We start from the raw sequence: 144,179 nt of genomic DNA, 5'->3' as shown, positions 1-144,179 counted from the left end.
TGTGTCTATACATACAAATGTATATTTCTAAATATTCAAGACGATGCCTGTCCAAAAAGTGAAATACAGACATGTGAATGTATGTTCCTATGCCCATATGACTAGATAGATAATAGATAGAATATGTGTGATTGTACATATATAGGTCCACATGTCTGTATTTCATCCCCCCCCCCCCCCCCCCCCCACAACCTGTTGAACGTTTAGAGCTGCACATTGTGTGAGTGCCTGTGTTGAGAATTATTTCCAAACGTTGAAGGTTGAAGACACTGGTAAAATCCAATGACCTGTCCTTTGTAGAAGATGCATGGAAAAGTTGGGCCGCTTTTAAGCTGTCTGATTCACCTATTAACCATCCTCTCTCTCTCCCCCCCCCCTCCCCCCCCCCTTTTCCTTTTTTTTTTTTTTTTTTTGCTTGCTTGAGTCATTCATGCCTTGCCCGTCACTCACTGCCAAGTCCATGGAGAGCTCAGCTCCCCGGTCAGTAGGGGAGATCCACACAAACAAGAAGGCGACTCATTCTTTCCCTCTGCCTGTGGATTTTCTAAAGACATTCTGCAGGCACAATCATTAAGAAACCAATTTGTATTTGATTGTTTGGGCGGACGGAGGGTCGTTTTATTGCGCTAAGCATTCAGGCACGCACGCATCACTGATTAACAGTATATATTAAATAAAGTTGTTGGTACACATTGTCTTACCACATATAGGCTGAAGCTTATTATTCTTAATTACTCTAATTAGTGCATTGAAATGTTTTCTAGTTGATCTGAGGAGACAATGATTAGTTCTGTTGCTTCGTTTACTACTGTTTCGTGGAAAACTGGTTGATACATATTATAAATACTTCATTTGCGGAATAATACGGTGCATAAGTAAATAGATTTACTCGTATGTGGCCGTCTCTAAAATAGACAATCCAATGCAAATTTGTTTGCTGATTTAAGTAAGCACAATGGTTGTACAGCCTTGATTTTAACAGTAAATCATTTTAAATACTTTTTTCCCCTGCAACTCTGTTCCATAAGCTTTAAATTAATGTCACTATTAATTGATAAGATCTGTTTAATCAAAGTGTTACTTCCATAGAGAACTGTAATTTTTTTTTTTTTTTAAAGAAAATCCCTTCTGAGGTTTTTGTTTGCAACACTTCTGTGATTTATTTTTTAGGGGGGGAGGGGGCGAAGTAGTTCGAAAAAGTATTAGAAAAAAAAGTATTATGGTCGATCAGGAGATTGATTCCTTATCTGAATAACTATCTTTGTCATTGATCCAACTTCTTATCGTTTTTGTGGTCGTTGTTTTAATCCTCTGGGATTTATCTGCGGTGCACTTCCACGACAAAAAAACACAAAATCAGAATAGCACTAAAGCAAGTCACGTGACTGAAACCTTGCACGCACGATTACACCTTTTCCTGAATTATTTGGTTAAATAAATGCAATTTAATTAAACAGAGAACGTCTGAGGTGCCTAGTTAAATTAAGGGTTTTGCACTCAATAACTTATGATTAAGTGCGCGCGTGTGTGTGTGAGAGAGAGATCGATACATAAAAACTTGTGAATTTCTCCTTTTTTTGATGCTATACTTAAAGTCACCTTATCTATCGACCCCCCCCCCCCCCCTCCTTTGTGTAAAAGTTAATTGCTGAAGGCAATAACTTTTGGCAAAATGGTTATTAGTAGGATTCTGTTTCGCTTTGCTATTCAAATAGGATGATTGCCCCTTTTTTAGTACACATAACTCGTTGATCCTCTGCCTACGAATTGAACGATTTTGAGAGTCCATCGGTTTGCATTTTGCTGCTGATACGAGCAAATATGGTAAAATGTTGAAAAAAAAAAACCTTACACGTGCTTTGGTTGGACATATCTGTAGTTCAAGTTAGTAGGGACCGATTTTCCCAAATCTGTATTTTCTACAAAGAAGCAAGCTGAAAAGAAAAGTGCCCTAAAATAAAGTTCCAGGAACTTTTAATCAACCTCAGAAGATTGGTCGGATTTGTTATTTCTAAGAGATTTTTGGATTCTGCCAGGATGGCTTAGCTGGGATCATTGAACAGGAGGAGAATATGTTTGAATATGTATTCGCACTCCTTTAGCTAAAATTCTCTAGCAAACAAAACAGTATAGGAAAAATGTTAATTTTTCTGTTGCAGTAGCAGGGTTCATTTTTCTCATATAAAATAAGGTAAAGATATCTCGATCACAGCGAAAAAAAATTTTTTAAATACAACTCTTACGGAAAACAAAAGAGCATAGCCACCCTACTCTTTTCCCCAGATTCTTTCAGACCATGTGGGAAGAACGACATGCAGCTGGTGGTGCATGTATGTAATATTAGATTTCCCCTGCATTGCATTTTTTTTTATTTTTTTAATGGAGATCAATACCGTTACTATAGGGACTTCATAGCACTTATATTTATTTATAAAAAAGGTCCTTGGTGGCTGGACATGGAACTTTCTAACATTTTCTTGGGAACATAGTGGAGGGTGAATTATCCTGTAAAGTTGAAAATCATAGTTGGTTTTTTTTTTAAATTTTTTGTTACATTTGTACCCGTGCTTTCCCACTCATGGCAGGCTCAAGGCTTTATTTATTTATTTGGAGCTGGGGCAATGGAGGTTAAGTGACTTGCCCAGAGTCACAAGGAGCTGCCTGTGTCTGAAGTGGGAATCGAACTCGTTCCTCAGGACCAAAGTCCACCACCCAAACCACTAGGCCACTCCTGAAAAGTACCCGGTAAAGATTATTATTTATTGCATTTGTAGCCCACATTTTCCCACATTATTATATTATTATTATTATTATTTATTGCATTTGTAACATACTGGCAGAACTATTGAATCTGGAAGGAACAGGGAGCCGAGTTCTCACAGTATTTCTAAAAGAGACACCAGGTTATGCTGTTGGGGGGGGGGGGGGGAGCGAGTGACAATACCTCAGGCTCTACGAAAACATTCGCTATATGTAACCCTCTAGATCGTTCGTTGGTCGGGAGGACCAGGAATATTATTTTGGATTTTTTTTCGGGAGGGGGATTGATTTTTAATTTTTAGATCTGTCCTTTAACCCCCTTGTTTTTGGTAGGAGGGTTTGCCGGAGTACTGGGAAGTGAATCCAGCAGTAGCTGGCTGCCAGACGTTTCAGAATGGAGCTCTGGCGCCCCACAGCGTTCTTAAGCTGAAACTGCTCCTGGCTGTCCTCCCCGCTTGTCAACCTTAGACGAGCAAACCCCTCCCCCCCCTTCCCCCCCCCCCCAGCTCTATCTGTATCGGTCACTTTATTTTAAACATTTGCAGGTTTGATTTCTACAGAATAACAGAACACATTACTTACTTGCAAAATAAGTACGTTTCAACAAGTTTAAGAGGACAGTACTACTAATTTAAACAAATATAAGAAACAAATGTGAAATATAATTGCTTCAGGATGGATATTAGTTATATTCTCTTAAATTTATTTAGACATTATTTTACAACGCAAGTTATAATCTTTGTTGGTGCAATGTTTACCCTTTTTTTAAAGCTTGATTCTCTCCCTATTTGCCCTTCTTGTGGGAATCAGTATACAATTTACATTGTTGTTAAATGTGTCTAGAAGATCATGAATGGGGCCAAAAGAGAACATTCGTAGTATATTTGTCCCCAGATTATCTAATGTAGAAGATTGTCTTCCCTCCTTAAATATATAAATTTCATTCAAGTAGGGTTCTGCATTGTTTGCACTGTTAGTTTCATGATTGGGTTTGCCACTGTTTTTCCTATTGGGGGGGGGGGGGGGGGAGTTGTTTGTCCTGATCCGGTGTGATACAGGTCTCTAATGACACGTGTGTATACACCTATAAACAAAAAACATGTCTACAAGCGTATCTTTTCTGTATGCATCTTTTCACACATATTTACAGAGGTGGTCCTATGATATCTTTGTGGCTCCTACCCCACACTATATAATTCTAAAAATGCACACGCAAAGAGAAAGAGAGAGCTCAGTGCCCGCTTTTCTTCTATATTATGGATATGCTTTTAAATGAAACCAATAACCTCTCCCAGCTGCTTCATTCAGTTTGCAATGAGAAATGTATATCCTTTATATATTGTTTCTCTGAGATTATGGTTTTTGTTTGTTTGTTGGGGTTTATATGTCACTGGGAGTGAAGAGAGCATAACTCAGAGGTCCTCAGCCCCAGTCTTTCAGATACACCAAACCAGTCTGGTTTTGAAGATATTCACAATAAATGTGGAAGATAAATTTACATGTAGTACCTCCGGTGTATGCAAATCTATTTTATTCATATTCAGTGTGAATATCCTGAAAACAAGAGTGGCTAAACCCACTGCCACAGGTAAAGTGCTTGTATCAATGAGATGTTTGTCAGTTTACTAACATCTTTTTTGTTTTTTCTATCTGAGTGCTGCAGATACCTTACATCTAAAAAGACAGTCACACCACAAGTGTATGTATTTCTCTCAAGAATAAGAAAGGGAAGTTCTCAGATCACCTAAAATATTTAGTGCATTAAAAAAAATGTTTAATGTAAACAGAAAAGATAGGAATGACGAAGTATTTATTACATTGGGCAGAATATCATTTATTAGGAGGAGAGGGTGTCTTGAATGCATAAGTTTGTATTTTAGGAGTAACTGTAGACTGAAATCTTTAAGCATTTTTGTTCAGGGAGCCAAACATGCTTCTGTTCTGTTTTGATCAGAAATGTTTGTCACAAACACTTTCCTTCTGTCTCTTACCGGACAAACCTTGGTGAACTGAAACCAAATAACCTACATTTGTCTCAGGTGTGAATATATCCCCCTTAAATTGCTTTAAAATCAGCGCATTTTCACTGTTTCTTTTTTTAACTGTTTCCCACTTTTGGTCTATATCAATGGACACCCTGGTGCAAGTGGGAACTTTCTAATCTCATTTGCAAGTCTTTAAAAATGTTTGAGAGTGCTGATCACAGTGCACTGTTAACCACTGGAGCTGGGATGCCTCACCCACAACTCACTATCTCCCCCACCATGCCCCCCCTCCCACACCCACCCACCATTCCTGCCATGAGTGGGAAAGCACGGGGTACAAATGTAACAAAAAAAAACAACAACCAAATAAATAAATAAATTGAACAACACTCCATTTGGCATGAAACAGTAGGTCACAGCTTGTTTATTAACTTGTAACAAAGAATACTGAACAGTAACACACTGACCTATGCTTAAGTATATAGTGACAACACTCCCCCCCCCCAAAAAAAAAACACACACACACACACACCAGCTACTTGCCTTGTCAGTCAAGTGGCTGTCCTCCAACCGCTCCGTATCTATCTTTCCCCCAGCCCCCACCTTCACAGCTTGTGCCTTGTAACAGGTATGGACCTACATGCTCATTATTGGGTCACATGACCCATCATGATAATCCAGTCTTGACTCCCACTTCTTGTTATGGCTTATCCCCCATGAGCCACAACCCCTGTTGCTCTGGTGTCTGCCCGCTGCAACAGTAGGCATCACACCTCAGCCATGGCTCACCTTCGAAACTGGAGAACAACAGCAAACAGTCAGAAGATACTCATGAGGGGGGAGGGAGGGTAAGTCACCTCCAAGGAGCAGGGGAAAAGCCCTGATCTTTGGAGGAGCTATTTTTAAGTACTCCCCACTTTAGCCCACCTGCCTACAAGGACTAGCCAATGGGCTGGTGGGAAGGGGCACATTGCTTGAAACAGCCAATTGTGCAACAGGTCCAAAAGCACCCTTCCTCCCACCCCACCCTGCAACCCCTTCCTCCTTCCAGAATTTTCTCCTCTCCATGACCCATTGAGTCTGGGGTAAGAGGCCCACCCAGCCCTTCAAGATGAGCTTTTGGGCTTGTCACACCTTTGACAGTCTAGGAACTGGGATGGTGAGAGAGGTATAGGCACTGCAGCAATGGCAATAACAACTTTAAAGCAATCTCCAGTTTTCACAAGGCTCTGTTTGATCTTGGGATGTAGAGAAACAAGGGTCTATAATAAGGCAACCATACTACCTGATCTTAGGATGAAATAATTTGACCTTAGTTTCACAGGGTCCATTCTTACTGCAAGTGGCTGTTTTGTTTTTTCAGCTCTCCTGCCTGCTTTCCTGGTTAGCTATGCACTCCTCCTTTCAGGATTTCTCTGTTCTCAAGTTTTCTCCAGGTCTAATTTTGTGGCCGTATTAAGAATAGCCTACTGGGTCAGACCAATGGTCCATCTAGCCCAGCATATTTAAGGTTGTCATAGTTAATTCTGTTGCCACTGGATAAGGTGCAATATCCTACAGGTCACCAGGCTTCAATGGCCTGGTAGCTGAGAATGAGAAATATCCTTGGCAAGGTTAACTGGAATAACCAGGCACACTGTCATTGGGTAAGCTGGTCTTTTTCTACCTTCATTTACTATACTACTATGATCTATGGCTCCTTAAACTCAATTATCATGTGTATAGACAGACAGATGTATGCACCTGTGACCTCCCCAGCAACAATTAGATATGCGTAACGGTTGTACTAGTTCATTTGAAAACTTTTCATACACTGTTTATAATTCTGTTGAATATGTACTTGCAGGCCTTAGCTAAACATATCTAGCAAACAAATCCAAAACAGTACTGTCCATAGACCATTATTATATGAACTTGGGGAAAATCCACTATTTCTGGGATAAGCAGTATAAAATGTTTTGTACATTTTGGGGATCTTGCCGGGTATTTGTGACCTGGATTGGCCACTGTTGGAAACAGGATGCTGGGCTCGATGGACCTTTGGTCTTTCCCAGTATGGCAATGCTTATGTACTTATGTACAGCTGAGCACAAATGTAATTTTCTGTTGCATAGCAGGGTTCATTTTCCCTATAAGACAAGGTCGGAAATATCTTAAAAGCTGACTTTTTACTCACTAAACTACATGGAAACTAAAACCTTTTCAGGTGAATGTTTTAAATGGATTGCTACATTATTCTCGATTAATCTGTTCCTCTTTCGTATTTCCCGCTTTCTTTGTTCCGCACTGAAAAGCTTATGCTGGGGAGAGAGAGAGAGAGAGAGAAAGAAAAGCCAGGGAACTCTCATGGGCATCTCCATAAGCTTTCTGGAGCCATGAACTTCCTCATATGTCTTATAAACCCTTTACCTGAAGCGGCCCTACGCTGAATCCCTATCTCTTAAGACCGAGGCTACCTGAAATGTTTGCTGCCTTTTGCAGGGGGTGGCTTCTTGTTCCCAAACAACCCGTCTGTATTGCCAAGTTCATTTTCAGCAGGGGAGGGGGAGTTTGTTCATTGAACCCTACTCACAACCTCATACAATTTTATCTAAATTAAGGGTAGCTGGGCCTCTTTCATATTTTCATGGACTTTTATTTTTAGAGACTCTGTTCATAAAGGCGATTAATAAATTCCAATCAATAGATAGATAGATAGATAGTGGAGGGTGTAGCAACCCCCTTTTGGAACAAGTTATCTTGTAAAGTTAATCAACAGAAATAAAATAAAACATAGAAAAGAAAATAAGATGATACCTTTTTTATTGGACTAACTTAATACATTTTTTGATTAGCTTTCAAAGGTTGCCCTTCTTCGTCAGATCGGAAATAAGCAAATGTGCTAGCTGACAGTGTATATAAGTGAAAACATTCAAGCATTACTATGACAGTAAAATAGATACCATTGGAGATTCTACATGGAATGTTGCTACTATTGAGATTCTGTTGCTACTATTGGAGATTCTACATGGAATGTTGCTATTCCACTAGCAACATTCCATGTAGAAGGCTGCGCAGGCTTCTGTTTCTGTGAGTCTGACGTCCTGCACGTACGTGCAGGACGTCAGACTCACAGAAGCAGAAGCCTGCGCGGCCACATTGGTGATCCGCAAGGGCCAACTTCTACATGGAATGTTGCTAGTGGAATAGCAACATTCCATGTAGAATCTATAGAAATCAAACAAAATAAAACATGGAAAAGAAAATAAGATGATACCTTTTTTATTGGACATAACTTAATACATTTTTTGATTAGCTTTCGAAGGTAGCCCTTCTTTGTCAGATCAGAAATAAGAATATGACATGAATCCTACAAAAACACTGACAGACCACTTCTACAGTTTGTGTAAAAAAGAGAGGAAAAGCTTCGTTGCTCAACTCGGTGTATTCAGGGCCGGTCTTAGCAAGTGCGGGGCCCTATGCAGACCAATTTGGTGGGGCCCCACCCTAGCCCTGCCCCCACCCTAGCTCCGCCCCCACTCTAGCTCCATCCCATTGATAAGATTATTCCATTTTTAGAACATTTTTTTATTTTCGAAATTTCAAATAAAGACAAATGAAGCTAAACTTGTACAAAAAAAAAACTGATTGAAATAATAAGCACAATGCTATCATGAAACCTCCCCCTCCCCAGAAATTATTCAGTTCAAGTCCACTACAATTAGTAGCGGGCCCAAGCCGGGGGTGGATGCCGCGCCGGTGGTGGCGGGAGCGGAGTGGCTGAGCCGCGGGAATGGGGATCATCTCAGGCGACTAAGGCGAGCAGCGGCGGAGGTGTGAGCGGAGGCACGAGCGAGGCAGAGTTGAGGCGCTGCGCGGGGCCCCCTTAGGCGCGCCGTGCGAGGCCCCCTTAGGCGCGGGGCCCTATGCGGTCGCCTTGGTCGCCTCTGCCTAAGACCGGCCCTGGGTGTATTAACCTTATACAGCACAGATAAGTAATTCTTGTACTGTTCTGTGCCTTTGTTGATAACTTTAGAGAGATTTTTCAGCTTATGATTACTTTTTCCCCCCATAGTGCTCTTCCTTTATAAAGAATTCCGGTTAATACACCGAGTTGAGCAACGAAGCTTTTCCTCTCTTTTTTACACAAACTGTAGAAGTGGTCTGTCAATGTTTTTGTAGGATTCATGTCATATTTTTGTTTCACAACTGTATCAATTAGTGAATCTGACTTTTGAATTTACACTCACCAGATCAGAAATAAGCACATTTTGATAAGTAACAGCATATATAAGTGAAACATCAAAGTACTGTATTTCAGTGACCGGCTGAAAGGATGAGGGAGGAGTGGCCTAGTGGTCAGTGCAGTGGACTTTGATCCTCCAGAACTGAGTTCAATTCCCACTGCAGCTCCTTATGACTGTGGGCAAGTCACTTAACCCTCCATTGCCCCTGGTACAAAATAAGTACCTGAAGATATGTAAACTGCTTTGAATGTAGTTGCAAAAACCTCAGAAAGGTGGAATATAAAGTCCCATTTCCCTTTCCCTATTTGAGATTCTACATGGAATGTTGCTACTATTGGAGATTCTAGATGGAATGTTGCTACTATTGAGATTCTGTTGCTACTATTTGAGATTCTACATGGAATGTTAATGTTGCTATTCAACTAGCAACATTCCATGTAGAAGCCTGCCCTTGCAGATCAACAATGGGCTGCTGCACAGGCTTCTGTTACTGTGAGTCTGACATCCTGCACCTATGTGTAGGACATCAGACTCACAGAAACAGAAGCCTGCACGACTGCATTGCTGATCTGCAAGGACAGGCTTCTACAGGATTGTTGCTAGTGTAGGAGTAGCCTAGTGGTTAGTTCAGCTGATTCTGATTCTGGGGAACTGGGTTCAATTTCCACTGCAGCTCCTTGTGACTCTGGGCAAGTCACTTAACCCTCAGTTGCCCCTGGTACAAAATAAGTATCTGAATATATGTAAACTGCTTTGAATGGAGTTGCAAGAACCTCAGAAAGGCAGTATATCAAGTCCCGTTTCCCTTTCCCTAAAGTTAAAAATCATAGTGTTAGAACCTGAAAGGGACTGCTTCCCAGTGAGTATCACCATTTTAATATTTATCCAGTTCCTTCAAAAGTTAATTTCCCCTGTGAAATAATGCTCCAGCTCCCTGTGCTAACTTTCAAAGTGATCCAGTCTTCTGAAATAAGGCTGCTGCGGGGGACCCATCTGAAGACGTGTGTCGGCTGTGCCCGACCTGGCTTTTCATCTCAGTGGCACAGCAAGAAGCACCAGGGAACCGGTTCTGGTCAGTGGGTGAAACAGGGACCACCGTTTTATCACACTATACCGTGGATATGGTAACGGGGGTGAGGAAGTCACCTAGTGAGACCGATCTCGGATACGTGTAGTTCTGTGGAAAAGCTGGACGAAAGATGCTGGAGCAGAGATTCAGTTTGTTTTAGGATTTTGTTTTTTTGAAGTCGGTGGACAGGGAAATGACTAATTTATCAGAACGTAACTGGTTCTGAACTAAATTCATTTAACTTCAGCTGTTGCTTTAGGCTGTTCCACCACTTCTGGCTAATTCAGACTAAGCTTTGACCGTTATTTAATTAGGAATGGGGAGATCAGATAACGATGCTACAGATGCCCGCGCAAACCTAACATTGCGATAAACTTCCCGCTCCTCCTTAAAATAGCAAATGCGATCTTTAACCAACCCGGGCTTTTAGAATCTTGGCCGATATTAGAACAATTTTTCCCTCAAACACGATGAGATATATTCGTCCAAAGGAGGCAATTATAGAGTACCAAATATTTGTGCTACACTAAATGCATAACCTAACTTTGCAAAGAAAGTCTGTAGAAAGGCGGGTAAGATACTAAAGTTTAAAGCCTGATTTACTTGGGGGGGGGAGGTGTCTTAATTAATAGATATATAATGATATCTGTTTAAAAGTACATAGAAAACTGATGCGGATCCAATGCTGTACTTAAGGATATTAACTTCGAAATATTGTTGGGTTTTTTTTTTTTCTGTAACCGTATAAATAACGTTTTTCGAATGATAGAATAGTGCACGGATGGCTCTGGGAGGATGAGCAGGTGCAAAACACTTCATAACAGAGGGAAAAACGTCTCAAGAAGAAAAAAAAAACAGTTTTATACCACGTCAGAGTTCAATTTAAAGAGCAACTTAAACAAAAAAAAACATACAAAAAATAAAAGATATTCCTAAATATCAGCAACACGAAAACGTCAAGGTTTGTAGGTTTGGCGACAGAGCAAATTCTAAAAGGGGTGGAAAATGTTGCAAGAACAGTGACTGATTTGTCACCAGACGAAAGGGGTGGGGGGTTGGGGCCGAAAGGAATCCGAGCCCAGTTCGGAGTAAAGTAATTAAGAGTGGATTTCAGCCATCGTTATATTTAGACTTCGATTGGGGATAGAGGGCAGAGGACGATCACAAACATCCAGCCAGAAAACATTGCAAATATTTTTGTTTGCTCGTTATATCCTTCTTTTCTTTTTAAACAGGATGATCTGTTCTTTCCCTACTTTTCGGCATGCAAGGGGTTGTAAATACATTAAAGTGTGCTTTCAGGCATTCAGAGCTTCAGCCATAGCACTCTTGTTCGTTTCTTTTGTTTCCTTCCCTGATTTTTCATCCAGCTGGTGAGCACAGTGAAAGCCACAACAAATTTAGCTTATAACTAGATTGTAAGCTCTTTGAGCAGGGACTGTCTTTCTTCTATGTTTGTGCAGCGCTGCGTAGCCTTGTAGCGCTATAGAAATGCTAAATAGTAGTAGTAGTAGTAACTTTTGGATCTGGAATATGACAACGTGCCCCTTTGGCACATACCTCCCTTCCCCCGCCCCGCCCCCACCTTACCCTTATTTGCCATTCCCTCATCAACAATAATAAACATACGGTAATATCAAACAGACATCACTCAAGCTGGAGATAAATTAGGCCGCAGCTTTGGTTTATTGTTCCCCAATAAAATGAACATACTAACCCAGCTACTTTCGTGTCAGTAAACAATTACCCTTCTTTAACTGCCTCGCCATGCCAGCTGTGGCACCAGAAAGTGGCATGGACCTCCCTGCCACTTTACCCGGGTCAACTGACCTTCCTGTCATTTTACCTCCTTCACTCATCCCCCAAGGACCAAGGTTCTGTAGCTCGAGTGTCCGCCCGCTGCGACAATAAACACATGAACAAGCCTTCAACACAACACCCAACTTCACACCCCCATATTGCACAGGGAGAGCAGGTGGGTAACCTGCTTCCCTGGAGCAGGATGAAAGACCCTGCGCCTTGGAGGTGGCCAACTCTAAACAAACTGGCTCCAACCCAGACAGTCCTCCTGGCTCCCGTCCACTAATCGGGCGAGTTCAGCTTAAAACAAGCTGATCAACCGGGTAATCACCCCCAAACCCTCCTCCCCCAGCACCCCTGCCCCATCACCCCAGGCTCTGGTGACCCCACGAGGCCAAAGGCTACGCCCACGGGTCCAGCCCAAAGTTAAGCTTGTCCTTCAAAACAAGCTTTTGGACAACTTATTTCTTTAAAATAAACGATTTTCCATGTTGCTTCTGTTGAAAAACACGATACAAATTGGAAATAAAATATTATCGCCCCCTGCTGCAGATTGTGGGTATTGCAAGCGATTACAAGGCTAGGCCTTCACTCCCCAACCAGGCCTTTAGTTTATTATTAATTTAGATTTTGCTCACACCTTTTTCAGTACTAACTCAAGGTGAGTTGCATTCACTGTACATTTCTCTGCCCCACAGGGCTCATAATCTAAGTTTGTACCTGAGGCAATGGAGAGTTAAGTGACTTGTCTAGAGTCCCAAAGAGCTGTAGTGGAAATTGAACTCAGTTCCTCAGGATCAAAGTCCACTGCACTAACCACTAGGCTACTCCTCCACTAGCAACATTCCTTGTAGAAGCCTGCCCTTGCAGATCAGCAACGTGGCCGCGCAGGCTTCTGTTTCTGTGAGTCTGACGTCCTGCACATACGTGCAGGACGTCAGACTCACAGAACCAGAAGCCTGCGCGGCCGCGTTGCTGATCTGCAAGGGCAGGCTTCTACATGGAATGCTGCTAGTGGAATAGCAACATTCATTCCATGTAGAATCTCAAATAGTAGCAACAGAATCTCAAATAGTACCAACATTCCATGTAGAATCTCAAATATTTATTTATATTTTGTTCATACCTTTTTCAGTAGTAGCTCAAGGTGAGTTACATTCAGGTACACTGGATATTTCTCTGTCCCAGGAGGGCTCACAATCTAAGTTTGTACCTGAGGCAATGGAGGGTTAAGAGACTTGCCCAAGATCACAAGGAGCAGCAGTGGGATTTGAAGTGGCCACCACTGGATTGCAAGACCGATGCTCTAACCACTAGGCTATTTCTGTTTTGAAGAGGTGAGAAAAATTACCGCACAGTCATGGGTGTAATAGGGGGAGGGCCACCCACGGAGGGCCACCTACCCCCCACCCCCATTTTTCATAGCCCTCACTTCTGCTATTCCCTTCCACTCCAGCATTCTGTTGGGTAATGCAAAAAAAATACTTTAACCCTCCCCCTTTGGAGAAAATTGTCCCTATGCTACTGCAGTTAGTGTTTTTATACATTTGTATCTATAGAACCAGAGAAAAATGAAGGCAAAGACCATATGGCCTGTCCGGTCTGCCCGTCCATGTCATCTACTCTCCCTAACACTCCCTTTGAGATCCTATGTACTTGTCTCAAGCTTTCTTGAATTCAGGCACTGTTTTTTTTCCGTCTCCACCACCTCCACTAATTCACCACCCTTTCCCTGAAGAAGCATTTCCTTGGGGTACAACTGAGTTTATCCCCTTTCACCTTCATCCTATGCCCCCTCATTCCAGAGCTCCTGTGCATTTATGCCATGTGGGTATTTAATATCCCAATAGTGTCCCAAACATATGCATTCACACCAGGATTTGCAGTGGCGTTCCTATGGGGGCTGACACCTGGGGCGGATCGCCGATGCGCCCCACCCCCCGAGTGCAGTGCCCCCCCTGGAATAGCGTGACGCCCCCGGCAAAAGAACCCCCCCCCCCCGGGTGCACGCCGCTGGGGGGGGTGCCGTGCACCTGCCGGCTCTTCGTTTTCATGCTCCCTCTGCCCCGGAACAGGAAGTAACCTGTTCCGGGGCAGAGGGAGCATGAAAACGAAGAGCCAACAGGCGCGCGGCACCCCCCCCAGCGGCGTGCATCTGGGGCGGACCGCCCCCACCGCCCCCCCTTGGTACGCCACTGAGGATTTGCAAAGTTTTTTTTTTAAACATAAGCAATTTACTCCAATTTGCTTTCGGGGTTCATCAGATCTGACTGCATCTCACATCCATATAAACAATTTTGTTCTTTGCGTCACAGGCGCAATGGTGTGGTGCAAATCCTCATTGAATCCCCTTCTTCCCACTGCTTATTTTCCAGGTCATATAGTTTAAGCAATCTAGCAAAAAATTCTTTTTAAAAGTATCTCCAACATGTCTCAGAACATAAACTTATCTTTAAATGACGGCAGCTTGTCAACGCTAGGGAACCCCCACCGACATGGCCAGGTTTTGCTAAAAGCTTTATCAAGGAAGAGGCTCTCATAACATGTTTCCTTCGCTCCTGCATCAAGAAAATGGCCATGTGGTACATGTGGGTATTTAAGCATCTTTCTTGCAAAGTATACATATTGAGATCTCTAAGCCTGTCCCCATATGCTTCATGGCAAAGACCACTGACCATTTTAGTAGCCACCCCCCTGAACTGACTCCATCCTGTTTATATCTTTTTGAAGGTGTGGTCTCCAGAATTGTACACAATATTCTAAATGAGGTCTCACCAGAGCTATAGCTAGTTAGATAGATATAGCTATATAATTCAGATTCCTAGGTCTCTACTATTCCACACAAGCACGCAGCTGTGGAATGCATTGCCACTTGATTTGAAAACAATCTACGACCTAATCAACTTTCGGAAATCATTGAAGACTTATCTCTTCAACAAGGCATACCACGACAATCCATAATAGGAACTGCAACGCATCACCACTTACCTAACATTCTGAATGTTTTCCCTCTGTACCTGATTGCTTAATTCTATTATGTTATCCATGTTCTTTATGTAATGCCACTTGTATCTTTTACTTTGAATGACGAATGCCATGACGGAATATTGTAAGCCACATTGAGCCTGCAAATAGGTGGGAAAATGTGGGATACAAATGCAACAGATCATAAATAAATAAATATGGACATCCATTGCCAGAAAGCTTTGCCTTTCTTTTTATTTCTTTAAAATGTATTTATTCTGTACTGTGAAAGAAAATAAACCAAAATGGGAAAACTGATTTCTCTATTTATTTGCTGCATTTGTATCCCACATTTTCCCACCTAATTGCAGGCTCAATGTGGCTTACATTGTTCCGTCATGGTGATCGCCATTCCAGAGTGAGAGATACAGGTGGTATTACATAAAGATCATGAGTGACATAGTAGATTAATCAAACAAGTATAAAGAGATCACAATTCGGGACAAGAGAAAGTAGAATTGCGTTAAAGTTCATATGATGGGTCGTTGCGGTATGCCTTGTTGATGGGTTATTCTGAAGGGCTTACTGGAGTGATAATCACCCACCTGCATATAAGATATTGTACTTTAAAATACAGCATCTACATCTGCACCCCACACCACACTGACTACCCACTAAATCCCAGTACCTCGTAGTCATTTCCACAATGCTATGCAAATGCCATTCTTTAAATAGTCCATTAATGTTTAGTTGATTTGCTAATTAGTAAGTACAGACCTGCCCAGGATTCTCTTATGGTACATTGTTTTATTTCATTTCAATTATATGTTTCTTTTTTAAATGTATTTATTAATTAGGATTTATTTACCACCTTTTTGAAGGAATTCACTCAAGGTGGTGTACAGTAAGAATAAAACAAACATGAGCAATAATCAATTACAGCAGTAAAATATTCAAATAACAATACAAAGTATGGCATAATATACTACTTACAATGTCAACACAATACATAATAGAACATTTTAATTGACAGTGTAGGGTATAAAAAAAGATGGAATGTATAGGGGTCCTTTTACTAAGGTGTGCTGAAAAATGGCCTGCGGTAGTGTAGGCGCATATTTTGGACATACACAGATCCATTTTTCAGCGCACCTATAAAACTCCCTTTTTAAAAATTTTGACCGAAAATGGACGTGCGGCAAAAATGAAAATTGGCACGCATCCATTTCGGGTCTGAGACCTTACCGCCAGCCATTGACTTAGCGGTAAGGTCTCACACGTTAACCAGGCGGTAATGGTCTACGCATGTCAAAAGCCTTTTACCGCCTGGTAGAGCCATGCGCCAGAAAGTAAAAATTGTTTTCTGGAGCACGTAGGGAACGCATATTAAAAATGAAATTACCGCCCGGGCCATGCGGTAGCCAGGCAGTAACTGGTTCCCTGCTTCCTCTGTTGTTACTTCCTGTTCCGGGGCAGAGGGAGCAGGGAACCAGCAGAGCCGACAGCCACACGGCTGCTCCCAGCACCCCAGCAGTTAAGAAGAATGCACCTGGGGGAGGGCTTTGAAGTGATGTGCCGGGGGAGGACGGTGCTGCACTAGGGAGGGACGCTGCACCTGAGGGGAGAGTCATGCTGCACCTATGGGGGATGGACGACGCTGTACCTGAGGGGGGGTGCACGGCGGGGATCCGTCCCAGAAGGCAGTTGACCAAGGAACGCCACTGTTCAGACCGTGGAAGTTAGGATGGCTAAGTCCCGCAGTCAATGCTAAAGCCAGATAGTCAATGCTGTGCCACTTCTGGTGACTGGCATTGAATATCCAGTTAATTTCTGGCCGGTTTGAACATAACCAGCTCAGTCGATATTCAGACGTAGCCGGTTATGTTCAAACTGGCCAAAGATATCCCATTTAGATAGGTGATGGATATATGATGATGATGATCCTCCACACACCACCAAGGATACTAAGGTCCTCCCAAGGACTATCACTAAACCACACCCTCTCCAAAAGACATTACACAATGTGATACCCGCAAGCGAGCCTTCTCCAGAGTAACCCCCACACTCTAGAATGCACTGATTGAAAGGCTCCGCTTAACACAAGACTACCTCTTCTTCAGGAAGCAGGTGAAAGCTTGGCTCTTCAGGCCTTTAATGGAAGAAATAACTAACTTTTTAGTCTCACTCACACATACAAGGAGTGACTCGGGCTGTACATACTGCAGCAGGACATGTTTATCTACTCCTACCCTAGCTGAGATAATATTTATCTCTCTCTGACCTCATTTGCAACTTTCTTTAAATCAGTCGCCTTACTTTTTAACTCTTCCTACTCTCTTACCTATTTATATGTTCCATCTTTGCTTTACCCTTCACTATCAATTAAAATGCTCTATTACATGTCATGTTGACATTGTAAGTAGTATCCTATGCCATATTTTGTATTGTTATTTGAATACTTTTACTGCTGTAATTGCCTATTGCTCTATTCTTACTGTCCACAGCCTTGAGTGAATTCCTTCAAAAAGGTGGTAAATAAATCCTAATAAATAAATAAATATGGCCAAATGGCAACATGAATTACCCTACAGAAATTAGTTTTTCAATGTTGTAGAACAAGGGAAAACCTTGAACAGTAGGCTTTGCAATCAAAATATCCACTGTGAAAGCATCACCAGGTAGTTAGGGACCTGGTAGAGGTAAGATTCACAATCATCTACATTTCAGGAAATCTCTTAAGACTTTGTTATTTGGAAAAGGCTACCCCAAAGACTCAGCATGTGTCTCCACCTCTTGATTCACATCAATATAATGACAATTTTGGACTCATCCACCCTTCCCTTCTCTCCCCTGGTTTCCTGTTCCTTTCTTTCCTTCCCCGTCCTCTCCTTTATTTCTTATGCAGGTTTAATGATGTATTAGCTTAATTTACTGTATTGGCGGCTGCCTTTGCGGTGCAATGTAAGCCACATTGGGCCTGACACAGTGGGGAAAATGTGGGGTATAAATGAGATAATAAATAAATAAATAATAAGATCTCTGTGAATATAAAAATGAAGACACAGAGAGACACATTTCCCAGACTTTGCATCCTGGAGAATGTGAATGAAAAGTGAAGAGTCATAGGAAATCTTAAATATTCATTCAGCCCCATGGGAATGAGTTATGGACACCTTGATGAGGCTGGGTATTGGGGAGCTTATAAATACCGGCCTGGCCCAGACAATTTTAGCAATTGCCTATGACACTATAGTTTGAAGATATCAAATAACTAGACTAAAGAGGGTTCTGCCCCCCCCCCCCCCCACACTTTGATTTAGGGACATGCATTTAGAGATGCTACCATGACATTTAGAGCCCTGTTTACTAAGGTGCGCTAGCGTTTTTAGTGTGCACTAAAATTAGCACTTGATAAACGTTAGAAACACCCATATATTGTTATGGGTATCTCTAGCATTAGTGCGTTCTAAAAACGCTAGTGCACCTTTAGCACAGTTTATTAAGATTTGACAGTTCAACACCTCTTAGAGAGAGGCTTCATTGGCTTCCCATCAGAGAAAGAATAAATTTTAAAATCTATACTATGATTCACAGGATTATTTATGGAGAATCCCCAATTACATGAACAACCTTATTGACTTCCCAGCCAGGAATAGATCATCATCGTCTCATACCCATCTGAACTTACACCTCCCCAACTGCAAAAGTATTAAATATAAGACCTTCTATGCATCCAGTTTCCCCTTCTTGGGTAGCCAGCTTTGGAATGCTTTGCCAAGATCCATCCAAACAATCAATGACCATCTACCCTTTAGGAAAATGCTCAAGACCCATCTCTTCAAGACAGCCTACCCGCCTGACCCTACTTAACGTTAAACTCTTCCTCCTAACTTCGGTCCATGATTTTTTACACCTTGACTATATTTCCCAATCTCTTCTTCCCTTATCTTTTCCTATCCATCCTCTGCCCTTTATCTTTCCTTTCCATCCTCCTTCTCTTCACCCCTCCCAATTCCCTTCTCCTTTTGCTTTTCCTACCTTGTTTGCCCTGACACACTCAATTCACTTATTCCTCAAAACCCCACTCTCACTACATTTACTACAGTTCATAATATTCTCTTTAAAAACTTTGTGATTGTAATTGTAATTTACTATCCACCTTATAATTGAAAGAGAAAAATGCCTAGATTTCGACCCAAATCAGGAGATAGACGTTTATCTCACAAAAACGAATAAATCGGTATAATGGAAAGCCGAGTTTGGACGTTTTCAACTGCACTCCATCGCGGAAGCGTACAAAGTTGACCGGGGCGTGTCGGAGGCGTGGCGAAGGTGGAACTGGGGCATGGTTATTGGCCGATCAGAGATGGGCGCCTTTCGCCGATAATGGAAAAAAAGTATGCGTTTGTAGCTAGAATTTAGGGCACTTTTCCTGGACCCTGTTTTTTCACGAATAAGGCCCCAAAAAGTGCCCTAAATGACCAGATTACCCCCAGAGGGAATCGGGGATGACCTCCCCTGACTCCCCCAGTGGTCACTAACCCCCTCCCACCACAAAAAATGATGTTTCACAACTTTTATTTTCACCCTCAAATGTCATACCCACCTCCCTGGCAGCAGTATGCAGGTCCCTGGAGCAGTTGTTAGGGGGTGCAGTGGACTTCAGGCAGCTGGACCCAGGCCCATCCCCCCCTACCTGTTACAATTGTGCTGCTTAATGCTTAGTCGTCCAACCCCCCCAAACCCACTGTACCCACATGTAGGTGCCCCCTTTCACCCCTTAGGGCTATAGTAATGGTGTAGACTTGTGGGCAGTGGGTTTTGAGGGGGATTTGGGGGGCTCAACACACAAGGGAAGGGTGCTATGCACCTGGGAGCTCTTTTACCTTTTTTTTGTTTTTGTAAAAGTGCCCCCTAGGGTGCCCGGTTGGTGTCCTGGCATGTGAGGGGGACCAGTGCACTACGAATCCTGGCCCCTCCCACAAACAAATGCCTTGGATTTATTCGTTTTTGAGCTGGGCGCTTTCATTTTCCATTATCGCTGAAAAACAAAAACGCCCAGCTCACAAATTGTCGAATAAAACATGGACGTCTATTTTTTTCGAAAATACGGTTCAGTCCACCCCTTCACGGACCCATTCTTGGAGATAAACGCCCATGGAGATAGATGTTTTCGTTCAATTATGCCCCTCCACGTAAGCCGCATTGAGCCTGCAACGTGTGGGAAAGCACAGGGTACAAATGAAATAAATAAATAGGGCCCCTAACCTCTTCCACCTCTGTTCTTTCCAGTCCTGCCTATAGGCAACAGACTCGTAAATTCAGCCCTGATGCAAGGACTCCTTTGTAAGGTATCTCAGCATATGCAAAACACTTCTTCCCTTTCCTAGGCTATTTATTAGAGATGTGCATATACAAAAAAAAAAAGATTGGTTAGTCTTAGTTTTAAATAAAGATTTTGCAATTTTTATGTGATTTTTTTCATATTTTTGCACAAATTCATCTTAATTGTGTCCCTCCTATGCATGCTACAACTTCTTTTGAATGTGCACATTGATTGTACTTATGTTAATTTGTAGGTGTATGCATATGCAGGCAATCTGCACATATAAACATTTTTTAGGCACCCAGATGAATCAAATAAACTATGATGAATGCACACCCCTACTGTTTTATCCATAACTTTTCATAAGCACTAAAATAACCCGCTGTTTTCCTAAAACAAACACCCTCAGTGTGCTGTAAAGTGTACAGCAGCTCTCCAACAAATGCAAATGATGTTTCTTCTTGATAAAATTGTTGTCATCCGATAGATATTGCAATGTTTCTTCTGGGTGTTTTGCTTGCTAACTTTTCTTTCTTTGTTGTTCTGACAAAAATCATCTCCACAAGTTGGGTGGAGGTAGCAGAGATTGTTACACATGTTTCAAGGCCCAAAGCAAACTTAATTCATTTTAAAAGGAATATTTCTGCTCTGTTAACACCCAGAAACTATTATCTACCGTTAAAATGAAGGGCAACAACATATGATAAAGGAGAGGGAACACCTCCCTGATGAAAAGAGGCAAAAAAAGGTTAGGATTTCAGCTTAGAAAAGAGACAGTTCATAGGGGACAGGATGGCAGTGTAACAAGAATTAATTTCAGTTCTTAATATCCATTAAAACGTTACAAAAATGTTACAGTTCTAATATGATAATTAAGAGCAGGGGGAAATTGCTCAAAGCATGTGCTGTATTACTAAGCCTTTAAGAGAATGTGCTCCGACCATGTGGTCTCACACAAAGGCTGTGCACGTCTAACCTTAAAAAAAGAATTGATTTCTACTACAAGTACTGTAAGAATTAAAATGTAACGTTATAAGAAATATTTAATTTGGGGATATATTGCTCCAGAGCACTCGCCAATATTTATAATTTCTCCACCAATTATCTATTAAGATAATAATATTCGCAATTGCAAGAATAAAAGGAATTAAGTCTATTTATTGGCTTGCATTAACCTGCATTACCAGGTTTAAGAACATATGTAAAAAACCCAGAATATATATTTAGCTTCAAAAGGAGTTTATTTTAAAATACAATTTTAGCAATTAATGTTGCAGCGAGAGATAAGAGTCTTACAGAGAATCTGTGCTTAAGTAAGGTAAATATGAATTATTAGTTACTTACAAGTCCTTATTACAAAGCTGAGTGATAAGCACATGGCACATGGTTACAGGAGAGAAGGGTAGAGCTGTAGGTCCCCAGAGCAGCAGATCCCAAGAAGAAGCAGGTCCCAAGAAACGAGCTGGGCTGTTTCCAGGCCTTTTATAATGTTCTCTGAGTCCTGGATATTGAAGGTTGCAGAGGATCTTGGGTATTGTAGTTTTGCAGAGGATTCCTGGTCACATGCCATCAACCCTTTGTCTTTACATGTGCTGAAGTCTTGTCAAAGGGGGGGGGGGAGCACTGAGTCCTCTGTGGCAAGTGGTTTATGGCTTCCTGTTTATTCTTTCATTCTGAGTCAATAGCTGGAGTTACACCTTCCCAGACCCTCTGACTGCAGTTCTGCAGAAGTCTTGATGAGCCTTCCAGTCAACTTTTGTTACCAGTCCTTCAGGTGGGAGGAGAAGGAAGTTTTATATCTCTTTGGAGCAGTGCCTTTTGTCTCTGTTAAGTGTTTGTAATTGACTAGCCCTGCTATCAGAAGTTCCTAGGAAAAGGGGGGGGGGGGAGAGGGGCTTGACATGAAAGCCGGTTCATTGCCGCAGTTTCAATACGTTTTTAAAGTTGTATTCTTATATTGGTATATCTGATTCAGCATAATCAATAATTATGCTACATATATTTCAATAATCCTGACAATTAACCTGATACCACAAAAGCAGTACACAAATCATCTGTGGTATGAAATAGGAAATGACTGTTTAACCTAGTGATTCCCAAACCTTTGGTCCTGGAGGCATCCCCAGCTAGTCAGGTTTTCAGGATATTCACAAGGAATATTCATGACAGATATTTGCATGCACTGCCTCCACTGCATGCAAATCTATGTTTAAGCTATACCAACCCTATCCGACCTTAACATCACATTGTATTTATTCCCCTACTGGACTTGGCGATCACCTTTACGGTACTATGTAGGCCACATTGAGCCTGCAAATAGGTGGGAAAATGTGGGGTACAAATGTAACAAATAAATAAATAAAATCTCCCTCATGAATATTCATTGTGGATATCCTGAAAACCTAACTGATTGGGGTGCCTCCAGGTTTGGGAACCTCTGATTTAACCTTTCAAACAACATAAAACCAATAGAATGCTCCATGAATGAAAACAAATTTTGGAAAGTATTTTCTTCGTGCAGTGCATAGTTAAGCTATGCGGATTTGCTGGAAGATATGGTCAGGCAGGGTACAAAAGAGGTTTAGATACATTCTTGGAGGAAAAAAATCCAAAAATGTTATTAGCTAAGTAGAGTTGGGAAAGTTACCGCTTGCCCTTTGTCCTTTAAAATGAGCTATGAGAAATTTAGCCTACTTTTCAGGATCTGCCAGGTGCTTGTGACCTGGACTGGGCACTGTTGGAGCCGAGATGCTGGGCTTGCTGGACTTTGGTCTGACTCAGCAAGGCACATGTTCTTCTGTACATGAAACACCTTTAAAGAAAGATTTTAAGAAGACATGTTTGTGTGTTGAAAAGAGCTGTTAGTTTAGGCTGGCTAGGACAAGTCCAAAAAACTAATAGCATGCAAATTATATGCATGCTATTAGCATTGAGCTTTGGGAAGTTATTTTTCTGACCCCTTCCTCCCTCTACAGCTCCCTAGTGCTGATCGGTGGAGCAAAAGGAGGTGTCTCCGAAAGAGATCCAGGTGAGAATCTGTACCCTGTTGTGAAGCTTCCTGAGTGTGCCCCGTGATAAGCCCTTTTTCACTGTGGTATGCATGCGTTAGTGCTTACCGCAGCTTAATAAAAGGGTCCCATGGTAAATGGATAATGCAACTGCCATTCAACATCACAAGCTGCATTATCCCTGGAACCTTAATGGCATCTTTGAGCTGGGATCGACAAGCACAGAAGAACGAAGGACCCTCACACAGGTCAACACAAGCAGGCAAACACAGCAAAGGTGTCACCAAAGATGATGCAAAACAAAAAACGTCCAACGAACTCAAAAGAGTTCACGTCAGAAGCTTTATTCAAAGTGTATAATGGCCTCGACACGAATCGTGTTTCGGCCACAGAGGCCTGCTTCGGGATTTCCTGTGAAGTGTAAATATACGGCTTCTCAGCGTTCTACAGGTTTTGAAGGTAATGACCTAGTCGCGGTGTATCAAATGCAGGAGCGCATAACCAGAGTCAAAGCAATCGTACAGCAAAACCTGAAGAAAGCTTCTGATGTGAACTCTTTGAGTCCGTTGGATGTTTTTGTTTTGTGTCATCTTTGGTGATGCCTTCGCTGTGTTTGTCTGCCCGATCCTTGAGCTGGGAGCATCAGGCCACTAATGCATGCCCTTGGGTGCACTAGCAGCGGTCTTATGGTGCGACTGCTTGGGATCAAACTGCCAAATAAAGGTCCTTCTTTGGCAGTGATTTGTTTTATGCACTGGTCAAGAGCATCAGGCCTTGCATTGATGCTCCCGAGTAGGAAAAACAGTGCCAGCTTAATGCGGTGTCCTATTTCCAGGAGTAGCACAACTTGTGAAGTTAAACACAAGCTGTGTTATCTGATTTGCATAATAATGAGGTGCTTTGTATGCTCTGCACTTCAGGTAGCTCACAATGAAGTAAAATAATACGTGTTAAGCTAAAATAAAGCAAGCTTGTACAATACAATACAATATCATCGTTTCTATTTCACAATTATCAACACTTGGTTCATGGAGGGTTCACAGTAAGAGATAACCAGTCATTTCGGGGATGTTACATATTACAAAAACAATCTAGTAAATAACTGAATACATTGGCTTCCTATTAGGAAGTAATTGTTTGAAAATTTAGATAATAGAAACATTTTTACATTTTGGTGGAATATCTTACAATTTGGTTTTGATCTACTGGCCACATTGCTACCTGAAATGGAAAATTAGATGGGAAAGATATTTATTTTTATTTATTTATTTGCATTTGTATCCCACATTTTCCCACCTATTTGAGGGCTCAGTGTGGCTTACAATACTTTGAGAATGATGGAAGTACAATTGGTTACAGTACGATTATGGATTACATTGTGATGAATTATAGAAAACAGAGTAAATACAGGATATCATTTGGGAATAGAACATCAGAAGATAACAATGGTGAGTTGAGAGGGGGACAAATAATATCGAGGTAACATAAAGGTCTAACATTCTTATTTGTGGGTAGGGTTTTAAGGGTGGTGAGGATACGGGAGAAGAGACTTCAGGATAGAGTGTTTTGGTGCGTATCTATTGGTTTGTATGGACTTTATGTGTTTTGATTCTTGCCGTAGATTTTCTCAAACAGATAGGTTTTCAGTAGTTTGCGGAAGTCGGTCAGTTTATAGATCGTTTTCATAGATACATTTCTATATCAAATTCTTTACTGATGGAAAGTTTGCTATAAATTGATCACAGGCCTGAAATAGAAACACCTTCTGTGTCTAACTTATCAAGTTGTGTTATATATGATGGGACTGCCCCAAACAAAATTCTCTAAACTAGGATACATTTCTTAACATTAAAACGAGCCACCACTGACAACAAATGTAGTTTGACAGTTTTTTCCAGCAAGCGCTTTTTAGTACTGGTGAGATTCATGCTTTTTGGGTTTTTTTTGTATTTATATGCTTTCTTCAACACATATATCGACATTCATAGTGGGATCGTAATTACGTGCTCTGTTAGTGGCAGATCAGCATTACTTGTCAAGGGACGCTACAAACATTTGTGACCCCTGATGCAGGCGATTCATCGCCGAAACACGGCCCATGTCAGCTCTTTTCAATAAAGAATCTTTCATTGTCCCGATCCTGAAGGTCCACTTGTGCTTCTTTTGTTTTGCTTTGTGTGATTGGTGTGTACTTTGGACCCTCTCTCTTTTATTCTCCAACAAATTTAGTTTGATAAAAAGAGGTATTACTTCCTTAAATCTCCATTACCCCAGCTGTAAGGGACTAAAATACAAAACATTATATGCATCCAGCTTCTCATACATCTGCCTACAACGTTGGAATGCACTTCCGATTGCCTTAAAAGCAACATATGATTTGTCAACCTTCCGGAAGCTGCTGAAAACTAACTTATTCAACGAGACTTATAAAAAGAATCCTTCATAACCCATCAAAACTGTATCAGAACGAATCAACACTGAACTCCTTAATCTGATTACTTTAATTTCATTATCAGAATTATCTAATGTTACTCTTTATCCTACATTCTAAATATCTAATATGTATTAATTAATTATTTCTTTACTTTCAATTTTCTTGATATCTTATATACCTTATTGTATAATACTTTGTTCTTCTCATTCCGTAAATGGTAATTGCCATTGCGGCAGAATGTAAGCCACATTGAGCCTGCAAAGAGGTGGGAAAACGTGGGATACAAATGCAGCAAATAAATAAATGCAGATTGGGGCCCTTTTATTAAGGTGAAGTAGGCCTAATGCGGACCTACCACACGGTAGAGGTACTACAGTGGGACATGCTGTGGTATCCCACACTAGTTCGGGCAGCAGTGTGCGCTCCTCCTGCGGTTAAAAAATATTTTTTATTTTTTGCTGTGGGAGGTATGTCTAGGGGTGGCGAGTAAGGGTGCCTGCACTAATCAGGTAGCATGAGCAATTACCGTGTGCTACCCGATTAGCACAGGAGTAGCATGGGACCTCTTACCACCTATAGAAAACAAATGAAAAGCACTAGTGTATGAAGCTTTTCAAACTTCTATATCTAGAAAGGAGAAAATGCCTCAGAAACCTATTGGCTGGTAAATCCTAGGTTTACAACGGAAATAAATGTTATCACCGTTGATGAGTTTCTCTCGTAGGGATTTATAGAAAACTCCTTGTTTTTTCTTATATTTTTTTAATTTCATTAAATGTGTGCTAAACTTATATTCAAAAAAGTGCAAGCAGTTAATTTGACTTTAAATCCAAAAGGTGCAAACTTTAAATGGAAAGCGCCAATGGTACAGAAAGCAACACTCAGCTTATGTCCATGGGGCCACCGTTTCACCCGTGTGTGGCTACTTCAGGAACATGTGTTGCTAGTTCAACTTTCCGGCATTTTCTATCGTTTGTATTTCGAACAAAATGGCGCTCATTTGTTCGAAATACAAACGATGCTTTCTGTACCATTGGCGCTTTCCATTTAAAGTTTGCAACTTTTGGATTTAAAGTCAAATTAAATGCTTGCATCTTTTTGAATTTAAGTTTATCACACATTTTAATGAAATTGCAAAAATATAAGAAAAAAACAAGGAGTTTTCTATAAATCCCTACGATAGAAACTATATCAACGGTTATAACATAAGTACATAAGTAATGCCACACTGGGAAAAGACCAAAGGTCCATCGAGCCCAGCATCCTGTCCATGACAGCGGCCAATCCAGGCCAAGGGCACCTGGCAAGCTTCCCAAACATACAAACATTCTATACATGTTATTCCTGGAATTGTGGATTTTTCCCCAAGTCCATTTAGTAGCGGTTTATGGACTTGTCCTTTAGGAAACCGTCTAACCCCTTTTTAAACTCTGCTAAGCTAACTGCCATTTATTTCCGTTGTAAACCTAGGATTTACCATCCAATAGGTTTCTGAGGGATTTTCTCCTTTCTAGATATATAAGTTTGAAAAGCTTCATACACTAGTGTTTTTCATGTGTTTTGTATAGATTTACCTTTTTTTGCTACACTAGTTTTACTGCACCTATCTGTTCAGTGTTGAAGACATTATACAGCAGAGCCGGTGGTGGGAGGCGTGGCTAGTGGTTGGGAGGCGGGGCTAGTCTGTGACCTGAAAATGGCAGATACAAATCAAGATCAGGTATACACAAAAAGTAGCACATATGAGTTTATCTTGTTGGGCAGACTGGATGGACCGTGCAGGTCTTTCTCTGCCGTCATCTACTATGTACTATGTTACTATGTCGTGTAACCTTTTACCACCTCTTAAACAGGTGGCAGAAATGGCCATTCGCTAATGAGGAAACTAGCATGTGGCCATTTTAAAAAACCCCAACCATGGCCATTTTTCAGCCATGCTTGAAAGTGGCCAGAGTGCGCAGCAAACCCACACACTACTCACAGCGCCGGACACTTTCTAGTGCGACTTAGTAAAAGGACCCCCATTATTTGGCAAAACTTGTGCATTATTTGGTAGATACCCTCCATAATGACCACATTGAATAAACAGTTTGCTTGTTAAGCATGCAGTTATTGATTTATGGTCAGTTTGGTGATTTTGAGAGGTCCATGTAAGGATCCGAGACAGTACCCTTCCTGAAGCAGCCTGGATATCGGCGAAACAAGGCGCACTTGTTGAAGGGAGACAAGGGATGGTGTCAGAGGCTTAAACTGAACAGTATGGTGTCTTCTCCATGTTTGATTACCATCAGCCTGGATTTACAAAACTAACCGAGCCCTGAGTCACCAACAAGCAGATAAGTGTCTGGTTTTGTGGAAAATTGACTTGTGGAAAGATTGTGTGGGCTAAATAAGCCTGCGATTTTCTGAGGACATTGTCTATTTTTGTGGGTTTAACAAGCCTGCGATTTTCTTAAAGTTCCTAAAGTTCTTGTTCATCTTGTAAAACAGGGCGGGCAGTTTTAGGTTAAGGGGCCAGGCTTTAATTGATGAGTGGGTTTTGGGGGGATGCAAGATATATTTGATCCAGTGCAGGTTGACTCTTCAGTCCTTTTATAGGGTGTCTCAGAGTTCATTCCTGAGGAGGTCTCCATGTCAGAGATCAAAGAAAGGAACTGTGTCCATCTTTGTACAATGCAGCTTAGTCTGGCCACAGCAACCCATAAATCCTGGTGTTCACTCCAGAATCCATCTTCTTTGGTTCACATTGTGTGTTTTTCTATAGGAGAGACTGCTGCCTTAGTACCTATACTTCCAAAGTTCTGCTTGGATTGTTTTGAGGAGAGGGGGATGAGAGAACATTGGTGTACCCCCTCCCCCATCAGATTGGCAAGGGAAGGAGATTGGATTTGATATACTGCCTTTCTGTAGTTACAATCAAAGTGGTTTACTTATTATATACAGGTACCTATTTTGTATCTGGGGCATCGGAGGGTTAAGTGATTTGCCCAGAGTCACAAGGAGCTGCAGTGGGAATTGAACACAGTTTCCCTGGTTCTCAAGCCACTACACTAATCATTATGCTACTCCTCTGCTCCAGGGGTTATCAGGGGGGGTGGAATGTAGGTGAAAACTTTCTCTCCATTTCCCCCTTTCTTGATCATACAAGGGCACACTCTTATGTCTAACCCCCAGCCTTCTTCCCCTTTCTGCTTCCACCAACCTCAAACCTGCCATCTGATCAGCCAAAGATGGTTTTGCTGTCTTCAGCTCATGTGGGCCAACAAAACCTGTTTCCTTCCAATGGGCCAGTGCAACAGTTCCTTCTCTTGACTTCTCTTGTGGCAATATCTCCAAATGGGTTAGTTTTGCACATAGAATGACAGTAAAGAACCTGCTTCTATCCAGGGCCTCCGAGAGACTGGGCCGGGCCCAGGGCAAGGCTGCCCCGCCCCCCACCCCTGAGGTCGTCGTTGTCACCTCCCCCCTCCGTCCACCACCTGGCCCCCTGAATTAAAATCATAGCGCCTCATCTCGACCTCGCTCCATGTGAAAGAAGTGCGGCAGTCTGCAGATCGCCTCCCTTCGGGCCTTCCCTCCCTGTGTCCCCGGTCCATTAATCTATTAATATGACCAGAAATGTCTAGCTGATAGTCTAACCTAAATACCTAAACTCATCCATAATGCAGATAATTTCCCAACATAACTATACAGTAGTAGTGGGTCTGTCCTGCTTACCCATAACCCAACAGGGCATCATTTTTTTCAAATTGAGGACTAGTCTATAATTCCTTAACCACTGACAAACACCCTGTAGATTAGGAGCTAACTCCACAACCTGAGGAGAAACCCACACCACCAACAAAATATCATCAGTGTATACATTTTGACTCACACCAAACTGATTAATTAAATCTAACAATGGCCTTAAGAAAATATTTAAAAGAATCAGAGACATAGATGACCCTTGGGGAACCCCACAAGTAAAATCTTGAAGGGAAAAACTATCTAAGCCCCGCATAACTGAAAAAGATCAATCAGTCAAAAAATTCTGGAACCATGCCAACACCTCCTTTTGCAACCCTACAGTCCGTAAGCAAGTAAACAGCATAGAGTAGTCAATAACATCAAACACAGAGGCTAGGTCCAATGAAATTACTTACACAATATCCCCTGCATCTAATATACTTCTTAATTAATTAAGCAAAGTAATCAAAGTTATCTTGATGCTGTATCCTTTACGAAATGCTATTTGTCTAGGATGCAATAACACATGATCTTCAACATAATCAACTAATTGTTATACAACTACTTCTTCTAACAAGTTAGCAACCGAAGGCGACATCATAATACTCATGGTCATCCCGGAGACTTGTTTATATAGGATTTTATCAAAAAGAAAAAAAAAACTCTCCTTCATGGTTAATGTAGCCAGCTGCAAAATTAAATCTGTAGGGACCCTATGATATCTAGATCTCTCATTCAAAAATTCAGACAAGACTAGTAGAGCTTCATCTTGGGGGATCATGGTATTCAAGGATTTGATGTCCAAATTTACCAACCAAACCTCTTGGCTGCCTAGGTCACAAACTTGCCATCTATTAAAAAAATCAGTTGTATCTCTGATATAGTATGCGGGTTTTTTTAAGGCACACTAACAAAATGAATGCACATCCCTATAAATGTCATAAAAAAATGTTCTGAAACATAAAGCTAGATTACTAAAGTACTCTACTGTGGGCTAATACACATCAATGAGTGTTATTTATTCCAGGTCCCATTTTATTCAATATCATTTATTTATTACTAATGCACATTAATGTGTGCTAGCACAGTAACGCACTTTAACTCTAGCCCATAGTCCTTCAGAACATCTATTGTCAATCAAATTGAATCTAAAGACACTACTTTTGGTCTAATCAGAAAGTGTCTTCTTCTCAACTGAGTCAGCCAAAGGTATCTCACTCCAGTCTCAAAACACAGAAAAAAAGGGGTAAACCTAAACAACATATGAAGGAGAAGACCTAGTATGAGATGGCTTCCTCCAAAAAAAAAAGAAAGGAATAAAGGACTTCTCCATAAAATAAAAGTACAAAAGTTTATTTGCAATGTATATCAAAGCAAATGAAGACAGGAAATGCCTATGGCACTCATTTTCAATGCACATGGACATCTCAAAATGGCCCCCCCAAAAAAATTCATCTGCTGAAATTGTCCAAATCACGATTTTCAAAAAGGCAGAATTTGGACATTTTACAGTGCGGTTCGTCCAAATAGCAAAGGGGCGTGTTGGAGGTGTGTTTTAGGCGGGATCAAAGCAGGCCTCAAATTAGGACATCTAATGGAAGAGGAACAAACATCCAAGGCAAAAAAGGACTTTTTATCTAGACGGTTTCAATCAAGTCCAGGGTAAAAAAAATGTGCTGACTACTGGAAGGATTAAGGCATGACCCCTCCTGAATCTCCCAGTGGTTACTGACCCTCTCTCACCCCCATAAGTGAAAGTGACAGTGGGTAACAGGCTGTATGACAGCTTCAGGTATTATGGCCATTCCTAATAGAGCAGCAAGTGTAAGGAGTAGCCTAGTAGTCAGTGCAGTGCACTTGAACAACAGGACTCAGGTCACTAACTCCATTAACTCTTTTATTTCTGCACAAATATGTGAGCCTTCTTGGAACATAAAAATACCTACTGTACCTGAATTTATAAGACATCTGCAAGCGTGATCTATTGTACTAGTGTATCTTTAGGTACAATGTTTAATCTGTTCCTGGAAGGGTCACAATAACAGATGAAGGAATTACGGTGGGATCTATACCTGAGTCCTATTGTTTAAAGTCCACTGCACTGACCACTAGACTGTTCATTTTGGACATTTTCAGCATAAGAATGTCCTTCTCATAGTGCCATGTTTTGGTGAAAATGCCTGCGTCAGGAGTCAGTTTGATGGTATAAAGCACACATAGAATCATCAAAAAAAGAGTACAATACACACTTCCAAACGTATCTGGTGGTGGTCCAGTCTGAGTGAGCTGCACAAGAGAATGCTCAAGTCAGTGCCGTAGCGAGGGTGCCTGACACCCGGGGTGGGTCGCCGCTGTGCACCCCCCACAGGTGCAGGGCACGGCGCCCCCCCTCCGGAGCGCCCCCCCCGAAACGCACCCTACCTTGCAGCGGGGGGCAGGCGGGAGGGCCGATCCACCCCCAGTGCACGTCACTGAGAGCTGCGTCGGCTCTGCTGCTTCCCTGCTTTCTCTGCCCCGGAACAGGAAGTAACCTGTTCCGGGGCAGAAAGAGCAGAGAACCAGCGAGCCGACACCCCCCCCCCCCAGCGCGTGCACCCAGGGCGGACCGCCCCACCGCCCCCCCTTCCTACGCCACTGGCTCAAGTCCTTTATTATTCCTTTTTTAGGAAGCCATCTTGCACTAGGTCTTCTCCTCCATGTGGTTTTGGTCTACCCTTACTTTTTTCCTGTTTTATGATTTTCCCATAGGGAATTTTTCTTCTCCTTTTTTTTTGTCCCTCCAGTATCAACCACAGTCTCCCGCACAGCTGCTCTCAGTACTTGTGGTTTAATCTCCATCCCCGAGGCAGACCCTGATGTTGTAGTAACTTTCTCAAAACAAAGAGGCTGATCTTATTGTTCTGGTTCTCCAGCTGAGAGTGATAACCCATCTTCCCTCCATCATGTCTCAGGTCCTTCTGTTAATACCAATTTGGGGGGAGGGGTGCTGTGGGAGATTTAATTCTCCATAATAGATGCTGCTGACAAATGTCAAACTTAAGGGATTCATGATGACGCCTTCTCTGAAAAATGGACATCAGCTTCTGCCAAAGCGATGCCCAATGCGAACACCCACGTTAAATACATGCCAGCATGGCACATAGCCAGAATATTGTCATTGACACCCATGTATGTGTTCATATACACATGTAAAAGCCTGGACTATCAGCATCCATGCATATTTGCTGCCAAAATCCAGGCAGCGCCTTATAGAATTACCCTTAAAGTGCCTTACCTAAGAACACTTAAAATCAGTGCCAGAATAGGGCAGTGACTTAGACATTAGGCGGTCACAAGCACAAATGGGAGGTAGCCCAGCACGACAGGAATAGGAGGTATTGGGGAGGAGGGGGAGAGTGATGGGAAGCATAGAAGGGGTTGCAAGCATAAGTAAGTTAGGTAAAGGATAAACAAGGAGAGGTACTAAGGATAGAGGAGCTACACAGAGGCAGGAAACTAGACAGGAAGTTCAGGAGGTGAGGAAAGAAGGTGACCTCTGGGAGCCAGAAGGGCGGCACCTGCAAAGGTGCACTTGCCATTTTTTGCATGCTGCTCCAACAGCTCACGCTGCTCTCTCATGCAGCTCCCACGTTCCGTGGTATGCGGGCAGCTGAACAGCTCCCTTTTAGGTTTGTCACGCAGGCGGTTCAGTGCTCACATCAGTTTTTGTTTTATCACTGACATGGTTGCGCGGAGAACCTACAGAGAAGAGTATGAGTGCACCAGGTCAGCGTGCACAGGAAAGAAATGGCATAGCTCAATTTTAGTACTGGGGCTGGAGTGGCCAGTACTCATGCTGCATCTGTAGCTCTAACAGATGTGATTCTGCTCCGGCACAGAGCGAACCATGGTCGCGGGATAAGGAGCTGTGCTGCTTGCAGGCACCATGATGGTGTCAGCGGTGCTCTGAGTGAGCCAGCAGCCATGCGCTTTGAGGCACAATGAAGATCAGCTGTGCTGGTTGTGGGCAGTGCTTGGGAGCTCATTGCATAGACCTTCTGTGATAACTATATAAATAAGTAAAAATGTAACTGACTTCTTAGAGTGGCTATTTTTTCTGAAAATATTTGCAAAATACAGAATTTAAAATTGCCAAAACTCTGGTTAATGATGTTTTCTGTTTATACTTCCTATTGTCTCATAGGCCGCATAAAATTCAATGGTGGGCCGCAGGTTGCTCACCCTTGGTTTAGTCGCTTTATTTCACTTACATAACGCCAAGGTTATATCTTGTCATCACGAATTAGTGGAAAAAGTCATTTTGGTTAAAAAGTCCTAAATGTGTTTACCCTTTCTAAAGACAAACCTAAAGATCAGAGGGGTGTGTGTGTGTGTGTGTGTGTGTAAAATATAGAGGACTGAAGAAAAAGAGAGTGATATTTGAGTGGCAAGACAGCTCTCTGCATATCTGGTTCCAATATTATATATTGTGGCCCACTAGGGATAGTTTTGACATTCATGCAGCCCTCTCTGAATAAAGGTTGCCCACCACTGGACTAAACAATGACTGTGTACAAACAATGGAACATGTATTGGTCACAGTCAAACATAAAATATGAAAACCTCACTTGTTTTATTTGTTAACACGTCAGACCTGACATTTGGACTCTACGTTGTCCCAGCTTGTGCCTCATACACATGATAAATAGGGGATATACAGCTGTACATTATCATTGGGGGGAGGGGGAGGCTCTGTATTGCCTGCAGACTGAAAGCAGTTATAGGGGGAACCTATTGCAGGCGATACCTAGCTATACAAGCACTCTTAGGGTTGTGAGTGTGATAGTTAGGGTGGGGAGCTGGAGCTACATACCCCAACTTGCCTCATGGCTTCTGAGGGCACAGATCTTGGTCCTTGTCCCCACCAAGGTAATAACCATGAGGCCCATCACATGGTGGATATGTGTGAACCTTGCTGAGGGACTCAAACTAATGCTGAACTTCATGCAGCCACTCTGGCTTAGAAGAGCCTCTTGGTCAACAGCACCGGCCTCTGGATGGAGGGCCACCAGCTCCGGGGGTGGAGGGGCAGGGAAAAAATCAGCTGCTGGGGCAAACCTGGCACAGCACGTCCTATGTCTGGCCCCTGCAGTTGATGTCCACCAAGCTCCCCTGCTTACCCGTGAGGTGTTGGGATGGGCTGTAGTGGCAGCATAGGACACAGCAGTAACAGGGTGGAAAGGAACCAATTCCAAGTGATCAGTCACCACACTAGGATAGGATGCTCCAATGAAATTTTATTAAGACCCCTCGTTTAAATTTTTCCATCTTACCCTTTTTAATATCATGTTTAAAAATATTACTATGGGAATTAACATCTAAAATGATAGTATTAAAATTGTCATCTTCTTTTTCAAGAATATCAAGTTCTATTTTCATTTCTTTTTTGATGTTTTCTGCTTTCCTGTCGCTTCTCCTTGGACCAGAGACCCTGAGCCACCTGGCTGAACCAATGGGCTTCCCCAGCCCAAGAGACTGGCATCTATGGAGACAACCACCTATTTGCAGGATCTCCAGACTCTTGCCTGACTCCAACTGTTGCAGTCAAGCCACCACTGCAGGCTGAGCATTGCTTCCTCCCACAGAAAGAACCTCACACCCAGATTCTGAAGCTGAGGCAACCAGCAAGATAGTAGAACCTGCTGCAGCAGATACATATGCCCACTGCACCACTTCTAACATCGCCGCCATGTAATCCAGTACCTGCAAATAATCCTGTGATTGTGGGCCTCTGGAGGCAAGTAGATGCCAAATCTGACCCTGCAATTTGAGGATTCTTGATTGAGGAATGAAGCTTCTCCTCACTTGTGTATTGAAAAGGACTCCCAAGTATTTGAGACACTGGGTTGCACTGAAGTGACTCTTGGATGAACTGACTATCCAACCAAGATGTTCCAACAATTGCACCACTCTGGCCATTACACGCTTGTTGTCTAGGTATGGATGAACCAGAATGCTCTTCTTTCTGCAGCGCCACGGCCTCCACCACTATCACCTTGAAGAAGGTCTGCAAAGTCATAGTGAAGCCAAAGGGGAGAGCACAAAACTTAAAGTGCTGCCCTAAAACAGCAAAATGCATGTAGCACTGATGAGCTTGTTGCATAGGAATATGAAGATAAGCTTCCGACTGAAATTCTCTGCACTGAACCGCCACAATAACCGACCAAAGTGTCTCCATCTGAAAGTGAAGTACTTTTCAAGTCACCCACTTCAGATCCAGAATAGGATAAGTACATAAGAGTGACCATAATGGGACAGGCCAAGGGTCCATCAAGCCTAATATCCTGTTTCTAACAGTGGCAAATCCAGGTCACAAGTACCTGGCAAGATTCCAGAACAGTAAAACAGATTTTATGCTGCTTATCCTAGAAATAAGCAGTGGATTTTCCCACATGTCCATCCTAATAATGGCTTATGGACTTTTCTTTTAGGAAATTATCTAACCCTTTTTTAAACCCTGCTAACCGCTTTTTTTACCACATTCTCTGGCAAATAATTCTAATGGTAAAGCTGGCCAGGGGGTGGGGAATGGATATTCAAAACGCCTCGGACACTTGGATTACATGAGAAATTGCTAATACAGGGAAAGATGAATATGAACAGTGTCCCGATTGTGTCAAAGGGAAAAGAAAAACATTTTCTGTGGCAAAAACAGCAATTTAGTGCATTGAACCTGCACTATGATCACAGGTAAAAGGCAGGAAAGTATGCAAGGCACTTGCATTTTCAAAACCCAGCCCACATTTTCTGCAGACTCATCTACACGGGCAAATGTATGTGCTCAGAACAGAAGGTCCCCTTTCTTTTTGGTCACTACAACACAGAGTAAGCACCGGAACTGCACGCTAGCTGAGGCAGCGGAACTACTGCTCGCAGGGAAAGATGCCACAGCAACGTGTCCTTGATGGCTCCGACTTTCCAGCGGGAATGACAAGGGAATTCCAAGAATAGATCTAGAAAAGTCCGCTCAAACTCCAGAGCACAGCTGACTTGAATAACCTCCAAGACCCATTGGTTTGAAGTAATGTGGTCCCATCTCTGATGAAAACGCTACAGCCTTGCTCCCAAGGTGAGCAGAGGACCCACAACGTCTTCAGAAGAACAGGCCCGACTGAGGATAAGAGATCTTTAGTCACGACCCCCTCCCCCGGCAACTGCCCCGAAAGCATCTGCTGAAAGAAACAACCAAGCCAAGCACTGCCAGACTGATCTGGGCGATAGCGCCGAGCCTCTCAAAACCTCCCCCACACCAAAGAACCCTGTCCAGCAGGTTTGGGCCTGTCCTCCGGCAACCGAAGAACCTTGGCCTCATCTAAACCTGTAACAATCAAGCTCTTCACCGAAATAGAAATAAACCATAATCATAACCCACAGGGAAAATGCACTTATAAAATTATCATTTTTGTGAATCTGACCCTATCCAGGCATTACATAATGTTCACGTTTCCTTGTTTACAAGGGTGTTGAGACAATTATGTAAAATTTCCTTAAAAGATCAACGTCTTGCCCCATCCTTGGCCACCTTTAAATCTAGACTGAAAGCCCACCTCTTTAACATTGCTTTTGACTCGTAACCACTCGCCTCCACCTACCCTCCTCTCTTCCTTCCTGTACACATTAATTGATTTGATTTGCTTACTTTATTTATTTTTTTGTCTATTAGATTGTAAGCTCTTTGAGCAGGGACTGTCTTTCTTCTATGTTTGTGCAGCGCTGCGTACGCCTTGTAGCGCTATAGAAATGCTAAATAGTAGTAGTAGTAGTCTCTTGTAACCAGAGCTAATATTGTGATGTCATAATGCCTCAGGCCACCAATAAGAGCCAACCTCATCAGTGATGTCACAATGGCTTGATTGTCCTATACTTGGCTCACTTTTATTACATAGCTCTTTGAGCAGGGACTGTCTTTCTTCTATGTTTGTGCAGCGCTGCGTACGCCTTGTAGCGCTATAGAAATGCTAAATAGTAGTAGTAGTAGAGGAGTAGCCTATTGGTTAGTGCAGTGCAGCTCCTTGTGACTGGGTAAGTCACTAAACCCTCCATTGCCCCTGGTACAAGATAATACCTGAATATATGTAAACTGCTTTGAATGTAGTTGCAAAAACCTCAGAAAGACGGTATATCAAGTCCCATTTCCCTGTCCCCCTTTCCCTTATGACATCACAATATCAGAAGTGAGCCAAGTATCAGGCAATCAAGCCATTGTGACATCACTGATGAGGTTGGCTCTTATTGGTGGACTGAGCCTCCACCTACCCTCCTCTCCTCCTTCCTGTACACATTAATTGATTTGATTTGCTTACTTTATTTTTTGTCTATTAGATTGTAAGCTCTTTGAGCAGGGACTGTCTTTCTTCTATGTTTGTGCAGTGCTGCGTATGCCTTGTAGCGCTATAGAAATGCTAAATAGTAGTAGTAGTAGAGGAGTAGCCTATTGGTTAGTGCAGTGGAGCTCCTTGTGACTCTGGGTAAGTCACTAAACCCTCCATTGCCCCTGGTACAAAATAATACCCGAATATATGTAAACCGCTTTGAATGTAGTTGCAAAAACCTCAGAAAGACGGTATATCAAGTCCCATTTCCCTTTCCCCCTTTCCCTTATGACATCACAATATCAGAAGTGAGCCAAGTATCAGGCAATCAAGCCATTGTGACATCACTGATGAGGTTGGCTCTTATTGGTGGACTGAGCCTCCACCTACCCTCCTCTCCTCCTTCCTGTACACATTAATTGATTTGATTTGCTTACTTTATTTTTTGTCTATTAGATTGTAAGCTCTTTGAGCAGGGACTGTCTTTCTTCTATGTTTGTGCAGCGCTGCCTTGTAGCGCTATAGAAATGCTAAATAGTAGTAGTAAATACAGTGGCCTGCACTAAATGTTTAAACACATTTTTTAAGGTATGCACATGTAAGCTGAGAGCTAATTTTTCCTAAAGTCAGCAGTTACCACGTAAGCCAAATTTTTCAAAACAGATTCTTCTAAAAAGATACTTCTCCACAGCTTTATGAAATCGATCTGAAAAGCAAGAAAAGTATCTGGGAAAACAAAAGCTGCATAAAGTAGCCTTAGATCTTAGTCAGCCTTGGTAAATTACTTAAAGCAAAGAAACAGCTCCATTTACATTATATAGCTGCAAAAAATCTTTATTTAAACAACATTTCTAGGGTCACCCCTTTACTAAAACAATTACTTTGGCTCCCATTTTCTGCTAGAACTGATTTTGAAGGTTTTTTTTTTTTTTTTTTTTTCATCACTTTTAAAATTCTAAACGGTTTGAGTCCTTATTTGGCTTCTTACTTGAAACTGAGATCTACACCTTTCCATGATCTGCAGATGAATAAAATCAAGCTTTCCAATTAATAGAGATTGAAAGTTAAATGTCTACACAAAATAGAATCTTGCAATGACAGCCTATATTTAAGTCCTGAGGCAGCAACAAAATTATCTACACTTTTTGTAAACTTCTAAAAATATGGTCATTGCTAAATACTTTGGCAAATGTTCTTGATCTTTGTTTTATTCAAGGTATTTTCAATGTGTGCTTATTATGTATATCATGATGAAATTATTCACACATATTATAAACTGCCCTGAGCATAAGGTTGAGGCAGTATATAAGCTTGAATTGTTATTATTGTTGCAGTTGGCTAGGTCTTGCCATGTCTGAGTAAGTGGAATCGACGTTTCAGCCATTATGCTGTGGATTTCTTCAGAGTATGCTGTGAGGTCTGCAGTTTGTCTTCACATACAGTGGTTCTCAAAGCTGAATGGCTGGGGTTTGAGGTGGGTAGTTTCCTCAGGAGACTGAGGCGGCAAACTCCGTTGGTCACAAATTTGAATTTTGGAGAGAAATGGAGACAAAGGGCTTATCCTAAGCATGGCAACTGCTCATTCAAAAGAAATTTTGCACAAAAAGGACTGGTGCGGAGGACAAAAATCTTCTCCCCCCCCCCCCCCACAAAGTTTTAGAATATGACCTACAGAAATTCCCTCCACTCCCCCCCTCCCCGCCCTCCAGAGGCAGACCATCCCAACAAATTCCAACCTCATTCCCGCCAGAAATTATAAATGTGACCAAAGGACTTTCCTGCCAAAATTCAAATTTGTGACCAATGAACTTACCCACCCCAATCTCCTTCGTTCTTGCGGAAACTACCCACCTCAAACCCCAGCCAATCGGATTTGAGAACCACTACATATAAAAACAAACTGCAGACCTCACGGCATACCCTGAAGAAAGTCAAAGCATGATGGCTGAAATGTTGGTTTCCCTTACTCAGATACGGAAAGACCCAGACAACTGCAACAATTATGACGCCAGCCATGGAAATCTACGAGAACATTGAATTACTGTTATCAATTCACTCTGGCCAAGAACAATAAGAGCATACAGGGGCAAATTCAAATAAATGGCACCGAAATTCAGGCCCTGGGATAATGCACACCACAAAACTGCTGTTATTAATACTAGCGTAAGTCTGTATCTACTTGCTTAATGTTAAGTATCAGCACGTATGCCAGCTCAATGGCTGGTCTAAGTGATCATGTCCAACTGTAGGCAGTTAGGTGTGTAAATGAATCTATAACCTGTGTGCCTACCGGACATGCCCTCGACCTGCTCATGCTTCTCCCATGTCCATGCCTCCTTGAATTTGCGTGCTCTGAGATCTGTGCACACAACTTATAGAAGAGCGACGATTAAGGGCAGTTACACACACAACTGCTAGTTAGCAAAATTCGCCCATTCCTCTCTGAACAGACCACCCGAACCCTCGTCCACTCGCTCATCACCTCTCGTCTTGACTATTGCAACCTTCTTCTCACTGGCCTCCCGCTTAACCATCTATCCCCCCTTCAATCTGTCCAAAATTCTGCCGCACGTCTTATCTACCGAGTGAACCGATACTCTCATATCACCCCTCTCCTCAAGTCACTTCACTGGCTCCCGATCCGCTACCGTATACAGTTCAAGCTTCTCCTGTTAACCTTCAAATGCACTCAATCTGCAGCCCCCCATTACCTCTCTACCCTCCTCTCCCCGTATGTTCCCACCCGTAACCTCCGCTCTCAGGACAAGTCACTCCTGTCTGTACCCTTCTCCACCACCGCTAACTCCAGACTCCGCCCCTTCTGCCTCGCATCACCATATGCCTGGAACAGCCTTCCCGAGCCCATACGTCATGCGCCCTCCCTGCCCATCTTCAAGTCCTTACTCAAAGCCCATCTCTTCTCCCTTGCTTTTGGCGCATAACCACCTTCCCCACTCATGATACCTACACTGACTACATAGTTTGTAACCTTTAGATTGTAAGCTCTTTTGAGCAGGGACGGTCCTTCCCCATGTTAAACTTGTACAGCGCTGCGTAACCCTGGCAGCGCTATAGAAATGCTAAGTAGTAGTGCCAATTAAGACCAAGTACAGCCTTATAGGTGAAGAAAGAAGCTGAGTGGAGATAAGTAGAAACTTGAAGGATGAATTAACTGATAAATACCAAAAAGAACATCCTTGTAAAGTTGCAAATTCACTGTTCTATATACCAGATGCAAAGTATACCACACACGCCTGGAAGTAAGGAAGTACTCACAAGTATTTCTTTTAATTCTGTGGTATCTTAGTTTGTAAATTATGTAAGGATAATAAAATCACATTACTGATATTTAGTAGTTCACTGCTGTCACTGATTTATTACTGTGTTTTTCTAGTAAAGGAATATTATGTGTAGTAAAAGGGTGAGGACGTTAACCCGAACCAGATAAAGTATGAAATGATTTATATGAAACTATTAATCCACAGTGGTGAACAGCCCCCAAGTATTCACAAAGAAAACAGACCTGCTGCTATGAAAAATGCCCTTTGCACTGTAAAAAGTTTGAATAGTTTAATGTGATTTGATGCTTTGAATATATTCAATATTCACACAAAGTCCTTAGGGTCCGTGTTTCTCCTACATCATAAGTATTGCCATACTTGGTGTGGCCAAAGGTACCTCTAAGCCCACTATCCTGCTTTCAACAGTGGCTGAATCAGATCACAAATATCTGGCACAATACCAATTTTATTCAATTCTGCATTCCTTCTCGGGTCTTCATGTATCTTCATGTATAAGCAAGACAATGACACATATATAGTGCCAGGTATGAGTCAGAGAGATGCGAGACAGGTAAGAAAGGATGAGTTTATTTATTTATTTTTTAGAAGAATGTTTAATCTCCTCCTTTGGCAATGGTCATTACACCAGGCCTTGACAAAATTCAATTAAATCTAGAAGCCAGCCCAAAAACTTAGGAGACAGCAGCAGCTCTCGTGCTTCTCCTTTCCCACTCCTCCAACACTGTCCACTTTTTGGGGAGGAGAAGGGATAGGAATCCCCTCCCAGATGAGCAGTACCTTTTTCAGAAACTGATTTACTAAGGCTCCTTTCCTATTCTGTGTGCAAATAAACCTTAGTAAATCAGTCTCTTAAATTGCCTCTGCAAAAGGGGCAATTGCCTCTGTTTCACATATCACCATGGCCTGGGTCTCCATCAATCTCTCACTCTCACATATAGACCCTCCCCCCCCCCCCCCCCCCACACACATACTCAGTCTCTCTCATACCCCTTAATAGCCTTTACCCAGTCTCCAATACCCCTCCCCCCACCAGCCTTCTCGCAGTCTCTCTCTCTTGCTCTTATCACCCCCCCCCCACACACACACACACACACCCACACATACACACATACTTCACTTGTTTCTCTCTTGCTTTCTGTCTTACAGCAGTCACGCCCATGCAGCTGTGCTCTGGAGTCAACCAACTATAACCCTTGCCTTGCTATTCATAGAACTGCCTCATAAACTGCATCTCCAGGCTCTGCACAGGGATTGGACTCTCTATAAACTTGAGCCACGAGGTGCAGGAAGTCTTGATGTTTCAGGTCCCACGTGACAACTTCCTGAACTGCGCAGTTCAGGTTTATAGAGAGTCAAATGACTGTGCAAAGCCAACAGTTGTAGTCAAAGTTACCAGGGCTGCGGGTTTCTCGCCCAATTCGGCTCCTTTCCGAGACCCGCTGCGGCTTTTTCATGCTGCGTGCGGGTTGTGGGATTTTGGGTGGCTTTTTTTTTGCGCCGGCTGCGTTTTTTTCGCACGGCCGTGGGTTGGCTGGTTTTCCCACAGCCAATAGAAGCCCAACGGAGGTGGGCTTAATGACGCCATTTGTATGCAAATGGCCTCATTAATATTTATTAATGATGTCATTCATATGCAAATAGACATCATTAATATTTATTAATGATGTCATTCATATGTGAATGACTTTGTGCGGTTTTTGGGCTGGTTTTGGCCGTGGAAATTTTTTTCCATCTGGCAACACTGGTTGTAGTTTGTGAGAAAAAGGATAAAGCATTCTGGGGTAGGAAATCATGGGCTCCAGAGTGCAATTTCTAGGCGTCAAGCACCTCGGATTTCTCAAGCCCTACATTACACCATTGTATCCCTAGTGGGATCAAGCATCAAGGCATTAACCCTCTCTTACCTTGGCTAAAAGGTCAAGAATGGCAGTTCTCAGTTCAAAGCTCAAAACCCTATGTCTGACACTACACCTAATTTTAGCCAAATGGCAGAGAAACAGAAAGGTCAGCATGCATTAGGGAAACATTTGGCTTCACTGGAAAGACACAGGAACTAGGGGGTCCTTTTACTAAGGTGCGCTGAAAAATGGCCTGCGGTAGTGTAGACGCGGGTTTTGGGCGCACGCAGATCCATTTTTCAGCGCACCAGTAAAAAAGGCCTTTTTTTTAAAAACAAATTTGCCAAAAATGGACGTGCGGCAAAATAAAAATTGGTGCACGTCCATTTTGGGTCTGAGCATTTTTTGGACGCGGACCAAAAATGAAATTACCGCAAGGGCCACGCTGTAGCCGGGAAGTAACTCCAGTTTGGCATGCGTTGGACACGTGTAGGCGCCTACGCAGCTTAGTAAAAGGGCCCCCTAGGTTAGTATATTAAAGTCCAGAGCTGTAAAGCCCGACTCACAAGTAAGCAGCCATTTCATTCAATCTAGTACACAAAAGAAACCAGGAAGCCTGAAAGACTTAAAAACCTGAGAACTATTCCTTCAACCCAGCCCTACTAATGTAAATCAACAGGCAGATCATCAAGGAAAAATATTTCCTTCCAACTACAGCTCAAAGAAATAAAATAACATTACATACAGTAAACCAAACTTTCACATGATCAAAGAACCAAAACAACGCAGCACATTAGATCTGAAAAGGAATAGCTAGAAGTTCTCAATTAAGGCTTTTGCAAAAGGATTAATGGGACAGGAAGTCAGAAGGTAACATCACAACAAACCTTCCCACTTTCATCCAATTTTCTTTCCATCCCACAAAGACAATTCCATGGAATGCTGAAGCAAGCAAGATCAGAATTACCCATTTCATGAAGGGACCAATAAAATCTATTTTCATTGCTAGATTTTTTTTCGGGATTTACATTTTTTTTCTATACTGAATTTACCACAGGAGAAAAAATTAAAAATGTTCTGCAACACAAGGTCAAGAGAAGTGCAACAACTTATTGAGTGAAACTTTTTTTTATAGCCACATGAGGAAAGCTTGCATTCAGCTCCTGGACGACTCGGCTATCTATCTGAGAACAGAAGGACACGTCCAGCAGAGCCAGCTCTTTACAAGACTGCAGCAGTTTCCGTAAAGATTCAGGGCTCACCATCCTTGTGCCTGTGAAAAGAAGAGGAGAACACTGAAAAGAAAGCAAGGCAAGTGAATCCAATAGCTGCCGATATGAGAAAGGAAGAGGGGGGTCCTGTCTAATTTCAAGCAACAGCTCTTCATGCCTTCTGCTACAATTTAGCCACAAGTAGAAACCAAAAGAACTAAACTGAGCTTTGGTTCGAATACGCCACTGGAATGTTGGAATCACTTCTTGTTCCTCTTCTCCCTCTTCTCCCTCACTGATGGGCCGACGATCAGAAGCAAACGCAGGCGCTAGAGGCTGTTAGCACCATACTAACACCTGCGTTTGCTACCGCCCCATGATCAAAGCCCCCAAGCAAGTGAAACTCAACGCAACTAGGATGCAAATGCATGCAAAACAGAGCTCTTAGCTCAAGTAGCATGGAAATGCATGCTAAACCTATTCATCCCCAAATATCAGTGACCAGTGCGTCAAAGATTGGCATGCTGGCTGAGGCAAACTCTACACCAGCTCGGAGCTGGCGTTAGGGTTTGCAGACCATTGGGAAGGAATGGTGAGCCCTGTCCAGCATGCATTCCCCCCCCCCCCAATGCAGCAGCACCCTGCAGGAGCCCCGACCTGACCCACCCCCCCCCCCCCCCCCCCAGTGACAGGGGGCTGGAAGTCCGGCGGACCCCCGGTCCCCTCCCTGACACAGGTTCATGGAGGGCTGGAGATCCGGAGGGCCTCCAGCCTCCCTAACACCCCCCAAAGCATCCCTCCGATGTCCCTGGTGGTCTAGCGGCCCTTCCCTACCCCCCTACCTTCAGTTGGAGGAGGAAAGTGGCCTCCCCCTCTTCCATCGGCATCACCTGGTAAACGGTGGCACTCATGCCTGCCCAGTGCATCCTGGGATGCGCTGGGTGGGGCTTCACACCATATAAGGGAGAACTCAAGCACAATCCTCACGCACTTCTACCCCATGATCAGAGAGAATTGCGTGCTTAAATCTGCATGCAATTATCTCTGTTCATAGGTGCGGTAAAACCCTGTGCTCTTCCAGCGCTATTTTTAGAGCGCTGTTTGGAACAGCGCAGCTTTTGATCATCTGCCCATGATTCACTCACTCGCTCCCTTCCCTCCCTCTTATCCTCTCAGGCCCCGATAATCAAACCTCCAACGCCCAAACTGCACATTAAAGCAACTCCTTAATGCTCAATGCTAATGACATGCAAATTTAAGCAAACTCATAGCGTTCAGCATTAGGTACTTCCGTGGCAGGACTGTGTCTGGCACATGCGCTGAAGAGTTGTGCGTTAAACACAGCTCTTGAGCACATGCCCACAATGCCAGAGGGGGGAGGAGAGAAGGAGGGGTAAGAGGTTCCTTTAACCCGAAGTCACACAATGCTGTGGCCCCGGGAATGGTGGAAGGGGGTGGAGGGGGGGTGCAGGGACCAGAGCACAACTGGAAAAGTGTAAGAAAGAAGCGAAGAGGAGTCAGGAGTGGCAGCACCTACCTGCGCACTGGCATTGTCCAGAACATCCACCCGGATCTCCTGAGAAGCAGATGGCATTTTGGACACATTGCTGTGGACCATTTGATACAGTAAAAGAGAAATGGGTTTTTCAAAACAGCCTAGAACAAACACCGGTCTCCCTATTCCTCCCCATGGCTTGGCACAGGGTTTGCCACGGGAGGAGCGCCCTTGTTTTGCGTGCTACCCGCTGAGCGCTGGGGAGGAATATGGAATGACCTCTTTAGCATGCATTTGCAAGATAGTTGCACTCAAGAGCCGGCGAGCTCGTTGTTTCAAATGCAGGAGCTAGTCCAGTGATAATGGCCTCTAGCACCCACGTTTGCTTCTGAGCATCAGGGCCTCAGTGCCCTATCTTTCCCTTCCCTCCTCGCTTATCTTCCCTCTTTGGCTAGCAAGGCCAGGGAACCTTATCAGCCTTGCTCGGTTTACTACCACCATCACCACGGTGTATAAAACTTGCTCCTTTGGTCAGAATCAGCCGTGGATATAAAAGGTACAGTAAGTCAAAAGACTTGCTCTGGGAGCTGCACTGACAGTAGTTTCACAACCCTGCGCTCAAAATTAACATCGTCCTATACAGACTAAACGCTGTGCCAGCTCTAACCGTACGCAAATGATCAGACCGTCACTATTATTGTATATATATAGGTGATGCTACAAGAACAACAAAATCAGAACTGTTCAGCTCATCTATATAAATAAAATCCCCCCTCAGAGTTCTGAAGCTCACTCCATCTGTGGCAGTGAAGCCCTGAACTTCTGTCCTCCTGGTAGGCTAAGCTACTATTGGGACTACTCACCCTCAGTACTCAGCCACGCCCATCTGCTCCCTATAAAACTCACCCTCAACGTTCTATTGGCTACTGACGTCACTGAAGCCAAGGTTCGTATGTTCGAAGCTCTGAAGCCTCGAAAAACACAGTCTCTGGGCCCCGCCCTCGTGTCAAACGTTATGACGTTGAGGGCGGAGCCGGAGCAATTCACCGCCCTCGCGTCAAACGTTATGACGTTGAGGGCGGAGGCGGAGCGATTCACCGCCCTCGCGTCAAACGTTATGACGTTGAGGGCGGAGGCGGACCAATTCACCAACATCGACGACGGGAGGGGGGGCGGGGGGGCCACAGGAAAGCCTTGCTAGCGCCCGTTTCATTGGCTCCAGAAACGGGCCTTTTTTTACTAGTTACTTATAAAGGCAAACCTGAAAGTTTAAGCCTATATGAAAACAACATTGCAGAATACAATTAACTTTTCTTTAAACTGTGGTTTCACTTTGTTGGGCTAATGAGAGTAGCTTATTTTTGCTTTCAAAAGCAGACCAGTTTTGCCTTGCTCCATGTTACACAATCACTTGATATACATTTTTTTAAATGTCTTTAAGTAAAAATAAAACAAGTCCAGTCCCCCCCCCCTCCAAAAAAAACCACCTCATAGTGTGAAGGTTCTTTTAAGGTCCTTACCTAATATATCAAGATACTGCAGACGGCTACAGTTAGCAGCCAGTTCCTCAATGTCAGCATCACACACAGATCTGTTGGCAGTGAGAAAGAGCTTTCGTACGTTTGTAAGACTGCGAGCAAGTTTAGCAAAGCAGCCAGTGCTGCTCTGTAACGTAGGGCACCAGCCAAGGTCAAGTTCCTCCAGATTCTGGCAGCCAGAAACCAATGCTGCAATGCCATTCTCAGTAATGTTTTTACATCGCCACAGATCCAGGGAACGCAGCTTTTTACACTTGGCTCCCATCATGCTAGCGATCAGGTCATAGTCCTCAATCTGTGAGCAAAGCAAGCAAATCATTTTCATTCTATCATTTCCCAGCTATCTCCTGTCCTGAATTCTATCTGTAACAGCCTCTTTAATATTAAGTAGTTCTCAGCACCATAAAAATGTTTTTGTTTTCTCCCCTGAAGAAATATTAAGCATCAGGTAGATAAGTGAAAATCTAATACGTTATTGGGTTTTTTTTTAGTCGCTCCATCTACATAATGACAAAACAGTCATTGTTAAGTTACAAAAGGTAAAAATGACTTCAAGTACTTACCATAACACAGCTTCCAAGGTTTAAGTATTGGAGCTCCGAGCAAAAGTTTAGAATACTGAGCAATGCTGTTTGCTACCATTGGGGACCACAACAAAAGCAAAAGGATAACAGGGGGAAAAAAAGAAGAGGTCAATTAGTCATTAAAAGCTGTTACTGCATTCTTTCAGCTACAAACACCACAAATGCCATTTAATGAGCCCCCTAGGGCATTAGCCATTCATTGGCTCAAAGTAAAAGAAATCATTACAGGTTTCAGTGCAGGTCAGTTCAGATGTGGTTCCATCATGTGCCTGGCTGATACCTCTTTCCCCTTGTCTCTGTGTTCTTCCCCCCTCCCCCCCACACACACAGGAGAACTGCTGCATGGTTAAGTCCAATGTCAAGAAGCCAGGCTACATCAGAGGCACAGAAACCTGGTGAAAACCCAGAGGAGCAGAAGTAGCAGCTCTGACATTCGGTGATCAGCTGAAGCCTGATAGAACTGTCAATAGAGTCGCAAAGCTTTGGGCTTCAGCCGTTGACCTTAATGTCAGAGGATTCTCTTAGACTGACAAAAATGCCGAGAAAAATTGAGCACTTGTCACTAGAAACATGCTGACTGCAACAAATACAGTCTGTATATATCACACTCGTGGAGAACGAACCTGATGCTGCTCAGAAATACACCAATAGAACTCTCTATGAATCTATTTATATATTTGCTATGCTATGCATGCCTTTGATATATGAAGCAGCTTTTTTTTATTTTTTATCATTTATAATTTTTTTTTATTAATTTTATAAACTTAATACAGATATAAACTGTTCAAGTGAAATACAGCCAGGCATAACAATAAAGTTATTACAGAAGAATTATCTTTTCATAACATAATTTAAACATTGGCTTCATTAGACCTCAATTATTAAGGAGAACGAAGGGGGGGCAGGAATTAAGTGAAGATTATTTAATGCAAACAATGAAAAAGAAACTATGGCGTCGTTTTCTCATGTTTATGTCTCTAATGTTGTCTAGCTTCTAGGAAAGTCTTAAGCTGATCCGGTATATAGTAAACATATTTTATCTGATTTAACCTTATGACACATTTACACGGATATGCAAGAAGGAAAGAACCTCCTAAATCTAAAATTTTTGACCTCATAGAAAGAAACTTTTTCCTCTTTTCTTGAGTAGTCTTGGTCACATCAGGGTATAGCCAAATTTTTTGGCCCCCAAACATATGGTTAGCTGATCTAAAATAAAGTCTCATTATTGAGTTCAAGTCTTGTTGGAAAACAAAAGAAACTATCAGCGTCCCCCTTTCTGATACATCTTCAAGTGACTGTTCCAATATGGCTGTAACATTTTGCAAGCTTTTTTTTTTTTTTTATTTTAAAGTATTTATTTTTGTTGTAATCTGTGCAGTTGTATAGCAGCATTTTGAGTTTTTGCAGTTGTGTTTTTAGTGCATGGTTTGAATGCATTTTATGTACTTTGCAGTAAAGGTTGTTCCTGAGGCTGGTACTATTCATGCATCACTTTCAAACTCCTGTTCCTCCAATGATGCTAAAAGGGGTAAGAATCCCAGAGCTCTATCCTCCACATCCCTGTACCAAATCCTCTCCTGATCTCTCTCTGTCTGGCATCAACCTCCATACTCCCCTCAAAACAAAAAAAGGCATGCAAATAGGTCAAGCCCCATTCCGGCTTATTTTCAAAAGTGATCGCTGGCCATTTCCCGACATAAATCGGGAGATGGCCGGCGATTTCTCGAAAGCGGCGAAATCGGTATAATTGAAAGCGGCTTTTTTTGACAGCATCGCCGCTTTCCCGTCACCTCGCCGACAAAAGTTCAAGGGGGCGTGTCGGCGGCGTAGCGAAGGCGGGACATGGGCGGGCATGGGCGTGACTACCAGATGGCCGGCTTTCGCGGATAATGGGAAAAAAAAAAGCGGCGTTCATCAGTATTTCGCCGGGTTTACTTGATCCTTTTATTTTCACGACCAAGCCTCAAAAAGGTGCCCCAACTGACCAGATGACCACTGGAGGGAATGGGGTATGGCCTCCCCGCAGTCCCCCAGTGGTCACCAACCCCCTACCACACTAAAAAAATAAAAATAAAAACCTTTTTTGCCAGCCTCCAATGTCATACCCAGCTCCCTGACAGCAGTATGCAAGTTCCTGGAGCAGTCTTTAATGGGTGCAGTGCACTTCAGGCAGGCAGACCCACGTCCATCCTCCCCCTACCTGTTACACTTGTGGTGGTAAATGTTAAGCCCTCCACCCCCCCCCAAAAAAACCCACTGTACCCACATGTAGGTGCCCCCCTTCACCCATAAGGGCTATGGTAATGGTGTAGAGTTGTAGGGAGTGGGTTTGGGGGGATTTGGGGGGCTCAGCACCCAAGGTAAGGGAGCTATGCACCTGGGAGCTAATTGGGTATTTTTTTTAACCTTTTTAGAAGTGCCCCCTAGGGTGCCCAGTTGGTGTCCTGGCTTGTCAGGGGGACCAGTGCACTACAAATGCTGGCTCCTCCCATGACCAAATGCCTTGGATTTCGCCAGGTTTGAGATAGCCAGCATTTTTTTCCATTATCACTGAAAAACAAAACTGGCGATCTCAAACCCGGCGAACTCTGACATTTGGCTGGGCTAAACCGTATTATCGAAAAAAAAAGATGGCCGGCCATCTTTTTCGATAATACGGTTCCGGCCAGCTGTTGCATCGCTGCCAAAATAGATCGCCTATTTGTTATTTAAATGTTGCAAGCCACATTGAGCCTGCCAGCAGTGGGAAATTGTGGGGTATAAGTGCTGTAAAATAAATAAAATAAATATACTGAAAACCATGGAAGGAGATCAGAGCACCAAAGGAAGAAGTATAGATGGAGAAAAGAAGAGGTTCCAAGACAGCGCCCTGAGGTACACCGACTGATAGTGGGATAGCAGTGAAGGAGGACCCACTAGAGCATACACTAAAAATGCGAAGGGAGAAATAAGAAGAAAACCAAGAAAGAACAGAGCCTTGAAATCCAAGCGAGGACAGCATATCAGGGAGTACGTAGTGATCAACAGTGCCAAAAAAAGAAGATAGATTGAGAAGGATGAAGATAGAATAGAGGCCTTTGGATCTGACCAGGAACAAGTCTTTGGAGACTTTAGCAAGGGCTGTTTCAGTGGAACGTAGAGGCCGAAAGCCAGATTGAAGTGGATCAAGAACAGCTTGAGATGAAAGAAAGTCAAGACAATGGTGGTGAACAGCAGTAGTTGGAAGGGAAGGTAGGGTCCAATGAAGGATTTTTGAGGAGTGGTGTAACTACAGAATGTTTGAAGGCATCTGGAACAGTTGCAGTGGAAAGTGAAAGATTGAGGCTATGACAGATAGAAGATAGTAGGAGAGATAGTGCTGAGCAGATGGGTGGGAATAGGATCAGTGGAACAGGTAATGAGCTTGAGGGAGGAAAGAAAATGTGCAGTTTCCTCTTCAGTGATTTCAGATGGACTGGGGGATGGAGGTGACATGATTAAGAACTCAATGTTAATCTTGTGACTCTTGTCATGGAAGTATTCAGCCATAGTCTAGAGAAAATGTGAAGAGGGGTTGGAGGTGAAGGCACTTTTGAGTAGAGAGTTCAGTGTGGCAAAGAGACAGCGAGCGTTGGAGCCAACCAAGTTTGTAAAACGGATGTAGTAGTTTTTTTTTGGCAAGTGAAAGAGCAGACTGGAAAGAGGTCAACAAGAATTTTGAAATGTATGAAGTCAAAATGGGCATGGGATTTTAGCCAAAGGTATCCAGCAGATTGGGCACAGGAACGTAGTAGCAGATTCAAGAGGTCAGGTAAGGCTGGGGTTTGGTATGCCTTACAGAATGGGGAATGGGAGGAGCAAGAGAATTCAAGGCAGAGGAGAAAATATTATTACAAGAAGAAACAGCCTCACTGACAGTCTTGGATAACATAGTGGTTGAGAAGAGGGATTAAACAGTAGTGGGGTCCATAGCCTGAACATTCCTAAATGTATTGGTGGAGACTGGATGGGATCGAAGGGCAGGGGGGGCTGTGCTTGGAACTTTGGGGGTCACCTACTTTGGGTTTTACTTGTTTGATTGTGTTTTCCTATTTGATTATGGTGGTCCTTTCTTTTATTTGTGTTTAGTTTTCCGATGTAAACAGCCTTGACCTGGAGTGGATTGTGCCTTATATCAAGTTTATTAAACATTAAAACATTTAGCATAGAAAGATGGGATAACAGCTAAACAGTAAAGGAAAAATGATTATTCTTACCTCTACTTTTGTTCTATAGAGAATGAGGTGTTTCAGACCACAAATTTTAGCAATGTGACCGAATGCTTGAGGTGGCAACTTATCACAGGATGAGAGATTTAACACCTGAAGATGTGGACATGTCTCAGCAATGACTTCCAGACATGTCTCATTTAAAAAGTGGCCACAGGCCAACTCGAGACGCAAGAGTTCAGCACCACACACTTTCAAGAACCTGTTGGAAAACCAAAAAAAAGAAAGATGTTAAGTGCTAAAACAGACAATGCAGCACAGACAACAGAACTCAGACCATGAAAATTTGGACAGCTAGACTTGTGAGACTGAGCGCCTCATGCAACCTCTCATGTCCACTTTCTCCAAAAAGGACCTTCCCAAGTGATTTACTTCACAAGGCAGTATACACATGCTCAGATCATGGTTTCAACTATTATGGAAAACAAGAACCATTCAGCTTTCTGCAATGATTTCTGAACACTGTCTAAAACAGAGCTTCCTAAAATGTGGGCCAGCACCTATGGGGTCACAAAACCCACATCTGGAGTTGTGACCTAGGTGGGCACTCCATAAGTGCATCATTACACTGCAGCTCTGGGGGTCACAGACACAAAAATATTGAAGCACTGGTCTAGAATGATTTAGAACATCCACTGTTCCTTTCTGCTTCCTAGAAAACCATCAAAAGTTAAGATACTGGCAATGTTAGGGCCCCTTTTACCAAGTAGCAGCAAAAGGGGGCCAGAGTTGGCGTCAACACTTGTTTTACACATGCACCGAGGTCCCCTTTTACCACGGCTGGTAAAAGGGAAGTCTTGCCTTCCTGCAGGAAATGGCTGTGCAGCAAGTAAAGCACTTGCAGCGTGGCCACCAATTAAGGTGGCAGTATGGGCTCCCGCGGTAACCGGATTACCGCCGGGTTGCTACAAAACGGCGCTCTAGAGGTGGGAAGTACCGCCGGGCTGCTGCGGTACTTCCTGTATAGCGAGCGGTAAGCCCGCGTTGGGCTCACCACCACTTAGTAAAAGGAGCCCTTAGTGATTTCAGGTCTTAACAGGAAGAGTTTATCACTTCTCTAGTTTAAATTCTACATGACTAAAAATATTGAGGCATATTTTCAAAGCACTTAGACTTATAAAGTTACACAGCAACTCTGGAACTCTGCAAGTCTAAGTGCTTTGAAAAAGAACCCCATTCAGAGTTAGTTAGGATAGAACCAGAAATGTAAAAGACAGATCTGAAAATGTATTAAAAGCAGTCATACCCCCATGAAGGGCTCAGGTAACTACATTAGTGAACACTTGGTACTGTATTATTTTCTCATTGTCTCTATTACGATATGGGATAAATCTTTCCAATGGTTATATAGTTTTAAAAAGATCCTATATAATAAAACTCACCCTCAACGTTCTGAGGACACTGACGTCACTGTCAGTTCCTCCGGGCACTTCCTTCCGGTTCGAAGGGTTCGTGGTGGTGAAGCCACCGAAATCACTGTGTTGGGGCCCCGCCCTCGCGTCAAACGTGATGACGTTGAGGGCAGAGCAATGGCGTCAGTGGCTTCACAACCAATGACTCAGCACATTGAAGTTGGCATTGGTGTGCGTTGACGAGGTCCACAACAATGGCGGTCAGTGCCTTCACAACGCCGAAGGGGTGAGTGGGGGGGGGGGGGGGGGAGGTTCGGGAGGAAAACCTTGCTAGCGCCCGTTTCATTTGCGCCTGAAACGGGCATGTTTTACTAGTATTCTATAATCCACTGAGAATCGTACCACCCAGCTCACCTACAGAAGCAAGAAAACTGTACATCCTTTTCAGTTCCTTCAGTCAAAATAAACATTCCAGAAACCATCTATGCTTGTGCTATTTTACAATCTTATAATGCTTTCTACATTGTTTATTATTATTTGTTGCATTTGTACCCCACATTTTCCCACCTATTTGCAGGATCAATGTGGCTTACATAGTACCGGAGAGGCGTTTGCCTAGTTGGTTGATAACAGATACAAGGTTGTATAGTGATCATATGAGGTATAAGTGGAGGGTCGGAAGGGATGAAGATTGCGTGTTGTCCAGTACGATTATAGTCTTGCTATGTTGAAAACACCTGTAATACTCCAAGCAATGAGATATTTTTGCAGATTATCAGCAAAAGGAAAGGGAAGAGAAGCCTTCCTCCCCATACTGGTACTAATTTGGGTCCTATGGACTTTTGTAACCTTTGGGAAAGCCCTTGTGACTGGTTTGCAGTGCTCTACAATATCACCTGCTAATGACATTTCTTTTATTTCAGTGCCTAGCGTTGTATAGTAACTAAGGAAATGTAATTAGTTACTGTATTTATGTAAACGTTTTGCCACTTTTACTTAAAAAGAAGTATGGGAAACATTTGTTACTTGTACCAAAGTAATAATTTTACCAATTTGTTTTTTTACTGCTTTTACCTAATTACAGAAGATGCTTGTAGTTAAAAGTAAAAATGGAAGTGAGATGTAAATGACGATTCCTCAGTAAACCAGACGAAGCAGTAAAAACTGGAATGGGATTTTGCTACTACAAACCTCATCTCACAAACAGTGGATCATCTCATCTTAAATTTTGCTGTTCAGTGAATATATCAGATATCGCATACAGTTCAAGCTTCTCTTACTCACCTACAAATGCACTCGATCTGCGGCCCCTCCGTACCTCTCTACCCTCATCTCCCCTTACGTCCCTACCCGTAACCTCCGCTCTCAAGACAAATCCCTCCTTTCAGTACCCTTCTCCACCACCTCCAACTCCAGGCTCCGCCCCTTCTGTCTCGCCTCACCACACGCCTGGAACAAACTCCCTGAGCCCATACGCCGTGCCCCCTCCCTACCCATCTTCAAATCAATGCTCAAAGCCCACCTCTTCAATGTCGCCTTCGGCACCTAACCACTACACCTCTTCTCAGGAAAACTTATCTACCCCAACTTGACATTTCGTCCTTTAGATTGTAAGCTCTTCCAAGCAGGGACCGTCCTTAATTGTTAATTTGTACAGCGCTGCGTAACCCTAGTAGCGCTCTAGAAATGTTAAGTAGTAGTAGTAGTAGTAATATAGCCTATGAGAACAGTGGAGTTGCCTGCATTTGTTGAATGGGTTACTGGTCTCCAGCCAAACTGAACAGTGAACAGTTCATTCACTTTGAAGGAGATGAAGCTGAAGCTGTTTGCTGCTGGTCATGTCATCCTACAGAAAAGTTTACATTGGGGTGACTGTCCACTGGATTCATAGAGGGCCTAAAATTGGCAGCCAAATGGGCATCAGACCTTAATTGTACTCTTACAGGCCAACAATTACAACAGTTTATTTTGAGAATGGAAGCCCCCCCCCCCCCCCCCCCCCTTGGTGGCCCACTGGGCGTCTGAGGGGCACTCAGTTAATGATTTACGTTTTACAGCGCTATTACAGGTCACTTTGCATAGAGGGGGCAATATTACTGAGATATTGTTGGCTCAGGAGCAAAGGTTCATTTTCTATTGGATTACGGTGGTTCCTGGAGGGTTAAACTTAGAGATGGAGTAGTGATTTAATTCTCATGATCTTGATTGCTTTCATGTGGTGGACGTGAGGATCGCCTGGTGACTTGCCTGCCTGGTGCGAAGGTGGCGGACCTCACGCGTCACCTAGATAGGATTTTATATAGTGCTGGGGAGGAGACGGCTGTCTTGGTACATGTGGGTACTAATGACATAGGAAAATGTGGGAGAGAGGTTCTGGAAGCAAAATTTAGGCTCTTAGGTAGAAAGCTGAAATCCAGATCCTCCAGGGTAGCATTTTCTGAAATGCTACCTGTGCCACGCGCAGGGCCCAAGAGACAGGCAGAGCTCCAGAGTCTCAATGCGTGGATGAGACGATGGTGCAGGGAGGAGGGCTTTAGATTTGTTAGGAACTGGGCAACATTCTGGGGAAGGGGGAGCCTATTCTGAAAGGATGGGCTCCATCTTAACCAGAGTGGGACCAGGCTGCTGGCATCGGCGTTTAAGAAGGAGATAGAGCAGCTTTTAAACTAGAAATGGGGGGAAGGCCGACAGTCGCTCAAAAGAGCATGGTTCGGGATAAGGTATCTTTCAAAGATATCACCATAACAGGGAAGATAGAGTATCCTGATAGTGAGGTTGCAAAAGAGATTGTAGTAGATCGGGTATCTTTAAATAACAATAAAAATCAGACAAAAGATTGCCAATTAATACTGTCAAGTACTAAGCATGATGTACTTAGGAACAACAAACATAGTTTGAAATGTCTATATGCGAATGCCAGGAGCCTAAGAAATAAGATGGGGGGAGTTGGAATATATTGCACTAAATGAAAAATTAGATATAATAGGCATCTCTGAGACCTGGTGGAAGGAGGATAACCAGTGGGACACTGTCATACCGGGGTACAAATTATATCGTAGTGATAGGGTGAATCGGATTGGTGGAGGGGTAGCATTGTATATTAACAAGAGCCTTGAATCAAATAGATTGAAAATTCTGCAGGAAACAAAACACTCCTTGGAATCACTGTGGATTGAAATTCCATGTGCAAAGGGGAAAAGGATAGTGATAGGAGTGTACTACCGTCCGCCTGGCCAGGACGAACAGACGGATGCGGAAATGTTAAAGGAAATCAGGGACGCAAACAAACTGGGCAACACAATAATAATGGGGGATTTCAATTACCCGCATATAGACTGGGTTAATGTAACATCTGTACACGCAAGGGACATAAGATTTCTTGATGAAATCAAGGACAGCTTCATGGAACAGCTAGTTCAGGAGCCGACAAGAGAAGGAAAAATACTAGACTTAGTCCTTAGTGGTGCTCATGATCTAGTGCAGGGGGTAACGATACGAGGGCCGCTTGATAACAGTGATCATAATATGATCGGTTTTGATATTGGCATTGAAGGAAGTGAAACTAGGAAATCAAGTACGCTAGCGTTTAACTATAGAAAAGGTGATTACGACAAAATGAGAAAAATGGTGAAAAAAAGACTGAAAGGAGCAGCTCGCAGAGTAAAAAACTTGCATCAGGCGTGGATGCTGTTTAAAAACACCATCCTGGAGGTTCAGGACAAATATATTCCACGTATTAGAAAAAAGGGAAAAAAGACTAAACGTCAGCCGGCGTGGCTAAACAGTAAGATAAAGGAAATCATTAGAGCCAAAAAACAATCCTTCAGAAAGTGGAGAAGAGAACCAACTGAAAGTAACAGGATAGATCATAAGGAATGCCAAGCCAAATGCAAAGCGAAGATAAGGAGGGCAAAAAAGGACTTTGAGAAGAAATTAGCGTTGGAAGCAAAAATACATAGTAAAAATTTTTTTAGATACATTAAAAGCAGGAAACCGGCCAAAGAGTCGGTTGGGCCGCTGGACGAAAATGGTGTTAAAGGGGCGATCAAGGAGGACAAAGCCGTAGCGGAGAAATTAAATGAATTCTTTGCTTCGGTCTTCACCGAGGAGGATTTGGGGGGGACACCGGTGCCGGAAAGAATATTTGAAGCGGGGGAGTCGGAGAAACTAAACAAATTCTCTGTAACCTTGGAGGATGTAATGGGTCAGTTCAGCAAGCTGAAGAGTAGTAAATCACCGGGACCTGATGGTATTCATCCCAGAGTATTAATAGAACTAAAAAATGAACTTGCGGAGCTACTGTTAGAAATATGCAATCTGTCCCTAAAATCGAGTGTAGTACCGGAAGACTGGAGGGTAGCCAATGTTACTCCGATTTTTAAGAAGGGTTCCAGAGGAGATCCGGGAAATTATAGACCGGTGAGTCTGACGTCGGTGCCGGGCAAGATGGTGGAGGCTATTATTAAGAATAAAATTGCAGAGCATATACAAAAACATGGACTGATGAGACAAAGTCAGCACGGATTTAGTGAAGGGAAGTCTTGCCTCACCAATCTAATGCATTTTTTTGAGGGGGTAAGCAAACATATGGACAATGGGGAGCCGGTTGATATTGTATATCTGGATTTTCAGAAGGCGTTTGACAAAGTGCCGCACGAAAGACTCCTGAAGAAATTGCAGAGTTATGGAATCGGAGGTAGGGTATTATTATGGATTAAGAACTGGTTGAAAGATAGGAAGCAGAGAGTAGGATTGCGTGGCCAGTATTCTCAGTGGAGGAGGGTAGTTAGTGGGGTCCCGCAGGGGTCTGTGCTGGGTCCGTTGCTTTTTAATGTATTTATAAATGACCTAGAGATGGGAATAACTAGTGAGGTAATTAAATTCGCCGATGACACAAAATTATTCAGGGTCGTCAAGTCGCAGGAGGAATGTGAACGATTACAGGAGGACCTTGCGAGACTGGGAGAATGGGCGTGCAAGTGGCAGATGAAGTTCAATGTTGACAAGTGCAAAGTGATGCATGTGGGTAAGAGGAACCCGAATTATAGCTACGTCTTGCAAGGTTCCGCGTTAGGAGTTACGGATCAAGAAAGGGATCTGGGTGTTGTCGTCGATGATACGCTGAAACCTTCTGCTCAGTGTGCTGCTGCGGCTAGGAAAGCGAATAGAATGTTGGGTGTTATTAGGAAGGGTATGGAGTCCAGGTGTGCGGATGTTATAATGCCGTTGTATCGCTCCATGGTGCGACCGCACCTGGAGTATTGTGTTCAGTACTGGTCTCCGTATCTCAAAAAAGATATAGTAGAATTGGAAAAGGTACAGCGAAGGGCGACGAAAATGATAGTGGGGATGGGACGACTTTCCTACGAAGAGAGGCTGAGAAGGCTAGGGCTTTTCAGCTTGGAGAAGAGACGGCTGAGGGGAGATATGATAGAAGTGTATAAAATAATGAGTGGAATGGATCGGGTGGATGTGAAGCGACTGTTCACGCTATCCAAAAATACTAGGACTAGAGGGCATGAGTTGAAGCTACAGTGTGGTAAATTTAAAACGAATCGGAGAAAATTTTTCTTCACCCAACGTGTAATTAGACTCTGGAATTCGTTGCCGGAGAACGTGGTACGGGCGGTTAGCTTGACGGAGTTTAAAAAGGGGTTAGATAGATTCCTAAAGGACAAGTCCATAGACCGCTATTAAATGGACTTGGAAAAATTCCGCATTTTTAGGTATAACTTGTCTGGAATGTTTTTACGTTTGGGGAGCGTGCCAGGTGCCCTTGACCTGGATTGGCCACTGTCGGTGACAGGATGCTGGGCTAGATGGACCTTTGGTCTTTCCCAGTATGGCACTACTTATGTACTTATGTACTTATGTACTTATTATGGGGGTTTCATATAAACCCGGAAGTAGATCGTAAGGACATACTTGCTTGAGGCTGGCAGTTTTCATGAGCGAGGTGTGGATGTTGTCCCTCCGGTAAGCAGCCATAATTCAGCATTGACAAGATTTAGATTGAGCTAGTATTTAGATGATAATAGTATAGGAGTTGATATTAGGTGCTTTATAAGTGTGGTTTTCTTTCACAGAGACTTTATTTGTTCCTCCTGAAGAAGAATGGCGAAATACGGTCCCACATCGGGGAGCAATTGAACGTTATGTTTGATAGTTTGGTCACCGTACGGAGTTCATATGTCATGTGACCAGACAACCACAGCGGCTTTGAGGTCTTATGCCGGTTTGCATTTATTATAGAGAAATAACCGAGTCCAACTGTTTTACACAGTGTTTAAGTGAAATACCCAACGATTTGGATGAAGGAATTACGTTTGGATGATTTTAATAGACTATGGCCACCCTCTGTTATGGATTCATCGAGATTGGGTTTTTCCTTAATTGACTTACAAGCTAAAAGTTTTGGGGCAGTTAACACAGGAGTTGTTCGTTGAAATCTTTTTAACATCAATACTATTGGATCATGTGGTTTAAGCGGTTTGTGTGGAATGAATGAATGGTACGAGTGAGTTTAGAGTGATATTACTTGCATGTTTTATATTCAATTAAAAAAAACATTTTCATATTGTATGTGTTGGTGGTCTGGAGCATATTTGTTTATAAGTGTAAGGCAATATTTATTCCAGTTCATTTGTGATTACCCCCTGCATTTAACCTAATATTCAAAGCCATTTAAATGGCCAGGAGAGGCTCCTTGGTGTTTAAACGGCTGCCTTGGGCTACCTGGGGATATTCAGTGGCACTTAACCAGTCAGTGCCACTAAAACTCCCTACTATTGTAATTCTGTACTTAACGTGGATTTGTTTGTATTTTGTAAACCGCTTAGATTTAGGTGGTATAGAAGTTTGAAAAATAAATAAATACTAACCAGCCATCTTGTAACAGCAAAAAGGCTGCCCCAACTTTATATAGTGAAGCTAACCAGGCGCTGGTCTGAATATTGGCTGGGGCCCGGTTAACTTTTGAGTGACTGCTGAGACCCAGATACTCAATGCCCTGGCACTGATTATCCTGGGTCAGTTGAACTCACGGCTGTGAGCAGTTCAGATGACACTTACTGCCACAGGCTGAATATTGGGTGGCAAAGCTTCAGAAGACGGAAGGTTTGAACACATTTGATGTTTTTGCATCAGTTCTTGAAGACATTCATCAAGAACTGATTTACTTTATAATATTTGTATCTCATTATGAGGAGTCTCTAGAAAGAAAAGTAAAATATATGAAACAACAAAAAAAATCAGATTCCATAGTAAGGTGTATCCAGTACCACCCCCAATAATTTCATCTCATTCCTAATATGCACTTCCACACCACACACTTTCACTGACCAAGGCCATCCATCATCCTACCGTCATAATCTCAGTTTTGTTCAAATTCAAAGCTAATCTATTTGCCTCCATCCACGTTTGAATAGCTAGCACATATGTTGAAATCTGGCTTGCCAAATCAATACCCCACCCCATTATTGTCAGCATACAATCTACATTCTAAACCTAAATTTTAGAATTTAGATCGACACAACGATGCTAAAAAGATGTTAAACAAAAGGACAGAAAGCGCCGATCCTTGCAGTACCCACCTCCGAACCACAATAACATCCAACAGTGTTCCGCCACTCCGTACTTGCATACTATGACCAGCTAAAAACGAAGACATCCAACCGTAAACGTTTCCTCCTATCCTCAACTGTTTCAACCTTACACATTATATGTTAGTATTCCATACATTTACGTGGGCAAAGGGGGCATAAATAGACACCCAGGTTATACAATTGCCTTCTATTTACTCTCATGGTCTTGCTTTCTCATCCTCTTCCTTCTGGAGTTTTTCACACTGTATTTACTTTATTTATTTATTGCATTTGTATCCCACATTTCCCCACCTATTTGCAGGCTCAATGTGGCTTACATAGTATTGTTAACATAGTTATTCCAGTATATCAGGTACAGTTAGTATTGTGTAGAGATTAATTAAGGGAAGAATGAATAAGGAAGGGATTTATTAGGGTAATTATAGAAGGTGGGCTTTCATAACTGAATGGGTTGGTGAAGTGGATTAGTGAGGCTATAGGTTCTCATTGTAATATTTATAATATTTGTATCTCATTATGAGGAGCCTCTAGAAAGAAAAGTAAAATATATGAAACAACAAAAAAATATATAGCAATTAACATATTGAGGAGCTCTGCGGGTCAGTACTCAAGTAGCTCATGGATTTTTGTGAACAAAAAGAAAATCCAGATCATACATATTCCGGACGTTTTAGTAGACAAAACAAGACTGGAGACCAATAAAACTGCTTGGGAGAGAAAGGTGCTCCAGTTCCTTTCTGCTATGTATCCAGCACAAAATCAATATTGTACCTTTCATATCGTTTCTCTGTGACAAAATATTGCTTTGCTCAAAGTCCAGTTCTCCCCAGGGGCGTAGCCAGACACCTACATTTGGGTGGGCAGAAGAACTCCGCCCTGTCCCACAAGTGATTTGGTCTCTCCCTCTCTCGCCTGCATGCCATATGGTCTCTCAAACATCCCCCTACCTCGCATACCTTTTAAATAGCAGATTTTCACCGGCAGCGAGCAGCAACTAATACGCACTTGCTCATGTTGGCCCCACAGTCTTCCCTCTGATGCAACTTCCTGTTTCCGCATAGGTGGGAATACATCAGAGGGAAGGCTGGTATGCATGAGGGACAGTTGTTGGGAGTTTTCGGCTGGTGGGGCTTGGGGCTCCCTGCCAGGCACATCATAGGTATGCTGCTACTGGGTGGGCCTGAGCCCAGAGTGGGTGGGCCTAGGCCCATCCAGGCCCACCCTTGGCTACGCCACTGGTTCTCTCTGTTCAGCACATTTAAAAAATGGGCTTTTATTCAGCAATATCAAATAAATACCACTGCTTGAGGTCAGGAATCCCTTTCCACCAGTCTATTAAGAGTGATCCTGATTAGAAAAGAGTGGATTTCCAAAAGAAAAACAAGGAGCTTGAGTGTGCTCAGAAATGGTAGTTAACTGTCTTCCCATATAAAAACTTATTCTGTTAAGGTGCCCTCTTTGTGTTTCATTTACAAAGGGGATTTACAGCAATTTGAGATATTTCAATTCTTATCACAAGTGGAAGAACTGTGGATGCTATGATTCTAGATCAGAGAACCAGAAAAGCATCAGCCTTGCTCCGTTAAACATTTTCTCTTTTGCAATACATAAAAATCAAACTACTCTTATTCATAGATTCAGGGAGCAGCTGGGAGCTGCCCTAAGGCTCTTAACTACTCTGCACCGCAACATACCAGTTTCATTCATCCATGCACAAATCAAGTATATAGGATCAAACATTACCCAGACTGCAATACTAATAATGTTATTTATGTCATCTACGTCCCTGTAAATTACTCTATGTAGGTAAAACCAAGAGATAGATAAAAACTAGGATTATAGAACAGTTTTTATAAATAGATCCATCATTTCTGCCCAGTTAATTATTGGACAAAAATGGATCATAATGTTGAGAATCTAAGGTTTTTAATAATCAAAACACTGAAAACCCAAATGAAGACAGGAAAATCTAGAATTGATTCTCTTTCGAGAGCAGCAAAGATTGATCTATGCTTTCAACACTGTTGTACCCAATGGTCTTAATTTAAAATTAGATGTATGTCCTTTTAAATAAAAAGCACAATAAAATGTTTTTGGGAGCTATGTGAAGAACAATGCTGCATGCAATTTTATGCTTTATAGTTTAAAGTAGTTAACATTAACAGGTATTAGTTCTGGTTGTCAAGCAATCAATGATGGGCATTAGTTTTTTCTTTGTCACTGGAAGTTAAAAGATATTCTGGTAAGCTGTTAGTTTCAGTTTTCAGAATGAGACAATCCTTCATTGAGACATCTTTTAAGATGAGATGTTTCACAGAGATCTTCTTCAGATTGACATGTAAACGCTTGCAATGGATTTCAATGGTTGCTAAGTCAAATATTACAAATAATTATACATGCAAGACAGCAAATCCCACTGCATTAAACTCATTTTTCAACCGCATCTCAAGAAAGACAATGAGGGGCATAATCGAACGCCTATCTCCATGGGCGTCTATGTCCGAAAACAGGTACGTGAAGAGGCGGGACAGACCGTATTTTCGAAAAAATGGACGTTTTTGACCTGGGCGTTTGTTTGTTTTTTTAGCGATAATGGAAACTAAAAACGCCCAGCTCAAAAACGTCCTAATCCGAGCCATTTGGTCGTGGGAGGGGCCAGGATTCGTAGTACACTCGCCCCCCCTGATATGCCAGGACACCAACTGGGCACCCTAGGTCAGTGCGGTGGACTTCAGAAAAAGCTCCCACATGCATAGCTCCCTTACCACGGGTGCTGAGCTCCCAACCCCCCTCCCCCAAAACCCACTATCCACAAATGTACAACACTACCATAGCTCTTAGGGGTGAAGGGGGCACCAACATGTGGGTACAGTGGGTTTTGGAGGCCTCCCATCTACCAGCACAAGTGTTACAGGTAGGGGGGGGGATGGGCCTCAGTCCACCTGACTGAAGTGCACTGTGGTACCCACTAAAAGTGCTCCAGGGACCTGCATACACGCAGGCCTCTAGGACTCGTTGCTGCTGTATAACATTGGCATACCAGTTGACACCTGAAGACTAATCTCTCCGAAAACGTCCTTTATTGGAATAAGCATGCTTACTCACAGTTAACTGCAGATCAGAGGTTGTGCCCAACTGGCAACGAGTCTCCCTGGTACTGAGATGAGCAGTAGGTCAGAGCTGGCAGAATGCTTTACAATGCCCTCTTTCAGCCACATTCAAGGTAAGAACTAAGTTCTGTAACGTGGCTACAGTACCGCTAATGGACGTTTTATGTAGTGTATTTTTGATTTTTGGAAATGTTTAAACCAAACATCTACAATGATTTAGCATGTCCTTTTGCAAAATGTTTATTTGGGGCATTTTCGAATACTGCAAGACGTTCATTTTTTTTTCTTTCATTATCGGCTATAGTTTTTAGATGTTTTCCGCTAAACATTCATTTCACCATTCGGATGTCATATTGAAAATGCCCCTCCAAATCACCTTATTAGCACCTAAACAAAAATTGGAAGCATGAATGTTAGGTCACAGCCTCATTCAAACTTTGGAGGCCTAAAACACTACAGCTGAAATCTTCAAAATGGTTCTAAAATTGTTCTAAAAGAAGGGCAATATTCCTCTTGGTCTTACTGAAGACTTTCAAAAACTTAACAGAATCAACACCTTTACATAATAATCATATTCTGTCCCAATAGGAATTAATTATTTTGTGGTCAAAAATTAAGGATATTTCCAGATGTCACTAGACAAGACAAACGGAAAAGTTTCTTAGATATAAGAGATGAAACAAAATTGTTGGGGGCTACTTTCTTTTTAGCTTACTCTTGTAAATGCATAGTTAAATATTTGGGAATCAAATATGTTTTCTTTGTACCAGATCAGCTTAGGGTATCAGGGGAATTAACAACTGTTAAGTAGGCTGAATGATTTAACATAGGGCGGGCTGGGCCTTTCCTTGTTTATTGTATTCCACTTTGATTTCCTTAAATGTTTTGGTCACTCCCCAAGTTTTGTGGTCTAAGGAAGGGTTAAATACGAAACAAAACTGAAGTCAAAATTTTTTTTTTCCTTTTTTTCCTATGTATGTGAAGATATATTGAATTTGTATTATTTCCCTGTGTTGCATGTAACAAGTTATTACTTGTGTAATATAAGTAAAGCAATAAAAATAAAATAATAAAAAAAAAGAATTAATGACTAGAGCTCTCTGGCCCCAATGATGAAAACTTTGGTGCTGTATGGAACAGCGCTGGAAAAATAATGCCCGGAACAGCACAGCAAACAACTCCCTAATGCTCAACACTAATGGTATACAAATATAGGTAGCACTGTGCATTAGGAAGTAAAGGGGGAGGGGAGGATTTGCCCGGAGCACGCACACAAGAGCTGGGAGGGATGTAGCCGTTTGGGTGGCCCAACCGCTGAAGCAAAACGGATATCCCTTCTTGGCTGAAGTGGAAAAATCTACACAGAGCACTCCGCAGCGGACATTACTCACCCAAGCACTTTCCCAAAAAGAGAAAGTTCTTGACCTTCTTTGATCTGGCTCATGTCAGTGCTGAGAGGCGGAACAACAAGGAAAAGCTGGTGGACTTGTGGCATCGAAGCCCCTGTAAAAACTCCTCACTAAGAGCAGGCAAAAATACCTAGGTGGTACTGCCGTCGCCCATCTCTGCAGGCTTAAATAAACCTCCCAGCATTATTCCGCAGTCTGAGGCTCCAAGGTCACCAGAGCCCATCAAACACGAACAGGGAGGAAGTCGCACAGCCTGTTTAGAAACTCTTACGCCATCTCCGACCTGGCGTAAGGTTTCCAGCAGTAAGGGCACCCTTGTTCCCCACATTATTCTATGAGCATCGGCGGGAATAGGAAATTACCTTATTTGACTACATTAGCATGCTCACTGACCTGATCTGGGCCAAGCTCATTATTTCCCGCAGCGAGGGTCTTTGAGTATTGTGCGCTAGTAAACATGGGCGCTAATCCGGTGCTAGTGTCCTCTAGCACCCGCATTTGCTTCTCAGCATCATAAGAACATAAGCACTGCCATACTGGGAAAAGACCAAGGGTCCATCAAGCCCAGCATCCTGTCTCTGACAGCGGCCAATCCAGGCTTCAAGAACCCGGCAAAACCACCACCACCCCACCCCCCCCCCCCCCAAAAAAAAAAATGGAAATGAGTAAGTGTGCAAAAAACTAACTTATTCAGTTGGGTTTATTCTTACTTCTTAGTTGGCTCCATACAGAGGCTTATCACATTACAGCAGATGTCTGTGTACATTGCTACAACGCTGTCTGACCATCCTTATAACCTAGGCCATGAAGCAGTGCATGGAGGTAAACCCTTGTGGGGGAGGGGAGGAGGGTTGGCCATCACATTTTTCCTTTTTTTTTTTTTTAAAGCTAGACAGTGATGGAAGGCCAAACAGGGAACAAAGTTGTCAATTTTCCTTTAAGAAATGTATTAGAATGCTCCAATCACTAGGCCACTATGCGATGGGCTACAAAACAAAGACACCAGGGTTCAACTGCTATTTCTGCCACTGACTCTTTGTGACCTTGGGCAAATCACTATCTCTCATTGCCTCAAGCACCCGCTAAGCTTGGAAGCTTTTTGGGGCAGGAACATATTGTATCTGAATATTTATCACTACTGTACAGTGCTGTGTACATCCAGTAGCACTACATAAATAAGTATTATTATTATTATATGACACTTTCTACTGGCCTTTTTCAGGAATGCCCTCAAAAAAAAAAGAGAGTCAAGAGGCAAAAAAAAAAAAAAAGCTTGATCACACTTGGTGACCTCAAGCCAAATCCATCTCAGAAAGGAAAGATGGTAAAGCTTTGTTTTTACTTCTGAAACAGACTGTGGTAAAACTATTTTAAAACTTGTGTCTCTCGCCATGTCAACAACTTACATAAATAATCAAAGTGCAAGTAATCTCATCGTCTGGTCACAGGATAGCTTGCAGAACTTTATAGGGTTTGGCCTGTCCCTTGGACCTCTGCCTCTTGAAGTCACAAGTACATGACATGACACTACACTTATTTTTAGCTGCCCAGAGCAATCACGAAGCCAAGGTTCTGGACATGGCATGTCACTTCCCAATCACACAATCGTACTTAATTGTGGCCATCTGTGGCCAAGATTCAGCAACTTTTAACTTACGACAGCAGCAAAATGTGAACGCACATTTTGAATGGGCAACTACCGCTTCCTTTCACTTGTAAAACAGTTCTGGTCCAGTGCTTCTGAACCCTTTCCTAGAGGCACAACTTGCGAGTCAGGTTTTCAGGATCACCACAATGAATATGCATGAGATGGATTTGCATAAGATAAATATGTATATAGCAGAGACCTACACTTTGAATGTAGTTGCAAAAACCTCAGAAAGGTGGTATATCAAGTCCCATTTCTCTTTCGCCTATTTTCTCCATCCAGATGCAGTTTTTCTCCTCTCTTCCCTTTCTCTCATCTCCATCCATGCGCATCTTCTTCTTCTTTCCTCCCCTCCATCCATGTCCAGCACTTCTCCTCTCTCTTCCCTCCCCTGTATCCATTTAAAGCAATAATTCTCTCTCCCCCCTCTCCTCCATCCAAGTCCAGCATTTCTCCTCTCTCCCCGTCAACTCCTCTATCCATCCATGTCCAGCAATTCTCCTCTATCTCCTGCTCTCCTCTCCGTCCATTTCCAGCATTTCTCCTCTCTCCCCTGCCCTCCCTTCCCATCCATGTGCATCTCCTTCCTGTCTTCCCTCCCCTCCATCCATGTCCAGCATGTCTCCTCTCTCCCCTTCCCTCTCATCCATGTCCAGCGATTCTCCTCTCTCCCCTGCCCTCCCCTTCCATCCATGTCCAGCGAATCTCTCTTCGCTGACCTCCCCTCCCATCCATGTCCAGTGATTCTTCTCTGCCCCATTCTCCCCTGCCATCCATGTCCAGCGATTCTCCTCTCTCCCCTGCCCTCCCCTCTCATCCATGTCCAATGATTCTCCTCTGCCCCCTGTACTCCCCTGCCATCCATGTCCAGCGATTCTCCTCTCTCCCCTGCCCTCCCCTCTCATCCATGTCCAATGATTCTCCTCTGCCCCCTGTACTCCCCTGCCATCCATGTCCAGTGATTCTCCTTTCCCCTGCCCTCCCCTCCCATCCTTGTCCAGTGATTCTCCTCTCTCCCCTGCTCTCCCGTCCCATCCATGTCCAGCGATTCTCCTCTCTCCCCTGCCCTCCCCTCCTATCCATGTCCAGCAATTCTCTCTTCCCTGCCTTCCCCTCAAATCCATGTCCAGCGATTCGTTCAAACCCCAGCCACCCCCCCTCCCGACTTTCCGTTCGTGCACCCGTGCTCCCTGCCTTGAAATCGTTTGTTCCCCGCGACTTCGGGTAAACAAACAATTTCGGAGCATGGGTGCATGAACGGAAGGGAGCGGGCAGGTGAGCCGGACCTCAAAAAAAGGTGCCGGTACACTGTACTGGCGCTTACCGGCACAAAGAAAAGCACTGCTGCTATATCTCAGGGTCCAAGTCACAGACATGCAGCCATGAGAGTCTGCACATTGCTATACTTTGGGCAGAGATGCGGGACGCCACATCAAAGGTATCATAAGCGCCCCTGGCCAAGAACTTACATGCCTTCTGCTGCTTCACCAGCAGGCAAAGAGATTCAGCCTGCTTGTCATAAGGCACCTGAATGATACAAACTATGTTATATCTATGGTCTCTCCAGACAGAAAGCAGCGTACCTTTCATATAAACATGTTAAAGGCCTATGCAAATCGCACAACTATGGTGCTAAATGTGTGCAGCCTACCAGACGTGTGTGAGGATAGTGAGCCCATACCTGACCTCCTAGCAGAGACATTATCAGACAGATCTGACACTGAAGAGAGACCATCTAAATGTACAAACTGTGGAAAAACCTTCAGTCAAAAGGTAGAACTACAAGAACAACAGAAAACATGTATAAAAGATGCACATTTTACATGCTCTAAGTATGAGAAAGATTTCAGTATGAAAAAGAGCTAACGCAGCATCTGAAAAATAATAAAGAAACTGGAATATGTACAAGTATAGAATATGGGAAAAGCTGTGTCAATAAAGCAAACATTACAGAATATCAGAAAAGCACAGCTAAGAGAATATCTTCATGTCCTGGTTATGACAGTAGCTTCAACCAGGAAGACAGCTCCACAAGAAATACAAAATTTCACCGAGGAGAGAGACCAGTTTCAAGTACTGGGTGTAAGAAAAGTTTCAGTTGACGGAAATTATTGTCAAAGCAGCACAGAATCCCTTCAGGGAAGAAACATTTACGTGCACTGAATGTAAGAAAAGCTTTATTCATAAATCACAACTAACAAATCATCAGAGAATCCACACAGGAATAAAACCATTCGCACGTGCTGAATGTAGTAAAAGCTTCTATCAGAAGATACTCCTCATTATTCACAAAATGAAGCATACAGGATTAAAACTGTTAGCATGTACTGAGTGTGGTAAAAGTTTCTGTTATAAGCACCAGAAAGGCAGTGAACATGGTAACGCTGATGCCCCCCCGCCCCCCCCCCCCCCCCCCCCCAGAAAGAAAGAGCCAGAACCATTCTGACACTGGACTATCGAGACCCATCAGTCAGTCGTCTGTAGAGGCTGCAGTCTTGGGTCTCTCTCTTCAGGGGGGAGGTGTGAATAAACAGTGTGTTTTAAGCCTGTAAATGTATTGGATATTTTCCTGCCCTAATTATGTTCTGAAGTGTATTTCTCCTATTTGGCCAGCAGGTGGTGTTTCTTTGCTGTAACACTATTACAATGAAACGAAATCTCTTTTCTTTAAATTAACACAAACAGGAAGCAAGATGAAAGATGCAGTATATTTTTGTGTTCTGGACTCTGATTGGCCTGGAGTTTGAAGCTAACTAGCAGTTACTGGTTTTGAGTTCAGTTTCAGCCAGGGAGAAAAGAGAGACAAATCTCTTTGCTGAGGCTCGGTGAACAGTTCTATATGTCCTGATCTTCACAGATACTTTTAGAAAGTAAACAAATGTTTAGTTAGTGTTATAATTAATCTATATTTCAGTTACCTGTTTGCTGATTGCACATTTTTTGTTCATTGTTCAATTTTTAAGACAATAAACAATTTAGTTTGTTGCCTCTGCTTGTCTGGACTGATATAAAATCCTAGTGGTTTGTGTGTTGGGTGAGTGCTTTCTGGGAACTGTGGGACCACTGGGAGTGTGGCTCCAGTAACCTAGAAATCACTGGGGATCATTTGAGAGTGGGAGACTTGCCATAAGGTGGTTGGGACCGAGTTGGTGGGAGGAGGGTGCTAGTGTACAGCACAAGCGGCAGGTGCAGGTGGACCTGAGCTGTGCTGGGGATAAACCCTCTAAGTGGCTGTGGGTAACCCCAGGCGGGTGGCTAGGCATTTCGTGAAACTTGTCCCAAGCTTTCTTCATCTCCACCACTACATTAGAAGGCCATTCCACGAATTCATCAATTCCATAAGGAAAAAGTATTTCCTGAGTCTGTCCCCTTTCAGCTTCATCCTAAGCACCTTCATTCCAGAACTTCCTTTCAATTGAGACTTGCCTCCTGTTTATGTATGCCATGCAGGTATTTACATGTCTCTATCATATAGAAACAGAGAAAAATATAGGTACATAAAGATCATATGGCCTATCCAGTCTATTCATCCGTGCCATCTACTCTTCTTATCATTCCCTCAGGTTACTTCTGAGACTATCCTTTTTCACCTACATTCCCTTTCATTCCAGAGCTTCTTTTCAATTGAAAGACTCGCCTCTTGTGCATTTATGCCGTATAAGTATTTAAATGTCTATATCATATTTCCCCTCTTCCGCCTTTCTTCCAAAGTATACATACTGAGATCTTTAACTCTGTCCCCATACGCTTTATGACAAAGACCACTGACCATTTTAGTAGCCACCCTCTGGACCGACTCCATCCTGTTTATATATCTTTTTGAAGGTGCGGTTTCCAGAACTGTACACAATATTCTAAATGAGCACTCACCAAAGTCTTACACAGGGGCATCATCACCTCCTTTTTCCTACTGGCTATCTCTCTCCCTATGTACCCAAGCATCCTGCTAGTTTTCACAATCACCTTTTTTTACCTGTTTGGCCACCTTAAGGTCATCACATAGGATCACACCCAAATCCCGCTTCTCTTTCGTGCACAAACGTTCTTCATCCCAAAAACTGTACCGTTCCCTTGGGATTTTGCAGCCCAAATGCATGAACCTGAATTTATTAGCATTAAATCTTTGCTGTCAAATTCCAGAGCATTCCTCTATCCTTTATCATGTTATTCACATCATCAGAAGTGTCTCCCTATTGCAGATTGTGGTATCATCCGCAAAGAGGCAAACCATACCAGACAGCCCTTCAGCAATATCGCTTAAAAAATGTTAAAAAGAACCAGCCCAAGAACCAAACCTTGTGGCACACCACTGGTAACATCCTTTTCCTCAGAATGAACCCCATGAATGAACCCCATTTACCACTAACCTCTGTCGCCTTCCACTCAACCAGTTCCTAACCCAGTCAGTCATTTTAGGGCCCATACCAAGAGCACTCGGTTTATTTATTAGTTGTCTATGCAGAACTGTGTCAAGGGCTTTGCTAAAATGTAAATACTACACTGCATCTAGTGGTCTCCCTCAATCTAACTCTCTGATCATCTAGTCAAAGAAATTAATCAGATTTGTCTGACAAGACCTACCTATAGTGAAATCATGTTGCCTTGGGTCCTGTAATCCACTGGTTACAGATTGCAGATCTACTATTGGTAATTTCATTTTTCAGTTCTTCAATACCCTGTGGTGTATACCATCCAGTCCAGGTGATTTACTGCTCTTTAATTTGTTGATTTTGCTTATTACATCTTCCAGGTTTACTGAGAGTTCTTTCAGTTCCTCTGTACCATCACCCTTAATTACCATTTCTAGCATAGTTGGCTCCTTTAAATTCTCCTCAGTAAAGATTAAAGCAAAGAATTAATTTAGTCTCTCTGATATAGCCTTGTCCTCACTGGGTGTTCCTTTAAATCATCAAGGAGATAACAGTCTAAATGTCTCCCTCACAGGCTTTTTGCTTCTAATGTACCTGAAAAAGATTTTGCCTTCATGAGTCTCAAAGGTTTACCCCTCTAGGCGAAAATGCCTCTTCTATAAGCCTCTAGTGAGATTTCATTTAGAGTAATGTGTACAGTTCTGAAGACCACACTTTGAAAAAGATATAAACAGGATGGAGTCGGTCCAGATGGTCAGTGGTCTTCATCATAAAGCATATGGAGACAGACTTAAAGATCTTACTGGGTATACTTTGGAAGAAAGGCAGGAGGAGCTGGCTAATCTAAAGGTGGACAAAGTGATGGGATCGGATGGCATACATCTAAGGGTACTGTAGGAACTTAGGGAAGTTCTAGCGGTTCTGCTGGCTGACCTTTTCAATACAGATCTGCAATCTGTAACCTATCCTTAAAATCATCCACAGTACCAGAAGATTTGAAGGTGGTCAGCTTTTAAAAAGGATTCCAGGAGTGATCTGAGATTGGAAAGTCTGACCTAAGTGCTGGAAACTATTGCAGAAACTATTGTAAAGAACAAAATCACTGAACACAGACCAACATGGTTTAATAAGACAGAGTCAACAGGAATTCAGCCAAGGGAAGTCTTGGTTCATCAATTTGCACATTTTTTGAATGCATAAATAAATATGTGGATAAAGGTGAGCCGATGGTTGGTATAGAGGGGCATAATTGAACGAAAACGTCTATCTCCATGGGCGTTTATCTCCGAGAACGGGTCCGTGAAGGGGCGGACCGAACCGTATTTTCGAAAAAAAATAGACGTCCATGTTTTATTCGACAATTTGTGAGCTGGGCGTTTTTGTTTTTCAGTGATAATGGAAAATGAAAGCGCCCAGCTCAAAAACGAATAAATCCAAGGCATTTGTTCGTGGGAGGGGCCAGGATTCGTAGTGCACATGCCAGGACACCAACCGGGCACCCTAGGGGGCACTTTTACAAAAAAAAAAAAAAGTAAAAGAGCTCCCAGGTGCATAGCACCCTTCCCTTGGGTGTTGAGCCCCCCAAATCCCCCTCAAAACCCACTGCCCACAAGTCTACACCATTACTATAGCCCTAAGGGGTGAAGGGGGGCACCTACATGTGGGTACAGTGGGTTTGGGGGGCAGTTTGGAGGGCTCCCATTTACCAGCACAAGTGTAACAGGTTGGGTCCACCTGCCTGAAGTCCACTGCACCCCCTAATAACTGCTCCAGTGACCTGCATACTGCTGCCAGGGAGGTGGGTATGACATTTGAGGGTGAAAATAAAAAGTTGTGAAACGGGGGTTTGTGACCACTGGGGGAGTCAGGGGAGGTCATCCCCGACTCCCTCCAGTGGTCATCTGGTCATTTAGGGCACTTTTTGGGGCCCTATTCGTGGAAAAACAGGGTCCAGGAAAAGTGCCCTAAATTCTCGCTAAAAACGCATATTTTTTTTCCATTATCGGCGAAAGGCGCCTATCTCTGATCGGCCGATAACCACGCCCCAGTTCCGCCTTCACCACGCCTTTGACACACCCCCATCAACTTTGTCCGCATCCGCGACGGAGTGCAGTTGAAAACGTCCAAATTCGGCTTTCGATTATACCGCTTTATTCGTTTTTGTGAGATAAACGTCTATCTCCCGATTTGGGTCGCAATATAGGCGTTTTTCTTTTTCAATTATAAGCTGGATAGTGTATCTGGACTTTCAGAAAATCTTTGTCCTCATCAGAGACTCCTGATAAAATTAAAAAGTCATGGGATAGGAGGCAATGTTCTGTTGTAGATTAGGAACTGGTTAAAACTCAAAGTAGGGTTAAATGGCCAGTTCTTTCAAAGGGGAAAGGTGAATAATAGAGTGTTACAAGGATCTGTCCAGGCAGTAGTATTTTTTTAAACATATTTATAAATTATCTGGAAATGGAAACAAGTGATCAGATTTGCAGATGACAAAAAATACTATTCAAAGTTGTTAAATTACATGCAGATTGCATGAAATTTCAGGAGGACCTTGAGAGGCTGAAAGACTGGGCATCCAAATGGCAGATGAAATGTAATGTGGATACGTGCAAAGTGGAGCACATTGAAAAGAATAACCCAAATTATAACTACATGATGTTAGGTTCCACATTAGAAGACACCACCGAGGAAAAAGATTTAGGTGTCATTGTGAACAATAAGTTGAAATCTGCTCAGTGTGTGGTGACTGCTAAAAAAGCAAATGTCACTCCACGGCGAGACCACATTTACGGTATCGTGTGCAATTCTGGTCACTCTATCTCAAAAAAGATGTAATGGAACTGGAAAATGTACAAAGGAGGACAACCAAAATGATTAAGGGTATGGAATAACTTATGAGAAAACTAGTAAAAGAGGCCCGTTTCAGAGCAAATGAAACGGGCGTAAGCAAGGTTTTCGTCGCCACCCCCCTCCCTCCCTGGCCAACCCCTTCGTTGTTCTGCCATTGCTCCGCCCCCAACGTCATGACGTTTGACGCGAGGGCGGGACCCGGAGCGATTTCCACCCCGCCTCCCTCCCTCCCTGCCAACCCCTTTCGTTGTTCTGCCATTGCTCCGCCCTCGAGGGCGGGGCCCAGAGCGATTTTGGTGGCTTCACCACCACGAACCTTCGAACCTTTTTGAAGGAAGTCAGAGCTTGGCTTCACTGACGTCAGTGTCCTCAGAACGTTGAGGGTGAGTTTTATTATAGCAGATGAGGTTAGAGCTCTTCAGCTTTGAGGAGAGCGAGCTGAGGAGAGATATGATAGAGGTATACAAAATCCTGGATGGAGTGGAATGGGTAAATGAGAACTCATGTGTTTACTCTTTCAAAAAGTACAAAGACAAGGGGACACTTTATGTAGTTATAGAGTAGCACATTTAAAACTAGGAGAAATTTTTTTTTTTTTATTCAACCTATAATTAAGCTCTGGAACTCATTCCTGGAGGAAGTAGTAAAAGCAGTTGGGCTTAAAAAAGGTTTGGATAAATTCCTGGAGATAAAGTCCGTAAGTTATTATTAAGGTAAATCTGAGGAAAGCCACTGCTTATCCCTGAGGCTAAGTAGCACAGTATCTTACCACTTTTTGGGACTCTCAGCTATTTGTGACCTGTGCTGGTGACTGTTGGAAACAGGATACTGGGATAGATGGATCTTTGATCTGACCCAGAACAGCAACTCTTATGTTCCTCTTCTTCCACAGTGCTTGTATTCTGATTAGTTACGCGTTGAACCCAAATAATTAGATAACTGAAAAGTGTGTTGAAGATCTAGATCTTTTTACCACATTGTGGACATTGATGGAATCCTGTCTTAGTCTGTACTGTGTTCCACAAGAAGGATAAAAGTCCAAACAAGAAGACAACAAAGGACAGTGCCAGTAGACTAAAAAAATAAAACACGTGAAAATATGGGATCTTCAAAAAAAACTTTTGTGTCAAGACATTTGTGTTTCAAAATTTAAATTAAATTTGTGATGTTTTCTTAGTACATCTTTTGAATCTATATTAAAACATGTAAATATATGTTAATTTTAAAACTGTAAATGAATATTATTATTATTATGTTTACAATTTTATAGACCCCTGAAGAAGGCTGTTCTAGCCGAAACACGGACCTTGTTGGGTCTGAATAAAGGGTTCTTTCGGAGCATCTTACCCTTGTGTGGTTGACTGATCATTTGATTTTGGGTCCTTTCCACCCTTTTACTGTTGTGTTCCGTTCCTGTGGAGAGTGTGAACCCCATTTGTTTTTTATCTTTATTTTCATGTCCATTCAGCAGAGTAGCAAGAACAAAATTGTGGGCCTGAAGGAGACCACTATGCAGGGGAAGGGCTACTCACGCTAAGAACTCTACACTAGTTCTGGACTCTGGGAGAGCTGTTCCAGCGCGACATGTATGACGACATTATTCACTTGTGAGCCTTACTGGAGCGGAGGAGTACCTAATGGTTAATATAGTAGCCTGAGAACTTGGGGACCTGGGTTCAATTCTCACTGCAGCTCATTGTGACTGTGGGCAAGTCACTTAACCCTCCATTGCCCCAGGTACAAAATAAGTACCTTTAAATAATATGTAAACCGTTTTGATTGTAACCACAGAAAGGCGGTATATCAAATCTCATCCACTTTCCCTTGCTTGTTGATAAAGAGCATTAGTTTTACGATTTATAATTATTAGAAATTTTGAGGATACAAAAGTAAGAGCAAAGTGGATGGATCACTGACATGACTGTTGCATAGAGGAAAACAGGAAGAAACACTGCAATTTTCACAGTACTTCAGAAAAGGATCACCATGAAAAACAGGACTGCTACAGAAAATGAATAGTAGTTATACATACTGCACTAGAGCTGAACCAAACAGAACTGACCTGCTGAATCCTGAAACAGAGATGACACCTCTGTTCCCAGTCCAAGATAAATTCAGCCACTGGGTTAGTGTGCAGCGGGGCTGTAGGTATTCCAGAGAGGCGTCGTTCAACTTTGCCCAGTAAGGTTGTAAACTAAGGTGAATGTACTGCAGCGGGTCACAGCAATGTTGGTGCAGGCGTTTGCAAGTCTGCGCTAGCCTGCACATATCGGGTAAGGTGAGGTGGCTTATGATCAACTGGATCAGCTATATCAAAACAGAGAAATATGGGAGACGAGAATCACCAAACTCAGTAGCCAAGTTAAAGCCGTTAGTCAAAGTGGATATATTCCCGTTGTACTCCAGCAAATTACACATCTATCATTTCAAAAATTACAAATCAGGGTTGTGGCCCTCAACACTGCTATTAACAACAGTGCTGCCAAAAGCAGCTCCGTTCTTTTAAATAAGAAGTCTTGCTACTGCAAAAATTAGTAAATTCAAAAACATCCCCCAAAATAGTTATCTAAAGAGCTCTGACATTTTAAAGTGCCTCAGTCATTAAAAGATCTGTTTGAGCATGCCAAGCCTATACATCTAAGACCATGCCATCTTTTCTTAAGGCTGTGAAGGGCCCAAATCACAATTACGTTTAGGACTGGGATATTACCTTACTCCCCCACTCAGGAAAAATTGTAGGGCACTCACAGTATTGTTGCTCACCTGTAGCAGGTGTATTCCAAGGACAGAAAGATTATCAAGAACACAAATGGACGACATCATTGCCAGGACAAACACAGAGCTCAAAACTTGCAGTACAATTCAGAGCATGCAGAAGTTGCCTCAGTTAATTCCCTAGTTGAAAGAATAATTCATCCAGAGGTGCCAACATTTCAAAATAATTGAGTGTGACCCCTCCTTGCTCAATATTGGGGATGCTCAGCACCCATGGAGCAAATCCTATGGATAGAACTCTTGGGGAGGTAGAATGGATCATGTGGCTGATCAATCCTGATCTCTATGGAAAGAACCTGCAAGGTGAAAGTATGTGTTACCCAATAATTTCCTTTCCTCTATTTGGGACGTATCGTTCTCAAGAAAAATATCTAGGTGTTGTTGTGAATAATACGCCAAAATCTGCTCAGTGTGTGGTGGCAGCCAAACAAGCAAACAGGATGCTAGGAATTATTAGGAAAGGGATGGTGAATAAGACCAAAATACTATAATGCCTCTGTATCGCTCCATAGTGCGACCGCACCTTGAGTACTGCGTTCATTTCTGGTCGCCATATCTCAAAAAAGATATAGCAGAATTAGAAAAGGTTCAAAGAAGAGCGACCAAAATGATAAAGGGGATGAACTCCTCTTGTATGAGGAAAGGCTAAAGAGGTAAGGGCTCTTCAGCTTGGAAAAGAGACAGGTGAGGGGAGATATGATTGAGGTCTACAAAATCCTGAGTGGTGTAGAATGAGCAAAAATAAATAGATTTTTTACTCGTTCCACAAAGACTAAGGGATACTGAAGGAAGAAATGTTTTTTCACTCAACGGATAATTAAGCTCTGGAACTCATTGCAGGAAGATATGGTAACAGCGGTTAGCGTATCTGGGTTTAAAAAAAGTTTTGGACAAGTTCCTGGAGGAAAAGTCCATCGTCTGCTATTGAGACAGACATGGGGAAGCAACTGCTTGCCCTGGGATTGGTAAAATGGATGTTGCCACAATTTGGGTTTCTGACCTGGCTTGGCCACTGCTGGAAACAGGATACTGGGCTAGATGGATCACTGATCTGACCCAGTATGGCTACCCTTATGTTCTTATGTACTAATCTGCTGGTTCCCATAGGCAGTGCATCTCCTGCCAGCTGGAATCGCTGATCACATGGCTGGCCTGCCCAGAACTCTCTGGGTCCCAGTGGTCCGCCTGGGTTTCTGTTTGGTGGCTCTGCTGTTCTCCCTGTCTCTCTTTTTTTTGGTTGGTGCCCAAAATGGATCTTTTTTTCCCCCTCAATGGCAGGGAAGTCCCCCTCTCTTTTTCTTTCTGTGTGTCTGGGACTGGCCATTCCAGGTCTTAAGGCACAGCCTTATTTTATTTTATTTTTTTTAGAAGATCTAAGTGCACCAAGCGCTACAGGAGAGGTCCCTGTGGGGACCGAGCCTGTTTACCACCACCTTAGGTGTTAGCTGGGGCTGTGACCTGCTCTAGTAGTCTGATTAATTGACCAAGGGGAGGAGGGAAGCCACTACTCACTTGCCCTGTCCTTTTATCCCCACCTTCTTATTCCCTTATCCCTTAGTTGTGCTGTCTGTTTAGCTGTCTTATCTAGATTGTAAGCTCTTTGAGCAGGGACTGTCTTTTTGTGTTTGATGTACAGCGCGGTGTATGCCTTGTAGCGCTATAGAAGTGACAAGTAGTAGTAGTAGTAGTATGAGGTTTACAGTAAAGCTCATTTTGAAAGTTAAATGAAAACATTTTTTTTAATGAATCACTGCTTTGTGGGTTCACCAGGAAAATAGTTTTAATGATTGAAGTGGAGGTTTTTTTATGCCAGTGATCACCCGTTAAAACCTCACTGTAAACCTGATGATGGTGGGGTTCTGAGGCTTTTTCCTCCCGCATCACCATACTCTGTTGCAGCATATTTGCATAAGTGAGCTGGCAATTAAGATGAGTATTTTTTTTAACTGATATATTGGTCTCTTCTTGCCTCTATTGATTTTCTGTACAATCTTGGAGTGATGAAAGATTCTGTACTGACAATGAAACAGCGAGTTTCGACGATAATTCAACAGATTTTTTGTAAATTAAAGATGGTTAGAACAATTAAAGATTATGTGAGTGAGCCAAATTTTAGGAGGATAATACAAAGTATTGTTCGCCCATTGTTCAATTATTGCAATGGGCTGCTTATTGGAATTTCTAAAGGTTCCTTGAAAGCACTGAAGTAGCTCAGATGCCACAGCCAGAGTGATTACAGGAATTTCTTGTTTTCACATATTACACCAGTATTGGAAAAGTTGCATTGGCTTCCCACTGAACAGTAAACCAGAATTAAAATTATATTGCTTGTTTTTAAAGCTTTAACTAGTTGTGTTTCCGTGATTGTATCGTCTAGTTTGAAACGTTTCAGCCATCGAGAACAATGAGATCAGCGCAAAAACATTAGATAAGTACATAAGTAATGCCATACTGGGAAAAGACCAAGGGTCCATCGAGCCCAGCATCTTGTCCACGACAGCGGCCAATCCAGGCCAAGGGCACCTGGCAAGCTTCCCAAACGTACAAACATTCTATACATGTTATTCCTGGGATTTTGGATTTTTCCAAGTCCGTTTAGTAGCGGTTTATGGACTTGTCCTTTAGGAAACCGTCCAACCCCTTTTTAAACTCTGCTAAGCTAACCGCCTTTACCACGTCCTCCGGCAATGAATTCCAGAGTTTAATTACGCGTTGGGTGAAGAAACATTTTCTCCGATTTGTTTTAAATTTACTACACTGTAGTTTCATCGCATGCCCCCTAGTCCTAGTATTTTTGGAAAGCGTGAACAGACACTTCACATCCACCTGTTCCACTCCACTCATTATTTTATATACCTCTATCATGTCTCCCCTCAGCAGTCTCTTCTCCAAGCTGAAAAGCCCTAGCCTCCTTAGTCATCCCATCCCCGCTATCATTTTAGTCGCCCTTCGCTGCACCTTTTCCAATTCTACTATATCTTTCTTGAGTTGCGGCGACCAGAATTGAACATTCCTTCTTTTCGTTCATTTCGATTTTCAGTTTTCTATGTTGTTGGCCCTCGATTGTGCAATTTCCTACCTAATGAGCTGAGTCATTCAGAATCTAGCACAATTTAAAGAAGATTTGAAGACCTAACTTTTTCCTCAATCATACTGTGCGACGAAAGAGGCTAAATAAGAACTACATAATTTTGATATATTACCTGGCTAGATTTTTTATTTTTAGAGTAATTTATGTTCGTAAACTGTGAAGTGAGCTGTTGAAATTAGGCAAACTGGAAAATGGTTTTTTGGTGTTTTTTTTTTTTTATTGTGAATGTCTAACTATTGGTTTTGTTTGTTCATTGTTCTCCATTTACAATGCTAAGGTAATAATATTTATATTCTGTATTATTATTGCAATTCCGTCTGTTAAGACTAGTGTGGCTTAGATGATAAGGAAACACAATTTAAGCACAATAAACCTGAAAATGTAAACTACTACGACACTGTTGACAGATACAAATAAGGTGATTCTTGTTACCGTGGGTAAAAAAAAACAGCTCACTTTGAAGGATAATGTGGTCTAACGAAAGAAATGGAGTTGTCCTAGGAGAATTCTTACTTTGACTCCTAAGCCAACTGTCCATTTGGGATGGTCAGGGCTAGGGATTCTTTAAAGATAAGAGTTCACTCTTCCCAGAGGGAAGGAAGGAATCCTAGACATCACGTAACAATGAAACTCAAGCAGCGTGCTTCTCTGGTTCTCTGGGTTAGAGAGAAGGGAAGGTCGGAGAGTTTTAAAAGGAAAATAATATCTGGGTAGTTTTGCATGAAGGCCCATGCTATCACAGAAGATGCCAGTTGTGACTGAGCTGGTGGTCCCAAGGAGCAGGAGGGACATGCTGGACAAAAATGTCTACCTGACTTTCATCAATACTAGATACCCACATGACCAAAGAACTTCAGAGGTACTTTGACAGAAATGTCATGACAACCATAAAAAATATTCGCTTGTAAAAACTGGTGGTCAAAGTATCAAAAGATTTACAGTCTTGAGAGGAATTTCTTTTGCTCGCATCTCGGCATTGGCAATGCATATAGGCAAGAGTGAACAAGTGAGGAAAGCATGCAAAGCATAGAAGTCTCTCCAACATGTGTGTACGTGTGTGTACCTCTGACCTGGAGAAAAAAGGGGAAGGGGGTAGTTTGAAGACAGAGTTATCCAAACACCCTGCTAGTTTAGAAAGAATAAAACAAAACCAAGTATGATATATTAGATGTCATTTCCAACATATTTCAAAGGACAATGGATTTTACAGTTTAACCCACAAGATACCACTGTCCCACTGCAACATATATTAGTTCAATAGCAAAAAATAAGACAGCTGTACGGTTCAGTCAGTAGGTTTCATAGCATAATTTACAAAGAAAATTAAATACATATGATTACAAGGCAGCTCATCAGGGACTGGGGTATGGCAGGGAAAGAATGCAAAGTATCCTCATGGAAAGTGTGGTGTGGTGTGATACAGAGACGTAGCTAGGTGGGGCGCCAGGGGTGCGACTGCTCCCCCAAACAGACTGGGACGACACTGGCGCCTATTTTTCAGGCAGTCCGTTGCACCTACGCAGTGCGCAAACGCGCCTCTCCACTCCCCCTGACATCACAACCTGGCTACGCTTCTGGTGTGATATGGTGTAATGTGGGTGGATGTAAGTAAAAGACAAGGAGCATTGAGAAAAGAGGATACACGGTTTGAAAAGACCAATCCTTTACATCTACTATACCAAACTTGCTAAGCTGCACAAGCTGGAAGTGCTTTCCCATAGAAATTCATTTGGACATTTCGGGGGGGCAGGGGGGGAGGGCACTTATTTCTCTGGAACTCCCAGTATGATTTGAATTCCGTTACCGGTGGAGATGAAAACGGTAACGGAATTCAAGCATACGTGCGATAAACATAAAGGAATCCTGTTCAGAAGAAATGGATCCTCAGGAGCTTAGCCGAGATTGGATAACAGAGCCGGTAGTGGGAGGCAGGGCTGGTGGTTGAGAGGCGGGGATAGTGCTGGGCAGACTTATACGGTCTGTGCCAGAGCTGATGGTGGGAGGCGGGGATAGTGCTGGGCAGACTTGTACGGTCTGTGCCCTGAAAAAGACAGGTACAAATCAAGGTAAGGTATACACAAAAAAAGTGGCACATTTCTTGGGCAGACTGGATGGACCGTGCAGGTCTTTTTCTGCCGTCATCTACTATGTTACTATGAAAAGACCAATCCTTTACATCTACTATAGCAAATTTGCTATGCTGCACAAGCTGGAAGTGCTTTTCCCATAGAAATTCATTTGGACATTTCGGGGGGGGGGGGGGGGGGGCACTTATTTCTCTGGAACTCCCAGTATGATTTGGACCATCTTCTAAAGCTCATGTGTCTTTTTACCTGTGTTTCCTCCACATTAAATGTGGTCCCGTTCTATTACATTGTTGGAGAGGTATTTTTGGCCTCAGACAGACTTTTTCAACCACTCGTATAAATTTCTTTCCAACAAACACTGGGTTGGAAAATGAAAAAAAAAAAAATAATTTCAGTATCACTGTTCATGGCCAGTACAAAAGATCAACCCAACTTCAAGTAATTTAAGAACAGCTTGCATACAAGAACTGCAGGCTGGGACGATGATGCCGTTCTATAAATAAATAGCTACTATAGAAACCACAGCAGTGGTGAAAAAAAGACTGAAAGGAGCAGCTCGCAGAGTAAAAAACTTGCATCAGGCGTGGATGCTGTTTAAAAACACCATCCTGGAGGTTCAGGACAAATATATTCCACGTATTAGAAAAAAGGGAAAAAAGACTAAACGTCAGCCGGCGTGGCTAAACAGTAAGATAAAGGAAATCATTAGAGCCAAAAAACAATCCTTCAGAAAGTGGAGAAGAGAACCAACTGAAAGTAACAGGATAGATCATAAGGAATGCCAAGCCAAATGCAAAGCGGAGATAAGGAGGGCAAAAAAGGACTTTGAGAAGAAATTAGCGTTGGAAGCAAAAATACATAGTAAAAATTTTTTTAGATACATTAAAAGCAGGAAACCGGCCAAAGAGTCGGTTGGGCCGCTGGACGAAAATGGTGTTAAAGGGGCGATCAAGGAGGACAAAGCCGTAGCGGAGAAATTAAATGAATTCTTTGCTTCGGTCTTCACCGAGGAGGATTTGGGGGGGACACCGGTGCCGGAAAGAATATTTGAAGCGGGGGAGTCGGAGAAACTAAACAAATTCTCTGTAACCTTGGAGGATGTAATGGGTCAGTTCAGCAAGCTGAAGAGTAGTATATCACCGGGACCTGATGGTATTCATCCCAGAGTATTAATAGAACTAAAAAATGAACTTGCGGAGCTACTGTTAGAAATATGCAATCTGTCCCTAAAATCGAGTGTAGTACCGGAAGACTGGAGGGTAGCCAATGTTACTCCGATTTTTAAGAAGGGTTCCAGAGGAGATCCGGGAAATTATAGACCGGTGAGTCTGACGTCGGTGCCGGGCAAGATGGTGGAGGCTATTATTAAGAATAAAATTGCAGAGCATATACAAAAACATGGACTGATGAGACAAAGTCAGCACGGATTTAGTGAAGGGAAGTCTTGCCTCACCAATCTAATGCATTTTTTTGAGGGGGTAAGCAAACATGTGGACAATGGGGAGCCGGTTGATATTGTATATCTGGATTTTCAGAAGGCGTTTGACAAAGTGCCGCACGAAAGACTCCTGAAGAAATTGCAGAGTCATGGAATCGGAGGTAGGGTATTATTATGGATTAAGAACTGGTTGAAAGATAGGAAGCAGAGAGTAGGATTGCGTGGCCAGTATTCTCAGTGGAGGAGGGTAGTTAGTGGGGTCCCGCAGGGGTCTGTGCTGGGTCCGTTGCTTTTTAATGTATTTATAAATGACCTAGAGATGGGAATAACTAGTGAGGTAATTAAATTCGCCGATGACACAAAATTATTCAGGGTCGTCAAGTCGCAGGAGGAATATGAACGATTACAGGAGGACCTTGCGAGACTGGGAGAATGGGCGTGCAAGTGGCAGATGAAGTTCAATGTTGACAAGTGCAAAGTAATGCATGTGGGTAATAGGAACCCGAATTATAGCTACGTCTTGCAAGGTTCCGCGTTAGGAGTTACGGATCAAGAAAGGGATCTGGGTGTCGTCGTCGATGATACGCTGAAACCTTCTGCTCAGTGTGCTGCTGCGGCTAGGAAAGCGAATAGAATGTTGGGTGTTATTAGGAAGGGTATGGAGTCCAGGTGTGCGGATGTTATAATGCCGTTGTATCGCTCCATGGTGCGACCGCACCTGGAGTATTGTGTTCAGTACTGGTCTCCGTATCTCAAAAAAGATATAGTAGAATTGGAAAAGGTACAGCGAAGGGCGACGAAAATGATAGTGGGGATGGGATGACTTTCCTACGAAGAGAGGCTGAGAAGGCTAGGGCTTTTCAGCTTGGAGAAGAGACGGCTGAGGGGAGAAATGATAGAAGTGTATAAAATAATGAGTGGAATGGATCAGGTGGATGTGAAGCGACTGTTCACGCTATCCAAAAATAATAGGACTAGAGGGCATGAGTTGAAGCTACAGTGTGGTAAATTTAAAACGAATCGGAGAAAATTTTTCTTCACCCAATGTGTAATTAGACTCTGGAATTCGTTGCCGGAGAACGTGGTACGGGCGGTTAGCTTGACGGAGTTTAAAAAGGGGTTAGATAGATTCCTAAAGGACAAGTCCATAGACCGCTATTAAATGGACTTGGAAAAATTCCGCATTTTTAGGTATAACTTGTCTGGAATGTTTTTACGTTTGGGGAGCGTGCCAGGTGCCCTTGACCTGGATTGGCCACTGTCGGTGACAGGATGCTGGGCTAGATGGACCTTTGGTCTTTCCCAGTATGGCACTACTTATGTACTTATGTACTTATGTACTTATGTATGTTTGGTCTACTGATTCAGGCTGAAACATACACGAACAAGTATAACAGCTACGTTAATCAAAACTGAACATTTATGATACAAGAAATCTTAGATTTGGCATGAATAGAAAGAAAGATGTGATGACAGCAGTATCTAAAATTTGAAATGTCAATATACGTTTAGTCAGTACGTTTACACTAGGTAGTATGGGAGAAAAACACCCAAAAAGGACAAAAAGATCTTCTGCAAAACTTTTACAGTTTGAGTAATCGATTTGATTAATCTCCGTAGCTAGACTGTGCAGATAACATGGATATTTTAAAGACAAAACTACGCAGACACAAAATTTCAGCAGCAAGTTGGATGGATTGTTACAGAACAGACTTCAAAAACAATCTTTTTCTTTTTAGTCTATAAGCTATAGATGTAAGGAAAAAAAACACCATTTGGCATTATGCTTGTGCCTTATATTCACTACAAAATACTAAATTAGTCTGTTTGATAGGCCCAGGAAGCCTCTTTACAGACCCAATAACTTCTAAATGCGAGCTCACACTGATCAAAAGATCTATTATGTATGACAGAGCAGGGCCACCGAGAGGGGGGGGCAGGGGGGACAAAATTCCCCGGGCCCAGTGCCACAGTCCCCTCCACCCACCCCCCTCCGTCCACCACCAGGCAGGGCCCCCCTGAATTCAAATCATAGCGCCTCACCTCGACCTCGCTCCGTTTGAAAGAAGCGCAGCGGCGGCAGTCTGCAGATCGCCTCCCTTCAGGCCTTCCCTCCCTCTGTCCCGCCCTCATCTGGCGTAACTTGCGCGAGGGCGGGACACAGGGAGGTCGAAGTGAGGCGCTATAATTTGAATTCAGGGGGGCTCAGCCCGGTGGTGGATGGAGGGGGGCGGGTGGATGGGGGTAGCGATGACGACAACCTCAGGGGGGGCCGGCGGGAAGGGGGTCCCGGGGACAGCCTTGCCCCAGGCCCGGCCCAGTCTCTTGGCAGCCCTGTGACAGAGCAAGGGAATAGGCTGCAGAAAAATCCAATAAACTCCTACCAAAACTCTAAGGGCCCTGTTTACTAAGCCACACTGTAGGTGCACTAACTTTTTAGCGCAAGCTAATGCGAGAGACACCCATATATATTACCATGTGTGTCTTTAGTGTTAGCACGTGCTAATTTTTAGCGCATGCTAAAAAGTTAGAGCACCTACAGAGCAGCTTAGTAAACAGAGTCCTAAGTCAATTACAAAACAACATTTTGCTTTTTATCAGGTGTCCTCAAGTCTGATGCTGGGATAACAGGTGCTTTTAAGGAATCCCTACAAAGCAATGGAAATCAATATTGTTCTATGAAAAGAACATTTCGCAAGGATGATTAGCTTCTTCGGCTTGATATGGAATCTGTCTTTGCAAGAAAACTCTAACACAGGCTCACACACCCTGTGTAAATATATCGTGTAACCCCCTCACAGTGGTCAGCTTAATCAAAGATTATAAACGTGGAGAAAAAAAGCCTCAGACTTGCCGCCCAGCCAGTCCAACTCAGCAGACTATAAGGCTTGAGCTTGGCGTGCCATCATGTAGCTTCAAAAAAAACTCCATGATGGCACGCCGAGCTCAAGCCTTATAGTCTGCTGAGTTGGACTGGCTGGGCGGACAGTTTGAGGCTTTTTTTCTCCACGTTTATAATCTTTGATTAAGTTGACCACTGTGAGGGGGTTCCACGATATATTTACACAGGGTGTGTGAGCCTGTGTTAGGATTTTCATTTATTTTACAAAGCTTGAGTGTTACAATTTTGCAAGAAAACTGACGTTTGTTTTCCCTTTCTATAGCTGTAGCCATATCTTCTGCTAAAAAGAAACTACATAATTTCTCTTAGCTACATTTAGGAGCCCTTTTAATAAAGCTTAGCATATGCCAGCAAACATTACAAATGCTGTGCATCTGATTTTATACCTTCGGGTCACGTGGCATTTAGCGCACGTTAATGTGTCAAATCCATCAATAAACAAATTAGATTCTGAATGAACAACAAAGGTGTTTCAATAATCGATATTCTCACTCACCTTGGCATGACAAGAGCAGAGGTGCTTGGCATGCACTGACGTTTAACCAATAAAATGCACCTGCAGTCATGCACTGCCCAAGTACAGACTTGCACGTTCCGTCTCTGCCAGACGTACTACACTGCCCTGAACTTAGCACAAGGTTTACTGCCCGTGTTGCAAGGGTTTTATGCACAAAAACATATGCGTTAATCAGGAAGTAACACACTGCACTAATCTTAGTGGAATTAGAATGTAAAATGCATGCTAATAAGCTGCATATGGAATTGCTACCAATAAGGCAAACTGCACAAGTTTAGGGCATTTTCTACTTCCCAACTAGCACTACGTTTTTACATCATCCCAAGCCAAAGGGCTTCTGCCCTGGGGCCCCAAAAGCAAAAATATCCTGGAATCAAACAAACAAACAAAAACCCCAATCATACCTCTCCCCAGTCCCCAAATAATTTCCTAATCTGCGAAAGCATGCTCCTCCATCTTCAGCATCTGTGCCTGCCAGCCACCAATGTAAAACGGTGAGGCTTCAGTCAAGGTCATTCAACTCAAGGTAAGGTGTACACAAAAAGTAGAACATATGAGTTTATCTTGTTGGGCAGACTGGATGGACCTTGCAGATCTTTTTCTGCCGTCATCTACTATGTTACTATGTTCAGCTGAACTTGCACTATTTTGGAGGCAGGACACTTTCCCTGTATTATATAACTAATGGGGGTGGGACCATCAGGGAGCTTGTAAGGTCAGTAGGGGAAGTGCGGGCTTGGAGAACCTCTGGTCCCAGGAAATACTTGCTCAGGAGTCCCTAGCTTGGATGTTTCAGGGCACTTGGGACTGGACCAGAGAGCTTCTGGTGTTAAAATGGAAGATAAAAGTTTAATTTTTTTTTTTTTACTTGAGTAACAAAAAAAATCTGTATCATAAATAGAAACATGATGACAGGTAATCCAGTTTGCCTAACCTCAGTAACTACTATCTCCTCCTTTCCCTAAGAGATCTCACAGATTTTTAAAACAGTCTTACTGTATCAGTCTATCCGGTTATGTGCGAGACTGCAATCAAACACTATTTTATTTATTTATAAATATTTGATATACTGCAATTTGAGCAATAAAAGACATCAATGCGGTTTATAACCATGGGAACAGAGCAAACAATAGACAGAACAAAATAAAAATCAAACACACCACATGAATCCAAAACAACACAAAGAATATGGGACAGACAGATACTAGAATCTGCTCTTTTCTTTTTACCAGATTTATAGGCCTCTTTGAACAAGGAAAATGACTGTCCACATCAAACAACAGAGTTGCACTAATTAAATGTATACTGTGCTTTGTGTAATCTTCATGCCTTTGTCAATTTTTTTCTGTGGTTTGAAAAATACAATTCAAAATGCATTAAAAGTAGGAGTTTGTTTCACTGCATACACTATGCTTTCAGCATGACAGAACAATTCAGAAATATTCAAAAATTAAATAAGAAATCAAAAAGGTCTTAACTGCACGTGTCTTCACATTCCTTGTCATTACAAACCCAAGGAGAAATTACATCACCAGAGTTTAGTCAGTGACACCATTATAGGTGTTAACCCTTCCTACCGTGGAGGAGTAGCCTAGTGGTTAGTGCAGTGGACTTTGATCCTGGGGAACTGAGTTTGATTCCCACTGCAGCTCCTTGTGACCCTGGGCAAGTCACTTAACCCTCCAATGCCCCTGGTACAAAATAAGTACCTGAATATATGTAAACCGCTTTGAATGTAGTTGCAAAAACCTTAGAAAGGTGGTATATCAAGCCCCATTTCCCTTCCAATAGGTGGAGTTAGAGAAAACTGAATCCTGCCAGTGACATCTCTAGCACAAGCATAGGTGCTCCCTGGAACAACCAGTATGCATCTGCTCCAACAGAAGGTCCCTTTGTAATGCACCCATGCCCCATCAACCACTGCAGCTGCAATAATAATCAAGTGAGCAAACCATCACTCACTACCCTGCATATACCAGGATATAGCCAAATCACAGGAATCCCGCACGGCTATCAATCACAAAATGATTTTTTTTTTTTTGAAGCACTGAAAAGGAAGCACAGAGCACACACAGAACCCCAGGCCAGGGTCTTCCAAGGGTGGGATTGCAGAACAGTGTTGCTGACTAAGGAAAAACAATTATCCAGCAAGACATAATTTCACCTCTCTTAGCGTCAGTCCACAATTCTGCACAAATGAGATGTACCAAAGCAGACTACTAGGTGGGGGAAGACAAGGCCCCCACAAATGACAGCTCTGCCAAAGTCCAAACGGACTCCGGCCAACACGACCAACCTGTAGTGCTTAGATAAGGAATTGAGCAACGACCAAAGTCGCCACCCTGCAAATATCCTCAGGGGACACTGTCCGAGCCTCTTCACAGGCACTGGCCTGAGCCCTAGTAGAGTGGGCCATCAGCTCTTAAGGCACCAGACGATTCTTGACAATGTAGGCGGACTCAATAGCCACCTAGAGGCTCAGAGGCCACCTGCCCCTCCAAGGACCATGGAAAGCACAAAGAAGTGGATAGGTACCAGAACAGTGTCCTCCAGATATCTAAGCTTGTGGAGCTTTCGATTCCCAAGAACCAAATCTTCTGCCAAAAAGGAAGGCAAGCAGACTTCCTGATTAACATGGAATAGAGAAACCACTTTTGGCAGAAAAGAGGGGACAGTACACAGGGACACCGAGTTCTCCATGAAGAACAGACACTGGTCCCAGCAAAATAGTGCCTGCAATCGGAAATTCTATGAGCAGAGGTGATAACTACTAAAAACACCACCCTGATATTAAGGCTCTTGATGAAAACTGAGTGCAGAGGCTCAAATGGAGCCTTGGACAGCACCCAGAGCACCAGATTGAGGTCCCATGAAGAAAAGGAAGGACATAGCAGAGGGCGCAGATGAGTCACCCCTTCAAGGACTGATCCCACCTCTCTATGCAAAGCTAGAGAGATACCCTTCACTTTCCCAGGAAAACTAGCTAGAGCCACCACCTGGACCCTCGTGGAGCTCAGAGCCTCTGATCAAAGCCTAGTGGCAGAAACCAGAAAATATTGGGAATCTGAGCCCTCCAGGGAGAGAGGGACTGCTCCCCACATCAGGATTCAAGAACACACCAGACCCAGATGTAAGCCTGGGACCTAGAGACCTTCCTGGAGCAGAGCAGCGTACACAGTAGGAGAGAACCCACGCTTCTCCAAATGTCTCCTCCCAACGGCCAAACCATAAGCCAGAAGGAATCCGGATCTTCTATGTCTACCGGCCCTTGATGGAGCAGATCCCAATCTCTGGGCAGTGGAAGACAATCCTCCACTAGGAGGCACCAGAGAACTGCATACCAGGTCTGCAAGTCTAGTCTGGCATGACCAGCAGGATCAGATAAGGACGACGTGCAATCCTGCGAGAGACGGTCTATCAGAGGCCACTGAGAGAAGACAAAGGGGCCTCTCCCAGGGCCATGGTCGAACCAGGTCATCTAACTCCTGGGAGGCTGGCTCCCTCCGCCAACTGAAGAGTTGATCCTGAATGCCATCAAGTCAAACTGTGGAGGGCCCTAGTGATCCAGAATGAGCTGAAAGGCCTGTTGCCCAGCTCCCACCCTCCCAGATCCAGGAGGGGGCGACTGAGAACTTCGGCCTGTATTTTGTACTTGCCCATAACGTGGACCATTGAAAGGGTCTGCAGCTGGGTCACCGCCCACTGATAGAGACTCGCTGCCTCCAGGGCAACCGCCTGACTCCTTGCACTACCCTGCTTGTTTATGTACCTCACCACTGTGGCAGTGTCTGACATCACTCTGACTGCTTCCCCCTCAAGGAACAGCCAAAACTAGGCAATTTATAGACCAGGACCAGGTGCCCTGAGCTGCAAGTAATCCCAAACCGTGGGCTCCAGGACATCACACAACCGGCACATCTCTGCTTGCTCCTTTGGAAGAAAAACCATTCCTCTGGCCAAGATGAAGCAGACCCCGAGATACTCCAGGGAATGATACAGGGTCAGATGGCTCATAATCACTACCCAGCCAAGGGATTTCAGAAGGGGAATGACCTGTGACGTAGCCAAACTGGACTCCAAAGCTGGAATCGGCCCAAATCAGGCCGTTAGTGATGTAACCAGGCCAAAGGGCAAAGCCTGAAAATGAAAGTGCTGCCCCAACACACAGAAGCGCAGCTCTCTCTTGGGATGATCCATAGTGGGGAAGTGGAGGTAGGCCTCCTTGAGGTCCAGAGAAGTCAAGAATTCTCCCAGACGCACAAAAGCAATGACTGGAAGCGCTGGACTCGCAAACGAGCATCCACCCCCTCTCCCTTGAGGTCCAGGATGGGGTGAAAGGAACTGCCCTTCTTCAGAACCATGAAATAAGATGGAGTACTGTATCTGTCCAGGCCACACTCCACCACTCCTATATTGCAGAGATGCTGAAGAGTAAGACAACAGCCTGGTGCTTCAGAGCCAAACCGCAGGGAAAGTTTGTGAAGGCTTCTGAAACCGGACAGGCAAACTCTGCAGAGTATCCCCTCTCGACCACCTCTCGAACCCACTGATCTGAGGTGATGCAGACCCACTCATTACAGAACACAGACAGCCTGCCTTCCACCAGAAACAGCGAGGGGCTTGGCACATCCTCATTAAGCAAGCTGAGTGGCTAAGGTCTGGCCGGAGTGCCCCGAGAGTCCAGCTTGCTTGGGGCCTGAAAAGGCCCGTTGCTTGAAGAACCTACTCTGCCCCCCGCTTGGGCCAAAGGGCGCCGAGCGGCCCGCCCCCTCAAGGCCGAGGATCACTGCACACCTTTGCCACAGCTCAGGGAGATGGAGATCTACGCCTCCCCCATATCCTTCACCAACTTCTCCAAGTCATCACCAAAGAGCAAGTGCCCCCCTAAAGGTTAACGGACTTAAAAAGCTTCTTAGAAGTCGCATCCGCACCCAGATACCAGAAGGACCAGATTGTAGAGGACATCTGCCCAAAAAAGGTATCCCTGGAGAATTCTTGCCTGGAGCTAGAACTCTGGCAACCAATGCATAATGGAGCTATGTAACCGCCACAAACAGCAGCCTGAATGCTGGGGTCCCCACCAAAAATCCCAAGCAGAACTGCTGCTCCACATTCTTTTTATGGAAATCCCTAAGGGCTGAGCTCCCATGGACAAGTACAGCAGTCAGGTCACTTTTGTAACTTCTATAATCAGGACATCCACTTCCGGGAAGACCCAACACTTCCGGGAAGACCCAACACTTCTCCACCTCTCAGCAAAGGCATAGAGAAGATAAAGAGCACCAGCAATTTTGAGGGGGGCCATCCCGGGACTCCCACTCTGCCACCATCATGCGGATAAGGGCCTTATGGAGCAAAAAATGCTTTGTGGCCCAAAGGGTCCGCCGTGGGAGGCTCAAGCATAGCCAAGGCTGTCTGCAATCTTGTTTAAGAGACAAGACAGCTCCTCATGACAAAAGAGCTAGAACCCTTGGGACCAGTCTTCTACAGCCTTCTGACAGGAAGGGTCCTTGGAACCAGAGTCCATGAGGGTTTGGGAGCTGAATAGGACCTCTTAGTCCTCCTCCACTCCCTCCGAAGAACCCGGAACCTCCAGAATGACCAGATCCATTCTACAGTGCTCGGACCCCAAAATGGGGCCACCACTGATCCTCTTGTGGCTTCTAGGGGACCCATGAGGGTTAGGGTTAGATCTAGGATTAGAACCCAAGATGGGATCTGTGCAAGGCCTGCTTAACTACCTGGATCAAGCTCTGGAGCCAAAAAAAAACACCAGGACCCTACCCCTATGCAAAGAGACACAGGGTGGACAGGAATGAAAAAGCCCTTCACATGATCAGGAATTTATTCTCCCTGTGAATGAACTGAGAGAGAAGGGAGGATTCTATCAATTTGCCTTGGCAGAAATGATGAGAGGAATGTATCCACACTATAAAAAATAATCCATTATTCCTGCTCAGCTGCTGGCTCTGCAGACCACACATGCCCTACCACGCAGCATACACACAAGGGCTTGCCTAACTGCCTTAGCCCAGGGCTCCTGCTTACTGTCTCCAATCCTCTCTGGGTGCGCCTAGAGGGAAATTCCCTACTTTGTTCTTTACAATAGAATTAGCCCTTGATAAAGGGCATAAAGCTAGCCAGGCCAACTGAATTAAAATTATATTTATTTGGTATATGTGCTGCTGAATCAAGCACTTTTGGAAAGCCTGGGAGATCCAGGTGGAGCCCATGGGGAGTACACCTAAACAAGGTGAACGGGCAAGGCCCCCACAGGACCGAGTCAAAGCCTAACACAGTGCAACTGTGGGCTGCGCAGCCAAGCTCTAAGCTCAACCAGGTATGATCCTGAGACTGTGAGCAGGAAGTGGTCGTTAGGCTCGACGCTGTTCGGCCACGGCCAGCGGAGCAGGAAGCTAGGCCAGAGACAGGAGCACTGTCAGCATGACCTGCCACCTGTTGGATTGTTCCAGGGAGCACCTCTGCTTATGCTAGTGATGTCACTGGCAGAATTCAATTTTTCTCTGTCTCCACCTGCTGATAGGAAGGGATAACACCCATTTGTCCAGAACGGTGGAGCTGATGCTAGGAAAATTAGCTCTATTTCTAAAAGATTCCTTAAGATGAGTCATGTGTCAAGAAGGAAGAAATAGTACCCACCTGTGCCCAATCACTATTGATCTGATTGGAATAATAGACTGGGAGAAAGCTATAAAAAACATTTTACGTGTATTTGAATATCCCTTGAGGTGCTGTCAGGTCCATTATATAGTGAAAACAGTTTGGCAACATCAGGCTGCTCCTCTAAAGTCAGTAAGTGTGGGTTAAAAGAAACTGCTGAGGAAGGTCAATGTGAGGCCTATGATTACTTTAAAAGAACTTCAGAAGTCTCAGGCTTAGACAGGGGAAAATGTTGATTGCTCAAACCAATTTCAAGAAGAGGTAGGGGGTGCACAACATGGCCTGTATGGGTGTGCGAGGGTGGCCAGGAGGAAGCCACTGCTAAAGAAAAGCCATATGACACATGGCTGCATAGGATTTGAAAAATACACTTGGGGGTGGGGGAGGTGAGGAGAAACTGAATGCATGTGGGAGATGGCTTTTTGGTCTGAAGAGACCAAAGTGAAACTTTTTGACCTCACTGGTAAGTAACGTGTGGCCCAAGACAAAAGCACATCACCCTACTAACACCATCCGTACACATTAAAGCATGATGGTGGCAGCATTAAGCTGTGGGGATACTCTGCTGCTGCGTTTGGTGGGTTTATCGCTGGATGCAAATTTTGATGTGCAGCGGTATCTGCAGTCATCTATGCATATAAAACATTATTCAAACATTGTGTTATTAAGTGATGTAGATCTGATTTTGTTGTCTACTTCTAACCTAAGCACACGTTTACAGACTCCTGACACGGGCCCTATCGCCAAAACATGATCCGTGTCGACTCAGTTTGAAGGATTGCTTATTAAAGATTTCCTGCCATTCTCGTCGACCTTGTCGTCTGTTCTATACTCTGCTGCAGCCACGGCAGCAAAATTATGACGATACTGTAGAGGAAAAGATGGATAGTGCAAACTACAAGCAGATACTGGACGAAAACACATTTCAGTATGCCGCAAACCTCAGATTGAGAAGATTCACCTTTCAGCAGGATAATAGTCCTAAGCACAAAGCAAAAGCAAACAGAAAGTGAATATCTGAGTGGCCAGTCAGGGCTCAGACCTGAATCCAACAGAAAATCTGTGGCACAACTTGAAGACTGCAATCCACACAATTCCCAGCCAATCTGAAAGAGAATGAGCAATTCTGCCAAGAAAAATGGGCAAAACCTGCACCAACCCACGGTGCAAAGGTGGAAGACATGTATCCTAAATGACTCATAGCTGTTAATGCTGCAAAAAAAGTGCTTTCACCAAGCACTGAATTAAAAGTATGTGAAGACTTATGCCATCCAGATATTTTGGTTTCATGTTCATAATTACTTTTTTAATACTTTCTATAAATTGGTCTGTCATGTTCAAACTATAGAGTATGTTGTAAAGGTTAGTAAACAAACTCGTATTTTGAAAAATACAATTCAGAATGCATTAGACCTCAGAATGTGAAAAATGTACAAGAGTATGAAGACTTGTAAGGCACTGTATATATATATATATATATATATATATATATATATATATATATATATATACATACATACATACATACATATATATATATATATATACACACACACACACCAGAATGATACACTCATATAATGCCATTCAAAAAAGCAGGGCTGTGGAGTTGGAGTCAGAAGCAATTTTGGATGGAGTCGGAGATAGCAAAAATGTACTGCCCGACTCCAGTTTCAAAATAAAAAAGCATTATATATACATAGCTTTATCCTAGATCTAAAGTACTGGTAAATATAAGGAGAAATTATGTCTTACCTGAAAATTTTCTTTTGTTTAGTTGATGACACTGTTCTGAACCAATGGGTGTTATCCCTTCCTACCAGCAGGTGGAGGTAGAGAAACTGAATTCTGCCAGTGACATCACCAGCATAAGCTAAAAGGTGCTCCCTGGAACAATCCAGTATCCATCTGCCCAAGCAGCAGGAGGTTTATTTGTAACACACCCATACCCCATCAACCACTTCAGCTGCAATGATAATCAAGTGAGCAAAACACCATACAGTGGCACTCACTACCCTGCATATTTATTTATTATTACATTTGTACCCCGCGCTTTCCCACTCAAAGCAGGTTCAATGCGGCTTACATAATAATATGGATTACAGAGTATTGATAGATAAAATATAGGTTAATTATAGCAGAATAATAAAAGAGATAGGTAGGTAAAGATGGAGAAAGGTAAAGGGAGTAGGAGAGGTATGAGCAAGGGGTAGATGAGTATTGGAGGAGGGGTAGAGGGAGCTGGAGGGGGATGGGACAAGGGAAAAGTTTCATATACCAGGATATAGCCATATCATGGGAACTCCATATGACTGACAATCACAAAATGAAAAAAACTTTTTTTTGAAGCACTGAAAAAGAAGAACAGAGCACAGCCAGAACCCTGGGCAGAAGTCTTCCAAGGGCAGGACTTCAGAACAGTTTTGCTGACTAAAGAAAGAAAATTGTCCAGTAAGATTTAATTTCTCTTTTCTTAGCATCAGCTCCACTGTTCTGAATCAATGGGATGTACTGAAGCAGATCTATTAGGCCGGGAAAGACAAAGCCCTCCGAATGATGGCTCTGCCAAAGTCTGAGCGGGCTCTGGCCAGCATGTCCAATCTGTAGTACTTAGCAAAGGAATGAAGCAACGATAAAGTTGCCACCCTACAGATCTCCTCAGGGGATACCACCCAGGCCTCCACCCTGGAAGTGGTCTGTGCCCTAGTAGAGTGGCACCAGACGATTCTTGCTGATGTAAGCAGACTCAAAAGCCACATTAATCCACCTCACAATGAAGGCCTCTGAGGGCCATGGAAAAGTACAAAGAGGTGGTTCAACAGATGAAATTTGTTTGTCTCCTTGAGATACCTGAACAGTGTCCTCCGGATGTCCAGCTTGTGAAGAATCCAATCCTCCGGCGATGATCCCTGTGCCACAGAGGAATGCAAGCAAACCTCCTGATTCACATGGAACAGAGACACCACACTTTGGGAAGAAAGGATGATACCATGCGTAAGGACACAGCATCCTCCAAGGAGAGTTTGGGATCTTGACATGACAGGGCCTACAATTCTGAAACCTTCTAGCAGAGGTGATAGCCACCAAAAATACTGCCTTGAGGGTATGATTCTAGATGGAAGAAAAGGGAAGTGGTTTGAATGGAGCCTCGGACTATGCCCGCAGGTCCAGATTGAGATCCCAAGAAACAAAGGAAGAAGAGAGGGCTGCAGATATGCCACCCCCTTCAGAAACTGAGCTACTTCTCTATGCAGAGCCAGAGAGATGCCCTTCACCTTCCCCCCAAAAGCTAGACATTACAGCCACCTGGACTCTCAGGGAGCTCAAGACCAGCACTTGTTCCAGGCCCTTCTGCAGAAAACCCAGAACATCGGGAACCTGAGCCCTCCAGGAAGATAGGGACTGCTCCCCACACAGGACACAAACACACACCAGATTCTGACATAACCCTGAGACATAGAGGACTTCCTGGAGTGAAGCAGGGTTGAAGCCATTGCAGGGGAAAATCTGTGCTTCTCTAACCATTGCCTCTCAATTGCCATAAACAACTTGGGACCCGGCACACTCTCACTGAGCAAGCTGAGCAGCTGTGGTCCCACCAGAGAGATCTGGGGGCCCAGCTCACTTGCGGCCTCAAAAGGACCCCTGCTTGAAGGATCTACTCTGCAGTTCCCCTCCCCACTTGGGCTGAAAGGCACCGAGTGGACCTCAAATATCACACCTCCTTGAGGCCAAGGATCACTGTGTACCCTTGCCACAGCTCAGGGAGATGGAGAGCCACACCTTTCCCATATTCTTTACCAAATTCTCCAAGTCATTACCAAAGAGCAAGCACCTCTTAAGGACCAGCTGAAGCTGCATCTGCACCCAGTGGCAAAGCCACAAGCAATGGCAACCCTCGACGCTGCCACTGAGAAGGAAGTCAGATGGACCAGATGGTATAGGATGTCTGCCCAAAAAGAACAACCCAGACTCCAGGTGAGAAGACGCCAGGGACCCAGCAACTGCTGGAACAAATACAGCATGGAACTATGCTAACTCCCACAAATATCAGCCTGAATGTTGGGCACCCCGAAAGGCCACTTGGAGCTACTGGTCCACATACTTTTCATGGCGCTCCCTAAGGGCCGAGCCCCCTTGGATAGGTACAGCAGTCACCCTTGTGACCACCATAACCAGGGTGTCCACCTTCAGGAAGGCTTCTCCACCTCCTCAGCTAACGCAGAGAGACAAGCAAGAGCCAAGCGACCCAGAAGGGACTATCCAGGGACTCCTACTCTGCCATCATCAAGTGGATGAAGACCTTATGGAGCGGGAAATGCTTCAGGGCCCAGCTGTGGGAGGCTTATGCATAGCCAACCTTATCTAAGAGACGAGGCAGCACCTTATGACACAAGGGCTGGAACTCATGGGATGCTCCTCGCAAGCCTCCAGACGGGAAGGGTTCTTGGAACCGGAATCCACGGAGGACTGGGACCCAAGAGGACCTCCGAGTCCTCCTCCGCTCCCTCTCCGGAATGACCAGATACATTCTACAGCGTTGAGACCCCAAAATGGGGCTACCGTCTATCCCCTTGGGGCCCCCACCAAGAGGATGAGGGTTAAGGAAAGGGTTATGATTAGTCCCAAGAAGGGACCTGTGCAGGGCCTTCTTAACAATCTAGATCAAGCTCTGGTGCAAAAAAACCACCAGGGCATCTATGGATCTCCCCCTGCAAAGGGAACTGGAGTGGACAGGAATGAAAAAGTCCATCACATGACCAGGAATTTGTCCTCCCAGTCTGAGTGAATTGAGAGAGAAGATTCTGTCAAAGTGCCTTGGTAGGTACACCATGAGAAATATATCCATTTGTGCTGAAGGGGAGAAGGGAATAGCACATGTAAAATGCTCACCGAGAGAAAAGACAGACAGACTGAATGAGACCACATTTACACACTATAAAAATAACCTATTATCCCTGCTCAGTTGCTGGCTCTGAAGGCTACAAAGCGTGTGCTGCCATAAGTCTCTACAACATAGCAAATACACACAGGCCTATAAGACTGCCCCAGCCTACCTTGGCCCAGGGCTCCGGCACCTCTGTTGTCCCCAGCTCTCTCTGGGTGCACGTGGAGAGAAATGTCCTACTTAGTTCTTTACCATAAGATAAGCCCCTGACAAAGGGCATAAAATAGCCAGGCCAACTGAATTTTTTTTTTTTTTTTGGTATATGTGCTGCCAAAGCAAGCCCTTTGGAAAGCCTGGAAGCTGAGGGCAGCGGGGGGGAGGGGGGAGATTACACCAAAACAGAGTGAATGGGCAAGATGGTGGGGGGATGGGGACCAGCACTCCTCGGGCAAGGTCCAGCAGGACCAAGCCAAAGCCTCATACAGTGGCACTAAGAAGTCTGACTGGTGTCCTTGGAGCCAAGCTCCAAGCTCAACTAGGTACAGTCCTGAGATTACAACCTATGAACAGAAATTAGGCTCAACCACACAGTGAAGCCAAGGCCAGCAGAGTGGGGGAGCTAGACCAGGGACAACAGCACTATCAGCATAACCTATCATAACCTATCACTTGCTGAACGTAAAGAAAAATAATGGATTGTTCCAGGGAGCAGCTTAGCTTATGCTGGTGACCTCACTGGCAGAATTCAGTTTTCACTACCTCCACCTGCTGGTAGGAAGGGATAACACCCACTGGTTCAGAACAGTGGAGCTGATGCTAAGAAAGTTAATTTTTACCAGTATTTTAGATCCAGAAAGAAAATATATAAAGCCTAATATAAGTAGGAGTCAAGTCGGAGCTGCAGTATGAGTCGGGCAGTAGAAAAATAGAGGAGTTGGAGTCAAAGGTTTGGTGTACTGACTCCACAGCGCTGCACAAGTGTAAAACTTTCTTTTCAACTTTTGGCTGGGTTTCCCTGCCACAATGTTTGATGCTTCTCGTCTATAATACACAGTATATAATGCTTTGTTTCCTACCTCATAAGGCAGCTTATCAAAATATCCATTATTTGTCCATTCCTTCAGGCCAGTGCTACCGAACTGTCTGTTGAGGCTTCCCACACCACATCCCTCTTTTTCTTCACAGTCCTCCTCATCCAAGTCATTCATATGGATGACGGCAGTCTTAAGTGAAAGCACAGGTCTCTCTTTCACACCATGGAGTACTACTGCATCCAATTCAGTGTAATAGTCCAGCAAAGAACTGTTGATTTCCAAACGAATCAAGTTAGTGGGAAAGTTTATCTCTTTGATACAGGGTGAGAATTGGCGAGCCTGAGGGGAATTCACCTTGGTGGGCTCTCCGAACCAAATAGTTTCCCATCTATAAAAGAAAGAAACATCACACAGATCACAGGGAGAATGATTTCTATTATGCACAGTGTGTTTTTTCTCGCGAAAAAGGTGCCAGTACTCAAATGCCAGGCCACCCTTCACGGGTGGGGTGATCACTGAGAGACCCACCCCACAATAGCCAGGCACCCTGCAACCAGTCACAGAATCTATAACACTGCAGAATTAGTATGTAGAGCCTGAGATTTTTCATTAAAACTTGGGGACCATGGGTCAATTTTAGCAGACAATGGAAAAGGTGCCGGTACTCAGTACCCCCTCAAAAAAAGCCCTGATTATGCACCATGCCTATATTGCTTAATTGTGCTATGCTCCATTCCGCCTGAGGTTAAAGGAAAATAATCAGCAGTGTAAACATTACCCATCCAGAAAGTTGATGAAAATGTCTGAAAAGCAGGAAGAAAAATACAAACATTTTAAAAACCTAAATGTTTGGCAGATCCAGCTGTACTGCTGGCAGAATGCCCAGATGAAGTATGGCCCTGTTAATATGTGTCATTGATCAGAATAAATTGACATAGTATTGGTTAGGACAGCACTACAGCAAATATACAGGAAGCATCATGTCATGGCCACTCCAATTCTGGCAGAACGCCTCTGAAATGCAGTCATCTGAGCCCCTCGTCACATACCAGCCTCCCTGAAACATCCATTTTCAGTTGACTTTATCAGTTATTTACTATTGTACACAGCCCCTGGCTGCACGGTGATTACTTATAAATAACCTTACAACCAGCACATTTGTTTGAAGTGGCACTTTGACATGAAATGATGATTTTTGGCTCTTTTTTGAAAGCAAGATTGATCATCTTTGCTTAGCTTTTGACAGAACTGAAGAATCATGGACAACAGCGATAATGGAGTTGATGGGCACAGATTCTGGTATAGCTTTATGTGTGTGTGTGAATGAGGATGGCAGGGTGGTTTCACTGCCAGAGCTATGTGGTGTTATCTTACAAGTTACAACCATTATTTGCTTGGAAACTTAAGAATTCAGGGCAGGTTAAGTCAGAAGCATTCCAAATATATTTGCTACCAGCGTGCTCACTGTGTAATGGGGACAAATACTTCCATTTTTTGAACTATTGTTTATTTATTTCTAAGGGTTCGGTAACTGGACATTTTAAAAGAGCAATTACAAGGAGGAGGCACAGTGACTGGGAAGATATTGCTTCCTATAGACCAGTGTCTAATGAAGGTGACAGGAGAAGGCAGTTTATACCAACAGACAGATTTCTTGGATGAGGTCCAACCATTTAAATCAAGCACAATTCAGTTTTGTGTGTAGGCCTGTTCTGCTGGCCATGGTGGATACTCTCACAAAGTATGCCAAATAGAGCTTCGATATCCTTTGGGTCCAGTTAAACCTGTCAGTAGCTTTCAACACTACCAGCTATGGCAGGCTATTAGCTCATCTGAAACTGTTAGGAGGGAGTAGTCTAATGGTTAAAGTGGTGGGCCAAGAACCTGGGGAACTTAGTTCAATTCCCATTGCAGCAGGGCCACCGAGAGGGGGGGGTAGGGGGGACAAAATTCCCCGGGCCTGGGCCTCCAAGGGGGGCCCGGCGCCACAGTCCCACCCGCCCTCCGTTGTCAATCATCTGCCACCGGGCCTGGCCCCTTGCATTGAAATCACAGCGCCTCTCACCTCCGTGTGAAAGCGCTGCAGACAGCAGGGCAGCAGATCGCCTCCCTTCGGACCTCCTTCCCTCCTTGTCCCGCTCTCGTCTGACGTAACTTCCGTGAGGGCGGGACACAGGGAGGCCCGAAGGGAAGCGATCTGCTGCCCTGCTGTCTGCAGCGCTTTCACACGGAGGTGAGAGGCGCTGTGATTTCAATGCAGGGCCCAGCCCGGTGGCGGACAGAGGGGGGTGGGTGGAGGGAGGAGGAGCGGTGACCTCGGGGGGGGGGGGGGGGGGGGGCAGGCCTCGGGAGCAGCCTTGCTCCGGGCCCGGCCCAGTCTCTCGGCAGCCCTGCATTGCAGCTCTGGGCAAGTTGCTTAACTCTCCATTGCCCCAGGTACAGAAACAGATTGTGAGCCTACAAGGGACAGAGAAAGTACCTGTATAATAAAGGTAAACTAGTATATCAAATGTATTTATTTATGGCATTTCTATCCCACATTAGCCCAAGTGGAACTCAAGTTCAATGTGGCTTACAATACAAACATAAACGAAATAAATTAGAGTTACATTTAAAGAATACATCATAGAAATATTATATATAAAGTGATGGGGCAAATTCAGTTGGGGCGTTAGGAAGAAGTGAAATATAAGAAACTAAGGGGTATGTTTACCAAGGCACGCTATAGGTTCGTTAGCATTTTTAACGCATGTTAATGGTTGATGCAAGTTAAACACTAACGCGCCCATAGGAATGTATTGGCGCAGTAGCGTTTAACGCACCTTAGTAAATATACCCCTAAATAACATTCAGCAATGAGTTCTAACATTGTTAAAGACTGAACTAAAAAAGTAAGTTTTCAATAAATCACAAAATAACTCACAATCATTAGTATATTTAATTTGTTAAGGAAGAGAATTCCAGATTTTGGTGCACTGATAAGAACAGCTAGCACTGTGGATTGTTTTGTAAGATACATTTCTACAACTGGGGAAATGTAAAATGAGATATTCTCTGGATGACACGGAAGCATTGCGTGGAGGTAAATCAATGAGTTCATTCATATAGGACAGTAACATACCAAATAAAATTGGATGGACCAATGCACATAGCTTTAACAAACTTCTGCTGTTTATAGGTAACCAGTGTAGATTATGGAGTGTGGTAGCTTTAGCAAAGCGCGGTGATTTACAAATTACAAGGGCACAGAAAATGAGCATATTTGATGTGAAGTTCTATATTTATTTATTTGCTGCATTTGTATCCCACATTTTCCCACCTCTTTGCAGGCTCAATGTGGCTTACATTATGCCGTAATGGCGATCGCCATTGTCGGAATGAGAAATACAGAGTTTTATTGCAATTAAAGTACAGAAAATATAAATTAGAAATGAATAGATATACAATTCATTTCAGGTATTTGAGAACAAGGATAATGTAAACATTCAATAATGTCGATGAGATTAAAGTACACAAATTTAAAAAAGAGTTCAATGTTGACTTGTTATGGTAAAGTTGTGATGTCAGTTCATTTAAGAAGGGTCCAAATGATAAGTCTCTTTGAACAGGTTCGTCTTTAATAATTTCCGGAAGGTTGCCAAATCGTGCGTTGCTTTTATGGCACTTGGTAATGCATTCCATAGTTGCATGCAGATGTAGGAGAAGCTAGATGCATACATTGATTTCCAATATAATAATTCTCACCTCCAACAGGATGTGCTTGGGACCCGTGCCTGCCGGAAAGTGGTCTGCTAGGCAGGCAAGCACTGACCTCAGTGACCTCAGTGACAGACAATTTGGCAAAGCAAAACAATGAGTGCTGGCCATTAGGACACAGGGTTGATAGGAGAGTTTTAAAAGACTGAAGGAACCCAAAGTGTTAAATGGGGGGAGGGGGGGTTCTGAAGGACATGAACATTTGGGAAAGGAAAACAATCTGAATGCTGGCCATTAGGACACAGGGTAGATAGGGGAGTTTTAAAAGACTGAAGGAAACTAAAGTGTTAAACTGGAGAAGGGGGGGGGGGAGTTGTGAATGACTGAAAGGGGGGAGTTGTGAATGACTGAAAGGACATGCAAATTTGGGACAGGAAAACAATCTCAATGCTGGCCATTAGCACACAGGGTACACAGGACAGTTTTAAAAGACTGAAGGAACCAAAAGTGTCCGGGGGGGGGGGGGGGGGGGGGGGGCAAGTTCTGAATGAATGAAAGAAATGAAAATTTACAAGAGGAACACAATCTGAATGCCGGGCATTTGTACACAGGGTAGATAGGACACTTTAAAAAAAAAAAAGAAGGACGTGAAAGTATTACATCTTGGGGGAGGGGTGAGGAGGAAAGCGGTGGGGTATCCGGATACTGGGCGTTAGGGACACGGGGGTACATAGACTTTTGAAAGCCTTAAGGAACCCAAAGTGTGGGAAGGAGGAGGAAAAGGAGGGGAGGGAACGGGGTGAGGGGCATTAGGAACAGAGGAGGGGGCCCTGTCACACACTCTCATTCTCACACACACACTGTCACACACCCGCACATTCGCTCTGGCTCTCTCTCTCAAACATACACACTCCCAGGAAAACCTTGCTAGTGCCCGTTTCATTCGTTCCAGAAACGGGCCTTTTTTACTAGTATATTTATATTTATGCAAGGATGATCAGAGTGTTGGGGCCCTAAAGAAATGTTTAATAATGATCTTGAGGTAGCTGAGGCATAATGCTTTAGACTTGACTATAGATAAATCCTTGGCCATATGGGTCTCAAGGAAGACCCATATGGCCAGTGGTGCCCTAGTGTTATAGGTCAGCAGCTCATATTGCTGGAAGTAAAGTAGGATTCTCTCATCTGGATCTGAAATAGCAAGTTCACGTTCCTCAGATCTGGATGATCCTACAGCTCAAAGTTCATTTGAATGCAGATAACTTAACCATGTTGGTGTTGTCGATGGTGATCAGCCATTTAGACTACTGCAATTCTCTCTTTTTTTTTTTGGTCTCTCCTAAGCAAATATTACTCGCCTGCAGCTTGTGCAGAATGGTGCCACAAGGCCCCTGACGGGGGTATGAGGAGGATGGAATTGTGTGACCACCCTCATGTCACAGAGACTCCACTGGCAGCCAATGTTTTCCAGAAAAAATATTTTAAAAAGCTCTTTGCTTGGTCCATCAGGCTGCTTACAGAGGTCAGCACAGTATCTTGCAAATAGGCTTTTATCGTGCTGCCTGACTAAGCCTTTGTGTTCCTCATAAAAAGAGACTTCCCAGCTTCCACCATTCACAGGGGTGTGTCTTTCACTAGAAGCAGTACATTTAGTTATAATGGCTCTGTTTTACTGAATAAACTCCCAGGAAGGAGCAGATAAAGTATTTCCAGAACAGGAGATAATTAAAGATTTGGCTGTTTATTCAAGCATTTGGGGATGATCCTCGACTATTTGTGATTTTATTAGCTGTGTTTATTTTGCAAGGGGGGGGGAAGTTTCTTGTAATTTATATTTTATTATACTGTATGAATTTTTTTTCTTGTTTGAGAAGCAATGACTTCTCATGGAAAAACGCATAAAGTAAATTAAATATAATTAAATCAAAAGAGATGATCAGAGAGTATTGAAAACACAATTGCTGGTAAGAACAACCGGGCAGGGAGAAGAGATGGTGGGCCCTCTTCAGAACAGTCAGGCCAGGAGAAGCATGGCAATGCGAAGGAAGGGAGGAGTAAGAGGGCTGCAATAGCAGTAAATAGGGGAAAAGATTTCATTTTGTAAAAGGGAATCAATTTTTCCTACTGATCAAAGCCCAGAGGAATTTTCAGATCTCTGCAGATAATGCAATTGGAGCATAAATCCCTACAATCAGAAGCCCTAACATCCTTTGTAATGTTAGACACTTCCTTCTGAGGCAATTTGATGCTTTCTCAGAGTCAGAAAAAGAGAAACTTCAGTGTATTCCTGTTGTAAAAAGTGTTTTGGGTTTTTTTTTTAGGTAGATTCCATTTAATGGCCCAACACACACATTTTCCAGCACCAGCACTTTCCCCAGCCCCTCTTCTCGTACCTACCCCCAGCATCACCCCCTTATATACTCCTCTGCCAGCATCGCCCCCTTATCCCATACCAAGCCTTGTGTCTATTCCCAGCACCTTGCTCCATGCTCCAGCATCACATCTCCTTCTCCCCACCATCCTTTGTAGGTGTCCCTTCTTCTACCTGCTTAAAGTACCAGAATCATTAGCCCCATAATTCATTGTGCATACAGTGGGGGAAATAAGTATTTGATCCCTTGCTGATTTTGTAAGTTTGCCCACTGACAAAGACATGAGCAGCCCATAATTGAAGGGTAGGTTATTGGTAACAGTGAGAGATAGCACATCACAAATTAAATCCGGAAAATCACATTGTGGAAAGTATATGAATTTATTTGCATTCTGCAGAGGGAAATAAGTATTTGATCCCCCACCAACCAGTAAGAGATCTGGCCCCTACAGACCAGGTAGATGCTCCAAATCAACTCATTACCTGCATGACAGACAGCTGTCGGCAATGGTCACCTGTATGAAAGACACCTATCCACAGACTCAGTGAATCAGTCAGACTCTAACCTCTACAAAATGGCCAAGAGCAAGGAGCTGTCTAAGGATGTCAGGGACAAGATCATACACCTGCACAAGGCTGGAATGGGCTACAAAACCATCAGTAAGACGCTGGGCGAGAAGGAGACAACTGTTGGTGCCATAGTAAGAAAATGGAAGAAGTACAAAATGACTGTCAATCGACAAAGATCTGGGGCTCCACGCAAAATCTCACCTCGTGGGGTATCCTTGATCATGAGGAAGGTTAGAAATCAGCCTACAACTACAAGGGGGGAACTTGTCAATGATCTCAAGGCAGCTGGGACCACTGTCACCACGAAAACCATTGGTAACACATTACGACATAACGGATTGCAATCCTGCAGTGCCCGCAAGGTCCCCCTGCTCCAGAAGGCACATGTGACGGCCCGTCTGAAGTTTGCCAGTGAACACCTGGATGATGCCGAGAGTGATTGGGAGAAGGTGCTGTGGTCAGATGAGACAAAAATTGAGCTCTTTGGCATGAACTCAACTCGCCGTGTTTGGAGGAAGAGAAATGCTGCCTATGACCCAAAGAACACCGTCCCCACTGTCAAGCATGGAGGTGGAAATGTTATGTTTTGGGGGTGTTTCTCTGCTAAGGGCACAGGACTACTTCACCGCATCAATGGGAGAATGGATGGGGCCATGTACCGTACAATTCTGAGTGACAACCTCCTTCCCTCCGCCAGGGCCTTAAAAATGGGTCGTGGCTGGGTCTTCCAGCACGACAATGACCCAAAACATACAGCCAAGGCAACAAAGGAGTGGCTCAGGAAGAAGCACATTAGGGTCATGGAGTGGCCTAGCCAGTCACCAGACCTTAATCCCATTGAAAACTTATGGAGGGAGCTGAAGCTGCGAGTTGCCAAGCGACAGCCCAGAACTCTTAATGATTTAGAGATGATCTGCAAAGAGGAGTGGACCAAAATTCCTCCTGACATGTGTGCAAACCTCATCATCAACTACAGAAGACGTCTGACCGCTGTGCTTGCCAACAAGGGTTTTGCCACCAAGTATTAGGTCTTGTTTGCCAGAGGGATTAAATACTTATTTCCCTCTGCAGAATGCAAATAAATTCATATACTTTCCACAATGTGATTTTCCGGATTTAATTTGTGATGTGCTATCTCTCACTGTTACCAATAACCTACCCTTCAATTATGGGCTGCTCATGTCTTTGTCAGTGGGCAAACTTACAAAATCAGCAAGGGATCAAATACTTATTTCCCCCACTGTATATGACTTATTTTCTCTCTTTTTCTCTCCAGGGTAACCAACTGGGAGGTTTACCAGAAACACCTGTATTATTGTTAGATCGATTCTTTTGTTCCTTTTTTTTACCCTCTTTGTTTTACAATGGATCAATGTGGTATTCTACTATTCATGACTCAACTGAGAAAACCAGCCATTTAACGCTACTCTGTTTCCATCCTTTAACCAGTTTCCAATCCACAGCAGGAAATTGCCTCCTAACCTGTGGCCTTTTAATTTACTCAGGATTCTCTCATGAGAGACTTTGTCAACTGCTTTCTGAACATCCAGATATACCATATGAACTGGCTCACCTTTATATAACTGATTGGTGAGGCAAGAAATCCCTTAGCTAAATCCGTGTTTTGTCCCATTAAACCATGTCTCTCTATGGGTTTAGTTGTTTTATTGTCTCTCAGTTTCTACTATTTTGCCCTGCACTGAAATCAGGCTCTCTGGATCTGTACTTTCCTGGATTACCCCTAGAATTCTTTGTTAAAAAATGTACCAAATCAGGCCTACAAACTTTCTTAGGTTCTAGGAACTAGCCCAAAAAACTAGGAGCCAGATTTGGAATAATTGACATTTTTTTCATATACATTTATCAATAACCCAGTCTAATATGTTGAAGGTGATGTACAGCAAGCTACTTATTCAAGTAACAGGTAAATCCTATGTTTTGAATAGATTTTGGTGAACACTGGAAGTTGATGGAGCAGACTGTAGGGAACAGACTGCAGCAGTCTAAACAGAAGATATGGGAAGAGATAAGAGTTTTGGTGATGTGCCCATAAAGTAAAGGATGAATTTTGGTGCCAATCACCCACCCCCAGCAGCCACAGCCGCTCTGGTGATGGAGAGGCTTTAGGCTGCAGTTGATGGGGTGGGAAGGCAATGAGATGAAGCTAACACCGTTGTTACTATAGGAAGGTGGGCAATGGACAGATGCTGAGACTACACACCCTGCCTGCTCCCAGCAACCACAACCTCAGCCGCTCCCCATCATCTACCCACTTGTCCCCAGCAGCCTCAGCTGCAGCCTGTCTGGCAAGCCCTGCCATAGATGATTAATGATGAATTATAGCTTACTAATAGTAGACATGCAATTTCAATTTTGAGTTCTTTTAGTACTCTGGGTGTACACCCAGTCCAGGTGATTTCCTACTCTTTTGTTTGTAGATTTCGCCTTAATTCCAGGTTTACTGAGATTTGTTTCAGTTGTTCCGAATTGTCACTACCTGAATACTAATTCAGGCATAGGCCCCCTCTACATCTTCTTTAGTAATGATTAAAGCAAAATATTAATTTAGTCTCTCTGCTATGGCCTTACCTCTACATGCCCCTTCCCCCCCATGATTATCAAATGGTCCAACCCGACCATCTCACAGCTCTTCTGCTTCCAATGAACCTGAAAGATGTTTTATTATTTTGCCTCTAAGGCAAGCTTCTTTTCAAATTCTCTTCTTCCCTTCCTTATCAGTTGCTTTGCACCTAACTTGCCTGTATGTATGCTGTTTCCTGGGGGTTTTTTTTTGTTTGTTTTTTAATTCAGATTCTTTAAAAGATGCTCTACTGGCTCTTTCACCTCACCTTAAAACCATGCTGGCATTACAATTTCCAAAATGCCAACAGACTGACTTTGTGTCTTATTTTTAAACAACATCCATAGCAGATGTAAAGTCCTAATCTTTGCAACTGCTCCTTGCGGGGAACCTGGGGAAAGGAAGAAGCTTTATGGATCGTCCTGGAAAGAGAAGACGGAACCTGTATCCACACTGGGATTATCTACAGACCTCCTGCGCAAACTGAGAAGTTAGACAAGGATCTGATAGAAGATATTCAAAAGATCTGTGTGAAAGGGAGGTGCTACTGTTGGGAGATTTCAATTTGTCTGACATGGATTGGAACGTCCCGTCTGCGGAATCAGAAAGAAGTAGGGAGATTGTGGATGCCTGTCAAAGTGCCTTGCTCAGACAAATGGTGACGGAACTCACGAGGGAAGGGTTGATGCTGGATCTAGTGCTCACGAATGGGGGGAGTGTTTCCAATATCCAGGTGGGTGCCCACCTATGTAATAGTGATCATCACACCATATGGTTTGATATAACGGCGAAGGCGGAGTACTGGATTTCAGAAGTACTGATTTTGATAAAATGGGGGAAAACCTGAAGGAGGAGGTATTGGCGTGGGAAGGCACAGGAGATGTGGAAAAACAGTGGTCCAAGCTAAAGGCTGCTATAAATATGGCGACTGATCTTTTTGTGAGGAAAGTAAACAAAAACAAGAGAAGCAGGAAGCCTACATGGTTCTCCAAACAAGTAGCTGAAAAAATAAGAGCAAAAGAGGCTTTGTTCAAGAAATACAAAAGAACGCAAAGAGAGGATCACGGAAAAGATTATCGGATTAAACTCAAAGAAGCGAAGAGGGAGATACGGCTAACGAAAGCACGAGCGGATGTTACACTCTGTTACACTCCTCCAGAGGTGCAGCCTGCTAGCGCAGGGTATGGGCATTCAAGGATGCGGCGGCCATCTTGGATGTGGGTATCTCCAGGATAGGGCGGACATCTTGGAGATAGGCGTCTCAGGTTGTGGCGGCCATCTTGGAGTTGGGCAGCTTCAGGAAGGAAGCCCATATTTGGGCATAGAGCATGTCCTCTGATGGGGGGCAGCTATCTTGGAACAGCTGCACATATTTGAGCCTAATTCCTATACTATTTAAAGCCCTGCCACCAGTCCTTCCATGCTTCGGCTTCTATTGCTGTAGAGGTCGCAGTCCTCGTCTGTGTTCTACGGCCGGTTATCTTTTGATCCTGTGTTCTGACCCTTGGATTGTTTCCTGACTACTCTGCTGTGTTGCTGCCTGCCCAGACTTTGGACTAACTCCTGACTACTCTGCTGTGTTGCTGTCTCCCTGGTCCCTGGACTGTGTCAGCTTCCCTGCCCGTCTGGTTGGTGGCCGTACACCCCGCCGGTTCCAGAAGTCCTGGTGGCTGCCTGCACCTGGGGGCTCAACTCCCAGGGAATGGCGGTCGCTTCCCAGGTGAAGCTAGGGGTTGTCTGGCTGCCTGACCGAGTGCGGTGCTGCTCCATCTTCGCCGTGCTCAGCCGGGGCACAAGGGCTCACTTCCCCAGACGTAACAGCGGAAGAAAAAATGACTAAAGATGTAAAGAGAGGTGACAAGACCTTTTTCAGATATATTGAAGAAAGAAGAGATAGGAATGGAATTGCGAGATTGAAAGATAATGAGAATGGCTATGTGGAGAGTGATGAAGATAAAGCGAACGTGCTAAACAATTATTTCTCTTCTGTGTTCACGGATGAAAATCCTGGAGAAGGACCATGGTTGGCTGCCGAGAGAACATCTGGGAATGGAGTGGATACTACACCATTCACGGAAGAAAGAGTTTATAAACAGCTTGAGAACCTGAAGGTGGACAAAGCTATGGGGCCGGATGGGATACATCCCAGGATACTGAGGGAGCTCCGAGAGGTCTTAAAGATTTATTTAATAGATCTTTACAGATGGGAGAGGTTCCGCAGGACTGGAGATGAGCGGATGTGATCCCTCTTCACAAAAGTGGGAAACTACAGACCGGTAAGTCTCATGTCGGTGGTAGGAAAAATAATGGAGTCGCTGCTGAAAGAAAGGATAGTTAACTTTCTAGAAGCCGACGGGTTACAGGACCCGAGGCAACATTGGTTTACCAAAGGAAAATCGTGCCAAACGAATCTTATTGACTTCTTTGACTGTGTGACCAAAGAACTGGATGAAGGACGTGCGCTAGATGTAATCTACTTGGACTTCAGCAAAGCCTTTGAAACGGTCCCCCACAGAAGACTCACAAATAAGCTGAAAGGGTTGAACTTAGGACCAAAAGTGGTGAACTGGATAAGAAACTGGTCGACCGACAGGTAGCAGAGGGTGGTGGTAAATGGAATCCGCTTGTTGGAAAGAAAGGTGAGCAGTGGAGTTCCTCAGGGGTCGGTGCTTGGGCCTATTCTGTTTAATATATTTGTGGGAGATATTGCTGAAGGGTTGGAAGGAAAGGTGTGCCTTTTTGCAGATGAAATGAAAATAGCCAATAGGGTGGATACACTGGAGGGAGTAGAACCGATGAGAAGGGATCTCCGAACCTTAGAAGAATGGTCGAGGGTCTGGTAGTTAAAATTTAATCTATGTCAATAGGGGGAACTTTAATTGAATTAGAGTACAACTCCTGTGCATAACATATACAGGTACTCCTTTTTACTATAACAATGTTTTTTTAATCGCACATGTATCATTAGCATCGATACATCACAAACTTTCCCGATATCAAAGGAACTCACTCATTCATGCCTTTCACTTCGCCATTTATCCAGTAGCCTATATAAAACATATAGTGTACATACATCATGCACTTATACTCAATATATGATGGCCGCAATCACTGTGTGCCAAATACTTCTCACAATCCCATTTGTCAACCAAAAGGTTAGGCCTCCAATGTCATCGCGACTTGTAATCAATTTTGACAATAATAGTCTTGTGTTGAAGAAACATTCGTTGTTTGTTAAATCCCCAAATAGGCCAATTCAATAGCTCCGCGCGGCTTGAAGAGCGCTTCCATTTGAACCCTTCGGAAACCCGACATCTGATTTCACTTTAGCTCCGTTTTGTTCCATTATCACTGAAAGACGTCCATGTCCTAGGAACGCCCCCTTGAGATTTGGACGTCCTTCTGACGGACTGCAGTTGGAAACGTCCAAAATCGGGTATTGATTATACCAACTTGGATGTCCCTGGAAAATGGACGTCCATGTTCCAATTTATGTCGAAAGATGGACGTCCATCTCTTTCAAAAATGAGCCTGTCAGTGTCCTGATGATACAACCAGCATATCATCCAGGGTCTGAATTGTTTTAGCCACTATATAAGGGGTCCAAATCACACTGTGATGCAGAAAATTATGACTCCTAAGTGTTGCCCACAGTGATAATCTTAATGATTTATCCCAGAACCACATCCAGTACTTGAGAGCCATCTCTATACCTCACTCAGATTCAAAAATCTTCTTGCAATCCTAGGTAATGGCCTTACTATGCAAATATGTGGTGAGGCACCACATTTCTGACTCAGCAGAGTATGATCTAGCTCAGAACCCAAGGCAGATAAATCTATTTTAGCAACAGAGGGGCAATAATGTAATTGTAACCAATAAAAATATTAGCTGCTTGGAAGACTGAAATTAGTTTGGAGCTGCTGAAGGAAGAAAGCTCACCATTAACCAATACCTGCCCAAAGGCCCCATTCTTGCCATGATTTCCAACTAATCCCTCACTTCTGGAGTTGGAATTGAGGATTACACCAGAGGGGAAGGCTTTCAAAGTCTGACCATGAGGCAGTCACACATTTTTCAAGCGCTTTAGCAGCCAACACTGTAGAATACAATATTGGCTGTACTTTTATTTCTTTTGGTGTACGCAATACCTAATACAAGGGAAGGAGATTCTACTGCTCTTTCTCCAATACTAACGAAGTGGGAGAAGCAACCAGGTAAAACCAGATGGTGTAATAAGAAAGCTAGGCGATAACTCCCTGAAACTTTGAAAATCTACCCTGCTTTGTATTCTGTGCAAGGAAGAATCCACAAAAGATGGAGGAACAGTAATCCCTATGACCGTTAGAAGCAAGCCAAAGGAGTAGGGTGAAGGGGTAGGCACTTCCAAAAACTACAGGAAAGATGAAAAGAATCTTGCATAGAAAAATTTATTTAGGACACACCAAAAAGACCTGTCTGTTTCTTAGAAAAGTCTTAGGACCTTTCCTAATTCTGGAGGAGTGGCCTAGTGCTTAGCGTGGTGGACTTTGGTCCTGGGGAACTGGGTTCGATTCCCACTGCAGGCACGGGCAGCTCCTTGTGACTTTGGGCAAGTCACTTAACCCTCCATTGCCCCAGGTACAAATAAGTACCTGTATATAATATGTAAGCCGCATTGAACCTGCGTGGGGTACAAATGTAACAAAAAGAAAAGAAAAAGAAATACAGCAACCAGAACTGAACACAACACTCAAGGTGAGGTCGAACCATGAAGCGATAGAGGCATTATAATATTCTTGGTCTTATTTTACATCCCTTTCCTAATAATTCCTAGCTTTCTGCTTGCTTTTTTGGCTGTCGCTGCACACTGGGCAAAAGATTTCAGCATATTATCTACAACGACACCTAGCTCTTCTTATCTGTTCCCTTCTCCACTACTGCCAACTCCAGACTTCGCTCCTTCTGTCTCGCTGCACCCTACGCCTGGAATAGACTTCCTGAGCCCCTACGTCTTGCCCCATCCTTGACCATCTTTAAATGTAGATTGAAAGCCCACCTCTTTAACATTGCTTTTGACTTGTAACCACTCGCCTCCACCTACCCTCCTCTCCTCTTTCCTCTACACATTAATTGATTTGCTTGCTTTATTTTTATATTTCAACAATTTTATTGATGGAACATTTCACAGTACATAGTCAGTATCCATAATATACAGGACAATAAATGTGATATCTTACATACATTTATACAGTTACTACGTGCCATCAAGCATTTTTATAATTCCCCCCTTCCCCACCATAAGAATCCCATCTCCTCAACAAAGGGAGTCAACCATCACCTGCATTTGGTAAGCGCCTCTCTCGCACATGCAGAAGGGGGTCACCCAATTAATTAAGAATGGCACTACGGGCCCGCGGTGCAAGGGCATGTATGTAGCATTGCCAGGTTAAGTAAAACTCTCTCTGTCGCTTAAATTTCAGACGAACATCTCTTAATTCCAATAGTAAGAACGAATGTAGCTTGTTACGCCATTGCCAGTATGTAGGAGCCTCTTGTTTTACCCAGTTAATTAAGATGCATTTTTTACCTATTAGAAGCGCTTTATAAAGCAGCGCGTTATAATGGACAGCACCAGCCCCTCTCAGCGCCCCCACTCCCAACAGAATATTTTCAGGCCCCAGTGACATAGGGACCTTCATTATATGCCTCATAAAGTTACAAATTTTTGCCCAAAAAGCCTTTATCTCCGGACAGTCCCACATAGCATGGTAATAATTGCTCTCAAGCTCCCCACACTTGCCACATTGAGGTGAGTCCACCCCTCTCATTTTATAAAGTTGCAACTTAGAAGTGTATGCTCTGAATATCACCCTGCCCTGACATTCCCGCAGTTCAGCAGTAGCTGTTCCTTTTGGTATTTGTCGTATGTATGTCAGTAACATTTGTGATGAAATCACTTTATGCAAATCGGCGGACCACTGCGTCGCGAGGTGTGTCAGGTCTCTCTGTGCAGTACTCTGCAGCAACCGCTTGTGAAGTAGCGAAATCGATATAGCTTCTTCATTAGGCATATCAAAAAGTTTGTCTATCATGCCGGGCACATCAACAGCGAGAGACCGGTGAGGGATAGCTGCAATATAGTGGGAGAGCTGTAAATAAGCAAAGTTATCCATCCAAATCAATTCACCAAGTCCCAAAGATTCCAAGTTCTTAAGAGAACCAGCAGAATCCACCGTGTCTTGTATAAGAGTAATCCCCTTTTGCTGCCAAATTTGAAATCGGAGGCAGTCTATACCAGGGAGAAAATCTTCATTGCCGGTAATAGGTAATAATCCACTGTGATGTGCATCAAACATCCAAGCTCTGCTTAGGTCTCTCCATACCAGACTAGGAGGCCGAATCACTACGCTACTTCTCAGGTGCTCTGGCAGCGCAGTAGATTTCGCCTGTATCACATATTGTAATCTGAGCGGACGAACCCAAGCCTCTTCTACCTCTCTCGGAGTATAATGTGACGTACCTAAGCTTGCTTTATTTTTTGTCTATTAGATTGTAAGCTCTTTGAGCAGGGGCTGTCTTTCTTCTTCTATGTTTGTGCAGCACTGCGAATGCTTTGTAGCGCTATAAAAATGCTGAACAGTAGTAGTAGTAGCTCATTTCTTGAGCTCTGACTCCTAAGGTGGACCTTAGCATCAGGTAACTATGATTTGGATTATTCTTCCCAATGTGCATCACTTTGCATTTGTCCACATTAAATTTCATCTGCCATTTGGATGCTCAGTCTTCCAATTTCCTAAGGTCTTCCTGCAATTTTTCACAATCTGCATGTGTTTTGACAACTTTGAATAGTTTTGTGTCAACAGCAAATGTAACCACCTTACTCATTCCATTTTCCAGATCATTTATAAATATGTCAGATAGCACCGGACCCAATACAGGTCCCTGTGGCACTCCACTATTCACCCTCTCCATTGAGAAAAATGGTCATTTAACCCTACCCTCAGTTTTCTGTCCAATAACCAATTCCTAATCCACAGATTGTCTCCTATCCCATGACTTTTTAATTTTCTTAGGCATCAACTTTGTCAAAAGCCTTTTGAAAACCACCTAAACTTCTGGAAATCACTGAAGACCAACCTGTTTAAAAAAGCATACCCTACCGATCCAACTTAAATACCTGATCTCTGCAACACAACAAAACTAAAGTACGTATGAACGTAACTCAACTCTACCGTTGCACAATTCCTTAATATGGCAATGCTAATTGAACTTTATCTTACCACAACTTCACATTGTATTTGTTCACACCGGAGTCTGCAAACGCCTCTCCGGTATTATGTAAGCCACATTGAGCCTGGTGGGAAAATGTGGGATACAAATGTAACAAATAAATAAAAGATAGACTACATCAACCAGTTCACCTTTATCCACGTTTATTTACGCCTTCAAAGAACTGAAGCAAATTGGTGAGGAAAGACTTCCCCTGGCTAATGCTGACTCTGTTCCATTAAACCATGTTTGTGTCTCTGTGTTCTGTAATTTTATTCTTTATAATAGTTTCCACTATTTTCCCTGGCACTGAAGTCAGGCTTACCAGTCTCTAATTTCCCAGATCACCCCTGGAACCCTTTTAAAAAAATTGGCATTGTTTTCAGTCCTGTGCATCACCTGAGTTTTTCAGTAATATTTCTCATAGTTGATGGTTGCTTGCCTGTTAATCTACACAACTATCAGTGGTCCTCAGCTTTTGTTATTAGATGATCACATTAAACAAGACAAATCCCAAAGATCCTGACATTTAAGTAGTTAATTCCATTTCACCCTGTGCTTGACTCCCTAGGAGACCATGAGGGGCATAATCGAACGGGGCTGGCCATCTCCGGGGACGGCCCCGTAAAGTAGCGTTCCTGACCGTATTATCGAAAAACATGCCGGCCAACTTTCATTTCGATAATACGGTCTGGGCCGGCCAAATCTCAACATTTGGGCGGCCTTAGAGATCGCCGGCGTTAGAGATGGCCGCCATTGGTTTTCCCCGATAATGGAAACTCATGGCGGCCATCTCAAACCCGGCCAAATCCAAGGCACTTGGTCATGGGAGGAGCCAGCATTCGTAGTGCACTGGTCCCCCTCACATGCCAGGACACCAACCGGGCACCCTAGGGGGCACTGCAGTGGACTTCAGAAATTGCTCCCAGGTGCATAGCACCCTTACCTTGTGTGCTGAGCCCCCCATAACCACCCCCAAAACCCACTGCCCACAACTGTACACCACTACTATAGCGCTTAGGGATGAAGGCGGGTCACCTACATGTGGGTATAGTGGGTTTGGGGGGGGGGGGGTTGGAGAGCTCCCATTTACCACCACAAGTGTAACAGGTGGGGGGGGGGGGGGTGAGCCTGGGTCCGCCGGCCTGAAGTGCACTGCACCCACTAAAAACTGCTCCAGGGACCTGCATACTGCTGTCATGGAGCTGGGTATGACATTTGAGGCTGGCATAGAGGCTGGCAAAAAAATGTGTTTTAATTTTTTTGGGGGGTGAGAGGGGGTTGGTGACCACTGGGGGAGTAAGGGGATGTTATCCCCGATTCCCTTCAGTGGTCATCTGTTCAGTTGGGGCACCTTTTTGAGGCTTGGTCGTGAACTAAAAGGGACCAAGTGAAGTCAGCCAAATGCTCGTCATGGCCGGCTTTCTTTTTCCATTATCAACCGAAGCTGGCCATCTCTTAACCACACCCCCGCCCCGCCTTTGGTACACGGCCGACACGCCCCCTTGAACTTTGGCCGGCCCTGCGACGGAAAGCAGTTGAAGCCGGCCAAAATCGGCTTTCGATTATACCAATTTAGCTGGGTTTAGGAGATGGCTGGCCATTTTCCGATTTGTGTCGGAAGATGGCCTGCCTTCTCCTTCGAAAATAAGCAGGCATGTCATAGATACTGGAAGACAAGACTCAGATTCTTTCAAAATAGGATTCTTGACATCTGGAGCGAAGCAAACTACAACTATTACTCACAGTAAACGAGTAAAAGACAGAAGTCACAAAATCACAGGAGGTAAAGACATGCAAATAATCTGAGGTACATTGGAGAAAAGGATTGCACAAGCTGAAGGTCTGCCTCTTTAGCCTGAGATGAAAATACATGCCTGCCCCAGCGAGAAGTATACAAGATGCAGTGTCCAAAAAAGAGAACTCAAAAATTTCTGCACAGAAAATAAGAAAAAATTAGGCCCTCAAATTTCAATGTGCTAGAGAGTGACACGGGGACAAAGTTTGTCCTTGTGGGTTCTGTCTCTGTCCTCACCCCGTCCCCGCAGGTTCTGTCTCTGTCCCCACCCCGTCCCCATGGGTTGTATTCTCATCTGCAGAAGCCTGGAACAATTATGATTTTATATTTGAATCTTTTATTAAAATATAAAAAGGAATATGCTGTGCAACTGTTGTGTATAAATTACAAACAGAAAACAATAACACCGAGCAGCTATAATAACCTTCCTCACCACCACCCTCTACTCTTCCAACTCCAGCTAATTTTTAGTACCCCAAGGAATCTTAATCCACCCTGTTAAAATGTCCAGGGGTACAAAATATAACCCGTTCTGTATGCTCTAGAGGAGAGAAATATGCCCTATGAAGCACTGTTATGATTTTTTAACCTGTGGATGAATAAGAAGTCATCAACAATTTCAGGATTCAATCTACCTCTCCTGTCTTCCATAGTCCCTCCTGCAATAGAAGATGTCTTCTTAGAAGATGTGCTGGTAGTACAGGATCCCCCATGCAAACTTTGCTAGTTGTGGCCAGCATGTTTGCTTGTTTTTCCAAAAAATCAAAATACCATTGTCTGCATTATTCAAACATAAATAACAGTAATCAAGAAACTTCAGACAGCTCAGAATACTGCAGCTAGACTCATATTCGGCGAATCAAAATATGAAAGTGCTAAACCTCTACGAGAAAAGCTACACTGGCTCCCACTCAAAGAACGCATCACGTTCAAAATATGCACCCTAGTTCACAAAATCATTCACGGAGACGCCCCAGTCTACATGTCAGACCTGATAGACCTACCACTCAGGAATGCTAAAAAAAATCATCTCGGACATTCCTTAATCTTCACTTCCCCAATTGTAAAGGCCTAAAATATAAACTAGCGCATGCGTCAACCTTTTCCTACCTGAGCACACAATTCTGGAATGCGCTGCCGCCCAACTTAAAAACACTCTATGAATTAACTGATTTCCGCAAACTACTGAAGACCCATCTCTTTAACAAGGCATACTACAAAGATCAACAAATATGAACTCTTATACAAATATCCAGAAATGCCTTACACTATATGCTTGTTAAACCACTTGTATGTTTTATCATTATCATGTTTACCCAAGATCCTTCTGTAATGCTAAATTTATATTTTCTTACATGTTTCTACTATTCATGATGTATTGTAAGCCACATTGAGCCTGCAAAGAGGTGGGAAAATGTGGGATACAAATGCAATAAATAAATAAATTAACAGGCTTCAAAGTAGAAAATGACATGGAGAAAGTTTGTCCCTGTCTTCGTGGGCTCTGTCCCCATCCCCGTGTCATTCTCTATGCAAGATGTAATATGAAGAAAAGCACACATACAGATTTTAAAAATTTACCTTACTTCAGCCGGTGAGTTTTGGGAGTACGGATTTGCAGAACAGGCCAGAATCTTAACTACTGCTCCAGGGTGATAGGTTTCCAGGATATGTATTGCTGTGGGATAAACTGGTTCCTCAAATGCAAGCTCCACATAATCTTGGCTGTGGAAGCTTGGTGACGTCCTCTTGGAAGGCTGGTGCAAGCTTGCACACTGATCCCACCAAGTTCCGTAAGTTCGAAACACGGCCGTCTGAGTAAAGTCACCAGAACTTGGATAAACGTTCGGTATACCTGCCAAATTCCACATGGTATAGGACATGCTATTTTCACTACCATAATGGGAAGTGAAGTCCAGTACTTCTTTGGCGTACTGGATGGTCTCAGCAGACATGGGCAAGGCTCGGCTGTTGGATTCCACAGCCCTCCGGCTGTTCATTTCACCTCGAGTAGCTGTCCGAGCTCGGCGCCGAAGGCAGATATAGTAAAACATGCTCAAAACTGTTAACATGGGAATTGGTAGCACAGGGATATCCAAAGCAGCCTACAGGCCTGGTGTCTTCAGGTCCATGAACCAGCGCTCTGAGAATCTTGAGAAACACACTGCAGAATAAAACACAGTAACGTCATCACCACAGACGATGACTTCAGCAGGTAAAAGAAAAATGTTCTGCTCAAATACTTTGGGGCAATGGATTGTAAACCATCTGAGTCTTCATGTGCACCACACTATATGCTAAAGTAACTAGATCAACAAGCTATGACAGTCGCTTTTCTACCGAACTGGACCTATCTCAGGGACTCTTTGCTGGTGGTTTTAATAGGATGGGCTATTGTGGTTGGTACCAATGATAAATACATGTGTTCTAAAGTTTTGGATCCTACAAGGAACACTAAAGCTATGCATGAGAGCGCTTGCCCAGTCACATGTGGGAGACCAGCATTTAATTCATAGATCAGGTCTTCTGCTCCTCGGGACCGCCAAGATTAGGGCAGCTGAAGAATATTGTTCACAAACTGGGGACTGACATCATGCAGTGAAACAACTTAGGGCCCTATTTGCTAAGGTACGCTCGCGTTTTTAGCGGAGGCTTAAAAAATAGCTCACATTAACCATGTAGATGCTCATAGAAATAATACGGGCATCTACAGGGTTAGCACGCGCTAACGCGCCTTTGTGCAGCTTGGTAAACAGGGTCCTCGGAGGCAAAATTTAGGGACTCCAGCTGCAAGATTCTGGAAGAAGCTCTGATGCACGACACTGTTCCTGCTAAGCGGCACATGGGCTCAACTACACACACACTCCTATACAGCTCCTGCTTCTTCGTAGGTATCAGGACCTTGCTGCCTTCTAGCTCCACTTACCTGCAGCCAGTTAACTGAGCTTAAGTGAATCCTCCGACCTATTTCCTGCAGTGTTGGTGCAGAAGTACATGATGAGGAGGAGAAAAGTTTTCTTCACTCAACGTGTAATTTATACTCTGAAATTCGTTGCCAGAGAATGTGGTGGGGCGGTTAGCTTAGCGGAGTTTAAAAAAGGTTTGGACGGCTTCCTAAAAGAAAAGTCCATAGACCATTATTAAAGGGACTTGGGGAAAATCCACTATTTCTGGGATAAGCATTTTGTACTTTTTTGGGATCTTGCCAGGTATTTGTGACCTGGATTGGCCACTGTTGGAAACAGGATGCTGGGCTTGATGGACCTTTGGTTTTTCCCAGTATGGCAATACTTATGTACTTATGATGAGCAGAAGTGGCGTGTACTGCTCAACCTGCCAGTCATCAAGTGATCCCTCGAACTAACTGGAGTGCAAAGCAGAGTTTGCTGTTAATTCAGTCTCAGTACCTGGCTCTCACCATTAAGCGTCACTGCCTGGTGCCTCCAGAGAACCATGAATGGAGAATGCTGATTAAATTTTTTTGCCCAACCTCTCTTTCTTCTTTGTGCCAGTTTAGTGAAATCTTAACGTATGCATAATTATGCACTATCATGCTGCTTATTAGCACATCACCTCTGGCCCCCCCTTCCAAAAAATTTAAAGAGAACAATGAAACTCAAGGGCCGTGCATCAATGACCAGGCTAATGGGCTAATTTAGTAAACGTATGTGCTAAAATCTGGTGCTTTTTTTCTTGATCACTGTGTTTAAAGATATCCATTTACTACCAATGCAATAAAATTACCGGCAAGTTGCTTAGTGAAAAAGAACATTAAGACAGGCATTTTCGAAAGGGACATCCATGTTTCGATTTGGACGTCCTTGCAAAACTTCCCGATCCAGGAGCGGGAAAACCCGTATTTTCGAAATAAGATGGACGTCCATCTTTTGTTTCGAAAAAACCACCAGGGACGTCCAAATCCTTAAATATGGTCGTCCTTAGAGATGGACGTCCCTAGACATGGACGTTTCTGATTTTCAGCGATTTTTGAAACCAAAGACGTCCATGTCAGAAACGACCAAATGCAAGCCATTTGGTCGTGGCAGGAGCCAGCATTTGTAGTGTATTGGTCCCCCTGACGTGCCAGGACACCAATCGCGTACCCTAGGGGGATACTGCAATGGACTTCATAAAATGCTCCCAGGAACATAGCTTCCTTACCTTATATGCTGAGCCCCCCAAACCACCCCCCCCAAATCCACTACCCACAACTGTACACCATTACCATGGAGTGGAGGAGTGGCCTAGTGGTTAGGATGGTGGACTTTGGTCCTGAGGAACTGAGTTCGATTCCCACTTCAGGCACAGGGAGCTCCTTGTGACTCTGGGCAAGTCACTCAACCCTCCATTGCCCCATGTAAGCCGCATTCAGCCTGCCATGAGTGGGAAAGCATGGGGTACAAATGTAACTAAAATAAATAGCCCTTATGGGTGAAGGGGAGCACCTAGATGTGGGTACAGTGGGTTTCTGGTGGGTTTTGGAGAGCTCGCTGTTTCTTCCACAAACGCAACAGGTAGGGGGTGATGGTGCTGGGTCCACCTGTCTGACGTGCACTCACCCACTAAAACTGCTCCAGGGACCGGCATACTGCTGTCACAGACCTGAGTATGACATCTGAGGCTGACAATCAATATTTTTAAAGATGTTTTTTGAGGGTGGGAGAGGGGTAGTGACCACTGGGGGAGTAACGGGAGGTCATCTGATCAGTTCGGGCACCTTTTTGTGCCTTGGTCGTAAGAAAAACAGGTCTGGGTGAAAATGCCAAGTGTTTGTCAGGAATGTCCTTCTTTTTTTCCATTATGGGTCAAGGACGTTCAAGTGTTAGGCACGCCCAAGTCCCGCCTACACTACACCTCCGACACGCCCCCCTGGAACTTTGGCCGTCCCTGAGACGGAGTGCAGTTGGGGATGTCCAAAATCGGCTTTCGATTATACCGATCTTCTGATTTATGTCGAAAGATGGACATTCTTCTCTTTCGAAAATGAGCCCACAAGTGTAGTAGAAAACAACAATAAAGTAAAAAAAATAAATAAATCTTTCTCATATTCCTAAACACCAAACTAAAAAAAAAAATTTGAATCTATTTAGGTCAGCCAAAGACCCCCCCCCCCCCCCCCCAGTAAAGACCTGGTATTTCCTGGTTTGTGTGGGTTTGGGGGGGGGGGGGGGGCAAGAGAGAGGTCAATTTAACCTAGAGGTGTAGTATTTATTTATTTATTTATTTATGGCATTTGTATCCCACATTATCCCACCTCTTTGCAGGCTCAATGTGGCTATCCAAGAGTTCCCAATTTGGAACCCAGGTATGTGGGTATATTTTTTTTAAATAAGAACTTTTGTTTATTTCTCATAAACTAGATATCAATGTTATTCCCCACTGGTGGAATTTTCAGCCTTATTCTTGCGAACCCCCTCACTTCTGAAAGAACACCACAAAAAGAACCATCTCTTCCAAAAACATTTAGGGCTTACCCTGGGACATGCTGAAGCATCCTGCAGTAAAAGCCCAATGTGCACACTCAAACCACAAGCTAAAATATTTTTCTTTATTTTTCTTGGAGGAAGTGTGTCTGGGGGCTGAGAGTGGGCACAGCACTGTCCATCAATGCAGCCACATTATGGCACACTGATTAGCATGTGAGCCCTTAAAACCTACAAAATGGGTGGCAGTAAGGGCTCAATACACTAAGGAGTACGTTTACTAAGGCGCATTAGCGTTTTTAATGCACTTTTAAAGTTACATTAAACACTAACACGCCTATACATTTCCTATGGGTGCATTAGAAATTTACGCGCGTTAAAAACGCTAATGAGCCTATAGCGCACTTTAGAAAACATACCCCTAACTTTTTTGTAGTGGCTGCACGCTAATGGCGTGGCTATTAATTCAGAACATCATATATTTTTCAGCTGTGGTAAGAACAGCCTTAGCAGCTGGGGAAAAACTCTCATAGGGGCGCACTATGGCCACGTTTTACCGCAGCTTAGTAAAAGGACCTCTTAGTGATAGTGACAAGTTTCTTCAAACAATACTTACTCCAAAAATGGTTTACTTAGTATAAACAACATTAGAGCTCTACAGACCTAGGCCATGTGGTGTGGAAAAATGAGAAATCCCCTAAAGATGCAATAAAACCAGAAAGCAGTAAGACCACTAATAAAGCAAGCAAAAACCAAGTTCTGCGATCACTGGCAGACTCTCAACAGTTGCTGATCGAGCAGCTTTTTCCTCATTCTCAGTCACATCAAGGAGGTTAAAGAAAACAGGAGACGGGATGACGTCATAAAGTTGAAGCCAATGAAGTTAGTCTATGTTGCCCCTTCCTGGCGCAGCTGTCATCTAGTACACTCAAAACAAAGCAAGCAAACCTATGAGCTGCTGCATCCTCATCGTCATTCTTTATTGTTGGTAGCATTTCTATTTAATCTCACTTATATTTTCAAACATGCTGGCTTGTTCAGCATACAGATGTACACAGAGGAAGTATTGGTTTCATTGGTTAGAGTACTAATTTGTTCTACATTTTAAATCATTGTGTCATTTGGAGGGGCTGGCTATAGGGACTCCCTGTATTCCTGCAGAGATGGTCTCACCTAGTAACGGGCCACCAAAATAGACACATTGTTATGAGAATCAGGTACTTAACAATCAGACTTACTATTTATAAGAACAATTTAAAAAATTAGGTTGAAACCTGGGATCACTTAACATATTTTTTTTTTTTTACTGTACTTACATCAAAAGAAAAAAAATGGCATGTAGGAACTTGCTCCTTTTTGATTTGTGGAAAGCAGTGGTATATATTAAAAAAAAAAAACACTTTTTTTATTACTACTATTTTACAGATATGTACTGAATAATGAGGTAGGGGCTTCCATCATTAAGAAGTTCTGTCCAGAGGCAGTCTAAATGTGCCAACATTGTCCATTTTCGGCACACTATTAGCCACCAAGTTCATACAAAGTTAATTATGTTCAACAGAAAATAAATCTGTTGGCTCAGGCTGTTTGCTACATGAATATTCCATCACTGTTTCATTATGGATACCAAGTATTACATATTAAGGGCATTTGCTGTAAACTTGTTTTAATTTATTCAGTCCTTACATGCATATAGTTTTGCTTTTTAAACCCAAAGGTCAATCCTAAGGGTGATTGAACAATTAAATATAAATTGTGTTGTTGTTTACTTTTCGTTGGGTTTTTGTTTTTTTATTTTACTTGTTTTGGACTGCTTTGGGTCCTGCTGATCTAGTCATCTGCTGTCTCGAATTTTGGAAGATGGAAATGAGAAAATAAAAATTAAGGGCTCTGTTTACTAAGGCATGCTAGCATATTTAGTGCACACTAACGCTAGACACACCCATATATTCCTAAGAACACACGCTAAAAATGATAGCGCACCTACAGCACGGTTTAATAAACAGGGCCCTATATTTTGGATATATGCTGTAGAAGTTACTTTTGCAATGTGTGCATGGATGCCTATTCTGCTGTATGCATGTGATAATATTTGAGTAACTGTCTATACTTATGGCTATGACTTCTGAACATGCCGCATCATTAAAGGACAGACTTTTAAATGCCCAGCTGGGTATATATGGTAATCTCATCTTTGTTAAATGTTTCAGATATATCAATGTACTTGCTCCCAAGATATAACTGAATTCTATTATTCTGTCTCACTGTATTTTCAAATGTAAACCACATTGAACCAGAGTTTACTTGGGATAATGTGGGATATAAATGTAAAAAAACCAAACAAACATTTATCTTCCACCTTTTAAGACACTGCCTACCATACTTACTTTCATTGTGGTGATGGCACAATGAAAGTAAGTATGGTCCAGTGAAGGCTAACTCAAAATAACCTGTTCCTTAGCTGGGCCCTAGTATTACCATATTGAAAATATGATCATACTATGCCTCTGTGGTAATGCTCCACTAATAAGTCAAACGATTAACTGGCTATCTTTAAAGGATTATATAACCTTTGGATGCATGACTAGGAACACAAACATATACTTATTTATTCAATATCACAATTCCTCGTGTACATCCAGAAAACAACCTTTTAGAGTGGATTGTGTTCACAATGAGCTCCTTTTATTATCAACTAGATGGAAGAGATAAGAGTTTTCAGTTTTTGACTCAAAAGAAGTCATCACAACAACAAAATATAAGAAAATCAATGGACTGCATTGGGGCTTATAGCCCATTTAGTTATGTTTAAACAAAAGAGATCTGCATGAAACAAAATATGTATTTTTATTTTAACTTATAAAAGCACGTGTCCCTGAAACATGCCTAAAAACAGAATAATCCATTTGTATATCTAAAATGTAAACTTCTATAAAACAGGTGACGATGTGATTCCATGTGTCCCAATTAAAGGAGAGTTTATTTTTCCTTCCATTTAATTTCAATATATTCCATCATCTTTATAACACCAGGCTTCCCATGGCAGATTACAACACTTAAACTGAACCCTTCAGGAAACAAAATGTCCTCACTGAAATTTGGCCATCTCTTTTGCATAAAAAAAATGAGCACAAAATATTGAGTTTATAACTGCTTTTGGTACCAGCTACAATCATTTTTAAGCTGTTTTAGTGATATTCAATTTTTATTTCATGGTATTTACATCTAGATATGGGAAGTTTTCAAATAAATCAAAAAGCTGCCAAATAAGTAAAAAAAAAAAATATATATATATATATATATATTTTTTTTTTTTTGTCTTCCACCTTTTAAGGCACTGCCTATCCAACTGGAACAGGTTTAGACTTTTTACAGATGGACCACATATAGGTAGCTCCTTATTTCCAATAATCTTTGGCTATTGTTTTGGGTGAATTAAAATGACATCAAGCTCCGCCTACTGGCTTCAGCTCATATAATTGACTAGATAGATTCACTTCGTCTGTCTCCTGTTCATCCAACCTCCTTGAGTCACACGCATTGAGGGACCGAGCACCCCTCCCGAGCCATCTCTCCCTCGGTCTTCAACTCTCCTCATTGTCCGCGATCCGGCAGCTCCCCCCTCCCCTGTCAAACTCATACCTGAGATCGCCCACCAACCAACAATCCTACAGCTTCCTCCTCCTTCGATGCCCCGTCCCCTACCACACAACCTCTTGGAGGCATCCCGCCTTGTCGGAAATAGGAAGTTGCGTCAGAGTGAGCGGGACGCCAATGACGGGCGCGGGGATAGAAATAGGTACCGCCTCCTCCTCTTCTCTCGTCAATAATTCAGCGCAGCCGCAGTTGCTTTTTGCCAGTGTTTACGCAAGGAAGCTTAATGAAGACGAAGACGTTTAGATTAAGAACAAGAGGCGGCATGACGTCAAAAACGTTGTAGCCGGCTCAGACCCACTTCCCTCGTTCAGCCGTGACCGTCATTCCTGTACACCCAAAACGAAGAAGACAAACCTATCATCAGCTACTGCATCCACGTTGTTGTTGTTTCCTGCTGGTAGCATTTTTAGTTGATCTCACTTATATTTTCAAATATGCTGGATCTGGATGTACATGGTAGAAATATCGGTTTCATCGGTCAGAGTACTAATTTGTTCTAAATTGTAACCAGTGTGTCAGCATTTTGACGGGCTGTTTATAGGGACTCCCTAACAGGCGTTATATTCGTGCATATATGTTTTTTACCTAGTAAAAGGCTACCAAAACTGACATCATGTTATGAGAATCAGGTGCTCAGCATTCAGTTTCTATTCATAAGTACATTTTTATTAAACTTTAATTAGGTTGGGAGCGTTTCACACCTTTTTTTCTGTGCATACATTAAAAGAAAAAAGATATTTATTTATTTATTGCATTTGTATCCCACATTTTCCCACCTCTGCAGGCCCAATGTGGCTTACAATACATCATAAGTGATGGAAATATATTAGAAAATAGACATTTAGTGTTACAGAAGAATCTTTGGTAACATGATAGTAGTATTACAGGCAAGTATTATAAGATAATTCTGAATTGCGTGGAGGAGTTGTGTATATTCATATTGGTTGATCTTTGTGGTAAGCCTTGTTAAAGAGATGGGTCTTCAGTAGTTTGCGGAAGTTCATTAGTTCGTAGATCTTTTTTAAGTTGTGTGGCAGTGCGTTCCATAACTGTGTGCTTAAATAGGTAAAGTTTGACGCGTGCATTAATTTGTATTTTAGTCCTTTGCAGTTAGGGAAGTGGAGATCAAGGAATGTTCGGGATGATCTTTTGGCATTCCTGGGTGGTAAGTCTATAAGGTCTGACATGTAAGTTGGTGCATCTCCGTGAATGATTTTGTGAACTAGGGAGCAAATTTTGAACGTGATGCGTTCTTTGAGTGGGAGCCAGTGTAGTTTTTCTCGTAAGGGCTTAGCACTTTCGTATTTTGTTTTGCCGAATATGAGTCGTTCCTTTTGTTTTGTGGAATGCAGTGGTATATTATAAAAATGCACTTAATTTTTTTTATTACTACTATTTCAAAGACAAGTATTGAATAATGAGTGAAGAGCTTTCTTCATGTAGACTTTCTGTCCAGAGTCAGTCTAAGGGCCCTGTTTACTAAGACACGCTAGCGTTTTTAACGTGTGCTAATTGCTAGAGACACTATATGGGTGTCTTTAGCGTTTAGCACATGCTAAAACCACTAGCGCGCCCTTAGCACTGCTTAGTAAACAGGGTCCTAAATGTGCCAGCATTGTCCAATTCTGTTATATATATTTGTTGTAAAAGGAATCAAGGACTGCTTTATGGAGCAGCTGGTACAGGAGCCGACGAGAGAGGGAAAATTTGTAGACCTAGTCCTTAGTGGAGCGCATGATCTGGTGCAGGAGGTAATGGTGCTGGGGCCGCTTGATAACAGTGATCATAATATGACCGGATTTGATAGGAGCTTTGAAGTAAGTATACTTGGAAATCAAATACGTTAGCGTTTAACTTGAAAAAAGGAGACTATGATAAAATGAGAAGAACGGTGAAAAAAAACTTAGAGGAGCGGCTGCGAGGGTCAAAAATTTACATCAGGCATGGATTCTATTCAAAAACACCATCCTGGAAGCCCAGGCTAAATATATTCCGCATATAAAAAAAGGAGGACGGAAGACCAAATGACAGCCGGCATGGTTAAAAAGTGAGGTGAAGGAAGCTATTAGAGCTAAAAGAAAATCCTTCAGAAAATTGAAGAAGGAACCAACTGAAAATAATAAGAAACAGCATAAGGAATGACAAGTCAAATGCAAAGTGCTGATAAGGAAGGCTAAGAGGGACTTTGAAAAAAAGATTGTGTTGTAGGCAAAAACACATAGTAAAAATTTTTTAAGGTATATTAAAAGCAGGAAGCCAGCAAAAGAATCGGTTGGACCACTAGATGACCGAAGAGTAAAAGGGGTGATCAGGGAAGACAAAGCTGTAGCAAAGAGATTAAATTAATTCTTTGCTTCAGTCTTCACCGAAGAATATTTGGGTGGGATACGTGCCAGAAATGGTATTCGAAGCTGACGAGTCGGAGAAACAATGAATTCTCTGTGAACCAGGAGGATGTAATGGGGCAGTTCTACAAACTGAAGAGACCAGATGGTATTCATCCCAGAGTACTGATAGAACTGAAAAATGAACTTGCGGAGCTATTGTTAATAATATGTAATTTATCCTTAAAATCGAGCGTGGTACCGGAAGATTGGAGGGTGGCCAATGTAACACCGATTTTTTTAAAAGGCTCCAGAGCTCATCGGAAGGGCCAGCTTACTGGCATTGGCGCAATCAGGTGCATCTCCTGGCCTCTTGGGAGGCTAGGGATTCAAAACGATCGCCTAAACGTAGAGTGCGATTTCTGCAGATTTGGGAACCATACCTGCAAATGCTTAGTCCAAGGGGACGTAGTCTGCTTGTTAATGCCTGATAAATAGTAGAATAATAGAGAGTACGGATAGCCTGGAGTAGTTAATTTAATCTAAAGTGGAATTCTGCTTGCAAGGGGGGGAGGTATTGGGTGGGGGGTTGGAGGGGTTGAGTGAGACGTAAATGGCTAAGCTTGGCAGTGATCTAGAGCTTTGATGTTTAGTTACTGATATTTTGTGATAAGCACTATTTTACCTAATGAAGTATTCAAGAGTATGATATTAGGAGCAAGAGTCACTCAAAACCTATTGTTAGCATGGGCCAAGGAATTGTCAAGAGGGGAGGGGGAAGGGGGAAAAAATGGGGATGAAAAGTGTTTGGCGAAGTTGAATATGTTGTAAAAATGCTGTTTTGTATTTCAAACAATGTTATATGCATATTCTACATTACTTTGTATTGTGAGAATTGTTAATAAAACAGTTTAAACATAAAAGGCTCCAGAGGAGATTCGGGAAATTATAGACCGGTGAGTCTGATGTCGGTGCCAGGCAAAATGGTAGAGACTATTATAAAGAACAAAATTACAGAGCATATTCAAAAGCATGGATTAATGAGACAAAGTCAACATGGATTTAGTGAAGGGAAATCTTGCCTCACCAATCTACTACATTTCTTTGAAGGGGTGAACAAACGTGGATAAAGGTGAGCTGGTTACTTCCTGTTCCGGGGCAGAGGGAGCAGGGAGCCAGCGGAGCCAACAGCCGCGCGGCTGCTCCCAGTAGCCAAGAATGCACCCGGGAGAGGGGGGGTGATGCGCCGGTGGGGGTGTCTTTGCGCCAGGAGGGGTGTCGTGCTGCACCCTGAGGGGACGGACGCTGTTGCACCGGGGGGGGGGGGGTGCGCAGCGGCGATCCGCCCCGGGTGGCAGCCAACCTAGGATTGTCACTACAGAGACCCATTTACGAAGTATGCATTCTTCCCAATTAATATTTCCAAATTAATAAAGGGCTTTTGGTTATTTGGAAATATTAATTGAGAAGAATACATACTTCGTAAATGGGTCTTTGCATGTGCCTCTAATTGTGTTATTTCAGTAACACAAATTTAAAAACTACTTCTGAAGGTTATGGGTACAGGTGGGGTTGGAGGAGATTACTTGTGGGGTCAGGAGGGGATGGGTTATATTCTACTGAGGATGGGCAGGGATAGGTGAACTTTCTGTCACTGTACAACTCTCTAGTTGGAAGGTGGGACGCAGGGGGGGGGAGTTTGAGAATGAGGGAGAGACGCTTCACGTGGAGGTCAACACGCCCACATTCCAGTAGATCAGGTGATGACTTCTGATGTTGGCCAGTGCATCAGCCTGGGCAGAGAGAGAAAGCACTGATGATTACCGCCCAGTTAACGCATGAGACCTTACTGCTAAGTCAACGGGTGGCGGTAAGTTCCTAGGCCCAAAATGGACGCGTGCTGATTTATATTTTTCCACACATCCATTTTAGGCCAAAAAAGGTCTTTTTTTGCAGGCGCACTGAAAAATAGACCTGCGCACGTCCAATGCATGCGCGTACACCAGCGCAGGCCATTTTTCGGCGTACCTCAGTAAAAGGATTTTTTCTTCTTTTCCACAGCAGGCAGTTCTCTTGAGGCCGGGATGCTTTACTTGACTGAGAGATGGTTATGCCAAATTTAATTAAAGTAATATCATCATGATTTGACACAGAAGGATCAGCATGACAGATTTACAAACTTGAAGAATGGTTAGTTTCCATGCCAGTTGACCAGAGTAGGGCATATACAGGAAGTTAGTTCACCTTACATGCCTATACCTGTTTATTATATTAATGCCAGATCTGTAGTAAACAAAGCAAGTACATTTAAGCACTGGATAGCGGAAGAACAACCTGGCTACCACTTTCTGATGATCCTGCAAATTCATATAATATGTTTCTCCAACCCAGGGAAATAAGGAAGGGAGGGGCATAACATTAATCTATAGTCATGCTTCAGTGTTCAGAGGAGACTCACTTTTATGTCACCTTCATTAGAGATGTTATCCTGCACTATTCAGGATGATTCTTTAGAAGATTCACTGTGCTGTATCCTATTTTATTGTCTGCCAGGAAAATGGAAAATTGCTCATGAGAACTTTATGGATTTTATATCAGCAGTTCATATGGAGTATGCCAATATTATTTTACTAGGGGACTTGAATCTATATTTAGAACAAAGTAATGTTCCTACGGCCAAGACAGTAAATTCCTTTCCGTGCTCTTCATTTGAGTATTTTTATATCACTTAGATCTAAGTGGTTTACAGCCTCACTTTACAGGTACTGGGTCTGTCCCTATTGGACTCACAGTCTAGGTAGTACATTGTACTGCTGTTGTACCTGTCCTGGGGCAATGGAAGATTAACCTGCTTATAATCGAACGAGAAAAACGCCCAAGTTCCGACCTAAATCAGGAGATGGACGTTTATCTCACAAAAACGAATAAAGCGGTATAATCGAAAGCCGATTTTTGGACGTTTTCAACTGCACTCCGTCGCGGACGCGGACAAAGTTGATGGGGGCGTGTCAGAGGTGTGGCGAAGGCGGAACTGGGGCGTGGTTATCTGCCGAACAGAGATGGGCGCATTTCACCGATAATGGGAAAAAAGTATGCGTTTTTAGCTAGAATTTAGGACACTTTCCTGGACCCTGTTTTTTCACGAATAAGGCCCCAAAAAGTGCCCTAAATGACCAGATGACCACTGGAGGGAATCGGGGATGACCTCCCCTGACTCCCCCAGTGGTCACTAACCCCCTCCCACCACAAAAAATGAAGTTTCACAACTTTTTATTTTCACCCTCAAATGTCATACCCAGCTCCCTGACAGCAGTATGCAGGTCCCTGGAGCAGTTGTTAGGGGGTGCAGTGGACTTCAGGCAGGTGGACCCAGGCCCATCCCCCCTACCTGTTACAATTGTGCTGCTTAATGCTTATTAGTCGTCCAACCCCCCCAAACCCACTGTACCCACATGTAGGTGCCCCCCTTCACCCCTTAGGGCTATAGTAATGGTGTAGACTTGTGGGCAGTGGGTTTTGAGGGGGATTTGGGGGGCTCAACACACAAGGGAAGGGTGCTATGCACCTGGGAGCTCTTTTACCTTTTTTTTTTGTTTTTGTAAAAGTGCCCCCTAGGGTGCCCGGTTGATGTCCTGGCATGTGAGGGGGACCAGTGCACTACGAATCCTGGCCCCTCCCACGAACAAATGCCTTGGATTTATTCGTTTTTGAGCTGGGCGCTTTCATTTTCCATTATCGCTGAAAAACAAAAACGCCCAGCTCACACATTGTTGAATAAAACATGGACGTCTATTTTTTGTCGAAAATATGGTTCGGTCCGCCCCTTCACGGACCCGTTCTCGGAGATAAACGCCCATGGAGATAGATGTTTTTGTTCAATTATGCCCCTCTAAGTGACTTGCACAAGGTCACATGGAACTACAGAGAGAATTGAACCTGATTCCCAAGGATCTCAACCCACTGTTAACCATCAGGCAGCAGTGGGAATCAACCCCAGTTCACCAGGTCTGCAACCTGTTACAATAACCATTAGGCTAGTCCTCCACTCCTCTTTCTGAGCTCATTAAATATAATATTACCCCCATCCACTATCGCACATTCAAAGGGTTACCAGTTAGATCTCTTTGCATATAAAACTAATACTCGATCATATTTTGGTGTCAGGACACCATTGGGACTCAGTCATTTGGTCTGATCACTATAGACTATATTTTATAAGTCAATGGAAGGAAATTAAGAAAAAAAACATGACAAATAATATACTACCAGCGGTAAATTTGATAGTATTTTCTGGAGTAGGGTAGATCATAGTTCAGAACAACAAGTTGATTTGTTGTTACTAAACTGGAATGATCTCAACAGAAAAACCTTTGATGAAATAGTATCATTGGTTAAGAAAAAATGGCGACAAAGTGAGGCAAAATTGGTTTAACAAACAGCTTTTCAAAATTAAGATTTTTGTAGGAAACTTGAAAGAAAATGGACAAAGGTTTAGACAGAGGAAAACAGATTGCAACGGAAGACAGTAGTAAACAATTATAAATCTAAGGATAAGCAGGCTAAATTATCCTACTTTATATCTTTGATTAAGAAGTAAATGTTTTACATCAAAACCTAGCATATTGAATAACTTAAACCAGCTTATCAAAGTTATTACCCACTAACAAAGACAACTCAGCCTCAGTGGCCTAATGGATAAGGCACTGGTCTCCGGAGCCAGGGATTGTGGGTTCGAGTCCCATCTGAGGTGGTATGTTTCCTTGGAGCATAGCTTCAGGTTTATGTTTAAGTTCTGAGAGAAGAGGACATTTCTCTGGTAAGTGAACATTATTGTGCTTTGGGAACTTAAAGATTGGGCTTTAAAGGAGGAATTGTAGGTTAGTGATAGGCAGAATAAAAATGCAAACTTTGAAGGGCATATTGGAATGTGGGTGGCCATCTCTAAGGGCGGCGCCATAAAGAGCTGTCCACGACCATTATCGAAACAAGATGGGCGGCTATCTTTCGTTTCAATAATACGGTCGGGGCCGGCCAAATCTCAACATTTGGGTCGACCTAAGAGATGGCCGGCCTCGGTTTTCCCCGATAATGGAAACCGAGGCCGGCCATCTCAAACCCGGCCAAATCCAAGCCATTTGGTCATGGGAGGAGTCAGCATTTGTAGTGCACTGGTCCCTCTCACATGCCAGGACACCATCTGGGCACCCTAGGGGGCACTGCAGTGGACTTCATTAATTGCTCCCAGGTATATAGCTCCCTTCCCTTGGGTGCTGAGCCCCCCAAACCCCCCCCTAAACCCACTCCCCACAACTGTACACTACTACCATAGCCCTTATAGGTGAAGGGGGGCGCCTACATGTGGGTACAGTGGGTTTCGGGTGGGTCTTGGAGGGCTCCCATTTACCACCACAAGTGTGACAGGTGGGGGGGGATGGGCCTGGGTCCGCCTACCTGAAGTGCACTGCACCCACTAAAACTGCTCCAGGGACCTGCATACTGCTGTCATGGAGCTGGGTCTGATATTTTTCTGGCTGGCATAGAGGCTGGTAAAAATTTTCTTTTTTTAGGGTGGGAGGGGTTGGTGACCACTGGGGGAGTACGGGGAGGTGTTCCCCTATTCCCTCCGGTGGTCATCTTGTCACTTTGTGCACCTTTTTGAGGCTTGGTCCTGAAAATAAATGGACCAAGTAAAGTCGGCCAAATGCTCGTCATGGCCGGCCTTCTTTTTTCCATTATCGGTCGAGGCCGGCCATCTGTTAACCAAGCCCCCGTCCCGCCTTCGGTACACTGCCGACACGCCCCCTTGAAGTTTGGCCGGCCAAAGCAGTTGAGGGCGGCCAAAATCGGCTTTCGATTATACCGACTTGGCCGCTATTAGGAAATGGGTGGCCATCTCCCGATTTGTGTCAGAAGATGGCCGCCCTTCTCCTTCGAAAATAAGCAGGTTTTTCAACTAATCTCCATACTCTTTTCCCCCTAGTTTTAAAACTTGAACTTTGTACCACAGCATTAACAGATAGCCTCTAGCAGGCACTGCAGGACCTAGCTTATATTGGGGGGGGGGGGGAGGGGGGAGAGAACAGTGCTGGAGGAAGGAAAGAAGGAACAAATATAATAGAAGCTGCTTTTGCAGTCTTTAGAGGCAAGCACACTGGAAAGAGCAAGAGTCCATGTGGACATAGTGGAGGAGTGGCCTAGTGGTTAGGGTGGTGGACTTTGGTCCTGGGGAACTGAGGAACTGAGTTTGATTCCCACTTCAGGCACAGGCAGCTCCTTGTGACTCTGGGTAAGTCACTTAACCCTCCATTGCCCCATGTAAGCCGCGTTGAGCCTGCCATGAGTGGGAAAGTGCAGGGTACAAATGTAACAAAAATAAAATAGATACTATTGGAGATTCTACATGGAATGTTGCTACTATTGGAGATTCTACATGGAATGTTGCTATTTCACTAGCAACATTCCATGTAGAAGGCTGCGCAGGCTTCTGTTTCTGTGAGTCTGACGTGCAGGACGTCAGACTCACAGAAGCAGAAGCCTGCGCAGCCACATTGGTGATCTGCAAGGGCCGACCTCTAGATGTGCTAGTGGAATAGCAACATTCCATGTAGAATCTCAAATAGTAGCAACAGTGGAGGAGTGGCCTAGGATGGTGGACTTTGGTCCTGAGGAACTGTGTTGGATTCCCACTTCAGGCACAGGCAGCTCCTTGTGACTCTGGGCAAGTCACTTAACCCTCCATTGCCCCATGTAAGCCACATTGAGCCTGCCATGAGTGGGAAAGCGCGGGGTACAAATGTAATAAAAAAAATAGTGCTCCAGCAATGTGGCCAGGCATGCCAGCTAGCCAGTGTTGTGTGGGCTGCAGGAGCTGGTAGCTGGGGCCATGGTCCTGTTTGGCTCTCAGTAGACGAGGGGCGCAAAAGTAGCTCCAGGGCACCATAACCTCTTGAGCCAGCCTGGTTTCTAGTTACTAAGTACCCAGGATGTATTGAGGTCTGCAGTAAAGCTTACTTTGAAGCTGCTTTCCTTCAAGAGAGGCTAACCTTTAGTGCCATCTAGAAAAGATTTGGGTACCTTCACCGTTTTAACTTCCAGAGATTATCATTTTTACTTCACACCATTCTAAATTTTATTCTCTTTGTAATGGAGGGAATGTGATCTTGTCTGATACTGAACATCAGTGTAAGGGTCTGAAACTTTAAATCTCTTTATCCTTTTATTTAAAATTGCAGTGATTAATTGCCTTACCAATTCCTGATTTCTCTGCATAATTATTTACGCAACTAGCATAAAAGTCTGTTCAAATCAATGAGGTGAGTGAAAGCAATTGTTCCTTAAAATGATCCAGAAAAGAGAGACAAAGAATAGCAAGAATAATGGTAGGAAATGAAGACAATGATACAGGCACCTTGTAGATGCTGTTACTGCTGCCTCTCAGTCTGTTTTGTATTGCCTCCTTGTGGCCACTACTGTTACTACAGCCTCTCACCCAATAATGACAACTTTAATTAAACACATGAAGGTACATACAAAAAAATCATTTCTTTATTGAATTTCATTTTCAATTAGAACAGCAGGTTACAAGAAATTTTTTTTAAAAATCTAATTTTAAGCAAAGTTGTATACAGTACATTTAAAACATTTAATTATATAAGTCAACAAAATATTCATTACATAACTAAATACAGGTTAATAAATAAAATTCATGCACTAGAAAAGAACAAATCTATATGTAAAAAAAGAACAATGAACAAGTTTACCAAAATTACTGACTATAAAAGGTAACACTATTAAGAATAGTGGTCTGGTAGCATTTTAATATAGTGGGGGTATAGCTCAGTGGTAGAGTGTTTGACTTCAGATTAAGAGATCCCTAGTTCAAATCTAGGTGCCTCCTTGCATGTAGGTAAAGCCTTTCATCTGTCTGGAGCAGAGGAGTATCCTAATGATTAGTGAACTAGACTGAGAACTATGAATCTGTGTTCAGTTCCCACAGTAGCTCCCTTTGACCCTGAGCAAGTCACTTAACCCTCCATTGCCCTAGGGACAGAGAAAGTACCTATATGTAAACTGTTTTGGTTGTACCATAGAAAGGCAGTATGAGGTCCTTTTACAAAGGTGCACTTAAAATAAGCATGTGCTAAACGCTAGAGACGCCCATATATTCCTATAGGCAGGCGTTTCTAGCATTTAGCGCACACTAAAAATGCTATGGTGCCTTTGTAAAAGACCCCCTATATGATATATTAAACATTTGATTTACTGCCTAGCTTAACCAGATCAAGGCAGTGTACGTATTATAAAAATACATAACAATAATTCTTTAAAACATTGAAAAGAACTCCAAAGGACAGACAGAAAAGACCTAGCCACAATCACAACAGATCATTCTCACTTTCTATTTAAAAAAAAAAAGTAATCTCTGTAATTGCAGTAAATTCAAAATATCCTTACTTCTGCATCACTAACAATATTAAAACCTGACGGAATTAAAAACTTTTAAGTAAAAGCTTAAATTTATGTAACACCAGTTCTGCTCAAATATACAGGGGAATTTCATTCCACAAAGTAGGTGCAAGATAAGAAAAAACTCCATCTCTAGCCCACTCATGATTTATTTTAGCCTTAGACGGAACCAAAAGTCTCATGTCTTGTGAGGATCATAATGCCCTACCCGGAACAAAGGGAATTATTAATGGTCTCACATACGTTGGCTGCAACATATAATCCACCAGATTCTATATATCGCGCCTAGCATTCTGCGCCAAAATCCAAGTGTATTCTATAACTGCATGCATAACTTAATAGTCTTAACAAGCCAATCAGTATTTTTAACAGCACTTAACAAGCAATAATGGGGACAGAGCTAACAGGGACGGGAAAGGAGCTTGCAGGGACGGGACAGGGACAGAGCTTATATGGACAGGGCAGGGACAGGGACAGAACCACAGGGACAGGGAGGGGACAGGGACAGAGCTCACAGGGATGGGGGCAAACTTTGTCCCCATGTCATTCTCTAACTGGGATATCAACTAAGCATATTCTATATACTGCAACTAAAACTAGGCGCTGCTTATAGAATATGCTTAGGCAGAAATTTATTCCACGCAGATTTTTCAGGCGTCATATATAGAATCTAGGCATTGTTGCCAAAACACGGTGCCATGTCGAGTCTTATCTCATTTATTATTAAAAGATATTTGGCGGTGTACAGTAAGAATAGATTAAACATGAGCAATAAGCAATTATGGCATACAACATAGAGGCTGGCAAAAAATATTTAAAAAACAATTTTTTGGACGGTGGGAGGGGGTTAGTGACCACTGGGGGAGTAAGGGGAAGTCATCCCCGATTCCCTCCAGTGGTCATCTGGTCGGTTCGGGCACCTTTTTGAGGCTTGGTCGCAAGAAGAAATGGACCAAGTAAAGTCGACCAAGTGCTCGTCAGGGATGCCCTTCTTTTTTCCATTATCGACCGAGGACGCCCATGTGTTAAGCACGCCCCAGTCCCGCCTTCACTATGCTTCCGACACACCCCCAGGAACTTTGGTCGTCCCCGTGACAGAAAGCAGTTGAGGATGCCCAAACTTGGCTTTTGATTATGCCGATTTGTGTTGAAAGATGGGCGCCCTTCTCTTTCAGAAATAAGCCTGATTGTGTCCATCTCCACTTCTTCTGTTGTGCACAGGCTTTCTAAAATCACTGCTTGTATCTCTAAGATTCAACTATGGGCTGATAGATTTCAGTAGAAGCTTAATTCTTCTAAGACTAGATTTTTACGTTTTGGAACTCAAATCCAATCTTTTCCATCCTCTGTGTCACTTGATAAAACTGTTTCACTTGGTTTTGAAGGCACATCAAAAGTTTTGGTGGCATTTAACTTGGAATGCTCTTCCTGAGTCTGTTAGATTTATTGATTTGTATTTTGCATTTAGAAAATGTCTACAAATTTATTATTTTAGAGTTAACTGAAGTTATTCTGACATTTCTGTTCCTAAGGTTTTTTTTTTTAATTTCCGAGTGTACTTCATCCTGTATTAACTTTTATTAACCATTTGGGGATCTTTTTAAGGGTGGAAGTGTATATAAGACTGGTGAATAGAATAGAACAGGTGTAAATGTGTGTGCCTAAGAGCAGAATGAGCAGATAAAGACCTGTACGGTCCATCCAGTCTGTCCAACAAGATAAACTCATTTTACATGGTATGCGATACTTTATATGTATACCCGAGTTTGATTTGTCCTTGCCATTCTCAAGGCACAGACCGTAGAAGTCTGCCCAGCTCTGTTCTTGTACTAAAAGTTTGAAGCTAACGTTGAAGCCCCTTAACATTTACACTCCAGCCCATCCATATCTATTCAGCCACAATCAGGGCACAGACCATAGAAGTCTGCCCAGCACTGGTTTTGCTTCCCAATTACCGGCATTGCCACCCAATCTCCGCTAAGATTCCATGGATCCATTCCTTCTAAACAGGATTCCTTTGTGTTTATCCCATGCATGTGTTCTGTAGTTGCATGTATAAGTGGCAGTCGTGCCTGTGATCCACCTATGTGTGCACTTCCTTGCAGTTACATTCTATAGCACTTATGTACCTTTATAGAATAGTGCACAGTGCACTTACAGTAGGTACATAAGGACCACTTCTCTGTGCACTTATACACACAAGACCTGTGTAACTGCACACACTCGGAGAAATACATTATAATGAACAAAAAAACAGGTTTACAGGAGGCATTTACATGTCATGTAAATTGTCTCCTGCTTGATAGGCTCTGGGAGGAAATTCTGAAAATGAATTTTGTAGCTGACACACACAGACTGACTAGAAAGTGGTCCATTTATTTTTAAATCTTTTTGTGTAGAATTCTCCCAGGAGAACCCTGTGATGTTACAGAAACAATTCTGGATCATTCGGAGATAATCCCTCAGGCTTATAGATGACTGTTCAGACTGCATCAAGACAGCAATGATGTCACAGGTACTCTTCCAGCAAATGAAAAATACCTACTAGTGATTGAACCCCACCATCCCTCCTATATTTTGCTTGATTGCAAACCATTTCAAGTACACTACTTTCTCTTGTCTCATCATATAACCAACACAATTAAAAAGTCCTATAACTGACGACACAAAGTTATTCAAAGTTGTTAAATCGCGAGAGGATTGTGGAAAATTACAAGAGGACCTTACGAGACTGGGAGATTGGGCGTCTAAATGGCAGATGACGTTTAATGTGAGCAAGTGCAAACCAATGCATGTGGGAAAGAGGAACCCGAACTAGCTACATAATGCAAGGTTCCACGTTAGGAGTCACCGACCAAGAAAGGGATCTCGGCGTAGTTGTTGATGATACGTTGAAACCCTCTGCTCAGTGTGCTGTGGTGGCTAAGAAAGCAAATAGAATGTTAGGTATTATTAGGAAAGGAATGGAAAACAAAAGTGAAGATGTTATAATGCCTTTGTATTGGTCCATGGTGCAACCGCACCTCGAATATTGTGTTCAATTCTGGTCGCCGCATCTCAAAAAAGATATAGTGGAATTAGAAAAGGTACAGAAAAGGGCGACGAAAATAATAAAGAGATTCACCCAAGACCTAGTACATGCGAACATAAGAATATCCATACTGGAACAGACCAGTGGTCAATGTAGCTCAGTATCCTGTTTCCAACAGTGGCCAATCCAGGTCACAAGTATCTGGCAGAATCACAAATAGTAGCAACATTCCACTTAGAAACTCAAAGAGTAGCAAGATTCCGGAATCCCAAATAGTAGCAACATTCCACTTAGAATCTCAAAGAGTAGCAAGATTCCGGAATCCCAAGTAGTAGCTACATTCCATGCTACCAATCCCAGGGGCAGCAGTGGCTTCCCCCATTTCTATCTCAATAGCAAATATAGCTGAGCATAAATAACTTACAATGTGTTAACAGCATAACAATAGTAAAAAAAAAATGGACAACTGTAGGCATACAGTACAGTCAGTGAGATATACTTGGAGACAGGCAAATTAAATCCTAGTAACAGCAGTGACATGATACAGTATCAAAAAGCACAGTATGTTGAACAAGAAAGCTTGTAAGAGCTTAAATAGCCATCAATATTGACATGGCTGGTGCCCAAACATCTGGCTTTCTAGGTCTCTGTAGTAGTCCAGATGGTATATTAATCAAGTTCTTTACATGTCTTCTCTTTCTCGTGTTAGTGGTCTGCATCATTATCTCTTGCAGCCACAGCTGATGCTTCCCTTTCAAGTAGCACTTCTATTACAGGCTATTCCAAGAAACTAAGAGCACTTTAATTGTTAGGATGACTAATTAAGAGATACGTTCACACACACCAGTCCTGTGATAAATTTCAGTTCTGAAACAAAAACCATTTTGTGCAAAGGAGAGACCATCATAAGTAATATCGAGTCATATATTCAGCCACACATCCAGCTGTTAATGTAGGCTAGATCATATTTTTAACCGTGGTGTACTCTCTGATGAACAGTGCTCCATTCCAGCCATAAAACTAGGCACTTAACATTTACATGCATGTTATGCATGCAGATATTCAGTAACATATGCATGTATGTGTGTATATATGTACATCTATACAGCAATAGTTTGAAATTTTTGTATCACATCCACCTGTTCTTATCCAACCAAACTTTGAACAACAAAGACCTCAAATTTCCCGTTAGGGACAAATACCAAGGTATTGCATCAAACCACTCTCTTAAATGGGAGTAAGAAATTATCATTGGTCAACAATGAAAAAAAGAAGAAGAGGAAAAAAGAATCAGCATTAAAAACTCCCAAAAAAAAAAAACAGAGAAAATCTACTGATTCAAAAATCAAAACCCCTCTTTCCACTAAATAGAACAGATTGAATGAACATACAAAAAGGTTATATCAAAAATATTTCAAAAATACATCAAAATCTTGCATACCTTACTGAATCAACATAAACTTTGAAGCTACACCCCCGCAAGTAAGCTAACTGTATACAGTGTCCAAAATTCAAGGGAACATATATAAAAAAACAAAAACAGCTCCATAAAGTCACTTAGCTGAAGTTTGCCGCTTGTCTGACATTCAAGAGTCCCTCGATGTAGCCCAAACCGAGCCTCCGCATTTGACACTGAGCAGTGCACTGCCACTTCACTTAAACTTCACATCTTCAGTTACATTTCTTCTTCTTCAACAAGAGCGCCTTGTTTTGCTGATTCCATTGCTGCTTCAGGAAGAATGTTGGTGATGTTAAGGGCAAAGAAATGTTAGGTTTTAGCAGTCTATTGGATATGTGCAGAGAAAGAAAGAGAAGAGTCAAAGATGACCCCGAAGTTACGAGCTGATGAGACAGGGAGGATGAGAGTGTTATCCACAGAGATAGAGAATGGGGGAGAAGAGTAGAGATGGGTTTAGGGGGAAGGTAAGAAGCTTTTGCAAAGCCCTGAAGACATACTTCTTCAACAAAGTCTACAACGAGAACCGATAACCTCACCAATCCACCTCACCAACCTACTCAGTTATGAAAACCCACCTTCTATAACTACCCTAATCACTCCCTTCCTCTTCTCTCTTCCCTACTTAATCTCGGCACAATACTAACTGTATCTGATACCCTAGAATGACAATGTTATAAGCCACATTGAGCCTGCAAATAGGTGGGAAAATGTGGGATACAAATGCAATAAATAAATAAATAAATAAATAAAGCTCAGTCTTGGCCATGTTTAGTTTCAGTTGGCAGTGAGACATCCAGACAGCAATGTCAGAGCTTAGTACTCTGAGTAGGTTTGCATTCTAACAGGAAGGTGAAGGAAATCATAGGCCTATGTTTTATGCTATTATGAACTGTACAGTCAGTCAGTGAAAGAATGTGGGGGAGTATGGTAGCAAGTATTCAGTGATATATACTGAAGGCCATGGCAAGCATATGGGAAGGGAGTCTGCTCAGAAATAAAATGAGATGGTTACGAAGAAATGTAAATAACAGGGATGTGTCTTATATAAAATACCTGGCACATAGTATAGCTTTTTCATATAGGTATATACTGGTTTTTGGGCAGAATTTGTTTTCCTCAAAAGTGTGTGAAAGACATGAGAGGTCAGACATTGACCTCCTCAAGCTACCTCTTGACCGACATTCGCTAATTGTGTATGTCTGATCTATATCATTTTATGCACCTTCTGCCGAAATAGGTAGTGCAAAAAGGCATCATTCGTTAGTGAGGGGTGGTTAACAAGATTAGTAAGTGTTTTAGCAAGTGTTATGTTACTAATCAGTATTACGTGTATGCAACAGGGGCGTATCTGGACTCCAGCGGTAGGGGGGGCCAGAGCCAGAGGGAGGAGGCACATTTTAGCCCCCCCCCCACCGACCCCCCCCCCCCGCCATTGCCAGACCACCACCCCCCCCCCACCACCAACAACAACTCTCTCCACCCCCCTCCCGCCGTCAACCCTCTCCCGCTGCCGTTGCTTACCTTTGCTGGCGGGGGACCCAACCCCCACCAGCCGAGGTCCGCTTCCACCTGCCGCTGCCTTTAAAAATATTTCTTCAGCTGGCGGGGGACCCCAACCCCCGCCAGCCGACCTGAGGTCTTTAAAGTTCTTCTTCGTCCTCCGTGGCCGACCGTGCTGCTCTTGAAAGCTGTTAAATCCAGTTCGGAGTCTGACGTCGCAGCACGTTGTACTTGCAGGATGCTCCTGCACGTACAACGTGCTGCGACGTCAGACTCCGACCAGGATTCAACAGCTTTCAACAGCAGCACGGCCACAGAGGATGAAGAAGAACTTTAAAGACCTCGGATCGGCTGGCGGGGGTTGGGGTCCCCCACCAGCTGAAGAAATATTTTTAAAGGCAGCAGCAGGTGGAAGCGGACCTCGGCTGG

General features: G+C 43.2%; 1 protein-coding gene and 2 non-coding genes across 4 annotated transcripts; 2 read left to right on the top strand and 1 right to left on the bottom strand.

The window, feature by feature from the left end:
- Positions 1 to 43,164: 43,164 nt before the first annotated feature.
- Positions 43,165 to 127,059, bottom strand: FBXL4 (F-box and leucine rich repeat protein 4). Of its 2 annotated transcripts, none has more exons than XM_030199081.1 (8): positions 126,956 to 127,059; positions 119,472 to 120,054; positions 99,666 to 100,011; positions 76,273 to 76,517; positions 51,856 to 52,069; positions 47,597 to 47,668; positions 47,016 to 47,328; positions 43,165 to 44,062 (listed from the first exon to the last, which is right to left on the bottom strand). In XM_030199081.1, the coding sequence occupies exons 2-8, from the start codon at positions 119,960 to 119,962 to the stop codon at positions 43,899 to 43,901; spliced, it is 1,845 nt and encodes a 614-aa protein (XP_030054941.1). In that variant the 5' UTR covers positions 119,963 to 120,054; positions 126,956 to 127,059; the 3' UTR covers positions 43,165 to 43,898. The 2 variants fall into 2 exon arrangements, with proteins under 2 accessions (XP_030054941.1, XP_030054942.1); XM_030199082.1 differs by having other exon boundaries at positions 51,961 to 52,069.
- A 6,912-nt stretch (positions 127,060 to 133,971) lies between these two features.
- TRNAR-CCG lies at positions 133,972 to 134,044 on the top strand. Its single transcript has one exon. It is a non-coding gene; the product is annotated as a tRNA-Arg (tRNA).
- Positions 134,045 to 137,119: 3,075 nt separating this feature from the next.
- TRNASTOP-UCA lies at positions 137,120 to 137,191 on the top strand. Its single transcript has one exon. It is a non-coding gene; the product is annotated as a tRNA-Sec (tRNA).
- Positions 137,192 to 144,179: the final 6,988 nt, after the last annotated feature.

Source organism: Microcaecilia unicolor, chromosome 3 (genome assembly GCF_901765095.1).
Source record: "Microcaecilia unicolor chromosome 3, aMicUni1.1, whole genome shotgun sequence".
Taxonomy (NCBI): Eukaryota; Metazoa; Chordata; class Amphibia; order Gymnophiona; family Siphonopidae; genus Microcaecilia; species Microcaecilia unicolor.
This window is presented reverse-complemented; position numbering and strand designations above follow the sequence as displayed.

Bases quoted from the DNA above. Each gene is read 5' to 3' on its own strand.
- FBXL4 (XM_030199081.1), bottom strand. From the start codon at position 119,962: ATGTTAACAGTTTTGAGCATGTTTTACTATATCTGCCTTCGGCGCCGA. The intron at 52,070-76,272 runs GTCAGTTCTGTT...GTTTTCCAACAG, and splicing joins TCTGTTTCAGGATTCAGCAG to GTTCTTGAAAGTGTGTGGTG. The intron at 44,063-47,015 runs GTAAGGACCTTA...TTCTTTTCACAG, and splicing joins GCAGTATCTTGATATATTAG to GCACAAGGATGGTGAGCCCT.